Source organism: Manacus candei, unplaced genomic scaffold (assembly GCF_025592945.1).
Source record: "Manacus candei isolate 608988 ecotype Guabito, Panama unplaced genomic scaffold, ASM2559294v1 h1tg000061l, whole genome shotgun sequence".
Lineage (NCBI taxonomy): Eukaryota > Metazoa > Chordata > Aves > Passeriformes > Pipridae > Manacus > Manacus candei.
Window position 1 is genome coordinate 5,358,707 of NW_026138109.1, and position 116,300 is coordinate 5,475,006.

Sequence of the window (116,300 nt, forward strand, 5' to 3'; positions counted from 1 at the left end):
CTTTGTAGTTCTCCTTCAAAGGATACAACTGACTGAAAGTCTTTTTGGGTGTGTCTGGACAGGGTGGTCAGGAAATCTTGCCGAAAGTTTTGCGTCAGTAGTGATGATCTTAATGATACTTGGAACTAGCCTAAGTCTGTAGTGACCGTACTTAATTTATTAATCAGTACGTCCTGATCTATAGAGTTAAGTATTCCTAATCCTGACCCGAACCATCCTGCTAAATCTCGCTTGACCTTGGTGTTTAGTGTCCGTGATTTTAGCCATGCTTCTCGTCCTTGTAAACTTTATGCTATAAATCGAGAACAGTTCTGTTGTACCTTTGAAATATCTGCTTGAATTGTAACCTCTAATTTCTTTAGCGAGTGCACTGGGTCTAGTAATAGTTTCTGTTCATTACTTTGTTTTACCACATAAGGTCCTGCAAATGAAAAGTTATGATAGCTTACCGTGCTCACAGAGGATACTGTTGCCTAAAGATCAGGAGCAAAAGCTCATCAGGCAAATTTAGTAGAGATTAGATAGAGAACAGGTCTTTAATGAAGGCTTTCTTGTGCAAGAAGTATGAAAAGTTGCGTGCCCCTGTGTCTAGGAGTTCCACAATTTTTGGTCCAATCCAAGAACTACCCATCCCCCAGATCCTCCCCAAATCTGCCTCCCAACACGGCCCACTAGAAATTGAGTTGGAGGTCCCAAGACCCCTTTGTTCCTCATCTTCTCCTTCTTCACAGCACGTACTGTCTTTGGAGCTTCTCCAAGGTTGCAGGCTTGAAGGCCGCTTTGACTATGACAGTATCTTTTTGTTCGGGCCTGGGGTGCATATGTTCTCAAACAGAATGTGTTCACTCTAGTTCTGCCTTGAAAGGAGCCTAAACAAGCCTAAAGAACTTAGAAAATTTGATATGAAATAGGGGAATAGTGTTTGATAAGTGTTAACTACTATTCTAAAGTGTAACAGACTATACAGCTGCATTAAAATCTACAAAAAGCTAAAAATCCTAAAAATTCAAAGGCATCGGTATGAAAGGGGGTGGTGAAGGAGAAAGGATAAATAGTAACACTAAATCCTAAGAAAAATTTGATTTTTCAGACATCTTCCGTACACTCTTTATGTAATAGTATTGTTCTAATTCGTTCACTTGAACTACAAGTTTACATAGCATCCTGTTTGAACAAGAAACACTTTGTGTGATCTTCTTCCACAGTGTTCCTGGTACCTTTATTTCATAAAGATCTAGTTTTCTTGAGGTTTTATGTCTTATGGTTATAGTAAAATTCTTTACTCTAGCAGAGAGGGTATAAACATAAGAGATAGGTGAAACTAGGCTTGTTTCGTTTCCTGTATATCAAATATTCATCTGTCCTGCCACTATATACACCATAAAGTTTCAAAATTTATCTCCTGAGGGTTTCACAGTTGGCCTAACTCTTTTGCTAATTTCTGGAGAAGTACCTGATTTACTTGATGTGCTGCTGACATTGGTCTCTGACTGAGCCACCGAACTGATCGTTCGGTCCTGCAGTTTACATCTAAAGATGCTACTATCATGCGGGATGATTTTTGAAATGTACTCCCTGTTCCTATTGTTCCTAAACAGATCAACACTATATCAGTTGAGGCTTTGATTTGCAGCTGACAGAAATCCTGGTAGAGGTCACAAGATGCTGAGTATATGCACTGGTTTGTATCATATATGTAAAAGGTTAGCATCAAAACAGTATCAATACACGTTTGCTTAACTTCAAACTTACAAGCCATATCAATATTACTATTAACATTGATTTTAAAATGTTGTATCATTGTATCCTGTTTCCAATCCTTGTTTACTTGTCCTTTTATATGAAGAGTGGTGTGCACCATTTTAATATTATTGGAAATATTCAAATCTGCAGGTCCTGAGTACCTTTTCTTTATCCAGTCTCCAGGGTCTAAAATTCCAGTGATGTTCTCATGAGTATTACAGTCTTGAGCACAGATCAGGCTCACACACTGATCAGGAAGAAACTGAATTTCGGCTTGGTGTCTCCAATTCTTTTGGCTGTCCATTGTGGTTTGACAGGCTCAAGAGCCTTTTTGGTCCTGGAATAATGTATCCAAGAAGTTAATCCTTTTACTTTGACAGCTGTGTAAGTGACCACCAGGGACCTTTCCATTTGGCTTGGAAGGGATCTCCAACCATTGTTTTAACATACACTCTGTCTCGTTGTATATTGTGCAGGGGTGCATCTAATCCTTGTGACCATGTACCAGCCATATGCTTATTAATTTCAATTAATTGGTTTGATAAGGCTATGATATAGTTCTGAACATATCATTCTCCCACACAGGAGATATCTTCTCCCTGGTAATTGTTCCCCTATGACCTTCCATACAGCAATTAAAATGGGCTCAATTTTTCCTTTGTTCTGGACTTTACTCTGATTCTTAATAAAGCCAGAGGTAGTGCTTGAGGCCATAATAAGCCAGCCTCTTGTCCAATTTTAGTAATTTGGTCTTTCAATAAATGATTCATCTTCTCCACCTGACCACTTGCTTGTGGCCGACAGGGAGAATGTAGGTGTCAGTTGATTTGCAAAGCTTGACTCACATCCTTCGCTACGTCTGCTGTGAAGTGAGATCCTTTGTCAGAGGACGTAGCTGACAGTACTCAAAATCTGGGTATGATCTCATTCAGGAGTACTTTGACCACTTCTCTGGCTTTATTAGTTCTAGTGGGAAATGCTTCGGGCCAAGAAGAAAAGATATTTGTTAATACCAAAAGGTACTGATACCCCATTTTTCTTGGGAGCTTGGAAAAATTAATTTGCCATTGTTGTCCTTTGTCTGTGTTTCCAATTCCTATTTTATGGGTAGTTTGGGGATTGTTTTGGAGGCAGACAGCACACTGTTACTTGTTTTACAATAGTATATAAATTCCTTCCTACTATCAGTTTCCTCAAATACCCATATAGGGCACCTCCTCCCCAATGAGTTTTACTATGTTCATCCTTAACCACCCTCCATAATGCTTTTTCAGGTACCACAATTTGTCTTTCTGATGTTATATAATTTTCTTCTTTTGGTTTTGCATGTATATCCTCTTTTAGCTCCTGGTCTTTACATGTGTATTGAATGCTATGATCAAATTGAATCTTACCTTCTGGAATGAGAGACTGAATGCTTGCTGTATCTTGTTCTGCCTCCCTTTCAGCCTCCTGGTCAGCTAACCTTTTGCCTTTTTCTTGATCAGATTCTCCTTTTTAATGGCCTCTGTGATGCATGATTGCTGCTTCTTGAGGTAGCAGCACAGTGTCCAAAAGTTCCAGGATTTCTTTGGAATGTTTTGTCAGTTTTCCTTGTGAGGTCAGTAGTCCTCTCACTTTCCATATTGCTCCATGCGCATGTGCTATTCTGAATGCATACTTTGAGTCTGTCCATACATTAATTCTTTTACCATTTGCCAGCTGGAGAGCTCTAGTCAATGCTATTATCTCTGCCTTTTGTGCTGAGGTTCCTGGAGGCAGGGATTCTGACTCTATAGCAGAGTCTGTAGTGGTGATGGCATACCTGGCCTTGCATTGTCTGTTTTTCACAAAACTGCTTCCATCTGTGTTACCAGGTCTCCACCTCTAGAAGGAGCACCTCCTTCAGATCTGGTCTGCTAGAATGTGTAGATTCTATTATCTCAATGCAATCACATTCCAGGGGTGCAGGATGAATCTGTTCAGTGGATAGAAAGGCTGCAGGATTGATTAGATAAGTTGTTATAATTTCAACATCGTCCTATTCAACGTGTAGGGCCTGGTATTTTAAAAATCTGGATGGAGGTGGCCAATGATTACCTTTTTGTTCCAGCACTGCAGCAAGAGTATGTGATACCAACATGGTGATTCTTTGTCCCAAGGTAAATTTGCAACCCTCTTGTATGTTGAGGACCACAGCAACTACGGCCCTTTGCTCACTCGGTTTCCAAGCCGCTTTCACAAACACCTTTACTATAACCTCCCAAAGGCACATTCAGTGCTTAGCTAACACCCACTTAATACTTATACAGGCAATACAACACACAGATTTTCACACGGGATTCCCCCCTCCACACCATTTAAAGCAGACCAGAAGACAATATATTGCCAAACTTGCAATAATCGCAATTCCAAATCTGAGTCCAAAATCCATTGACAAAGGTAAATCCAAAAACATCCATTCCTTTCTTTCCAGACCCTTTTAGCCTAATGAGTCTGGTAGAGCTTTGGTGGGACTCTAACCCACATTCAAAAGCTCTTAGGACCCCCCTGTTGAGACCATAATCCACACTCAGAAGTTATAGCTCCTGTTTAACTGTTTCACGGCTGCTCCTGCAGGACTCTAACCCTCCCACCTCCTTCGTTTTTTCTTTTATGGGACTCTAACCCACAATCCTGAGAGGACACTTACGCCTCTGCAACTTCCTCAGGCTATCCTGCACATGACTTACGGATTTTAGCCAGTATAACTTTTTAGTAAAATACTTTTAAAATGCCTTTTAAAATACCCTTTTTAAATTTTTTAAAATATCCCCAGGGTTTCAAATTTTATGTCAGATACTTTAAATGTGGCTTACGAATCCGCGTCAGGATCTTGTCTATCCCCACGATGATCCATGGAACCTCCTGCAGAGCAAAAGGGCTCCGGGGTGGCCTTGGAGGGGCTGCAGCCCCAAGGGTCTCACAGCCAAACAGAGATTCTCCTGCTGGCTCGCCACTTGATTCAAAGAAATCCACCGACAAACGAATTGCCCGCCAAAGTACCATTAAACACCTTGGTAGAGAAGACGCGGGGTTAACCACACAGATGTGCCTTCTGCCTTTCCACATTTTCCATGGGTTTATATAGCAGTTTTATCATAAATGCCATACACTCTTACATTTCTATGGTCAGTAGCTGATAAACTAAATGGTTAAGCACACATTACAATAGCATTCTGTTTTACTTAGGCCTAAGACACATTTTCTGGCTTTCTTGATAACACCTGTCTACGTGCCTAAAAGCAACAGTTGGTTACCTATCTGTTTCTCCAAGCCTGTTTATGTGTTTTTGAAGCAACAATTAGTTAACTATCTGTCTCTCACACAGGGGTGGTTCCCTATTTGCAGCTAGCAGTTTTGAATATTTGTTAAAATATTCCAGGTTGCTAAGTCACACTAAACTATGCCTGCTTATGCTAATTACAATTACAATATAAAGTTGACAATTCTTTGTTTCAAAGTAAACTGGCTTTCAGCGTGAGAACCACCTTTCACTTTTTCACTTTAGTAGCAGGAAAACAGAAAGGAAATACCAGAAATAGGAAGTGTACTCTTTTAAATATTCCTTGGTAACTTGCAGTTTCACGATGTTACATAGCTTGCAAAATGAAAAGAAAAATAGAAAAATATACCATTCTTACTACATGCCTGACCTTTGGAAAATAAAAATATAGTTGTTTATAGAGAATTAAAAGACATTAAATCACACGTGGGCAGTGTAGTAATTATCACCACTGCACAAACACCGGTCTTGTCAAGCCATATAATTGTGGAAGATGGACAGATGATATTGTAATACTTATTGCTTAACTCCAACAAATAAAAAAAACCTGTTCCACACAAGATCACCTCCAAATGTGAAATGTTAATCTGTAAAAATCCATAGTTACTCTTTTCAAGATTTTCACTAACATCTCATGTTAGAAGTTTAATGGCAGTAAAGGTTCTTTGTAATCCATGTCTGCTTCGCTTTCTTAGATGTTAACACCTGCTACACAAAGAATGCTCGGGTTTTAATCAAACCATCAAGGAACTGTTGATTCAAATCAGCAATTCTTAATGCATTTTTAATCAAGTCTTTCAGCCTTGACATAAATCAAAATTTCTAAAACATTTTTTTTCTGGCTCTTAATGAGTTAATTTCTCCCACCTGCAGCATTTCCTCCAAAGCAAGTACCAAGTTTATTTTTACAGCTGAATTCATAAATAACAGGTCAGTGAGGGGAAGGGAGTGTTTGCTGCAAGTGGAGATTTCATGTTCTGCTTTTCAGTAATAAGAGGTTTCTTTGAGAATTATTCTGGTTGTTGAGTATAGTGGCTGTTCGAGCTATTGGTAAATTACCCTTACTGTGTTTTATTCTTTTTAAAAAAGAAGAAAGAAGCTACCAAGAAAAAATGCTGTCTCTAGAACAGTGGGAAAGGAGCCGTAATTTTTCCAAGGTAAATTCTCTGCTGTTACCTTCTGACTGAGTCATCTATCCCCCTAAGGGGTATAGTTCACTTTCTGAGCTCTTAAAATAGACTTTTGTAATGGGTTTGTTACCTCATCAGACACTTTACTTCTGTAGCTGCCTTAAAAGGGCTTAAATTCTTCTAGTTACTGCCTGATTGCCTCATTTCATATCCCACATGTCTTTGGCACAGAATAATGTTCAAGCACTAGTTTTTTCTTCAAAAACATATGTTAGAATGCAGATTTGAATGGGAATGCTGAAAAATGCACGGGCTTCTGATCTCATAACAATTACTGGCTGCAATGGTTGACTCCTCTACTTAGAAACACACATTTTGGGGCAAGCCCAGTGAGAGATCAGCTCTTTAAAGCTCTTTTGTTCTCTACTTACTAGTTTAAAAGGTGGATGATGAAATGTGCTGTAGAACGGAAGGTTAGCCTATAACATGGGCAGTAGTTTTATTAAAGTGTCAGGAAAGAACAAGTAAGAGGTGCTGCCAGAGAGTATTCTTTTGCCTGTGTACTGTAACTGGTTTGTTTCTTGTGTGTGTATCATGTGCAATTTGAGTTTGCATTAATACTTGCATAACTTTCTGTTATGTTTGGGAAGTGGGGTTTTCATGTTGCAATTTAGTATTTAAACACTGATAACTTCCATCTGTAGTTTAATAAATTACTTTTATTTATTTTAATATGTCTATTGTTATGGTCACTCTTCAGTGCCTAAACACTGTTGTTAAAAGTGACACTTTTTTGCTTTAATAATTTTAAATCATGGTGAAAACACAGGGTCTTTGTCTTCACTGCTTAAAAAATGTAAATTCCCTTTAAAATAATGTTGATAAGCTGAAGAATGTCTTGTCTCTGTAGCTATCTGAAATAATTTCCAGGTGAGAAGGTAGCATTGGATTCCGTATGCTGATTGTAAACCTTTTTCCATCTAGAGCTTTTACAAAGAGAGCCCTAAGTATTAAGTTACCTTTTCAGGAAATAGAAGAGCAGCTTTTGTTAGCATGGTCTGTGCTGTGTTGGAAGCCTTTAATCTTCCGCTGCATCGCCCTGCCCTCTGGTGGGCACTCAAAGGCCGGCTGAGAGCCAGCTTTTACATAAACTGGAAGAAATCTTACTTAATCTTACTTAACAGATCTTAAGATTTAAAAATATTTGGGTTTCCCCATTGTGTTTCAAGCACAGTTCTGCAGTCCTGTGGTAGCAGCTGAGACATGCATCTCGGAACATTAAAGTAAAAATAGGGGGATTGATGGCACTGCATGTTATATGGTACTTTCTTCTTCTACCCATATTTTGGAGATCTCCTTTCACAGAGTTAAAAAGAACGTCAAAAATTAGTTTTTCTGAATGCTACCTTGCTTACCAGTTTTGTCTGTGATATTTTTAAACACACTGAACTTTGAGCAGAAAGAGTAGCTGTAGTATTTGATTCCAAATTAAAGAATTGTGTTCCAGTGTACATTTTTATTCTGCAAATTCTTGGCTGTTCTTCTGTAATCTTAATAGGAAGAGAGATGATGTTTAATTTTCCTGTTTAAAAAATACCTTCTTCATCTTTCACAAAAGTTTTTCTTTCTTTCTCCCTCTGCCACGACTTGCACTTTATCACTCCATGTATTTCCCTTCCAGTTAAGGATACAGAAATCAGTAAAGCTCAAAATGCCCTGAAGGATCTAATCTGAATTTACTACTGTTTCATTTTGAAGCAATCTGATACACGTCTTAGGGAGATGCAATCTTGTTTTATAACCTACTGAGGTTTTTTTAAGTATAGACTATGAATCTGATCCTGCAAGCAACTAGTAGCATAAATAGATGTTATGTAATGGTTCACAAAGTCACCAGGAAGCATCAGGTTCTTATTAGGAAGCTGCTGAGGGAAAGACTTGTATAATACTAGTCATTTGGGTTTTTTTCAAGGAAAAAGGGAAACCTTGGGGGTGTTTTTGGTAATATTTAGTAAGTGTGACTTCTCATAAAGCGTGTTGTAGTCTTTTTTAAGTGATATATGCAGTGTAGACTGAAAATGCAAAATTCACCCAGGGTAGTAATCTGAATCTTCTGATGAAATTGCAGCTGAATCGAACTGCCAAGTGGGAGTTAATGCTCAGACATATGTGGGGCTGAAATCACAACATAGAGGGTGTAATATCTGAATTAGAACTACTAGAAATTATTTGGATTTTAAAAAGTACTGTATTTTCAATAGGAAGGGTTTTGGGGTTTTTTTGTGGAAACAAAGTTGAAAAGAGGGTAAGTAGTCCAAGTTGGTTTGGAATATTATAATACGATATATATTAGTAGTTGTATATATTAAATACATATATATGTATGTATAGATGTATGATATCCATTAGGAGAGTCCAGATGAGACCACCAAGATGATCAGAGGAATGGAGCACCTCTCCTGTGAGGAAAGGCTGAGAGAATTGGGATTGTTCAGCCTGGAAAAGAGAAGGCTGTCTCTGGAGCCTTCCAATGTCTGACGGAAGCCTATAAGAAAGATACAGAGAGTTTATTTACAAGTGCCTGGAGTGACAGGACAAGAGAGAACGGCTTCAAACTGAAAGAGAATAGGGTTAGATTAGATATTAGAAAAAATTCTTTACTATGAGGGTGGTGAGGCTCTGGAACAGGTTGTCCAGAGAACCTGTGGACGCCTCATCCCTGGAAGTGTTCAAGAGCAGGCTGGATGGGACTCTGAGCAACTTGGTCTAGTGGCATGTGACAACTGTCCATGGCAGTGAGGTTGGAATGAGATGACCTTGAAGGTCCCTTCCAACCCAAGCCAATCTATGATATTCTGTCATTCAACAAAGTTTACCTCATAAATGAAGAGGCGATTGCAGGCCTATACACTAGTGAAATATAGCTTTAGTGATGTAGTGTTTAAAGGTGTGTGAATGTCTGTGTCTGTATATAGATGCTTGTATTTGTAAAGAAATGTGTATTGAATATTGCTTATTCATCAGTATATTGAATGTTTATAATTGAAGAAACTTGAAAGCAAGTGGAAGAAAACTTCTGTTGTCTTCTTGTCCAAGCATCACGATCCAGTGGTCTAATTATGAACAATTAAAAAAAAAAAAAAAAGGAAGAGGGAGTGTATATATATCTCATTTGTGTATGCTACCTCAATCAAAGTTTTCATGGCAGAGGTCATACCCTCTGAGTTCTTCTGTAGAAGATTTCTGTATAGCCCTCTCCTCAAATACTGTCACAGAGAACTTTGAGATTAAGGCTTTGCTTTTTGTAATCTATAAACTAAATTATTGAAATGTTTTCACCCAATAGCCACTTTCTGCACAGAAAAGCACTTTGGGTGGAACCACGCAGATTCCTTTTACTATTGTGCCTGATAAGGATAAGAATGAAGAAAAGGTACAGTAATACTCCGTATGCAAAATTCATAATAATGACAAATTATGTCCAGTGGACTGGCAAGGATGTTTGGCATCTGAAGTAGCAGTACTTCATATGCAGCTGCAATAATGTAAGTTTTAGATGAGAAATTACTTTTTTCCTCTCATTTTATGAACAACAGTATCTTTGAAGTCTTAGTGCCTAAGATGTCCACAGCTACTGTAGGATAAGGGAAACCCCTGTTTTTGTGAGGACCATGGGAGGAGATCCCAAGCAGGGGCGTTTTGAGTATGTGTGGCTTACAGAAAACAAATACTTCCAAAATGATAATGATTTACTGAATCCAGAAGTGTTTTATAAGTCTTGACTAGTTTATGAAAAATGCACAGTGCAGCACAGACAAAAAAAAAAAAAAAAAGAGATGGAAGTGTTTCAGCACTTAAGTTTTGCTCTCTTCAGAGCTTTGAGGAACGCCTGCTGCTCAGAGAGGAGGAGTGTGCGAAGGAGGGGCAGAGCCTCGAGGAATAGACACTAATTTAGTCCCTTTGGTCGGGAGGTCACTGCACCGGCCAGTGGATTTCAGTAGCGATCTGACGGGCTGCTGGTGCACGAATGGGCCCAGTATGGGTGAGGCTGTACCTGTGTTGTACGTGCAATAAGCATATAAGAACTGTTGTGAGATGGGGCTCTACATATGAGAGATATACATGTTTGTGTGTAAATACTCTCTGTGCTGCCCTGAGCGCGGCTCCCCGTGGTCGGACAGCGGGACTACAACTCCCGGCGGCCCCGGCGCACATCCCGCGCCTGCGCACATGGGGCTCCCGCGGCGGCGGCGGCTCCCGCGGGTCCCCGTTCTGCGGGCGGGGGCGCCGCGGCGGCCGGACTACAGTTCCCAGCGGCCCCCGCGCACATCCCGCGCTTGCGCAGGCGGAGCCGGCCCGGCCGCACTCCGCCGTTGTCGCGGTCGGTGGGTGGGGGAAGGGAGCGAGCGGGAGGAGGAGGAGGAGGAGGAGGAGGCGGAGGCGGAGGAGGGAGGTGGGAGGCGGGGGAGAGTTGAGAGTTCACCCGCCGCCGTCGCTGCCAGGCCGGACTCATGATTCCCATATGCCCGGTAGTTTCGTTCACCTATGGTGAGTAGCGGCGCTCGGCGTGTCCGTGCGCGGGGAGGGGGCGGCGGCGGGGTCGGGGTGGGGGGTCGGTGCTGAGGCCCCAGTTCTGACCCGGCGCTCCCGCGCTTTCTCTGTCCCTTGTCCCTCTGTTTGTGTCCCCTTCTCTCCCCCCACCCGCCTCCTCCCGCCGGGCCTCCTGTCATGGCCCCGGCCGCCGCCGCCCCTCGGTCGCCGCCGCCGCCGCAGTGCCCAGCCGGCTGGGGGAAGATGCCAAAATGGCCACCGGCAACTACTTTGGATTCACCCACAGCGGGGCTGCTGCCCAGTACAGGTAACCACCGCCGCGACCCGCCCCCGGGCCCCTGTCCCCGGCCGGGACCCCGCACAGCCCCCGCCCCTCGCCTCTCGCCCGGGGCGCCGTGCCCGGACCCTCCCGCCGCGCCCCGGGGTGCGTGTCCTCAGGCTCCTCATGCTCCTCATGCTCCCGGTGTCCCCCAGGGTGGGACGTGGGGCCGAGCACAGCGCGGGAGGAGGGGGAGGAGAGTCGGCGGCGGCATCGGGTCCCCAGGCCCTCAAATTAAAATGGCCACTTGCAGGCAGCAGCACCGGCGAGTCACCGAGTGCCGCCCCCGGGCCCGTCTGCTCCTGCGGCTCCGGGCAGCGCGGGCCCTGCTCCCCAGGGCTTTGCTGTCGGTGCGGGACGGCAGAATCCTTGCTAACATGGGTCGGAACCCAGCCTGAGGGAGACGGGATGGATAAGGGGAGAGATGGAGCACGGGAAAATACAGGGGACTTGATCCGGTTGAAGTAATGTTACGATTGATGTGTCTGAGAAAGTAGAGAAGGTACTTTCCGGGCCAGCTACCTTTTAGAAATATCTCCTACTATGATTTCTAAGACCGGGAGCACGTACTGTAGTGGAACTTGAGGACCTGTGACTGTAGGCAGGCAGACCTGCATCTTATAGGTCTGTACAGATCTCGTATGGACACACTGCCATGAGTCTCTGTATATTTGTTGGGTTTGTTCATCCGAATTGTGACCAGGGTGTTAAAAAGCAACCGGTAGCATCTGTTATCTCACATTTTCTGACATCAGGTTGCTTAATTTGCTACATACAGTCAGGAATTGCCTTCACATTTTTGGCTTGTATGGGAGTAGCACCCTAAAGTCCACGTTTCAGTCTTATGTTGTTCATTCCATAAATCTGTGATAAAGACCTTCCATGATGCCTACGTCTTGGCTAATGGGAAAAACAAAAGAAGAAAGCGTATATCTCAAGGATTATTAACAAACAAGTGCAGATGTATGCTACTCTCTAATAAAAATTGCATACAGTTTCAGGAATGTACAGTTTTATGGAGGTCTTGTAAGAACTCCCAGACTGTTTTTTTGCAATTATTTTTTCCTGGAAATGGAAATGAAATACATTAAATTTTATTTACTTCAATGTTTAATATTAAAGGAGAGGATTAAGCTTAGCTCATATTCTAGGTCCCTTTCTGTGGCACTGCTTTGCAGCATCTCATTCCCCAGTCTATCTATACATCCAGGGTTGCCCTGTCCCAGATGCGGAGTTTAAATCAACACTGAAAAGACTATGGAGCTATTATTGGCATAGAATTTACAGTGTCTTCCTGGGATTCCAGTTTATCTGTGGCATTGGTGGATCATTTAAATACTCTCTCATGCTGCACATGAAGAAGAAATTAAAATTTGTCCAAGTCTTAACATTAACTACTGATATTTGAAGCAGTTTTAGAGGCCAGATTGGTAGGTTCTCAGGTGTTAGATCTTGGATTTGGAAAATTCAGAAGTACTGTGTCGTTGCTGTTTAACCCCAGCCAGCAACTCAGTACTACACAGGCTCTCACTCGCTTCCCACGGGTACTGGTGGGGAGGAGAATCAGAAAAGCAAAACTCCTGGGTTGAGATAAGAACAGTTTTAATAGTTGAAACAAAATAGAATACAATAATATGAGTTATAGCAGTAATAATAATAAAAATAATAGTAATGAAGAGAGCAGGGGGAATAAAGCCCAAGAGAAGAAAGTGAAGCACAACACAATTGCTCATCATATGCTGACCAATGCCCAACCTGCCCAGAAGCAAGCAGCAGCTCCTGGCCAATTCCCCATAGTTTATACACTGGGCATGATATTCCATGATATGAAATATCTCTTTGGCTATTTCTGGTCAGCTCTCTCCATGCTCCCTCCTGACTTTTTTTGCAACTGCTCTCTGGCATAGCACGGGACACTGAAAAGTCCTTGATTTAGAGTGAGCCCTGCTGAGCAACTAAACCATCAGTGTGTTATCAGTATTATTCTCATACTAAATCCAAAACAGCACTAAGCCAGCTACTAAAAAAAACTTAACTCCACGCCAGCCAAAAACCAGGACAGGCATGCAGGAGTTAATAATATTTACCATTGTAACAGTGTGATTGGTATTGACTAGATAAGAAAAGGAATAGATGACTGTCTTTATTAGTTCATAAATACTAATTTTCATAAAACACACTTGAAATCTTAACGTTTCATGTTTAATCAAAGGCAGCAAAAGAGCTAAGTGCCCTTTAAACCTGTAAATAATGTATTAGAAGCATTCTTGTTCCTTTCAGTGTTGTTGCTGCATAAAATTTCCTGCTATCCTACTCATTTAAAATTCTTTGTGTAATAGTATCATGACTTAATGAGAGAAGCATTAGATTATGCAAATACTAATGCAGGAAATGTCTCTGAATATTGCAATACCTTTCAATTTGTGCTTTCTGCCAGTGGCGGTATTAGGGCCCAAGATTATAAACCTGCATTCAATGCAAACTTCATTTGTTATTTATTTTAGTGTCTACTAATCTATCCATTTAGGAGCCTGAAATAAGTGTGGAATTTGGTGATACTAGACCTCATTTCTTTGTGTCTATTCAGTGTGAAATTACCATACTAATATTGGCTTGTCTTTAGCATGTAAAAAATATTAGCATGCTTGGTTCAGTGCTGGAGAGAGGCGTAATATGCTTTTATTCTGAAGTTTGCTGGTTGAAATGAGAAGATGCTGATGGAGAGATAGGGGTATTGAGTAATGTTTGGACAAAGTGTGTGAATGTGATAGTCTTGTTTAATTAAATTTGTGTTATGATTTTGCCTTCTGTTAAAAAGATGAAGAATCTTTAAGTGCTTGAGTTTCATCTTAGTGATATTCATACTATGTCTCTGCTCTAGTGAGACAGGATAGTGATGAAGATGCTCTTGTAGTTAGGAGTGATTTGTTAACTTTGAATTGCCTTGAAGCAGAGTGAATATTGCTAAATGTGCTGAGCCTTCACAGGTAAAGGCAATTCTAGCAGTTCAGGTTCAGAGCAGACCACGGTATCTGTGAGTTTAGGTTCAGATGCAATCTTCAAAGCAGCCATATGGAAGTGAACTCTCGCAGTTAGAGCTAGTTTGGAATTCAACGGTAGAGCTTGATGTTAAAACATACTTGAGTCTGGTGCAGAACAGCAAAGGAGGGTGAATTGCTGTGGTTGGGCAAGGTGGCTATTGAGAATTGATTGGGGGTGGAGTGTTTTTTTCACATTTGCTGGTATTTCTAATTAACTTTTCTTTTGTCTTCAGTGTCTTCCCCAGGTACCTCTTCTTCAAGTAGATACTGGTTTGAAAAGTATTCAGTCTTTCAGAGGCATTAGGACTGTAATTCACACAGGCATTTAAAGAAGTATCATTGAACATAAGTCAGGGTTGTACTGGTAGAAACAGATGAGGACAATACTGAGTAGCTTTTCTTCTGAAGAGAGTATGTAATAGTAGACTTAAACTTATGCGAAGAAAAACATTTATGCATCTTATAGCACATACACCTTATTCTAAAATGCATGGACAGTGAAAATAATCATAGTTTTACCATAGCAGGAAGGCAAAAGCTCCAAATGCTTTCTCTGTGAATTTTATGCTCATACTCTTTTGAGTTGCATCACATCTTGAAGCATACGGATTTTCAGCCAAGGAGACTTCAGTGAATGTGACAGAGCTGTGTGGAGCTGATTCTCTTTTTGTTTAGTCTTAAGTGCTATCCTAAACATGCTGTTCTAGCTTACTTAGTGTACACAAGAAGCCTCCAGTGCTGGTGTTTATGAAAGGATTTTGATAGACCTCTTTTCAAGTCAATGAGGTCCTGCTCTCAAAGGAGGTGCACCAACATTAGAAAGGCAAGGAGGGCTCTGAGCTTGTTAACATGGGCTGTACCAGTATTGCAGTTGGCTGTAAAGGGGAGACAAGAGGAGGTGGTGGTAACCGAGGAGGAAAAGTGCCTCAGGAGTCAGAGGAGCCTTTGTCATTTTAAGGAGAGAAGTCTACCAACTAGTTGAAATTTGCAGCAGGTTCTTGTCTTTAGGAGCAGAGCACTTGGGGAAGCATTTCTGTTAATGGTATAGTTATGTCCTTTGAAGTTGTATCCTCAGAATGGGTTGATGACTGTAGGCTTAACTCTAGGGTGTTAAATAATGTGTAAAATTTGAGCTGTTTCTAAAACAAAACAGTGGTAGGTTAATGTGTTGTTACATTATTGATGCTAGAAAAGCAAAGTACTAGTTTAAGATAGGAAACACAGAATGTTTTAACAATTTAATACAACTTTCCATACTAGTGAAGTTTCTTTACTTTTACAGAGAATGTGCCAAGTTTAGCATTTTTTTCTATTTAACATCTTTATTAATGACCCAGATGATGGGGCAGAGTGTACCCTCAGCAAGTTTGCTCATGATAAACACTTAGGAGGAATGGCTTATGTGCCAGAGAGTTGCAGTGACATTTGGAGGGACTTCAAACGGCTGGAGAAATGGGCTGACAGGAATCTCAGGAAGTTTGACAAGGGGAAGTGCAAAGCTCTATATGAAAAAACAACCCTATGTGCCAATTTATGCTGTGGGCCACCCAACTGGAAAGCAGCTTGGCAGAAAAAGGACCTGGGGATCCCAATGGACACTAGACTTGAATGTGAGACAGCAATGGGTCCTTGCAGCAAAGAAGGGGAATGGCATCCTGGGCTGCATTAGTGCAAATATTGCCAGGACATTGAGAGAGGTGATCCTTCCCCTCTAATTCAGCACCAGTGAGGCCACACCTGGAATCCTGCATCCAGTTCTGTGCTTCAGTACAGGAGAGATATGGACATACTGGAGAGAGTTCAGTGAAAAGCCCACAAAGATGCTGAAGGATCTGTAGTTTTTATGGAGAAAGGCAAGGAGAGCTGGGATTGTTCAGTGTGGAGAAAAGGAGGCTGAGGGGGATCTTCTTAATGTGTATAAATGCTTGAAGGAAGGATGCAGAGAGGACAGAGCCAGGCTCTTTTCAGTGGTGCCCAGTGCTGGAGTCAGAGGCAGTGGGCACAAACTGAAACACAGGAGGTTCCCTCTGAACATCAGGAAGGACTTTTATTGTGAGAGTGACTGAGCCCTGGCAGAGGTTGCTCGGGGAATTTGTGGAGTCTGCATCCTTGGAGATACTTGAAAGCCATCTGGATACAGTCTTGGGTGTCTGGCTGTAGGTGGTCCTGCTTGAGTGGGACTGAACCTCCAGATGATTTCCAGAGGTTCCTTCCCAGCATCAGCCATTCTTTGATCTTGTGATTTTGGCAGGGATAATGTTAGTTAGTTGGCCCTTTTCAGGCAGATGTACCATCTCAATCTCAGGTCTTTTGGTGATGTTGACTAGACTGGAAAAGATCAACTTTTTGTGTGCTGTGAGCTGTGTGTTGTGAGCAAAGGGAGGTAGATAACAGAGTGTATATTGCATCACTGTTACAGTCACTTGCAGTACATACATGAGGAAAACATTGTGGAATTCGATTGGAATTAAATCAGGCTGTGAAGCTAAATGTAAAGATTATCAATGCAGTAAGGGTGTTTTCAAAACATGGGGCTGTTCACCTTTGAGGTAAGTTATTCATAATATATGGTTTAGCCATCTAGTAGCAGTCATTAATTTTGGTTTGTATTGGAATGATACAAGCAAGTTCTTAGAACAAGAAAGAAGAAGGGAAACTCAAAATAGCTACAAAGAACTGTCTTTTTTAGGCTTACTAGGAACTTCTGAAATATAGCAGAATTCAAGAGGGGATTGCACATTTGCACGCCTTCAGGCCTCTCTTTGTATAGCTAGTGAATTGAATTACAGTGTTCTATTCACAAAACTGTAAGAATAGGAGAAAATTTAAAAATTTACTTTAAAAAATTAAAGTTCTAAATATATATATTGAGTCTTCATCAAAATTTTTTTGCCTGCAGTGAGTGACAAGCTCTAGAAAAACAGAAGCAAAGTCACTTCTAAAGTACAACTTAGTATAGTCTGTTATTTCAACATTTTATGCTGCTTGTTGTCAAGCGTGCTTAGAAGGAAAAAAGTTCTCACTTTTTTTGTTGTTTTTCAGTTATTATTTTGTTTTTACTTTACTCTGTCCATGTTCCATTAGCACACCTGAAACTACATCTGACTGGTTATTCAGGAGTGCCTCTCCCTGGGTTAGAATCTTCAGCAGTAGCAGATTGCACTGCTTCTAGCAGTTTTTGTGACAACAGCCAAGAACGCACTCAGATAGCAGGGAAAGGCACACAGCTACTTTATTTACCTTAAGCTTAGACTTATATTCTTCTCTGTCCACGCGCAAACATAATATATTTCATTGGTCAGGTACTTCTCTTCACACGCCTAAACTCGTCTGTTGATAGGTGGTCGACAGTTCTTCGCGTGCTGGCAAATCTCAAAAACAGCACCTGTTATTTACAGCAGTTTTGCTCCTTTTCTACTTTCCCATCCTGTATTGTTTACATCTTTACAATTTCAGAGCCGCAACTGCTCAAATTCAAGGCCTACCATCCAGTCGTTCCCACGTTTTTGTAGAGTTGGATCATACTTGTATCAATCCTCATATTCCTGAAAAAGCTGCAAATCTGTATTTTTTGCTATTCATAGAATAATCTATGAAACTTCAAGAAGTCTGGCAGTTAGGTGCCATCAGATATGGTTTCCTTGATGCTAAAATGTTCAAATATTCTTAAAAGTTAGAATTCAAGAAATACATCTTAATTTGTGAGGAGTTTAATTCAAGATACTTGTATTTTAAAATTTATTTTAAGACTTGCTTTAATGTTGTGCCAAACTAGCATGGAAATCTCCTCTTTAAATGAAAAACACCTGCAAGAAGTATGTTTTAGAAGTTGTAATTTCTGAGGAAGATTGTCATTTGGATAAGAGACAGACTTGGTTCTAGGCCAAATCTAAACTCTCTATCAAAATACCAGTCCTCAGAAAACTGAAACTAAAAAACTGAAGATGTTCTTTGCCTCTAGGAGAGGAGTTTTCAGTGTCCAGCAACCTAAACAGAGCTGGAACAGTAACGGCATTTGCGTGTGTGTGCATGTTGGTTGTTCGTACAGAGGTGTGCTGGAGATCAGTATTTTTTTCTTCAGGTTATGTGCACATGAGTAACAATTAATTTCCTTTTTTTTTAATTAAATGAGTCGGTATGATGAAAAGCAAGGCTTATAGGGAACCTTTTATGTGTTTCCTCTATATAGAGCTTTTATATGCTATATATCTTAGTTGGAAATAGACTGCATTTTCCTGAAAATGTGTTATTCTTCTGACAGTAATTGCTACAGATAGTTCATCAAATTTCTTAATGCATGACCTACTCCACAAATATCTTCATGTGGAAAATAAAATATCTTAAAATCTTTAGTTATCTGGAAAAATAGATATTTTCTTTTATTGTTAACATGCAAAAAATAAAGCTTTCTAGTTTCAATTCAGTTTTTTACAAAAAAAACCCTCAATTTTTTTTTCTAGGAAAGGGTAATAGTTGGAAATGAAAAAAAAAACATGACCCAAGTGTGTTACAGAAGAGAATTCAATATTTGTTTCATAATTGCTCTTAATTTTCTGTCATTCACGGGTAATCCAGACCTCCTATCGGTGGTGTTACTTGAAAGTAACTAACAAGGGTTCTGCTGTATTCTATCTAATAGTTAAAACAAGTTCTCATCTAAGCTTTTTTGTGGAATAATGTTGCTCCTTTACAAACCTACCTTATATAGCTATTTAAGTTAGACAAATGTGGTTTTGGGACTGGAGAACAATGTTTTGCCAAGTGGACACCAGTACCTCATTAATTGGTATTGATGAGCAATTTCTGCCTCCTAGGCAGCTTCTGACTGTTTTAGGTGTGCTCCCAGATTTTTTTTTTTTTTGCTTTTCAAGGCCATATTTCTTTTTCTGTATCAAAAACACTGCTATAGTTTTCTTGCTAAAGATTTTTGTGCAGCTCAGAAAAGGTTGTTAGTTGCTGCTTGAGTGCTCTGATTTTTGACAAGGAAAATAAAAGTTACCAACAGAATTATGAAATTAATCTAGTTACTTTAATAACAAGTATTGATGGCTGACACCTTCTGAGAGCTTGTTCTCAGGATGTGGACTTTTTGTTGCTGATGTTTTAATACAACTTGGCCAAATGTAAGTGTTCAGGGTAGGATTTTCCTGGCTAAGTATCTATCTAGAATTTCACTGTTTTTTTTTAAAGCTGTGCTGTAGCTTATTCGATTTTGTGGTGTAGAATTGAGCAGGGAGATCTTCATAACTCTTTGGTGTCTCATTGTTTTGGAATGGAGACTTCACAAATGAGAAAAATATCTTTACGTATTACACTGTTTCAGAGTGATAGTTCTGAGTGTACACAACAGGTCGAATGGTGGTCGGATACCGTGTAAACATCTGCTGTATTATTCTTATATCCAGCTTAGAAAGTATTGAGGCAAAATGCACACCTGCTTTGAGAAAAGGTACTTGCACTTGGTGAGGGGAGTTCTGTGCATGAGACAGCAATATGGGCAAGGCCAGTTTTTTGCTGTGGACTTTGCTCTGGGATAAATTCTGCAGGATTGTGAGACAGTGTGGCCCCTGACTCCCACTCCCAGAAAATCAGATTGTCATGGAATTAGAGATTACTGTGGAGAAAGATACACAGTCACAGCTCACTGCAGTCAGTTTTATCAAGGAGGTTTAATCTCGTGGTGATATTTTCACAATATGGCACTTGTTCTGATACTAACACCACAGAAAGATTAGTATTTCCTGTTGTTAGTGTCAGTAAAAATTAGAATAGAAGTTATTCAAAGATTCGAGTCAAAGGTGTTTTACAAAAAATACTTTTCTCGTGCACTGTAATACAATATTTGTGAATAAAGAATTCTCTCATTCTTGAGGTTATTTATTTAGGATGTGGAAGATGAGGGCAAGTTAAGTGTGCACTGGGGTGTGAAACTTTTGAATAGAGGTGACCTTATTTAAGAGAAACAAGTAGAGAGCATGAGTAAATAGTGATATACATGTGGAAAAGAAGGTAAGGAGAGACAAAGCACATTAGGTAGGGTCCTGCAGGTGACCTTTTGTAGTTGACTGAAGCATACCTACAGAGCTTGAAGCAGAAAATTTGAGTGTAACATGTGCACTTTAACCTGGCTCTGGATGGGATAGTAAAAGTGCTGTGATGGGGATATCTGAACTGGAAGATGAGCGTTGAAGAATGTGTTCTTCCTAGAAAATAGAAATTAAGTCAGCGTGGTGGGAAAGCACTGCTATTATTATTATAAGCTAAAGAAATAGGAGTAGTTATCAGTAAAATGTATTATTTTTTAATTAAAACTTCTGGTGGAAAGGGTAATATAGTAGCAATACAGCAGAGTACAATTTGAAGATCTGCCTTATATAAATGTTGGTCTAGAGCTCATCTGTGTTTGCAATTGGAACATCTATAAACTAAGGAAAAAATTCTCAACAGGGTGCTCGAATATTGTGTGCTGATTTTGTCTGGGGTAAAGTTAATTTTTTTCATGGTAGCTGATATTAGGCTGTGTTTTGGATCTGTTCTGAAAAGTGTTGATAGCAGAGAGATGTGTTCATTACTGCTGAGTAGGACTCACTGAGCCAAGGCCTTTTCTGTTCCTCACCCCACCCCACCAAGCAAACAAGGAGACTGGGGGAGCACAAGAAATTGGGAAGGGACGCAGCTAGGACAGCTGACCCCAGCTCACTGAAGGGACTTTCCATACCATATGGCACCATCTCAGCAATAAAACTGGGGGAAGAAGGAGGAAGGGGGTGATGTTCAGAGTGATGGCATTTGTCTTCCCAAGTAACCATTACACGTGATGGAACCCTGCTTTCCTGGGATGGCTGGGCACCTACCTGCCAATAGAAAGTGGTGGATGAATTTACAGACTCACAGAATCATAGAATCATTAAGGTTGGAAAAGACCTCCAAGGGCATCAAGTCCATCCTTTGACCAAACACCACCATGTCAGCTAAACCGTAGCACCAAATGCCATGTCCAGTCATTTCTTGAACACTTCCAGGGACAGTGACTCCACCACCTCTGTGGGCAGTCCATTCCAATGCTTAACCACTCTCTCAGTGAAGAAATTCTCGCTGATGTCCAGCCTGAACCTTCCCTGGCACAACTTCAGGCCACATTCTCATGTTCTGTCACTTCTGTGGGTGAAGAGACCAACTCCCACCTGGCTACAACCTCTTTTCAGATTGTCGTGGAGAGTGATGAGGTCCCCCCTGAGCCTCCTCTTCTCCAGGCTAAACATTCACAGCTCCCTCAGCTGCTCCTCATAGGACTTTTCTCCAGACCCTTCCACGCTCCATTGCCCTTTTCTGGACACACTCCAGCACCTCAGTGTCTTTCTTGGAGGGGCCCAAAGCTGGACACAGGAGTCAAGATGTGGCCTTACCATTGCTGAGTAAGGGGGACAATCAGTTCCCTGGTCCTGCTGGCCATACCATTTCTGATCCGAGCCAGGTGCCATTGGCCTTATTGGCCCACCTGGGCACATACTGGCTTGTGTTGAGCTGCTGTCAACCAGCTCCTTTTCCATGGCAGCTTTCCAGGCAGTCTGCCCCCAGCCTGTAGCACTGGTTGAGGTTATTGTGACCCAGGAACAGGACTTGGCAATTGGCCTCGTTGAACCTCATACCTTTGGCCTCGGCCCATCGATCCAGCCTGTCCAGATCCTTGTTTTGCCTTGCTTGTGTGCAAGACTTATGCTTTCCCTATTAAACTGTTTTTGTCTCAACTGACAAGCTTTCTCACTCCTACTCTTCCAGTTCTCTCCCTGCTTCCACTGTGGTGGAGCAGGTGGGCAGCTTTTTGAGGCTGAATTGGCAGCTGAGCTTAAACCATGGCACACTGGAACAGGTTGTCTAGAGAAGTTTTGCAATTTCCATTTTTAGTGATGATGAGAACCTGACTGGACAAAGCCCTGAGAAATCTAACTTTGAAATAAACTGTGTTTTGAACAGGTACAAACAGATGACTTCCAAATCTTTGGTTAAACCTAAATTATTCTGTGATTTTTAAGCTCCACCTACTTAATAAAGCAGATTGGACCCATAAAAACAGATAATGCTAGGATAGGTGTACAGATGGAGTGAAACAGGGAGTCCAGCAAAATAGTCTAGGAGGAGGTAAGTTCATCTCAGCAAATGTGATAAGGCACTAATCACCAAAAAAGGGCAAGAACTCTTGTAAGTTAAATGAAGAAGTTGGCACGAAGTCATTTTTATGTAAATTAATTCCATGAAAATGGCTGCTCATCTTAATGTTAAAAGACCATGGGGAGAAGAATGTCACAAATTTAGATGAGATGTCACTGTGAGTTTCTGTAACATAATGTAACATAACTTTTAGGAAGGAAGAAGCACTCAGTTCTAGAATACTTTTCTTGCAGTCTTGGAAACTCAGTCACCAGCTCTGCATGATGTTGCAGAAGCAAGGGAAGCAGATTTGCTAAAATTAACATGGACATAGAACTGTATTACCCTTAGAAATCAAATTATTTGGGCTGTTGTTCTATGCTATGATAAGGAATTTTGATGCACAAGAAATGGAACTGTTTGTACCATAATCTTATTAATAGTTCTGCCAGTAATGATTGTAATTTCTTCACAATATTAAATATGGAAAACTATCAGGTATCTTTAATCATACATATTCTGAGAACAAAAGCATTTTCTTTGATAAATAGACAGGCACTGTTATTTTGTAGTTTGTTGTGAGCTCTGTATCATATTTTATAATAGTGACTTAAACTCAGTGAAGCTTGGAAGAGCCAAGCTAGTGCTTCTGCACAGGTCTTTCTCCAGCTCCCATTTTCTCCCCATTTTCCTATATATATAACTTACGTGGGTTCTGGCACTCAGCCGACTTACTTTGTAAGCTCCAATGTTTCTTAATGTTTCTGCCATGTTAGAAAATGACCCCAGCAAAAAACCCTCTCTTTGTTTTCTTCTAGATTAATGAGTTAATAAATCAGTGCACTGAGTGGCTTGACAAGTAGCAGAATTAGCACCAAGGATGAAATAAAATGGCTTAGGTTTGGGAAAGAATAGTGTGCAGTAAGCTTTACCTTCTTGGCAGTAGTGGACTGTTGGTGTGTTCAGCTGCAGTCTGAGTTTAAACAGTCTGTTGTCTGTTTACTCAGTTTAATGTGGTTTTAGGAAATATGTATGATAGTGATAATTACTTCAGAATTTGTGAATATTTTATGCTTCTATGCTGTTAGCTATGCAGATAGTGCAGCCTAATTTTATAGACTGTCATTCACTTTTACCATCATAAACTGGTTTTCCTGAATTTTGTGGTGGAGTCCAATTCTCACCTTAAACAAACAGAGAATCTTCCTATATACATCAGGTAGGAGGAATTGTTTCAAGCAGTGAGGGGAGTTACATCAAAGTGGTTTAGTCTTTTCCTTCTACTTTTAGGCTAATAAATTGAAAATAACATGAAACATGATTGTGAGTACAAGTCACAAGTGGATTAAAATTGGGTAGAATGCAAGTGGTCTTTTGACCACTCAGGGACCTGTGATAGGCAGAAGGTTGAGTCCAGGCATGTAAGTCCAATAGCAGTAAAATTTTCTCTGTTTCTGCTGTGAGAATGCTGATGGGCAGAGAGGGGCAGTTGTTTTGTTTAACTGAAGTAGGTGGGTTCTATTGTAACTGAAATGACAAGATAAGGTTTTCTAAAACTAAATTAAAAAAACATGCTGAACACAAGTGAGTTGTGGAAATGTCTTTTGCAAAGCTAATAATAGATACGGTTAAAAGGTACTTTGTTTCTGTCAGAGGGAATACTGCAGACATTAGGAAAAAAATAGTGTAACTTGTTCCTTTTGGTTTTGAGCATAACCATATTTCAATTCCACTGTGCTGCTGAGTACATTTACTTCAAATGAGATTTCATTTTTCTATTTTCTGAAAAGCAGAGGATACTACCTCTGTACTAGGCATGGAGTTGTTTTGGAAATACCTTCTAATAGTGCTATGGCAATTTTAAACCCTACAGAGATTCTTAGCTGTTATTGAAAAACAGTGCAGAGAGTGTATTAAAAATTTAGAATTATCACTGAATCCTCACTTGATGACATTGTTCCAGATGGTGATATTTTGCCTGCTTTGCTTTATTTGTTTAAAAATCAAAATAGCTATTCTAAGCTTCTAAAAATAATCCACAGTTGTACATCAGTATAGGACATCACACAGAGTTACACATCAGTACAGGACAATGATACTAGTTTCTGTTCAAGTAATTAAACCTTTGAAGCCATTATTTTTGACTTCTGCTGTTAGTATTTGCTCATTCTTAGTATATGTCCACATATTAGTGTCCTGCCTGCAAATTTTAGAGAGCAGATTAGTCGCAGCATGTGCCTGGAAGGTTGCCAGAGCTCTGGTGCCAGTCTTTTTGCTCAATAAGACTGACTGTTCTTTTGATGCTTCATGTTGTGTCAGTGGAATTCTGCACGAGCAAGTGGGGCCAGTTTTTACAATTCTAAACTTCTGTGGGAGAAGTCCTCTATCAGAGGTGTTTATTTAAGTAAATGCAACAGTTCTGAGCTAATTTCCATGGAAGTTTTCAATAAATCATATTACTTGAATATGGTTTCATGGAAGACTTCATGTTAGTACAGGTCACATAAAAGCTCTGACAGAAAAGTGACATCCTTCTTAATTTGACATGTGTCAGTCTTGTGGAAGAACCACTAAAGCATTTTAAAACTTGCCAGTCATGAAAAGATAACAGTTTAAGACTATTACATTATTTTGAATGAAAGACTTGTTCCACTGCTTAGAAAAAACCCAGCACAAACCCCCCCCTTGCTAAGAAAATCATCATCTGCATATGTCAGAAACTGTAATGATAGTACAAGGAGTAATGGGTGAAAACTGAAAGAGGGGAAATTTGGGTTAGATATTAGGAAGAAATTCTTTACTGTGAGGCTGGTGAGACACTGGCACAAGTTTCCCAGGAAGGCTGTGGAAGCCACAACTCTGGCAGTGTTCAAGGCCAGGTTCGATAAGGCCTTGAGCAACCTGGTCTAGCGGGAGGTGTCCCTGCCCATGGCAGGGGGGTTGGGACTAGATGGTCTTTAAGGTCCTTTCTCACGCTTTGACATTCTGTGATTCTATTCTGTCTGTCCATCCACAGAACCTTCAGAATGATACAACCTTTTTCATGAGGGTGGCAGATGGGTAATAAGAGTATGCACAGGTAGATAGCTGCTCCAGGTCTGTCTGTAGAACAGACAAGTATTAATCAAATCTGGGATTTTGAAACGTGTGGGCGTTGGCTTTGTATGTTGGAATAATTTTCTTACTGTCCTTTTTCCCAATGCAGCCAGCAGCCGGCCTCGGGTGTAGCCTATTCCCATCCGACCACGGTTGCCAGCTACACTGTGCACCAGGCGCCAGTGGCTGCACACACGGTCACCGCAGCCTATGCCCCGGCAGCAGCCACGGTGGCTGTGGCCAGGCCAGCCCCTGTGGCTGTTGCAGCTGCTGCCACAGCTGCTGCCTATGGAGGGTATCCCACGGCACACACAGCCACAGATTATGGCTACACGCAACGCCAGCAAGAGGCCCCACCACCACCGCCTCCTGTCACCACTCAGAATTACCAGGTCAGTTCCTGTTGTGTGGTATTTAAATGATAATTTTAAAAGAGAAAGGCTGTTTGGAAAAGAAAATGGGATTTTGTGAAGCTGCTGCTGTAAAGAATAGCACTGACTTGTCTCAGCTAAGTGATGTTCAAGTGGTGTGCAGTAAAATGGCTCATGGAACTGATGTAGCTGAAAAGACTGTGCCAAAGGAACTATTCTACCTCCACTGAAAATTTTTACTGGAAGATTCCTGGGTGCCATAGGAGTTGTAGTACCAAGCTTATGAGGATAGAAGATTGCTCTAGAAGATAAACTACTCTGTAAATAGCTTTTGGGTGCCCTCTGTGAGATCCCTGCCTAACCTGCTGTGGATACAGGCTTCTGCAAATGGGAGCTTTGTCCCTTTTCATTGTGAAATACTGTATCTCGTTTCAGCTGTTTAGTCCTAAACTTATCAAGGCATTAGCTAGATTCTAATTAGCAGCTTAGTTTGTCTAAAAGGACTATATTATTACTGCATGTTCTCAATTCTTTTGCACAGTTCCTCTAATTTTTTACATATTGTAATTATGGGGTCAGTTAATAGACAAGAAAGAGAGACCCCAAAAATAAATAAAATAATTCGTATTTACATAGGTTGGTTGGAAAAAGGATTTTATGTTATATTCTTTGGAATTACAAAAGATTTTTATATGTTAGTGTATTTCAGCTCTAGTGGTTCATGCCTTGCTACTCCTCAGTTGATCAACTCTTTGTGCTTTACTACAAACACTGTGAGGATGAGAGAATATATGTACATATATGTACAGTGGCTTCCAGGTCATTTCCTTCTAAGCTTACTAGGCATCTCCAATGTTTTAAAGGTGTCACATGGGCTATTTTATAGACTTCTTATGATTCGGTAATGGGAAGAAGGCTTTAAAAGTACCACCTTCATACTCCAAAAAACATAACCAAGAAAAATGTTGTTAATGATAGGATTTTTAAAGCCAATATGGGCTCATGTTTCTAACCTTGTGAATTTATGGGGGTTGTAGAAATTTACATTTTGTGGAGATCTGTTGTGGGTTTTCCCTTCATATTTTACAGAAATAGAATCTGATACAGTTTTTATTAAAAACTAGTGAGATTAGATGTTTTTCAAAAACAAAAATAATTAGGTAGGGAAAGTTATGTAATAGCATGAGGTTAATTCCTGTATTAAGTCTATAAAAGACCAGTAGGGTTGTTTCAGGCCTGAAGCACCTTTAAATGTAAATTTAATTTCTTTAATGCATTTATTTGTATATACTCTATAGATAGATGGGGGGTTTTAATTCTACTTTAGTAGGCCAGAAGAAAATGCTAACGACTTTTATTACTCTAGATAGATACCTAAAGGTGATTTTTCTCTTTTGAATTCTTAGGATTCCTATTCCTACGTTCGATCTACTGCCCCAGCTGTAGCTTATGACAGCAAACAGTATTATCAACAGCCGACAGCGACCGCGGCAGCCGTAGCTGCTGCTGCCCAGCCTCAGCCCTCAGTGGCTGAGTCCTACTACCAGACAGGTGGGTGGCATGGTTCACACTGCTCTCCTTGTTCACAGCCTGTCAACTGCTTTAATATCTTAAAAAACAGTTGTTTGAACATTTCACTTTTTAGTTTTGTCGCATAGTTTCTGTCAACGTGTTGAAAAATTTTCCGCACCTAGAGCTTCAGTGTTATTGTGACATTGCCATAAGTAGCTGCCTCTCAGGTTTGGATTATTACCAAGTAGACTCAAAACATACCTCTAGGCAAAGGTCTTATTGATTTGTCTAGAAAACTTGCTGAAGTAGGTTCAGATGATAACTTGATTAGAATTAGTCTTTTAAGTCTTTAGTTACTTCATTTGTGTAATTCTTTCATTATTCGCATCATGATTGCTACAAATCACCAATCCTATTTAATTTTTTTACTTCACTTAGAAATAAGAGGAAAGTTTAGGTGTGTGCTTTGGTTTAGTAAAACCAATGGATGAGGAGGTTCTTTAAAAACATAGTAGCACAGTTAAAAATAAATAATAAAAGTGAGGCTTACTAGTGTGAGCTGTGACATGGTTAAATTGCTGTTTGATACATTGTATGCAGTGCATAACCATGACAACCGAATGCAGGACGCTAAAAAGCAAAACAAACAAAGAAACCAAAACAAAGGCCCACTTTTTACACATTTGTTCACCAGCATGTTTTTAGTTATCCCATAATATGGTTTGCATTTCATTCAACTAAAACCCATCAATCTTTGTACACTTACATTTTCTATCCTAATTAGCTCCAAAAGCAGGATATAGCCAAGGGGCAACTCAGTACACCCAAGCCCAGCAAACTCGACAAGTGACAGCTATAAAACCTGCAACCCCAAGTCCAGCAACAACTACGTTTTCCATTTATCCGGTGTCCTCGACTGTGCAACCAGTGGCAGCTGCAGCCACTGTTGTTCCATCCTACACTCAAAGTGCGACATACAGTACAACGGCAGTGACTTACTCTGGTAAGGATTTTGCATATTTTGTTACTGGGATCTTTGCAGTTGTTACAGGAGAGACTTTCAATACTCAGAATTTTAGCGGTTTCTGTTCAATTACATCGAAGTCTGCTGAGAAATATCAACCAGTTAAATCATTGTAATTTTGTTATATCTTTAGAAGAGGTTTGGTGTCTTATGTGCCTCTTTGGTTATATGTGAGAGTATACAAGTGGCATTGCTACGCGAATGGTGACTGACTGTAAGAACTGAAAGGAAGAGATGAGGGATAGAAAAAATAAGGAAGTGCATCCACACAAATGTTACCCTTGGGAAATGAGAAGGGAGCATGCAGTTACAGAGACAGTTCGATATAAATCTTTTAAAATTGGGCTGTCTTGACCCAAAATGGGATGACAGTGGGTGCTGAAAAAAAGACTGTCATTCAACCATTGAGAATCCAGAAAGTAGTTACTGAGGAAAATGTGTTAACTTTGTAGCCAGATGATAATCAGCTGGCATGTTACAGCTACCTTGAACTTTTTGTTTTCTGTTTAAAAAGGGATTTTAGTACTTCCTCGAGACAGAGCCCAGTTTTCTTCATTTATTCAACTGATACTAGAAATCAAGAACTGGCATAGCCAAGCTTTAGTGAGCAAGCATCTTCTCTGCACTAAAAGCTTAAATCAATGTAATAGGATGTAATAGTAGTAGACATTCTGTCTTTTATCTTCATTTTTTCCCTTTCTTCTGCATTATGTCAGTACTCCTTGCTGTTTGGAAACTTGAACAGCAACTCTGGTTCTGGAAGATTGCTTTCTTCAGGTGGCCTTTCATAAACCTTTCACTGAAATTCTTGTTCCATCATACCCAATTTTACCAGATATGCCAGGAAATTTCAGATGTTCTTTAGATATATAAGTGCATGCCTAACATAACTGTTTGTCTGCAAAGATATGTCTAAAATTGAATATATTCCAGTACAATTGGTACCTCTGTATTTGTGTACTGTAAAACATGAAGCGAAATTCAGACTGCCTGACAAGATTTCAGTAAATTATTTATATCTTGCCCTGCCCCTCTGTTATGCAACATGATTTGAATTAGTGTATTATGTAGTCGATCCATGATACCCAGTGATGTAACATTTGCTTTATTTTGATTTGTGAGGTACCTCTTACTCTGGCTATGAAGCTGCAGTGTATTCGGCCGCATCGTCCTATTACCAACAACAGCAGCAGCAGCAACAGAAACAGGCAGCAGCGGCAGCTGCTGCTGCTGCTGCCACAGCTGCTTGGACAGGGACCACCTTTACTAAAAAGGCACCATTCCAAAATAAGCAACTGAAACCAAAACAACCTCCCAAACCGCCCCAGATCCACTACTGTGATGTTTGCAAGATCAGCTGTGCTGGACCACAGGTACCTGTATTACATAGTTTTCTACTTTGCACGTTATTTGTAATTTCTTCAGCTAAAAATCTGACCCTGTTAAGAGTCATAGAATCGTTAAATGGCCTGAGTTGGAAGAGACCTTAAAGATCATCTCGTTCCATCACCCCTGCCATGGACAGGGACACCTTCCAACTGACTGGGTTGCTGAGAGCCCCATCCAGCCTGGCCTAGAACACTTCCAGGGATGGGGCATCTGCAGCTTCTCTTTTTCAGTTTGAAGCCATCCCCCATTATCATGTCATTGCATGCTCCTGTAAAAAGTCTCTTTCCATCTTTCTTGTAGGCTCCCTTCAGGTACTGGAAGGCGTCAGTTAGTTCACCCCAAAGCATTTTTTTTTCCAGGCTGAACAAACTGAATTCTCTCAGCCTTTCCTCGGAGGAGAGGTGCTCTATCCCTCTAATCAGGAATATGTGTTAATTTTTGAAGATTTGATTCTATACTTATACTAAAGGAATAATTAAATGAAAATGGGTGCTACTATAGAAAGAGGTCCTATGAGAAGACAAAAGGATAGATCCCCGAGCTTGCACAGAGAAGCTTCACCTGTATTTTGGACTTCAGAATTATTTGAAACTTTGAATTTGATTTACTTCTTTAGTATAGCAAACTTCTTAGAAAATACTTTTTGGAAAGCTATGGAATTACATAAATTATGTGAATGGTAAGCCTGAAAATTTACTCTTCACTGTATTCCAGCATCCCCCTTTAGTTTCACAGTGTGTACAAGTGCACGGAAAATAAGATACCAAGTCATGCAAAGTGTTGGCTAAAAAGTTCCTTTTTTTTTTTTACATAAACTTGTCGTTATTTCCCACCCTGTATGTTCTCTAGATTGCCAGTGTTAATGTAGGAACTCAGATCAACTTATGCATTAAATTTTCAATACAGCTTTATTTATGCACTGCCTTCTTTTAAATTGGTTTTTCTGGTTATGTGGATACACTTGATCCCCGTGGTCTTGTAAGTTAGAGGAAAAACCAAAATCAAGAATAATTGAATGCAGTGCAGGAAACTGTGGTTTTCTGATCATACCAAGTTTTCAGTGATAGTATCTGTTGACCACTACTTGACTGGGGAAGGGAGAATTTAGAGAAGAAAAGCCTATATTGTTTTACCTAACCGTGGAATCCTGGTGGTAGAGAAGAAAATTTACTAGTCTTAGAAGTGGCCTATTAATACCTGAAAACATGTCATACAGAGGAAATGTTCAGAGTAGGAAGTGTTTCCTAAGTAAAGTGTGTGTTTTTTATGCAGTGTTATATATTATACGTATTCACATGAATGATGAATGAGCAGTACAAAGACAGCTGATTGTGTGTGTATTGTTTATTTAAACAGACTTATAAAGAACACTTAGAAGGCCAGAAACACAAAAAGAAAGAAGCAGCATTGAAAGCTTCCCAGAACACCAATAACAACAGTACTTCTGCTCGTGGAACTCAGAATCAGTTGCGCTGTGAGCTTTGTGATGTGTCTTGTACAGGGGCAGATGCTTATGCTGCACATATCCGTGGAGCCAAGCATCAGAAAGTAAGAGTTTTCTCTTGTTCTTACTATGCAAGACAATGTCTATATTTCTTTCCATCATTTTTTCTCATCTTAAGAAAGGAGAAGATAGGCAGAAACAATATAACTTGAATTATTTTTTTTAAAGATGTTTACTACTTCTTTTTGTTTCGACCTTGTCTTTAAGTTCACTGTTGGAAAGGCCTTGCTGAAAGAAAGGGGGGGAAATATTACCATGACATTAATGAGAAGAGGATGTCTTGGGAAAAGTATGTAAATTGTAGGAAGAGATATGGATTAAGATGAGGAAAAGAGTCATTGAGGACATGGGGTACCACGCTTGTGCCCTGTAACTGTTCTCAAGACTTCTTGAGATTCATCCTACTTGTCTGGTGCTGTGAAGCTTTCAGTGCTCTTTGAAACACTGTAAGCTGAGACAGTGCCAAGAAACAGGACTATTATGCATCACTCCTTAGTAATTCTTGCAAAGAAAATTGTCATATGGGAGCAAGGAACAGTGTCCTGTAATAGACTTTACAATGCATATGCTTGGAAGACTTCTGATATGCATGTTTTTCCTACTGTTTTGGGTGCATTTAGGTGGGCATTCTGGAATAAAGTCTATGGGCTGCACTGTGAAACATTGTGACTTGTGTTTTAAATTTGGCCATACAACAGTAAATGCAGTAGTAGGGTAGAATGTGTGTTTTATATTACAGATTTTCCTCATAGCTCTGGAAAGATTAGTGTCACTAACAAATACAGTATTAATACTCAGCTTTTGTAGCTCTTTACATCTCAGAACACAAGCATCAGTAACATTGTTCCTATTGAAATAAATCTCATAGCAGATATAACATAAATTTCCCACAAGACAGACTTGTCTAGTGTTTTGTTCTTTCTTTAATAAATTGGACCATTACTACTTTGGGTTCTATCCAATAACTCCATAGTTATATGGAGTATAGTATATGTTATCCTTATGTAATTGGATGTAGTTTTCTCTTTCTGATAGGTAGTCACTAACCACTGCTCTTTTAGGTTCTTACCAGTATAAAAATGAAGTCTGAAAGGACTCTGTTTCTGTGGTAACTGAAGAACTGTGTGCATTCTACTGGAAAAAAAAAGTAATTTTAGAGAGTTGCTTGAACTTAAATTATAGTATTGTGTGACATTAATATGTCTGTATTCTGATAGGGAACATAAAAACTAAGAACCTAAGAAATTAATTTATACAGTTGTGAGCATATCATGCTTGTGTACATGTGTTTGCATTTAAGGCATGTCTCAAAGATTTGTATGGTTTTTACTCCTATTTTCAAAACCCAGTCTTTAGTTTTGGTTTTGCATGTTTTCTGCTTATGGACTACATGGATTGCTTTTCCAGGTGATGGTAAGCAGTCACCAAAAAGAAGTCTTACTCTGTCAGGCATGTTGTGGAAAGGCCTCTGCTTATTGCTTCTAAGAATAAGCATGTACCTCTTTACTATGTAAGAGATATTAAAGAACTCTGAAATACCTCTTCCGTCCTCTTTAACTATTTCTGTACGTGTACCTTTTTCTCTTCTTAAAATAAAACAAAACAAAACACTTTTGCCCAAGGAACCTCTTCAGTTTTGCTAGATGAACTGGAAATTCTTTCAATATGAATACTCTTAAAATGTAGCAATTGAAAGAGACAGTGTTGTTCAATTTAATTAATTACTTAAATAGTTTAATTAGTTACAAATACTGTTTGGAACCAAAATAGTTCAATGTGCTACACTTTTGGAGGGAGAATAAAAAGCAACCAGACAACAAAACAGACACATTGAAACAATGGGAGCAAAATGTTTTCTTGAGTTGTGCTGACTTACAAGTTTATTGCATTTCTGTTCTCATCTACACAGCTGTGGGAGTAAATGCTTGAATTTCTCATGGAAGTAAGCTATGTGACATAAATATTTACTGTTTCCTTGTGATACAAATGCCAAGAGCTTTCAAATGTCCTTTTATTTGGACTACTTTTTGTAAAAAAACAACAGCCAAGTTTTTTAGTTATATTGATCTTTGTGATGCATAATTGAGATCATGTTATGAATTTGAATTATGAATTTCTCTTCATACTTACAGGTAGTAAAGTTACACACAAAACTGGGCAAACCCATTCCTTCAACTGAACCAAATGTGGTTACCCAGGTGACTTCCTCAACATCCACATCTGCTTCCAAGCCAACTGCCTCTGCTTCAAATATAGCAACTAGCAGCAGTACTGTGAACTCTTCTGTGGCATCCTCTGCAGTGAAAATTCTTACTCCCACGGCAAACACGCCACTTAACACTGCGTCCAACAACAAAACATCTTCAACCGCTGCTAATATACCTGTAAAGAAAATATCTACACCGAAAATTAACTTTGTTGGCAAGTACAGAAGTCAGTCTTTATTTTGAAACCTAACCTATTCTATAATTTTTTATTATGTATGAGTGCAGAGATACAAATGTATTTAGTTAACTTCAGGCATGAGGAACTCCATTGCGTTTAAAGGAATTACTGATAGGTGAGAATAGGGATGTATATTAAAGTTTTTTTCAAAATTTGTGGCATTTTCTGCCTGGTTGTCTCCCACCGTCATGAGAAATCTCACGCTTATGGTTTCTTATGTAGTAGCTGCTGGAGTATTGCAGTTTATAGTCCAGCTGGTCCTAATTTCAGCTCACAGCCTGGACTGTTAAGGCACCTGCAGTAGGTTGGCAGTCAGTAACTGGGCAACTGAAACATCCTTGTAAGAGTAGAAATGTAACCATGGAAACTTTGAACTGAGCATGACAGACACTGAAAGATGGGAAGCAGCTGTTCCACAATAAGCTGTCCTGCTCTTCAAGGAAAGACATACACAGTTGCAACACTATATGGGTATACTGCCTTTACTAGTACAAACACTATAACATTTTAAGTACTTTTTTTTTGATACATTTACACAATGTCAAAAAAAAATTAAAATAAATTCAGCTGACTTGTTCCGTTCTGTCCTGTCTCTTGGAAAAGCGGGGGAAAAAAAAACCCAAAACAGTAATTTTATAAAGCAAAAGTTTTTCTTGTTAAAACAAAAACCTTTAGCATTTAAGTCACTTGAATGTTGCTAAACTCATTTTTAAACTCTTTATTTGTATTTAAAAATATGTTTAAGTTCTAACTGATTTTAAAAGACTGATAATGCTTTGGCCAGACCATTGATATTTGCAAATAAAGTCTTCAGTGTGCACGTCATGTTTAATCGCATTCTCATTTTATGAAAGTTAATTTAACATTTTTTGATTTCTAGGTGGCAACAAGCTTCAGACAACAGGAAGTAAAATGGAAGAAATGAAATCAGCTGAAAGTGTTAAAACAACTCCTGCTGCTACAGTACAAACACAGGAAGTAAAACCAGACACAACAACTGAACCAGTGACTCCCACAACTCTTGCAGCCTTGCAAAGTGATGTCCAACCAGTGGGCCATGACTATGTGGAGGAGGTATTAATGTGAAAATGTGTATTTTAATTGTTTTAGTGAAGCATAATTGCAGAGTGGTTGAGGTTGGCAGGGACATCTTGAGGTCATCTGGTTCAGCCCCCTGCTCAAGCAGGGCCTCCTACAGCCAGTCACCCAGGACCATGTCCAGGTAGTTTTTGAGGATGTCTAAGGATGGAGACTCCGTAACTTTCTTGGGCAAACTGTGCCAGGGCTCACAATAACAAAATGTTTCCTAATGTTCAGTTGTGTTTTTGTGTCTGTTGTCTCTGGTCCTGGCACTGTGCACCACTGAAAAGAGTCTGGTTGTGTCCTCTTTAAATCCTTCTTCCTTCAGGTATCTATATACATTGATAAGATCCCATCCCCATCAACCTCCTCTTCCCTAGGCTAGACAGTCAAGGTCCCTCTGGATGTCAGGGCAACCCTCTGGCATATCAGCCACTCCTCTTAGTTTCATGTCATCAGCAGACTTGCTGAGGTTACACTCTGCCCCATCATCCAGGTCATTCCTGAAGATGGAGCCAGTGTTGATCCCTAGGGTACGCTGCTGGCTACTAGCCTCCAACTGGACTTTATTCCGCTGATCACTGCTGTTGGCCAGGCTGTTCAGACAGCTTTCAGTCCACCTCACTGTATCCTTATCCAACCTGTGCATTAACGGATTATGTTTGAGGATATTGTGGTCAGACTGTGTCAAAGGCTTTACTGAAGTCCAGATAGACGGTATCAATTACTGTGTCTTCATCTGCCAGGCTTCACTTTGGTGAAGCCATGCTGACTGCTCCTGATGGTTTTTTGCCCTCATTGTACCTGGAAGTGGTTTCCAGGGTTAGCTGCTTGCATCACCTTCCCAAGGATCAAGGTGAGGTTAACTGATCTGTAATTCCCTCAGTCCTCTGTGGATGGCGGGAGTACAGAGACAAAGCAGATGATCAATGTGATCGAAGCGATGTCCAGTTTATTATTTAAATCAGTTAACTTTTATACAGTTTAGTTTGTTCTGGGTACATGCTCACAACAAGGTGATTGGATAGCTCAGTCTGTGCACGCATCTCATGCTTTCAGTTTATTGGACCTGGTACTCTCTCCATGTGGCCTGAAATCATAGTTGGCATGCAAAGCTCTTTCTATTGATCTGCCTTTAGGGTTTTTCTGAGATCTGCAGGTGTTTCATTATCTCCAGTTTCTCAAGGCTTTCTTACTTTAAACATACTATTTTCTCAAACTTTATAACTATAAACACACAGCTAACAAGTATAAACATTGCATATTTTCACACAGCTTATAAGTATAAACATTACACCGCTTGCCACTTCTAAAGTCGTGGCAAGCAAGGCCTACAGAGTGCAGGAAAAATTGTTCAGAGAAATCTCTCTGCTGCGGCCACAGTCCTCCTTGAAAATAAGAGTGACAAGGCACTGAACCTGCAAAGGCTTGTGCATGTGTTTACACTTTTGTATTGTACATATTTCTTTTTTTACTCAGTGGGGCATTTTTCAGGTGACTGGTATGAGAAAGGTGGACCAAGTCTAATGTAAATTTTGTATTATATGCAATGGTATATAGGTTTGTAATTTATTCAACTCAGTATGTTCAGGTTTGAATTTAAAGCTATGGACAGTGGTTGTCTGTCAGCAATGAAAGTTCTCCTTTGCCTTCTTTCAGTCATTGAATGAACTTCTTAGCATGTTTTGAGACAGGTAGACATTATCCAGTGACACTGGATAGTTAGACTACTGGATAATCAATTTTTACATCAGCTTTATAAAAAAAGAAAATAAAAGGCCAAAATGTGTTACAACTTTATTTTCCAGGTAAGGAATGATGAAGGAAAGGTGATCCGCTTTCACTGTAAACTCTGTGAATGCAGTTTTAATGATCCCAATGCCAAGGAGATGCACTTGAAAGGGAGACGGCACAGACTTCAGTATAAGGTTGGTACAAATGCTAATGCTTCTCTCTGAAAATCAACCAGACATCACTGATCATGTGTTCTTACATTTAAAGACTAGAAGAAAGGAGGCATATGAAATAAAAGTTAGAGAAATATGTTTCCTAGGGCATATACTCTTAAAGAAATAATGTGAAACTACTTTGGTTTGGGTTTTTTAAGATGTTTTAACATTGCTTGTAGTATGCAAGCAACAATAGATTCATTATGTTGTTTACCATGAATTTCAAATAGTGTAAAATAGTATTGCTCAATGTTTTTGTCAGGATAAACCATGTACACTCTTTGTGGAATCCTTAAGAAACAATTGTTTGCAGATTTTTTTAGTGATAAGTGCATTTATGCAGCTCTAAAACTGCATTTTACTCCCCTTCATTTTACTGTAGACGAGTAGGGCTTGTTAAATATGTCACAACAGCTCTGTAATCTTGTGATGAGAAGAGGAAATCAACATTTAATTAATTATATTTTTGAACTAGAAAAAAGTAAACCCAGACTTACAAGTAGAAGTAAAGCCCAGTATTCGAGCAAGAAAAATTCAAGAAGAGAAGATGAGGAAACAGATGCAGAAAGAAGAATACTGGAGAAGGCGAGAAGAGGAGGAACGCTGGAGGATGGAAATGAGGTAATGCATTGTTTTATGAATGAATGAATGAGACAAAGCTGCAGTCAGATTATCTGAAACTAAATTCATTAGTTACTTATTTTGAATACTTCTTTGAGGAACTCTGTACTGTCTTGTTTTAAATTAGGTTGTCATTATCTCTCTGGGGTTTTTGTTTGTTATTGTTCACTCCCTCTGAGGAATGTAGAGTTGTTAGAATTACTTTGCTGTAAATTCAGACCTCCTTTTAAAATAATAATTCATTTTAGTTGCCCTCTGGAGTTCACTGGTATTTGCTTATGACCACTAAAAAGTGGTTGATGAGGACATATGAGAATCTCTTTAGGATGGCTGCAGGTATTAACTGCTATATAAAGAGAACACTTTGATTGATACACTTCAGGCGGTATGAAGAGGATATGTACTGGAGGAGAATGGAGGAAGAGCAGCACCACTGGGATGACCGACGCAGAATACCAGATGGAGGATATCCTCATGGTCCTCCAGGACCTCTAGGCCTGCTGGGAGTTAGACCAGGAATGCCTCCTCAGCCTCAAGGACCAGCTGTGAGTTTCTTAAATTGAGAAAAAAAATTAAATCATACTTACCAGGAGACCCAGTTAAGAATTACAAATTATTCAGTGCTATTTCATTTGTCTCCAGTGTTTGTTAATAAAGGATTTGGAAAAGTGAAAAATTTTATGGCAATGAAATGGTGTAGGTGGACCTGTCTTCCAAAATAAGTCCACTGAAATGACAAGAGGATGCCTTAAATATTGTTTCTTCTGAAATACAAGTCACATTGCATTTCTGTAGTTTTTATTTTATTTGACTGTATTACATAATTTGTGGACAAATACTTGGATAAAAAGTGGCTGGATCATCAGTCTCAAAGGATAGTGCTTAGTGGTGGATCATACTCTACCTGTGTGGAGTGCAGTACCACATAGTTTTATCCTGAGGTTAGTCTGAAAAGGACCTTATGGATGATCTGAAAGGTGATGGGGTGAGTGCACACTCCTGTGGTTTGCAACTGGCATGAAACTGAACCAGTCTGGGATGGGGAGGATGGCTGATACATTTGAGGGCAAGGCTGCCATCCTGAGGGACTTAGGCAGGCTGGAGGAATGGAACTTTATGGAATTGTGCAAGGACAAATATCTAATACTGCACTCAGAGAGGAATAATCCCATGCCTTGATACAGGCTGGGTAGCAGCTCTGCTGAAAGGGATCTGGAGGTCCTGGCAAACAGCAAGCTGACTGTAAGTCAGCAGTGTGCCCTGGCAGCAGGCCAGCAGCACCCTGGGCTTTGGTAACAGGAGCATAATCAAGAGGTGAAAGGAAGTGATCACTTTCGTGAGAAACAAACTGATATAGTACATTTAGTTTGGGGCTTGCCAGTAGAAGAAAGATACAATAAACTGTAGCAGGTTCAGTGTGGGGCTACCAGGATGGTGAGGGGTCTGGAATGCATGCCCTGAGGGACAGGGATCTGGGCTTATTCAGTCTGGAGTAGCAAGAGCTTCAGTGGGACATAATAGCCTTCTGTTACCTGTGTATTATAAAGACAATGGAGCCAGGCTTTTACAGCCATGAGAGGGTGAGACACATGCAGCTTGAGCCAAGTCAAAAGAGGTTCAGATTGAAAACAGGAAATTATGTTTTTTTCATGCAAATGGCATACAGCCTCCATCTTTGATGGTTTTCAAAAACCAACAGGCTAAAGCCCTGAGCAACATGATGTGGTCTAACAGCTGACCATGTTTTGCACAGGACGTTGGACCGTACAACTTCCTGAGATCCCATATTGTATGAATGTAATCATGGATACTTTATTTTGCATCAGTATGCAAGTATTTCCCAGTTGACAGAAAGACAAGAGGTATTTTTTTGGCAGAGGTCCCTCTGATCCTGGGATTTGTAATTTGTTTAATTTTGACACATTTCATGTCTTTTCAGACACTATTGATTGTGACCAGTGTAGATTGTTAAGGACACTTCAGTTCATGTTTTGTTACATTTCAGTGATGTCAGGGTTGAATATTCTGTTGTTTAGCCACATGTTTGGGCTTTGATCACAACTTGGAAGTGCACTCAAGTTTCAGAAATACACTTTTTTGTCTGTGTAGCCTTTGCGCCGCCCTGACTCCTCTGACGACCGCTACGTGATGACCAAGCATGCTGCTATATATCCGACGGAGGAGGAGCTTCAGGCAGTCCAGAAAATTGTTTCTATTACTGAGCGTGCTTTGAAACTTGTTTCTGACAGCATGACTGATCTGGAAAAAAGCAAGAACAAAGAGGGAGATGACAAAAAGGATGGCAGTAAAGACAGGTATTTTTTTAAATTAGTTTTTATGAGTGTCATTCTTTTTCCTTACCCAGTTAATCAGTGCTTGAGGGATTCTCTTCTCTCTGGGTTTTTATACAGTATATGCCACTGTGGTCCCAGAAGTATGTGGAATACTAGTTTGCTTCACTTCTCTATGTTCAGGATTATTTTCAAGGTTTTTACATTGTTGTTTTAAATACGACTTTTAACTGTAATTCACAGAGCTTTGAAGGGAGTTTTACGGGTAGGCGTTTTGGCTAAAGGATTGCTGCTCCGTGGAGACCGAAACGTCAATCTTGTTTTGTTATGTGCTGAGAAGCCTTCTAAGTCATTGCTCAGTCGTATTGCTGAAAGTCTTCCTAAGCAACTTGCAGTAAGTAGAATTTTGGGGTTTAGATTGGAATTTTTGTAGATGTGCTGTAAAATTCAAGTCACATATCAGCAGGGCTCACTGTGCTACATTTCATAGCTCTGGTTCAGTTTCTTTCCATTTTCTGAGTGTTTTCATCTGAATTCAGAGACTGCTGCAAATTCTGCTTTCTCTGTATTGTGTCCGTACAAGGGTGCACTCTAGTGGTGTAGTACCAGTCATCATTTTATAGATTTTATTTAAATGGGAAATAGAAATGAGCACAAGAAAGACTGTTATTCAGTTATCAGCAGCAATAGGGGTAATTTGTGCAGTGTTACAGAAAGCTTGCTGCCTGAAGGTCAGGTTCTCCATTAATGCCAGTCTTTTTGTAGTTATATCTTGTTTCCCATTTGTGTCAGTGCTTTGTAGGTCCACAGTAGCTTAGTCTTGTCGGGTGTTTTGTGTGATTTGGATCTTTAAAAAAACAAACATGCAGTCTTAGACCATTCATTGAAATTAATATAAACCATTTGTGGTATTTCCACAAGGAAGGAAAGTTAAAAATAAAGTCTCTCCCTTCTCTCTGCTGAATGAAGCCTGTCCAGTGTCACCCTAGAGTCCCTGTCACAGCATTAGTATTTCACTGCAGTCTGGTATAAACTGCTTGACAGAATATCAGTGACATGGTAGAAACTTTAGCAGGATCAGATTAATTAGAAAATAGTCTCAGGTTTTGCTCTTGTTTGAAGTAACAGAACAGAAGTCAATTTAAAAAATGCACATCTTGGGCTGTCTTTGTGGAGATGTGACTTGTCTATGTAGTTTGTGGAAGAATGTCACAGAGGTGCTGACAACTTCCTTTTGGGGCTGTATAGAATTATTAAATTAAGTTCACAAGAAGCAATTTTTAAAAACAGTCTTGTTCAGTTACTCTTACATTATTTTCCCCTGGTGTTTGTCTTGCCCTTAGTTCTTAGCATGTTGTGACAGCCAAGCATAGGATGTACCTAGCAATACCCATCCTGAAACTGTGAGCTTGAAAAACAACCACTGCATCTTTGTTTTTTAAAGGCTTCTGTGTTCCAATGAGAAACACCCTGCTGACATTCTAAGTGGCTCTGAGGCTTTTCTTTATCTCAAACACCATCAAGATTCTCGTTCTGTAATTGTATCTGAATTTCCTTTCTGGGTGGTTTTCTTTCTTTTGCGTGCTTGATTACTGTTGTGTATTTTCATTAACGATTTGGAAACAGTATGCAAGTCCAGATATCTGTCTTAATAGTGTGTACTTCGGTTTCTATGACTACACAGGTGTCTGCTTCATAAAATTATGTTGTGTTTCTGTCTTTCTGTTAAAAAACCACTATGTTGGAGTCCATTTTCTTCCCCACACTTTTATTGACCACATGCTAACAGAAATTTCTGTTTCTCAATATTTAGGTAATAAGTCCTGAGAAATACGATATCAAGTGTGCAGTCCCAGAAGCAGCAATAATTTTAAATTCATGTGTGGAACCCAAAATGCAAGTTACAATCACACTGACATCTCCAGTCATTCGGGAAGAGAACATGAGGGATGGAGGTTGGGAAGTTGTTAAAGATGTTACTTTTTTCTCACCCGTTTTTTAATGTTTATCTATTCTGCTTAAGATGGCATTAAGGTCCTGGAAGGCAACATGCTGGCACATATATTTGGTCGAAACCTTGTTTTTCAACAACCAGTCTTGGTAGAGAACAGTTGGTTAAAATAAATGCGTATATGATGCTTTTATTTAATTTTTAAAATTTTTAACTTTATGTCCAACCTCAGCTTTCTGGAAAAGGTACAAACTTGACTTTTTTCCCCTCTTTTAAAATTATGTGGAAAACTAAGTATTTTATACTAAGTGGCTATCAACTGGCTTCCTAGATCAGTCTTACCTTAAGAGAAAGATTTTATGGTTTTAGAAAATCAAATGACAGGGTTTTGGGTTTAAACTGGATCAGTATTACCATCACTTAGTCATTCCAAATAGCAGCGCATTTAAAATGCACTTTCGATAATACTTTCGATGGTAACATTGCTTTTAACTTTAAAAGACAATGCGATTTTTTCCAGCTCTCTGAGGTTGTTTTTTGGTCTGAAGTGCTTTTTGAGTATATTTAGGCTCCTGGTATTACTATCAGTCTTCTATCCAACTGGCAAACCCAGACTAGTACAATAAGAAATGGCTTTGTCGTTGAGCTGAAGCAGAAGGTGGAGCTTGTAAATCAATTTGCATTTCTGAAGTCCACAGTTTCTCTGGTGCCAGCAGTGTTGCTTTAGGGTCTGTTCTGTAACACTTTCAGAGCTCCAAAAGCTTTTAAGCCAACAAGCATGATTAATGTCTGCAGTACATTGGTTCTTTTTATTTACGGGTCAGATAAAATTAACTTTTGTTTCCTTTTAATCCTGTATTTTCATAGTTGAAAGTGATCATAGCAAACAGGGTTCTGGTGTTTGACAGTGAACCTACAAATAGGAAATCTGAGGCGGTCTTAGCACATCTCATATGCAGGTTGAAAGAAACTGTATGTGTGTATGTATACATGTGCTTGTGTATATACGTATTTATATAAGCCACAGAGGTTTTTTTATTTCATCTCATCATTACATGTCCTCTAAAATACTTGAGGTTTTTATATTGCATTAGTAAATGTCCTGTAGCTGTGCCTAGTGCATTATAAGCAAGCTGTGTTAACACAGTCATCCTGCATACTCAGAAAGAAAAATTTCAAGATGCATTCTGTGGTTTGGATGACTTCCAAAGAGTCTTAGAGTGCTCTGTACATAATTTTTAAGCTGTACATATTATTCCTAGCTATAAAGGCTTTGTAACATGTACTGTCACACCCAACCAATTTTACTTGTTTTTTAACAATGTAAGGGGAACGTGATTGGCCTGAATCTGACTTACCATATTATTTAAGTTTATAAAGAATATGTTCACTTAAAAGATTTTATTATTAAATTAGACTAACTATTAAGTGAAATTATCCTTAAACACCATGCTTATTTCTCAATGTGCTGTGCAAAAGTGCAATATTGATTCCTGCTACAACACTTAATTTCAAATAAGTGATTTCTGGCCTAAAATTCCATGATGTGGACTAAAAATAAAAGAATTTTCAAATTACTGTCATCGGTCCCTTAATTTATGCCACCAAAAGGAAACAAATCTGTATTTTTGTCTGACCCACACTTGAGTTAAATTATCTTTGTGAGTTTATTCACTGCTGAATGCAGTACTGCCTCTAGGCAATCAAAGTCAAGTTAAATTTCTCTTCAAGACACTGAGCAGTATAAAATGGATGTGCAGAAAAGTTCACTTTTGAAACTGGAGCAAATAGAAGACTGAATTGCCAATTATTGCAGCAAAGGAGTTCCTTGTTGCGAAGACTGCTGCTTATTTGCTGCAGAGTAACAGTATGTGTTTGTGTTTTTCTTACTGCAGCTTCTCATGCTCTGTGTCTTACATTGGTTTGAAGTTCTCATTTTTTTTAGCCCGCTTGGGGAGCTAGTTCAGGTGTTAAGGAAGGCTTTACCGGAAGAACCAGTTCGAGTAAAGATGAGACTGTCTTGCACGTGGAGTAGAATCATGTTTGATGTGTAATTACATGATGAAAGGCTAAAAAAAACCCCACCAAAACAGTGAAATAAAATTGTTAACCGCATAGCTACTGTTTCTCACAGTATTGTGCGTTTGACAGTTTCCCGAATCTGATATTCCAAGAGCTCTAACTCCTGCTGTGGAGTCTTCCTTCAGCAAACAAAGTGTACATACTTACAAAGACATCTGTGTGTGCGCGTGTGTCTTTTTTATCCTTAGCTAACAGCCCCGGTCCAAAGCCTTCTAGCAGAGGGACTTGATTCCTGTCAGGGGTGGCTGCCAAGACATCGGAAGGATTTTTGACCAAGGTTTTCTAAAGCTCAGTGTCACACCTGCCATGCTTTACAAAGGAGGGGTTTGGATGCATAGTCCTAGCATCTACTGTTACTTTGTGTTTGTTTTTGGTTTTTGTTTTTTTTTTTTTCTTTTCGTCTTTGTCTCTCTCCTAGAATTAAGCAGTGTTCACACTAGTCTTGAAATAGTTGACTGGATAAAATGTATTTCACATAATAAAACTTACCTAAATTGATACACCTGTTAACTTTTAATGAAGAGGTAGTGTGGACACAGCATGTCTAACTGAAGATTAACCCCTTATGTTTAGCCTAGTAATGAGTTATACAGGGTAAGAATTCGTGCCCGTATTTTGTAAATTAATTCAGGTTTTGTCTTAGTTTAATAGGGTGGTAGGTTAGGCATCTGATTTTAGTTAAATAGTCTTTAAGGGGTTAATCCTGAAATGTGAAACATATGCAAAAATCCACAGATTAAATATTACAGGAGTTCCCTTGATATATCTTTTCAGTCAATGTGCAATACATGCCTCAGCAACTTCTAACTTTCAGAGTCTTAAGTTTCAAGAATGTTCTTATAATAGCTGTTAGTAGTCCATTTTAGATGGGCGTTTCCAGCACTGAGTAAGATTCTTTTCTGTGCATTTAAACTGCAATTCTCAGTAAAATTATTTTCCAAATTAAAGTTTTTCAGAGGTAGAAGTTTAAAATTATTTAATGATTTGTTGTGCTAAAAGTTTGCACAGTGTCACTATTTGTGTATTACTTTTAGAAGAAAGTAAATAATTGACTGATTAGGCTAGTAGGCCCAACAACACATATTTTTATTTCTAATTCTCAGCCCAACTTTCCCACTTTTTCCTGGTGTGGGTTTTCTCAAGATGTTCTCCTTGTCTCTTATATCTGGGTTGTACTCCTTTCATCCGTTACCTTACCTGGCACCCCTCTTGTTTAGGTTTTGAGGGGATTATTTTGCTGGAATTTTTTTTCATTTGTTTTATTTTTTTAAAATAAACACCACTTGAGATGTCACCATTTGCTCTGTAATTGCCTTGTTAGTGCAGATTTTCATCTTTCCACTTCAACATGTAGTATGTAAGTTGGAATATCTGTGTGAGGAGATACCTATGTTCTTCTCAGCTTTGTTCTTATGAAGTCCTTTCCCTTTTATCCCTGTGCAATGGGACTGCTTTATCAAAATGCTCAAATCTGAATGCAGTACTTCACATTAAATTTAATTACTGTATTGCAAAGCTATACCACTGCATTAATTCATGGCTTTTCATCACTGTATAGTAAAGTATCCTACTATTTATTTTACATTTGTGGTTTCAGAGCATTATTTCTGCAACATCCCTAAAAGCTTCTTGTTGCAGGCATGTTTGATAAGTCTCTGTTTTTAAATTTTATTCTCTGGCTTAGCTAAATTTGTATCTTTCTGAGTAAACTATATTGCTCCATACAGTCAGCTCCTGTGAAATGAGTGCCGTTGAGTGAGGGCTTTTTGTTCATTTTATCTGGTGTATCACCAGTTATGCTGCCAATATACTTTGTTAGTAGTCCCAATAGCCATTTTCACAACTACTAAAAAAAACTTCTAAAGGTTATCACTGATCTGATTATACCAATGTAATTTTCAGCCTGTGGATACCCTTTCACATTGTTCAGTGGCTCCAGTTTTGCTGATGAAATCACTTCTGTGGTCCCTTCCTTTTTGGTAGCAAAGCAGTCAGTTTGGTAATTAAATCCTTTTCTGAATATTTAAATACACAAGGTCTACTGTATTTTTTTATCTTTCAGGCATTCTGCTTTGTTTTTTAGACTATTCCTTGCTTTTCTCTTTCCTGCTGAATCTTATGTAAAGCAGACCCTTGTCAGATCCAAATGTTGCTGGAATACATCACGTGTATTATCACTGAGGAATTTTATTTACATGAGTAAGATAGGATACTAGAAAGCAATGGAACTCTGTAATATTGAAGAACATTTCACATTCCTTTAGTTAGGTTTTTAAAGCAAAATAATTTCAAGTTTAAGGTATGATAAAAATAACATCATTACTAAACATCTAGTGCTGTTAAGATTTGTTATATTTAGTTTTTCTTTTAAGAATAGGTCCAAATAACACATGACCATTAAAATTTACAAGAAACTAAGTTTGAATGTTTCTGCTTGGTTAAAGTGGATTTTTGTGTTCCTTCTGTCTTGTGTTCTCTGTGCTGGTGCACTGTGTCCAACCATCCTTCCTTCAGAATTTAATTTTAGGGGATATGTGTTTTTCCAGTGTTAGCTTAAATAAAGAAATGCTGCGCATTGCATGATCTGCAATGCATTTGAAAATAACCTCAGAGCTGAAGCGCAACATGCTCTTGATCTTCCGACTGGGTTGATGCCCTCATCCGAATTGAACGACTTTCGCTGAACATTTTCATTTGTTGCTCAAGGGTTTTAAACTTTAAATGGCATGTGTGACATTGAAGCTATTTAAGGAAGTGTCTTGCTCACCTGGTCAAACACCCATTCCTCACTGCATTTTGCCAATTCAATCCATTTTAGATGTAACCTCGGGTATGGTGAAAGACCCACCGGACGTCTTGGACAGGCAAAAATGCCTTGACGCTCTGGCTGCTCTACGCCACGCTAAGTGGTTCCAGGTTCGGAACATCATTTTACTTTCTTCTTGTAGCCTTATGAGAGATTAGTTCAGTTACAATATAAATGTTTAATTGTGTGAAAAAACTCAGCGTTGTTCATGCTAATAATACTTAATACTTTTCTGGTCCCTAAATTTAACTGTAGAAGGTTGAGTATGGAGGAGCTGCTTTATGCAGTGGTTGCTCATTTGACGTCATTTTTTTTTCTGGTCATGGAGAAGGCGATGTTGAAAGCTTGACTCGCTTGGGGTGATCATACGGTGTATATTTGTTATATATTCCATAAGGCTGCAGAGTAACTTCGCTTTAAATAATGGAATATGTGTTTAAAGCTTTGTGTTTAGATTTTAAGACCTTTTTTTTTTCTATTTCTTTAAGTGCATTAAGTGTAGGGAATGAAAGGTGAGAAGCAACTGTTTGGTTTAGTGACTTTGCATGCTGGCAAAGGCACAATAAAGAAACCAAACAGATTCCCTTGACCTTTCAGTCTCTATACCTATTTCTTAGATCTTTACTTTATTCTTTTTTTTCTAATATAGAAAGATACTGTATTTATTGTTACAAATGAACATAGGTCAAAGTGTACAGGGGATCAAGAAATGTTATTCTTGTATAACCTGTGCACTTTGACTTCTACCACCTTAAATTACTAACCCTATATAAAATACTGCTGTAAATGGCAGCTCATGGAATAAAGTTGTAGAATGATTTGTTTCAATCTTGTATCTGAGCTTCCATTGAACAGCGGTGTTTTAGTCGTTCAGCAAGTCCTTTTTGCTGCAGGTGCAGGGATTAATTAATTTGATTTTGTATTGCTCTCAAGGCTAGAGCTAATGGTCTGCAGTCCTGTGTGATTATCATACGTATTCTTCGTGACCTCTGTCAGCGGGTCCCTACTTGGTCTGATTTTCCAAGCTGGGTAAGTAATGTCCTTTTGAATGAGTGTTTTTAATAAATGTGGTACTGCAAGTAAAGTGTAGGGAAGTGTTACTATAATTTTTCAATTTAGATTTTTTCAACAAGTAATGTAGGGGTTTGTTTGGGATTTTTTGGAGCATTTTTTGGTAACAAATACTCCAGATTCCCTCGTAAAGTATAATTTTCTGAGGTTTTGTCATTTAAAACTGGAAGTAATTATTTCTTCCAAAAGGAATTTTCTGGTTCTTTTGTATCCTCTGTGGGTATATTCTTGTTGTGTGTTTTAGCATTTTTTCCCTTTACTCTGTAAAAAAAAATATATTTTTTTCTAACCATCTGCTCTAAATGCTTGAAGTTGGCTGAAGCTTATTTAAAATGATGTTAGCTGTGCCCAGATAGTTCCATGATAACAGAAAGGCTACTTGAAAGAATAAATCACAGTAATTCCTGTGATCGTTAATATGGCCCTCCCACAAGGTGAAATGCCACAGTACTTCAGTGCAGTCTGTCGTTGTGTCACCATCCGATTTTAATCAGTGTCACTTAAATCTCTGGGTTGTATAGGGTCAACTCTAAATTCTTGCATCTGAGTGTTCTTGGAGCATTGACTATTAAATTACCTCTCCAGGAGTGCAGCATGTGCTCCGGATATTAACAGATGTTTAATCTGTGGACTGGACAAAGTTTGTCTGAAACAAGTCTCTGAAACTTGTATTGTGAGGAAATAAACTTAGCTCTGACTGTTTTGTTTCACGGACCAAATCCAATTGCAATGTGCTCCTTCCTGTTCAGATTTGGCGGGAAGGGCACAGTCATTGTCAAGGAAGTTTCAGCAGTTGGCTTTATTTCAATGAGAAATGTTTTACAACTCTACTAAGTTTGCAGACAATTTTATTAAATTACTTCTGATAGTATTTACTGCTTCTGGAAAGAAGTGGAGCGGTTACATCTGGTTTTTAAATATCTAAAGGGAAAAAAAGTACTGTTTGTTTCTGTGCTACATTTGATGAAAAGTACATTGGACAAATAGGGCTTAAAAGACACTAAGAAGTAAGTGCCCTCCTAATATCACTGCAATACTAAGTTGCTAAAGAGTAAACCCTGGCATACTTTTAGAAGAGCATCCTTAGAACTACTGCAACACACAGCAGACTGCGCGTGGGTGAAGAACAAGGAATGTAGTTCCTTAGTGCTCACATACCTGTTCTAATACAATCCAAAAGGGAAGAGAGGTAGGAAGCAGCGTGTCAGACCTGTCTGTGTCTCAATTCTCTCCAAAAGTGATTCCTGACCTGCTCCTGGCACCTGATGCATTGTCAGTGACATGCATCAGCACTGAAGTGTAGTCAGCAGTTCTTTTGTCCCGTCGGAAAAATCTTACTGATTAAAACAATGGCTAAATGAAATTGGTGATTTCTGCCAGTCACAGATGGAATTTCATAGACTGGACACAGTTTTCTTGATACAGGTCTAACTTATATGCCAGAAACCTCCTACAAACAAAGGAGATGCCAGAGTTTTAAAAAAAAACCAGCATAACTAGTTGTAAAAATAGAAGATATTAGGAAGTCTAAAATATTGATATTAGTAGCATTTTATGTGTCTAAAAGTAAAAATTAAATTAAAAAGCATTGTCAGGTTCCTACAAGTTGGAAGAAACTATTACTCAAGTTTGGTGTTTCAGACTTCAAATCCAGCCTTTTGTGGACATAAATGCCAGGGCATCAGTTATAATTCATATTTTCCTAGAATTGAGTTCTAGATTTCAGTGTATTGTATGAGGATTCAAATGAACTAGACTTGAATAAATGCAGAAGCATGGTCTGCTTTGTTCTTCACTGATGCATTTTGCTTCCTACTTGAAAACCACCACATAACTGTTGCCAAATCCTAAGGGATACAGTGTGAGTATGGAAATAACATACTCAAGAATTGAAATATGTCAGTTAAATGGAGCTAAAATAGAAAGGAATGGGCACTCTTGGTGAAGGATTGGGATCAGCGCTGCCTGTAGTTAACTTGCATACATGAGAATAAGCATTTACATGTGGAAAGGAAAAATCAAAGGTAACACTGTAAAGGTAGTGAGAAGGACAAGGAACAAACAACAAATCTGTCCAAAAATCCTACCTAAGAGAAACACATTGTTTGAGAATTAAACTTGCCAAAGAGGTGGTAATGAAACATCCATTTAATGCTTGGAAAGAAAACTAAGGAAATCTAGTCTTTACTTTTACAAATATCTTTTATAGATTTTTCTGGAAAAAAACAGTGTCTTACAAAAGTAAATAGTGGAAATAGTCACAGAAAAAACACCAATGTTTAAAATACAGCTGATGATTTAAACCATTTTAACTAGTATCAAATAATGTGTAAAATTTAAAAAACATGTTTATTACGGGGTGTTCTTTTACCCTTGTTTAACATCTGAGTTAGTGTTAGGCAACAACCAGGAGAAAACTTGCTATGAACTTCAGTTTTGCTAAATGGAAGAACTATTAACCACTTAAGCATTTTAAGAACATTAATTTTTTTATGTTTTCTGTACTCTTGTAGAAAAAAGTATTTTTCTGTATCATCCTGTTAATTTCTTTGGCTGTACTGTGTACTATATTAACATGGCTGACAGAATCAAGTGACCCATGATGTTTCATATGCTTGAAAAATGGCTGCACTAGTTGTCTACCTGCATATGTAGGCTACAAGTTTGTAAATTTCTACGAAATTATTGAACAACTTGTGATGAGAAGAATGATGTCATAGCATCACAGAATTGTTAAGCTTGGGAAAGACCTTTAAGATCCTAAAGTCCAACTGTTAACCCAGGACCATGACCACTAATCCATGTCCTTAAGTGCCATATTCCCGTTTCATGAACACTTCAAGGGATGGTGACTCCACCACCTCCATGAGCAGCCTGTTCCAGTGCCTTACAACCCATTCAGTGAAAAATTTTCTGCTTATATACAATATAAATCTTCCCTGCTTCAGCTTGAGGCCATTTTCTTGTCCTGTCACTTTGTTCCCTGGAAGAAGAGGCTGACTCCCACCTGGCTACAACCTCCTTTTCAGGTGGTTATAGAGAGTGATAAGGTCCCCCCTGAGCATCCTTTTCTCCAGACTGAGCCCAGCCAGCTCCCTCAGCTGCTCCTCACAGGATTTGGGTTCCACACCCTTCCCCAACTCCATTGTCCTTCTCTGGATATGCTCCAGCACCTCAGTGTCTTTCTTGGAGTGAGTAGCCCAAAACTGATCACAGGATGCAAGGCATGGTCTCACCATTGCCCAGTACAGGGGGACAATCCCTGCCCTGGTCCTGCTGGCCACACCACTACTGCTGACACAGACCAGGTGCCATTGGCCTTCTTGGTCACCTGGCCACACTCTGGCTCATGTTCAGCCACTGTCGACCAGCACTGGGACACTTTCCAGCCACTGTGTCCCAGGCCTGTAGGTCTGCATGGGATTGTTGTGACCCAAGGGCAGGACCCAGCACTTGGCCCTGGTGAACCTCACAGAACTGGCCTCAGCCCATCGATTCAGCCTGTCCAGATCCCACTGCAGAGTGTTCCTACCCTCCAGTAGATCAACACTCCCAGACAGCTTGGTGTCATCTGTGAACTGACTGAGGGTGCACTTGATCCCCTTGTCCAGGTCATCAGTAAAGATATTAAACAGGAGTGGGCCTGATACTGAGCTCTGGAGAATAGTGATTGGCCACCAATATCATTATCAGTACTCAGTGTTAATCTTGCACCACCTTTCTTTTTATTTATCTTTATAAAATAACAGGATTTTTTTTTCCTTTTTAGCTGAAAGTGTTGTATGATGTGTGGTGTTCAAAATTCCAGATTCAAAAGTTCTATATTGAGCAACAGGAGCAGCTTTTTTCTGTCTTAATCCATATTCTGATTTGACTGAATTCTCTTATTTTTGGTCTAGGCTATGGAGTTGCTTGTGGAAAAAGCAATTAGCAGTGCTACTGGACCACAGAGTCCTGGAGATGCACTGAGAAGAGTTTTTGAGTGTATATCTTCTGGAATCATCCTTAAAGGCAAGTTGCATTTGATCAGTGTATGTGTATTATGTTTAACCAATGTAAAATCTGTAATCTTGGTTGAAATCTGGAAAAGATGAGCTGCTAATAGCCTGATTATTGTAGGTGGTCCTGGCCTTCTGGACCCTTGTGAAAAAGATCCTTTCGATACACTTGCTGTAATGACAGATCAGCAACGAGAGGATATTACTTCAAGTGCGCAGGTAAGGAAAGGATGTGTAAAGTAACTAAAATTGATGGATGCTTTTTGGTTAAATTATGGGTTTGGTTTTTTTCAATGGAGCTATATATTGGACATGAATTTTTCTTCCTCAGAATGTAGTCGGATCTTACCAGTCTTAAGTTAGGCATTAAACTTGTCACATTAGAAGATGTAGAATAGTGCTCATTTTTGCACTAAAATTAAAGTATTGTCCTGAAAGGTTAGTAGCATTCTCATACATATATCTATCTCTCTGTAAATAGGCTCACTCTGCACCAGCATGCTGCTAGATTGGACATTACGATGACATTTAATATTTTATAAATAAATCTGTGTAATTTTAATTTTTAATATGACAGTAGTGACCATTCATGCCTGGGGGTTAAGAGGTTACTGCCTCTTCATTTGATCCTTTTGCTTAAGTTTACTAATACCTAATGGGCCACGTGACAAGCCTTCCCTGCTTCAGTGCAAGTCCAGCAGTAAGACACATGTACATTATTTTTGAGCTAAGATGATGTACTTACAGAAGAAGCAAATGTGACATACACATTTTCTTATGTTGACTTTGTTTAGGGAAATAAAGAAGGGATAATTAGAGCTAAGGATAGTATCATGCACCACTAATGTTCTTCCATAATTGTTTGATGAAGTACTCAGAACTGACATTTGTTCCTAACAGAAATAACTTCTTTCTACCCTTTTTCTAGTTCGCGCTGAGACTCCTTGCATTCCGTCAAATACACAAAGTTCTAGGAATGGATCCATTACCACAGATGAATCAACGCTTCAACATCCATAATAATCGTAAAAGGAGAAGAGACAGTGATGGGGTTGATGGATTTGAAGCAGAGGGAAAGAAAGACAAAAAAGATTATGATAACTTTTAAAAATGTTTGTCATCATTGGTAAGATTGAAGGTAATGAAAGTCCATTTGTTGCCTTGCTTTTACTTCATTCATAATAATGTCTGCTTAAAACATCCAAAACATGGATCTGGTTCCAACTTGGTAATTAGATTTTGAAGTTTGATTAGTTTTTTAACAACCTAGCTCTTCTATGAGATTCTGAATATTTCAGTTGGATGTACTGTACCAGACAAATTATGGATGGAAAGACTGCAAATGGAAACTCTGTTGTCATAGGAAAAAATAGTTTTCCTTCATTTTGTTTTCTTTTAATGTTTTGCTAACTTCAGTAACTTCTTTTTATTATGTCTTTTCTATTAACAAGTGCATTGTCTTCCTATCTTGACTATATTTAATGCAGCATTTGTGCTTCTGTTGCTTTGTGTATTTTGACTTATTATTTAGAAGTATTTTTATTTGCCTTTGACACTAGTTGTATGAGTTACTTTATGTTAGGTAGTAGAATTGTTCCCCTCCCAGATAATATTTTGCAGAAGTTGGTTGGGTTTTTTTGTAAAGTGAGACTGCAGGATCATGTTTTATTCTAAATGTGAAGGGATTACAACACATAATTGTCCTGCCATTTGAGTGCTCAGAATTCAATGTTTTTGCCAATCCTGTGGCATTTGTCTCCTTAGTGTGATATAACGGTGTAATTAAGACAAATTTGTGTTAATCTAATCGAGTTTGCTGTTAGTTGTGCATTAGCAGTATAAAAGCTAATATATACAGTATGGTCTTGCAACAGTTTTAAAGCGCTGCATAATTGATCAAAGATTTGCATGATGGTTTTTTTTGTTTTATAGAAGGGCTTTTAAAACTATTACCTTAGGTTAAACGCGTAGATCTTTGTATGATTGACTTTGTGACATAGCAAGGCCAAAAAATAACTTTCTGAATTTCTTAACAAGCAAAAGTGGGCATTTCCCATTTAGACAAAGTTAGTCATTCTTTTCAGTCAACTTTGTCAATATGGTATTAATGCCTTTCAGCCCTTAAAATAAATGTTTGTCATATCAGTGCCTGTGAGGTTATCCTTATATCTGTTCCTGTATAAACTTTCTGTGACTTTTTCATTAATTCAAAATTTAAAAGTGAAGTATTACTGAAAAAGTGAAGGTTATCAAAGAAAAAACCCAGAAAATTATTTGCTGTGGCCATAGTGTATGCTTATGTCTCTTTCGAAAATCTAAATATAGCAGTGGTGTAAGTAAAGTTACATCATACTGTTAATGTATGCTCTGGTACACCGGTGTGATATGTTGTCACAGCACTACAGTGGAATACACAAATAAAAATTAAAATGTATTAAATGACTAAAATTCATTATATACTGGAAAGTGAAATTTCACTCTGTTAAATGTGTATTATGCTTTGTTGCAAACCCATAAAACACAGTTTAACATAGACTAACATTCCAGTAACTACTTTATCAATGGCTGTAGGAGAGTATCACACATGACAAAGATAATTTGTTAATTCTGGTACTATTTATTAAGGAAAACCCAGCTTTTGTTCCATTTCAAGGTCGAATTTATCTTTGACCTTTTTAATAAGTCACTCTTGGAGTAAAGGGGATGTTTCTTTTCACAACATTTACTGCTAAACAGCCTGGGCCTGTGGAATAAAAATACAATATTTTAAAAAAACAGAGGGAGTCTAAAGACTTAAAAGAAAAACATGTAATAATAGTGTTCTTCAAGCACCAGAGTGCAATTTTCAAGGGAGTGACTAGCTTTCTAAATAATTTCCATGTCAGAAATACAAAAAAGCAGAAATGCTTTAATATTACTTTAAAGAAATTACACTAGCTCTGTTGTCCAGCCTTCATGCATAGCTCCAAGCATATGCTTGTTCTTAGGGGATATCTTGCTGCCATCATGTCTAGTTAGCCATTACTATTTATTTTGGAAGCTACAGGTGCTATTCATGTGGCTAGTTCAACTCCATACCAAAGTTTCTTTCCTCATAAAATAAACTTGTCTATTCAGGAATGTGACCCTAAAATATAGGATTAAAAAGGTCAAAGATGTATTTTGGATTTTCTGTATTTTTGTTCTACTGGCTTTTAGCTCCTAACCAGTTTCTGGATGTTTTGAAATATTGTATACTTAAAGTGATTCCACATTAAATATGAAGCTGTGACCATTATTTTTGTGCTGTGTGGTGAAGGGTGAATTTGCATTTTGTTTTTGGTTTTCCTGGCCGTTTGAATGGATAACTTCTGACTCTGGTTAACAAGCCTAAGAAGAATGGAAAAATGAGGTTTTAAAAAGTACAGAGCTAGCTTTTACTTTAAATATTACACTGTGCACTTAGGAAGACAGAACTGTAACCAAGTAAGCATTTTAATATCCTGTGTTTTGGCAATGCTGCCAGTTGACTAATAAGTAATGTTTGCCTTTTTTATTCAGCAGTACTGGGCGTTAAAACTCAGAATCACAGACACTGTAGTCCTTATACACAGAAGATAAATGCACAAAGGAAGGATACTTCCCTCCATGCTCACCTTAGAGGAACAGTTTGTGAGAATGTGAGCTCTTCTCTTTTGAAGCTTTTTCAGCCTTTGACTTGTCTGCCTAGTTAATAAGTATGTCCTGTCTGTGAGCAGTGTGGTTTCACATGGATTCTTGCATAAAGGCATTGCTAGAAATTAAAGTCTGTTGGACATAGTCCATCAACTTCTTGCCCTTTTATGAAATTCTAGATGAACAGTTAAAGTTCCAGAGCTATTGAATGTGATGCATTCATTTGCAACTTCTGTTTTTAGACCTATTTCCCTACTCAGAAGTGATTTAAAGAAGTACTTAAAATTGTTCTACCTAGAAAATTTCTGAGAGTTGGAATCAACTTTAAACATTCCTACGACAATTTGTATGCATATTTAACATTCTGGTTGCTGTTTGAGTGTCTGCTGATCATTAGTCTGTTAAGTATTCACACAATGCTTAATTCTTTTCTTTATGAAACAATTAAGACTGTCCAATTAGGACTGTCCAAATGGATTTGAATAGCATAGCATTAATAATGGGGGGGGAGTAGACACAGTTGGCAATGTTTTTTTCTACTTTTATGGTAAGTTTACAAAGTACAGTGACAGATTCAACAAAAACATCTGTTTTCCTTCCGTTTGTTGGGGTTTTTTTTTCAATGACAGCTGTAAGCCAGAGAGTTTTCTAGCCAAAAAGACTAGCAAATTAAATTTCTTTTGAGAGATTCTTTTATAGATCTTCTCAGAAGATCTTTTTTTGCCTTCAATGTGGTATTTCTCAGGCTTTTGATAATGAAACAGATACTTGGTCTTTTTGAGGAGGAAAAAAAATCCAAGGAGTGTTGTCTATAGACTTATCATGATGATTTTGATTTATATGCAAATAAAAATCAGGCTTCATTCTGTAAATATCTGTTAATTGTTATTCTCCCATTTTGTTCCACTTTTTCATTTGGCTTACAAAAATCTAAGAGAAGTTTGCTGTTTATTGAACTGCTTTCTGATTGTTTACACTTTGCATTTTAAGAAATGCTGCTCTAATAATACTTTACAAGTGTAGAGTTCCTGCCAGGATAAAGGTCACTGTTTCTCAGGGGTACGTGACTTGCAGCTCTTGCTGGGGATCTTTACCCTGCACAGAGCACACTTTCCCATATAACATGGCCCTTACACACTTCTCTTAGTAAAGGTCATCATTAAGAGTCATCTTCTTTAATACATGTGTTTTCTTCAACTATTTTGCAAGGCCATGGCTGTTAGTATTTATTTATTACAGGGTAGTTTGAAGCCTATCACCTTTTAGAGGCTCAGCCTCTAGTTAAATACTTTCCCATATACTCTGCATCATTCCCACCTGAGACTGATTTCCTAAACTGAAAGAAACATGGAATGGCATCAAGAAACCTCTGTGGATTTTTTAAGTTTCCTGTACGTAAAAATCTAAGATTGCAGAGTGGAATAGGTGGCCAAGAGAAAATGAATGGCTTTTTCTACAGAAAAAGGTTACAGAAAGCCTTTTATTTCTACAAGAGAATCACAAGCCTTGCTCCTTACATAAGCTCTTTTATTTCCTCTTCTGCATGCTGCATCGTGCTTGTATTAATAGTATGCATACTATTAATCAGGAAATTCTGTCCAGAATATGTAAAGCAGCCTTATCACAGGCTTCACTTCTGGCACACATTTACATATGCCAGTAATTATCCAGTTATGCAAGTTAATGGACAGCATGGGAGAGATGAAGGTGCCTGAATACAGGAGTTTACTGTCATGTTTTACATGCTTTATGTGCTGCTCCGAAAGAGGGTGGGTTTATCAGAGGTTCAGGCCCAGGGCTGCCAGTCCCACATGGATACCTTGTTGTCATAGGATGTCAAGAATGTCACGGCTTAGGTAACTACCCTATATTTACACACATGAGAGAAAAGTGCAGTAAGTTTAAGAATTGGGAGCCAGAGTGGTCCAGAATGTTGCCAATGTAGTCATGCGAAACTGCAGCCCTGGGAAGGTGGGATAACCATGAAGGAAGCATTGTGGTACCAGCAGCAGAGTGTGTTTGTCACTGGAAAGTGTCTGCGATAATTGTCATCCCGATTTCTACCAATAACTTAAATAGTTTATCTTAATGTGTAAATAGTGGAAAGGGAAAGGGATATAAGTAGCGGGAATGGATTAAAGTAGAATATAATAGAACAGACTCCTTCAGTTGGAAAGGATCTGCAGTCACTGTCCAGTCCAACTGCTTGACCACTACAGGGCTGACCAAGTTCAAGGATGCTTTTAAGGGCACTATCCAAATACTTTTGAACACTGACAAGCTGGGGAGGCATCGACCCTTTCTCTAGGAAGCCTGTTCCAGTGTTTGACCACCCTCTCAGCAAAGAAATGCTTCCTAATGTCCAGTTTAAATCTCTCCAGGTGCAGCTGTGAACCATTCCTACATGTCCTCTCCCTGGATACCAGGGAGAAGAGCTCAGCACCTTCTCTCCCCTTACCCTCCTCAGGAAGTTGCAGAGGGCAACGAGGTCACACCTCAGCATCCTTTTCTCTGAACTGGACAAACCCAAAGTCCTCAGCTGCTTCTCACAGGAAATCTCTTCCAGCCCTCTTAGCAGCTTTGTTTCCCTCCTCAGGACACATTCCAAACCTTCACATCCTGCTCCACCTGCAGGGCCCAGCACTGCACACGGTGAGGCCGCACAAGGCTGAGCACAGCGGGATCATCCCCTCTCTGGGCCGGGTGGTTGTGCTCTGTTCGAAGGATCCCGGGATGTGTTTTCCCCTGGGCTACCGGGCCACACTCTGCTGACCCACACTGAGCTCAGCACCAGCCAGGCCCCCACATCCCTCTCTGCAGGTGTCCAGCCACTCCTGTGCCTGTCATTACTCCATCCCAGGACGCAGAATCCAGCATTTGGACTTTGTTAAATTTCTTTGCATTAGAAAGGGGGAAAAAAACCAAGAAAAATGATTACAGAAGAACAGAAATAATTAAATGGGTCCAATTGAAGAAATGAGGAAGGCCACTAGAGAGCTACAAATCAAAGCTAAATTAAAAAGGGGGGGGGAAAGATCAAGTAGTACAATAATCAACTCCAAAAATAGTGTGGAAAATTGAAAAGAAAGACTTTATTTCATGCAGAAAGAAGACTAGTGCATGGTTTGCCACCCATGCATCAATTGGAGTGCCCTACAAAAACAGAACTAAAAAAGAAGTTCCAGATGATTGAGGAAGTTGAGACCAAAATAATTTAGGCCAGCTGAGTTAAAGTTTTAATAAATGTTACATGTCATGTCACTGCAAGTGAGCTGGGGGAAAAGGTGAAGGGAAATTTGAACAGAAGCGACTGGAATACTGACCTTTTATGCATCTGTCCTACCTCACATACAGAACTGAACATGTAGTGTCCACGCACTGCTCCCTTACACGTGAATGAAGGGTGTTAAAAAGTGTGTGAAGACACTTCTCCAAACACTTGGAAACCCAAGTGAATGCTTAACAGCCAAAAAAGAAAGTGCACTTTTATGCAGCAAATCAACGGGTCTGTATTTGTCCCTATGTGCTCCCAGCAGCAGAGAGCGCTGTGTCCTCAGCAGCAGCTCCCACTGGAAAGACAAAGTTCATTCTCACCTTTCTGTGACAAGCAGGTAGGGAAAACTGATCAGTTTCAGCTACTACAGTGTTCCTCTCTATTGCTGAAGAATGCATTTTAAAAGCATTTTAAATAAGTTTTCTTTAAGTTGCCATGGCAGCAAAACCCAAAATAAAATCTCCTGGTGCATTAGAAGAGAGCAGTGGTTACAAACACAATCAGGACTATCTCGTGAATAAATTAGAAATAAATACAGAGATAAAGAAATTAAACAATTCAGAGCAGGCAGAAGGGAGAAGAGATTCAATTTGTCCAGAGTCACTGGGAAGCTGCAAAGAAGAAATGAGCTATGGAAGTTCTGCAAGGTAAGGATAGATTCCCACTGAGGAAGGTGACCTGAGAAAGGTTATAAAGGAAGACTTGATAAAAACTTGTCAGAACACTGTATCTGGCAAATCACTGATAACAGGAGAAGAGGGACATTTCAGATGTAATTCTTCTGTGAGGAGGTACTGTGTGGTTTTGCTTTCTTACATACATTTCATAAGAAGTTTCTTGCAGGCTACTACCGGGGTTGATTTCAGGGCACTATATTCAGGATAAGCATTCCTCATGTCTCTGTTGTAAATCATAAATGAGGATTCTGGATGCTGTAACTAATGTCCCCAGCATATCCAAAGGCATAAGATGTGCCAATTTACAAGCTGTGTGACCTGTTCAGAGCTCCAGTTACAGGAGTAGCCTGGCCTGAAGTGTTTCTGAAGAAGCAGTGATACAAAGAAAACAGACCTGAAAACCAAAGGTTTGGGACAAAGTCCACACAATAAACTTCTACCAATCCTCTGCTGGTTTATATATTCTCCCTGAGGAAAAGTGTCTCTACAAATTTCACCCACGCATCAGAAAAAAATAGAAGAATTAAAATAACTTATTTCCTTGGAAAAACATTCTGGAGTTCTATAAGGGCAGGTGAGTTTTAGAGTTATCAAGAAAGATAATTCCAAATACCCATCTGCGTTCAGACATGCCAAATTCCCCTATAGACATCAGCATGAATATGTCTTAATTCTAGCACAAATATGTCTTAATTGTAGAAAGTTTGGTCAAAAAACTTTCCAAAGGCCTGAAGCTGAAAACCACAGCAATTCCAGAGAAAAATATTCTAGTAAATCGAAGACAGTTGCTAACAGGGTAGAATATATATGAGTTTATGAGATATCTTTTACAAGATTTACTGCTTCTATAAAGTTTGCTGCTTCAAAGACTCATTTGTCTTAGCCAAATAAAGGCTTACCTTGCTTAGACAAAGGCCTTTTTGGAGTCAGGGACAAAAATGGGAAGTTAGAGCCAACCTCTAGACTTAAGTTTGTGGTTTTAGTTCCCACTAAAGAGCGTGTCGCTTTCCTGAAGGGGTGGGTTTGTGCCTGTTTCTTAAATTATCTGGGCTGGATTTTTGAGTTGCAGCAGCTATATGGGAGGTGAGGACGACAGCGTGAGCATTTATTTAACTGGATGGCTTCTCTCTTACCCAACATCCATGATCAGTGACACACAAGTGCCTTTTCCATTAGGAAATCAAAGCCAAGAGTATGTCGAGGGCCTGGTAGGCAAAGTAAAACAAGCGCATTTTTTTACTGCAGTCATGCACTAGATACAATTGTCACACAAGGAAAGAACATGTGAAGCTACCAAAAGCTTCAAGTCTGTATGTGCCCTTCACAAAGAGAAGAGGCTACTGTATAGGCCTTGTATTTCTCCCTAAGGATACTCTGGAACCTGCCAGTCCAGTATCCTGTGACTTGGATGCTGGATGGTTCTCAATAGCTCCTCTTCTCCCACAGCAGAAGTCCTCATGCCCGATAGGAAGAGTCCTGCACAGGAAGAGCTGTTTAACTAGATGGACCAGATTCCTAGCTAGCGATGGAGAGCTGAAAATCTTTCCCAAGGACTTTACAACCATATTGCATTTGGAGAAGTTACTTGGGCAGAAAGAATCGGGGCTGCCCAAGGATACCTTGGCAGATTTTTCTACCACTCAGCTCAAGGACTGGCATCAAACTGGGAGCTGAATGTTGCTCTTTGGTTTCTTGGGTTCATTCCAAGACAGAAGAGTCAATTCACACCCTTAGATATCATGAGGACCACATAGCTGTTTATCATTCTTGTTTTCTAGGAGATCCTTAAGACCTCCCTTTGGTCTGCAGGTTTAGAAGAACCGAGGGTGAGAGGTGATCCCTGATTTAACTTTTCCTGACATCCAGACATGGCATAGGCTTGTCTCCTGATACAGATGGGCTTTGGCTCACTCTTTGGGTACTGTTAAGGGTAAGAAGTCTCCAGCCTGAAGTGATTTGGATTCACAGCTTTTTGAAGAATGAAAGAAGGAGGTTCACTACACAAACAAAGAAGTCTCTGTGTGCCCATGAAAAAGGAATTGTGTTTGCTTTCAAGAGATCAAAAAAAAAATGAGGAACTTTTCTAGCTCTTGTATTCTTGTTTGTGACACCCATGCTTTCCTGGGTGAGTAGAGTTAGTAGTCACTCACTTCCTCTTCTCCCACTTGTAGCTAATAAAAGAAGGTGATTTTGCTATTAGATGTGAGGTGCTGTGTTCCTTCAATTTTCACAAGTCTCATAGCAATACTTTGTTTTCCATCCTCAAGTTTAAACCATGTACTTTCCAGCTCTGTCTCTATGACTAAACACGCTGTTCCAGGGTGTGTTCCCAGCAGTTAATGCCTGTGTCTCATGTTAATTTGGACCTGCACTCTTCTGCATGCATGTTTTGGCACTATATGCCCTATATGCTCCAAATGGTAGATGAACCTTCCTGGTCATTGATCAGATGTTCCCATGGCCCCTCTCTATGGCCTTTTACCATCTAGATTATTACTTAACCAAGACTCCAAATTTTAGCTCTGGAAGGCCCTTGTAGAACAAAAATATCCAATAATTAGGGGATGGATACAAAATTGCAATGGTCTGTATTGCTACTGCTGAAGGAATTGCTGTTTGCCCTCTGAGTCATGATGTGAGCATGTGGGACATCCCAGATGGCTTTACTTAAGAAATAAAATGCATCTCTTCAACCACCTTCAGGGAGGAACTGGGCATGTGGCATCCATAGATTGAGACATGGGATGGATTAGGAGTCAGAGCCAGAGTTTTCAGCTGATGAGAGCTAGAATAGGTCTGCTTTCCCTTTACTAGGGGGGATTCACACAAAACCTCCACAAAGAAATTAGGTTCTCACGACAATGAATAGAAAACGCTACATACAAAATTGAAACACACAATATAGTCAGCAGAGAAAGATCACTGTAACAAAGATGAGAGATAAAGAGTTCATGTAAGACTCCATTACACAACCTCTGACCGTATACTTTCATAAATGAGGATGGAAACAAATGGTTATACTCCACAGCTCCAGTATTACCTTGGAGTTCACCTCAAAGGTGACAGACTGTAATCTGAACCAAGTTTGGAAACTAACTCCCAAAGGACACTGGATGTACTGACAGATGAAAATGTCAGTGTGAATCCAGTGCTAAAAGCAACATCTTAGAGTAGAGCTTTTATTTTATTTTTCTTTTTTTTTAGAATTGTCTTAATTTGCATAAAGCTAACATTCATGACTTTTCATAGGAAATTATCTTAACCTGGGTAAAGCAGAGATAGCTATAGACTGATTTGCTGACCTTTTCCCAGGGGACATCACAGTACTTTCCTCATTTATGATTTTTTCTCTGATACTTCCCAGTAATCTGACTGCCATCTTCATCTTAATTCTCCTATATTTTTTGCATACTGATTTCAGTCACTTTAATGTGCTTAATATATTAATCCCTAAATTGAGTTACTTAATTGAACAGTAGAGATAGGGAGTATCAGACCCAGCACACATGGCAGATCTGTTTATACTCAGGGTAAATCCAACACTTTGGGGACACCTCCTCCCTTCTTAGCACACGTGACCATGTGTAATGCTCTGGGAAGTGTCAAGAGTAACTCTACATGTATGACAGAAATACCTAGGTTTGTGCAGTTCTTCTGGTAATGCCCAGACAAACGTGAAAAAAAGAAAAATCTTCAAATTCTGTCCAGGTAGCTTTTCTGGATAGAAGAGGAGGACTGTGAAACCTTGACAAAGGGTAACTTTGTAAGATTCTCTTTCCAGCTGCTGTGTCAAAATCTTTACCTGTGCCACCACTGGAGATGCACTTACTGAAAGTAGTGTCTACACCTGGACGTAGCCATGATGGGAGGTCAAAGGGGTGCACAGCCACGGAGTCCTGCCAGTGATTCACCCCTCTGGAATGGAAGCTCTGCCCACCTGTGACTTTGCAGGTCTACAGAAGGGCAAAGGCTCCTTCTATTTTCTTCAGCAAGAGGAAATCGGGAGTAGAAATTCAGTAGTCGCACAAGTTTGCTCAACCCCCAGAAATGGCTTTAAAAATTCGTGACACCTGTGCAACCCATACCAAAGCATCCACAACAACACACACTGACCTGCATCCCACCCGAGTGCACCACAGTGCATCCGAGCACCATTTGGACTCCCCAAGGCACCGCAATTTACAGAGTCCCAGGCTCAGAAAAGCTGGAATGCGGCACAAAGCTGTGTTCAGTGATCTTTGCCAACTGCACTCCAGATACTGCCTCGGATAATGCCTTATCCAGGCTACTCACTCCCCATGGCCAAGGCAATGGTGATGAGGAGGACTGCCACGAAGGAAAATGGGAGACACAACTTGCAGTTGAGAGGATCCCTGAAAAAATTGATAGAAAAGCTGCAAGTGGCTCCTTTTGTTTCCCCTCCGTCAGCTGTTCCCACCCAGCCTGGGCACAGCTGAGAATTCAGCCCAAAGAATTACTCAAAGTAATGGCACGTAAATTTTTTAAACAAAGCAATCTCTGTTCAGGGGAAGAGCAGAGCTGGTCTGGAGTTTCCTTCTTTTAAAGGTGAATACTGTGATTATGTTTTTAGAGAGTTCAGAGTATCAGGATAAAATAGGGGCAGTAAAATGCTGTATGTTCCTCACCCACCACAGATAAACTAGAACTTGACTTTTAAAAAGTTTTAGTCTTCTACATTTGCATGACTGTCACTGATATAACTGAGAAATGTAAAACTGAATAAAATTAAATTACATAATTTTACACACTTTTTTTTTAATATACTGGAAGTCATTGGCAGAATGAAACAACACTTCCCATTTAGAAGTAACGTGGGAAGACATATCCTGTTAATACGCCATCCCAGGAATTTCAATTTGTTGCAAAATTATGTCTGAAAAAGTCTTCACTGGTGAAGAGAATAATCCCAAATGATGCAGGATTCAACTGCCTTATCTCCTCACAGGGAGAAAATTACAGGGGGTAATTTGGAACAACACTACAGAGTGAAAATGTGCGGGGAGGGAGCACATGAAAGTGACAGAAAAGTAAATATATAAATACATAAATGAGAGGCAGTAGATGACTATAGTGTAAAGACAAGGAGGGGAAGTAGGGCACTTCAGAAGACCAGCTTCAGTCTGACCAAGCTGGTTTCCCGAGGTGCTCTGAGCACTGGGCACTCTCTTGAGGCTGTTTCTTAACAAAGACTATATTTGGGTGCCTTCACAAGGACCCTATTTCCCTCCACTGTCTGCAGGAGGAATCTATGGAGATCAGGTGGCTGGGTTGAAGTTGGCTTTTGTGAGTACTCCCCACAGACTCCAGATTTTAGAAGAGAAAAGGAGAAGACAGAGGCCTTTCTGAGGAAAGGGAAGATCCCCAAAGCCCTCAGGGCTCTGTGATCTGTTGGGTCACTGTGGGTTGCAGCTGGCCCTTTCAGATGCCAGTGTACTTTTCTGAGTTAACCTGCATGTGTGACAGTTTATTTCATTCATTCCAGAAAAGGTGAACACACTGACTGATGAAGGGGATCTGAATCCCACCCTTAAATTCCAGGCAAAAGGCTTCAAATTCCTTCTGCGATTGGTTGAGCCCTGCACATTTGGCAGCCTGGAGAGCAAACCCCAGGAAGGAACACTTCCTGTTCATTACCAGGGACAGGACACGGATTTTTTTGCTGTGGATATTAGCAGTTACATTCCGATTTTTTTGGATGTAGGGCTTTTTTTTTTATGAGATGTTGAAGAATGAATTCCCATGTGCTATGTGGGAATTAAAGCTCCTTTTGCACTTCCCATCCAAGTTAAGACTCTGGCCTAGTGTCAAAACATCCTTCCTCTTTGAAACGTGTTATGTCAGTAAGTAGCTGATTTTTGCCTTAGTGTGCCTTCATGGCATTCTGAGGTATTCATGCTATTCCCACTGTAAATTCAGATATACTTTAAAACTTTTTTTTTTATAGTGCCGTTCTCTTTCTTTGTGTATTTTAATACACTAGGGAGCACAGAAATGCAGTCCTACATTTCCCCTCTCCCTGGATTTACACCAATTTAATCCCATGGGGTGTACTTTTGACCTATGCAGCTGAGGTCAGCTGCAATGTAAGGAATGACAAGGAAGCAGCTGTGGAGTGAAACGAGAGCTCTTCTGCGTGGGATCCCATACCAGAATAACCGTTGTTGTAAAACTACTAATGAAACCTAATCTCTGAATTTTCTTTTTTTTCTGACAATTTTCTTGAAGGTGATTAAATCCAAAGACTTCTTTTTCCTTGAGTTTGAAAATAGGGAAATTGTTTTATTTCTGAATTAAAACAGTCAGTCTATTTTATTTTTATAAAGGCTGTCTTACACACGTAATCCTTTTTCTTCCTCTTTTAGTTTTCCTAGGTCTGGGTTTGGAGCAAGGTAAATAAAGAGTATTGCAAGAAAAAGGGAGAGAATGATATCAGAAGTACTTTTTATTATTATTTAAGTAGCTATTGATATTCACATCTTATGGTCTACCGAAGTTTGTAAAGTATGTTTTATTTGTAAAAATATTTCCATAAACTCTGTGTGCAAATTGTCGCCTGGGTTACCATTCATCATTTGAATTGCTGTGTTGTCTTGCTGCATTGCCACAGGCCACTTACAATATTTGCATTGTTCTGTATCCATATAAAAGTGGAGCTTTTAAAAGTAACCTAGATACCAGGTAAACCCGGTGTTCGTTTACAGCGTCCAAAGACGACATTCCAGAGAGGCTGTGGTTGTAACACACGAACAGATATTGAGCAGAGGACTTCTTGGGGTCTATTAGCAGTCCGGTTTTAGAGGATTTAGAGGATTATTTCATGGAGAGCTAATTTCATGTCATTTTCCTTGCACTTCTGCCATAACTAAAACTCTACACCTCAGTGCTTTGTTCAGATTTTATTTAATGCTGACTTTTCTTACAAGTTTGCACAGATACAAGACTGGCGTTTTGCAGCTGAGTACAAAACAGTGCCATGGATGACTAAAACAAAGTTTAGATTGGATATTAGGAAGATATTCTTGACTGTGAGGGTGGTGAGGCTCTGCTACAGGTTGCCCACAGAAGCTGTGGATGCCCCATCCCTGGAAATGTTCAAGAGTAAGCTGGATGGTGTTCCGAGCAACCTGGTCTGGTGGAAGGTGTCTCTGCCTATAGCAAGGGGGTTTGGAACGAAATGAGCTTTAGGTCCTTTACAACCCAAACCATTCCGTGATTTTATGACTCTGTGGAAGTGACAACGGGACCGAGGCACAGGCAGGGGCAGGCGCTCCTCTCAGCAACGCAAAAAGGGACGCGGTCACCCCGAATTCAGAAAGCCAGCGGAGGAGGGACCCCTGTTAGCCTAAGCCGCGTCCAGCAGATCAAAGCAAGAGCCGCCAGCACCTTCCCGGGACATCCCTCGGGAGATGCCCAGGGCCGTGCCCTCCCACCCCAGGGACGGTGACTGACAGCGGCCGGGCCCAGTGCGGGCTGTGGGCGGGAGGCGGCGCCCCAGAAATGGCCGTCGGGGGGCCGGGCCGGGGCCGGGTTTGGGGCTGTGGGCGGGCATGGGCGGTGTCGGCTCCGTGATGCGGATCCTGGCCGCGCCGCGGCGGGCTCGCTCCTTCCGCTGTCTCCCCGCTCGGGACGAGCCCAGGGAAGCGGTGCGGCCGCCGGCCGGGGCCATGTTGGGCGGCGGGGCCAGGGCGGCCAAGCCGTCCTTCGTGTCCTACATCAGCCCGGAGGTGCGGGGGGCGCGGGGGCGGGCGGGGAAGGGCCACGGGAGGGGCGGCGGGGCCGCGGCGGGGGCCGCGGGGTCCTCCCGCCCCCTCGGCCCCGGCGGGTCCGCGGGGAGCGGAGGATCCTGAGGGAGCGGGGACGGTGCCGGGGGTGCCGCCGGAGACTGCGGGGCTGAGCCTCCCGGGGGCTGCCCCGAAGGTGAGGGGGTGAAAAAAAAGCTGAGAAAATATTTAGAAATATCACTGGCTGGTCAGAGGAGTTGCTTTTATGAGCGGGGACCAGATGTCGGGCTGTGGCTGCTCGTCCTGTAAGGTGGGACTTTCCGAACCTGTTGTTCTTATTGTCCCTGAACATCACTTCGCGCTGTGCCTCGGTGAACTCCTTGCTCTCAGTTCTGCCGCTGGAAAGCTCTGGATCTCCCTCCGTAACAGCTCTTGGCTGTGTGTATCTTTCTGTGTTCAACCTTCGTATTGTTCTTCCCTCTTGTCCTTGCACTTACTTATTGAAACTTGCGTTGGCGCCTTGGTCGAAGTGACCTTACACTCGGTTTACTGAGGTCATCTTGTTACCAGATGGCATTAGGTCAGTATTATTCTGTATTTCTCCATTCTTATTCCTGGTAAACAGCTGTTTTCTAGTTAAACCAATCCATGAAAATGAGCCATATGTGTTGGGTTTTTTTCCCCACCTCCTAGTTCTTTGTAATGTGTGTCAGACCGGTTCTTCTTAATTTTTTGATTCTCATGAGATCTTCTTAAGGAAGAGGTTTTTGTTTATCTTGTTGGTTAGTACAGTATGTCACTGGTAGGACCTTGGTAAGTCCACTGCTTTTATTTTTTACTGGATCTGAAAACAATGCAGAGTTGTTACAACTAAAGTAGCTGTGCCGCTTAAAGCTTAGGTCCTTAGTTTGTGATAGCAAAACTGGTTCTATATGCTGTTCAGGCCTAGTGGCTTGTAGTTTCATTGGTTTGCTTTAAAAGTTTTCTCTTTCTTGTATTTCCAAGAGAAAACAGGTGTAAATGACATGTACAAATATTTCTGGAGTCAGCCACTATATCCCTGTGTGATGTCACTGTTTCACCTTAGGAAAGTACCTTGTACAAATATGCAAAATTCAGTTCTCAGGGAACTGAATTTTGTGAAGGTCACAACTTGACTTGTTGGACTTACTGGATGATATTTCACCACTTAAATGAGTGAGGTGGATGCCTAAAGCTCGCTAGAAAAAATGACTGGTCTGGAAAAGTACAAGTCAAATATATATAGTGCAAAATAGTAAAATATCAAATAATAAAGAGTACTTTAGCTTGATTTCAACTGCAGTGATGTAACACCTCAAATATGATTGATGGCTGCAGGAAGAATAACAGAAGTATTTAATATTGGAAGATGAAGCTCTTAATGAAATATCCTGATTCACTCGAGCTTGCAGTCATTAACTCTTGACATATTTCTGCTGCTTTTAGCCCTCTCCTTTTTAGACTTAAATTTAACAATTTCATGGACTCTTGCAGCAGAAACTTTGTGTTAGTTGTGACTTCTGCCATAGAATTGGTGTCTCACTAGCACCTTCAAAAACTCAGTGAAATTGAGGTCTGATGTGAGTAGCAAGTAAAGCAAGTGTCACTCTGCTCTTGTTGACAGCCTATGACTACCTTAATGGTTACACAGGAAACTGAAGACTTTAGTGGCTTTTTTGAGGATTAAAAAAAATAAAATTAGATATATGTTGAAACCTGTAAGGCTATTTGGGTATCTAGAAAAAGCATGTTGATTTAATATCCTAAAGTAATCAGAAGTGAGCATCTCTCAAGGAACTGTATTCTGTATGCACCCAAGAAAAATAACTTTCTGAACATGAGTTTCCTGTACAAGTTAACTTTCATATAGCTGAGTTTTTAAAATGGATCTAGACTGATAGAACAGGGGGAAATTCCTAATTCCCTGTGTATTGAACATAGTTTGGTTGGCTGGGAAATTTGATCAAGGTATTGTTAACTTCCAGGTGCTCAGGGAGGAATATTGGCAACAGGTTTATTCAGCATGATGCTTTCTCTGGCAGGTCCTGTCAAAAGATGGGTAACAGCAGTTCAGGGACTTGATGAATTTGAATTTACATCTGGGTAGCATTGGAGTCAGTGGTGGACTTCTTGCTGAATTTACAGAGCCTTGCCTTGAATCTCTTTGTGCTTCTAACCTGCAGCAAGATTTCCTGTCAACCATGGTGCAACAGAGAGCGATATGCTAGCGTTATGCTGTAGCCTCCCCTTGCTTACAGCCTCCAGGTTCTTTGGGCTCATCCTTGTTTGCTTGGGAAGTTGTTTAAGACCTTAAGATGCCCCTTCTGGGTTAGGGGAGCCCTACAATAAGGAAATCAACAGCCAGCGCTGAGTTTTGGTTTAGCCCTTCTTATTTATTCCATCTTCAGATACTTGAGGGACACACTAGGCAATGTTCTGAAAAGTAAAATTTAAGTTAGCTTTAAGCTGTGCTGTGTGTTTGATTAAGAAAAGAAACAGGAACACTATTCATGTTAATATATGACCACATGGAAGTAAGGACTGAAAAGAAAATGCTCTTTATTAAAGGAACAGAAGTATTTTCTGCTGTGAAACCCCAGAATGTCTGGAAAAGCAGTGTTTTTGACATCTGACTAAATATAACCTAGTTATGCTCTGCTGTATGAAACCACAGATCAATCAATGGTCTGTTGAGAGTGAGACTGTAGGATGTTGATATTAATGACACACTTCCCCTCAGGACAGACTTGGCTACCCTGCAGGAAGTGGGGTGAATACTGGGGTATAAAGTCAATGTTTTGACATGTCTGATCATAGACTTGGAATATTTGTCTATGGAGACACAGAAACAAGAACCATTGAACTACTTCATGATTTCTAACTTTTCAAACTTTCAAAACTGAGGGGATTTACAGGGCAAACGAGGTAGATCATATTTTCCTAAAAAAATCTTTAATTTGGATAAAAAAGTAGATATTACATTTGATTTCAAGCTTAAAGTTGATTTTTGTGTACATACATTCTTTAGAGTTAAATCCTTCGTGTTAATTATTATGGAATGCTATTTCATGTGTTAGCCCTTAAACTTTAAAAGAGGTTGTTCTGCTCCATGCTGCTTGTCCCTGAAATCTGGAGTACACCACAGACTGCTGAGGGTAACTTTCATACCTGTTGTGCTTTGTCTCTCAGATCCTGCACATTTTTTAGCTCATAACCACTGCAAATACTTTTTGCTTGTAAATCTTGGTACAATATTGCGGGTTCTGTAGTAACCACTCTTAAAATAGCACAGTGCTCCTTCAAAGCTGGAATGGTGTCATTAAAGGGTTAGTGGTATATGGAATAGGAGTTATTGAAGAGGACAGCTGGGCTGACATGGGGGAAGCCAGGAGCTGATGTCAGAGGGGATGGACAGGACAATGTAAGGAAAGAGGAAAGGATAAGAGATGAAACGGACATGGAAAACACGCGCTATGATCTAATGGACTGTTGAATAATGGAGTGAAAGGAAGGAAAACAAGCAGTTAGAGATTATTTTCAGCAATGTTATTGAAGTGTGGTAAGTATATTCTCTGGATTGTATGGCATACAACATGGGATTAGGCTTGTGTGACCAATAAAGAAAATACCAAGTACTTAATGTGGTTTGTTTCAGAATACAAAGTATATGCTATGCATTTGCACAGGTATTTCCTTTTTTGCGTGACGTTCTGGTGGAACTGTCAGGCACAAGTTTGATTTATTTTACTCAGGAACGCTGTACGTTGTTTGTTGGAGCACCACAACAGGCTTGCAAGTATTTCAGTACAGTTTGACTCTTACAACTGATAACTTTCTTAACTATACATTTATCTTTCACCCCTCTTTTAATCTCTTGATGAAGTAAATATGAAAAAAAAGCAGATGTTCATAGCAAACCTCACCATGATGTAGAGCTTCCCCATGCTGAGCTTACTTTTGGAAAACTGTATAAAAACACGAAAGTATCCTGTGTCCTCACAGCTCTACTATTTGCTGTCAGCTTTGAAAAAATGTACTTTTCAGCCAACACTCTTGATACCCTGAAAGTGATAACTTTACTGTTTGAATCTCAGAAACATGTTTTCTCAGTATATTTACTAAAAAATCTCATTTTTCATTGTTGGAACTACCTCTAGCACAAATGTCCAGCTATGGATAAATGGAGGCGTTACTGTGGGTAAGGTGGGTTCAGAGTTTACAGCATACAGTTTGCAGTAGCAGACTGTATGCGTGGTCTCTGCTGGGAGTGATGAGCAACATCCAGTGTCAACAGACTTGTATCTATCTCTCTATATATATATTGCAATACTGATTGAAAAGCAAATATCCAGATTTTCTAACAAGGTCTGTGTTCTAGCATGCAGGTAGTGTTTTTCTCTCTTTACATATCTCCTGTACACAGTTGTTTACCTCCACGTGGAGTGAGAGGAATTGCTCTCAGTTGTAGTGAGGCTGTAGGACAAAAAGCAGGGCTCGCTTGGGATTCCTTTCCTGCTCCAGCTGTTAGGACCCTCTTAATGAAGCATAGCTGCTGCTTGACTTGCTGGCCCTGAACTTGATGTTGCCTCACATGTGCCTTCAGCGCTTGGGGAAGACCTCCCCAGACCCATGTGGGGAGTATACACTAGTCCCTTCAAATATATGTTTTTGGGAGACCTGAATGTAGTCCCTGGGTATTGCAAACTGTGCAGTTGTTGCTCATACTCAGGTAAAACCCAAGATGAGAAGGGGTGAGCCTTTCCTTAGGAAAAACAGTTTCTGTATTGTCTTTTCTCCCGTGTTGAGGCAGAGAATCTGTGAGCAGTGTGGTGTCTCCTTTCCCTACTACTTCATGTTTTTATAGGGCAATCACCTGAAGTTGCTTTGAACTAGCTAGGAGGAGTATGCATTATGAATTAATAAGGTGTCAGCCTTATATGTCAGCCTGAAATTGTGGCATGATTTGGTACTCTGCACTGTTACAACTGATAATTTTAAAGGGCATTGCTGTAATACCTACCACTATTCTAGAGCCTGGAAAAAGGACTGTAGCACAAGGTGAGTGCACTAGTGAGAAGCATCTCTGAGAAAGAAGTTTCTAGAACCCTCAGCAAAGTTCAGGTCTTTGTCTCTATAGTATCTGAAGTTAATTTTTGTCATTTGTGTGGTGTCCTATGGGTGTCTGCTTTTAGCTGTGGCTGCTAGTAGGGTTTCCTGTGTTGTATCTTGAGTAAGAAGTGACAAAATGCTGTTTGGGGAATTCAGAACCGGGAAGCTACAGATCTATCTAAATAGATCTGTGAGAAGTGTCTCCCTACAATCTGCATAGCTTTCTGTGGTCACATATGGAAAGTGCTTGCATGCTTAGCTTCAGCAAATGGTCAAAGGGTGAAGATTCCTGAAGTCCAAATGTGTTTAGTAGCTTTTGTGGAAAAGGACAGATTTACTCCTGCTGCTTCCCTTTCTTTTGTTTCTGTGCTCATCTGACCTGTTGATGAGCCAGTTCTGCTAACAATGGGCACTAACTGCAAAACCAGATGTAGCACAAGTACATACATCCCAGCTGATCTTATGAACCAAATTACCTTACTATGTATCAGACAAACCCAGGGATAAAAGAACTGGATGGGAGACTATTAACCTGTGACTAATTAAAGGGATGTTGAACAGCATGAATTCTAGTGTCAGCAGGCTCTTAAGTTAGTGGTAGGATCTGTGTTGCCCCAAAACTTAAATACATGTTAAAAAAAATTTGAAACAGAATGGAGATGGTAGCTAAAGATGTGGTTTCCTGCACAACTTGCACAGACTCATGGTGAGTTAACAACATATCTTCCTAAAGATCTTTGCCTTCTCCCTGAAAAGAGCAAATACAAAATGTATCTACAAAATGTTACTAGAATTTAATGTGTTTTAATACCCTCCCTTGGAAAATGAGTCCCACAGTATGGATTCTTCAGCAACATTCATGGCTTGCAGTCTAGCTATCCCTAGTGTTTAATATGTTCATTAATTCATTATGGGAATATAAATGTTGACTTTCAAATGGAACTGTTCTGTAGGATTAGCTCTCGAAAGCTGTTGAATGTTACAGGGATTCTGCCTATAGTAAGCACTTCAGTGAGTGGGGTTTTGTCAACAAAGCAAAACTGGATTTTACATGGTGGTCTCACTGTTTGACTGAGGTCTCTAATCTGCTCTGATGGAATCTAATGAAAATTCTAATTCCTTTTAGAAGATAACCAGTTTAACTTGTAACCAACACCCAAAGCACCTGTACAAAATTATTGCTTTGGATACCTGTATAAAATCTTCATTGCATTTTAGCAAATGCATGTAAGCATAAAGAACTTATTTGAGGTCAGTTTTTTTTTCTTCAGGTCTTATCTGCCAACAGTAACATAAAATGGTACTCATGGCAATGAGTTAAAACACTGAAGCAGTGTGTATACAGAAACAGTAGTTATTACATGCCTTATGATATCTCCCAAAGTAAAAGTTACTGGAAAAGCTACCTGGTTAATATACTGCTTTACTGTTCTGTGGCAGTGATTATTGGCATACAATTTCTGAGCAGTGTTGCATGTAGTTGCACACAAAGAGTGATTGTATAAGGTATGGCTATTAAAGTCACGAGTAAATCCAAAGTTTAGCTTAGGAGTGGTGAAGAGGCAACACTGGAGAAAGAAAAGAATGTGCGTATCTTCTCTGAATGCAGCAGTACTTACATTAAGCTACAGTAATTTTTCTAGCTGACAAGTGTGAACTTTGATTAAAAGCTACTCGTACAATGCCCACTCTTAGAAGTCAAAGGTAGCAAACTGTGTTTTGCTTTCTGCATTAGCTGCCAGCTGTAGTTATGGATTTCTTTCTTCACCACCATTTTAATTTTATAACCTTTTTCTCTTTTCAGCCTGTCGTGAACATCTCTGCTGTTCTCATGACATGATTTCCTGGTGTCTTTAGCTTTGCTGTACAACTTTCAAGCTTTGTTTTGAGTCTTCTGAGTGTTGAGGGCAAGTGTTTATATGAAGGGCAGGGGGGGTTATTTTTGTGCTCTCAGGGGCTTTTGTTTCTCTGTACTTAATCCAGCAAAACTATTATTGCTTGTATCTCCCTTTGATTGCTTGCCTTGATTTGCAGTATCTGATGCTGGTGACAAACTAAAATTAGATTGCTTATTGCTGTGGCCCCGGGGGGGTTTCCAGTTAACTAATAGTTTTCCAGAAAGACTCCAATGCGTGTGAAGTGATTGGACTTGGAGGAGGAAGTTCTGAACTGAGCAGGAAGGGTGTAGCATGTCCTCTCGCTTATTAGTCTTTTGGCTGGAGATTTTAGCCCAACTATCAGTGTCATGAGGCTGGAATAAGCGATACTGAGAACATTCATTTTATGCAGTTTAGGTCCAAACTAAAGAATATCCTATCACTGGTTTTTACCTCTTGACTCTGAGATCCTAAAGTCCCTTTTACATTGTGTTAGTACTGTTTAAGTAACTTTTTGTGCTTTGATTGAAATAATACATGTAAGAAAATCAGAAACAGGTAGTGATGGATGAACCTTGAAAAACTGTGAAGGATGCATTAGAAAAAATAGTGAGTCATATGTGGCAAAGCTTATGAATGAATTCTGGGAGATGGTGTTGTAATACTAAGTTTGTGCTTATTCATTCAGATGTGCTGAGAGAACTTAGTGTTTGTAATGCTTTATTTTTGTCTGTTCTTTACACAAATAATGCATTTTCTTGTGTGTGTTCAGAAATGCATGTAACTGTCACTGTGGGTGGCAAACCACTTAATTATTTAGCTAATAGACTACTGACATTTAGTAGAAGGATCACATTGCAAACTTACTCTCCTTTTGTATAGAAGGCGTTTCGCTTAATTTTAATTTACCTATTTGCTAGAATGTGAGGTGTGTTAGAGGGGGAGTGTAGTTGTTTACAGCATGTGTTGAAGGTAATAATTCAAAGTAATAATTACTCTTTCTGTCTTTAGGAAATACACATAAAGGAACCCATAGAAAAGGAAGTAAATCCTCGCTTATTACCAGGTAACTGTTGTATGTTACATGTTTTTTTTTGTTTGGGAACTGAAGTCAAGAACTAGAGGAAACTTACTTTCTAGTTGCTTTGCTTCTACTGCGAGTTACTTAGGCCTTTTGATGCCTAATTTACTGTTAAGACTTTTTTTTTTTTTTTAATTTACAATTATTTCTTTTTAAAAAATGTTTTCCAAGATCAGGAAAGACAAAATATCAGTAAAAGTTTACAATAAACTAGTATTGGTGTATTAAGTTTCTTGCACTTTCTAGGAAAGACCAAGAGTTTGTCTGATTTTACCTATTAAAACTTTATTTTCTTAAACTTGAAGTTCTCTTCCTGTGAATTCTAAGACTAGATCTTTGTTGACCATTATTTATGCAAACTTGCATATGAGAACTTTAAAATAGCCCTGGGACCTGCAAAATAAGCAATGTCCTCAGTCAAAGTTATGAAGAATTAACCATGATGAACTTGAAATAATTAACTCAACTGTTTCAGCATTCTTAGAGTTTAACAGAAAGGAAAATTGGAAGAGTTTAACTTGTTTATTGACTGGATACTCTTTACTGTTGTTTGTTTTTTTTTTTCAAGTACACACTGGCAAGGTTGTTCTTTGCAACTCTGTGTGTTGTTCTTCTGCCACTTAGAGTAGGCCATGACAGAGATACCTCTGGTTACAGAACTCCTCAGCATCTGCAGTTCAGGCTGTCCTGAGTAGTGTGAATAACCTGGAAGGCTCTCAGTGTGCTGATTCAGGAGCTGCCTCTTGGTGGTTTTGTGTCACAGTGATGAAATATTTTCAGATGAGTTCTGAGAAGCTGTCAGGAAGTTAATGCTGAGTTTAAGATAACAACTGAAACAATTAACTTATAAATGTCAGTTGTGTTGCAAGTTGGTGTTTCTTTCGTACAGGTGAACTGCTGCTTTGTGAAGCAAGCACAGTGTACAAGTATATGCAAGAAGATGGATCAAATCGTGGCGCCTACGGGAAACTCGTGTGCACGAACTTCAAGATTTCTTTCCTTGATGATGATTCTGCTTCAGATGATAATGTAGGAAAGCAAGTTTTCTAATTATGACCAAACAGGCTCTAAAGCATGTAGTGTTTCTGAATAAATAATCATATCGGGGTTTTTTTGCATCCCTGTGTAAAGGAAAGATAAGTTTATAAATTGTTCTAATGCATGCAGAGTAACTTTAATCTGCATCTGCATCCTCAAGCTCTAATGATTATTTTAACGAAAAACAATGCAAGCTTATTGTGGACACTTACCTTAGACATAGTTTATAACTTTTGTGAGTTGATGAAGCTTAAGTTAAAAGAATCTGTTGTTTTGAAAATTATGTCAGCTGTTCATTTAAACCCAATTTCTAACTCCTTGTCTGGTAGCAGTAGTGGAAGTGTGAGTGTCAAACATGGCTCTGGTACTGGATAACATCTGTCTGACTTGACTTGGGCTACATCTGCAGAATTACTTCAGGGCTGTACAAGACTGAATAAGCTAGTACTCAGTGGAAATGCTCCGGATAATTTGTGTGGCTCACTAAGGCTTTGAATTATTCCATTCAAAGTCAGGTGTTACTGAAAAGATTTAAAAATCTAGTGCTGTTGAGCTTGCAAAACAGTGAATAAGCTAAAAGCTCCTCAAATCTTAAAAATTATTTCCATCTTGTTTCCTTTGGTTTAGGTGCTCAAATTGAGCTGTGAAAGGGGAATGATAATGCCACACCTTTTTTGATATGCTTAAGCACTGAAACAGTTTGGTCCATTTAGGTGATAAAAGTGACAGGAGAGCCTGGTATGTGGCTCTTGAGTGCAAGATGATCTCAACAGTGAAGAACAATGAGAATAATATGATCAGCACACATTGATGGTAGTCAGAAGTTTCTTGGGGTAAAATTTCACAAAGTTTAAGCATTAAAACTAAGGCTTCTGCAGCCAAATACAGATTTTCGGACCTTCTGGAATTAAAACAAATTGTGGAGTTTCTTAGCATAAATTGCAAGTGATGTGGAAGTAGTTGGTAATTAGTGTGGAAAGTTAGTAATGACCATACTACTTTCTGTTCTACCACTAACTTTAGACCTTGGTTTTATAGTATGCCAAGTCAACTATATTTCTTTTAACAAAAGTTCAGTATTAGCCACCTGATGCAGAGTACTGCAGACCTGGAAGTAACGTGAATAAGGTTAACTCTGTTCACAGCAAAATATAATTTACTGATGTAGTGTATATCAGCCTTTTGGTAATAATATTTTACATAACCTTGTTTAATTGTAGCATCACTGAAATGCCATTTTTAACTCTGAACCTGTGGAATGATAAAAGTGGAAGGAACTCCAAATCACTTCAAGTTTGGTGACACAGTAATAATTGAGTTGTGTGTGTCTTCACTTTACCCAGTGATAAATCTGGCTATGATGTTGGAATATTATTGGGATGCTTGTTCTTTTAAGAGACTTTGTATTTCCTGCCAGGTTCCCATAGCAAGGAAACTTGTCATAAAAGGGCTTGGATTCCATCAAGTTACTGTATTTCCTGTTTACTGGGATGATTCTACTTTGAAAAGTGACTCTCAATAGAAATACGTGCTTTGAAGCTATTGGAAAAATAAAATCTGTGTACATTTTAAGCATGGCTGAGACTTAAAAAAACTGTATCTGCAGTTTACAAACTGTCTGTGTAACCTGCATCTGTCTGTATTTTAATAACTATTTTCAGTGTTCTACCTTACACAGCTTGTAAGAATAAGAAGTGCTGCTGATATTAATGTACTGAATGCATCCTTTACTTGTGAGAAGGTGCTACTGCTTAGCAGTGTGACTTTTCTAAGAATATTTTTTTATGTTCTAGGAACCAGAATTTAAGAATAAAATTGTAGGAGAAAATGACATAACCCTGCAATGTGTAGATCAAATCTACGGAGGTAGGTCAGCTTTCTCCTCTGAGGTGTTTTGTAGTGCTCCTTTTACATGTACATTGTTTTTAGAAAACTGATAGATTTGTCACTTTGGAAACTAGGATTGGGTAGTCTAGAACAAGCAGCTGCAGTTATATTTAATGATGAAATGACAGATAAGAAATCTCTCAGAACCCAGTCTGATCCTTCAAGCTTGTCAAATTAATTTTAATTTATTTGATTGAATTAATTTGATTAATTATCTTACTGGGACGAACAGAACAATCCCTTCAAAATACAATGATTCAAACCAGAGAATGTACTGTGAAAAGTCTCTTAAGTTTGGTGCACAAGGATCTTCCAGTGTAATCAACTATTCCTGTAAATGTGGAGGTATTCACTTCATTTGAACAGTAACACTGCAGAGCAGTACAGGTACCAACTTACCAAACAATACTTCTTGTTTGTCTAAGGGAACTTTGTTTTATGAAATCCATGATATCTTCAACATATTAAAGGAGATCTAAAACGAGGTCTTGGTTTTAATTTTCAGGTAAATCAAGGAGTGCTTTGCAGCTGGTTTGCTACAAATTTGTTTTCTACCTCGTATGAAGTAATTTGAGGGGTTTAAAAGAAAAGGTTGAGTATATTAACACAAGAGTGTGCCTACCTGTGTTGTATGATACTTGTTTTCTCTTGCTAAAACTTGGGATGAAATAGTTTATTGAGAATTCTGAAGAGTCAGACAGGTACAACTATATCAACAGATGGCAAATATCTTTTTGATATTTACTTGGGCTTTTTAATTTTACAGTTTATGATGAGAAAAAGAAACTTCTAACTGGACAGCTGAGAAAATACCCAGAAAGGTTAATTATCTACTGTAAAGATCTTAGAGTATTTAATTTTTGCCTGAGATACACAAAAGAAGAGGAAGTGAAAAGAGTAAGTATAGTAACTTAATTTGTTTTTCTATTTTTAAGCTTAGTGTTGAGTGTTTGTGAGGATGGGAGAAGGGTAAAATTCAGCATGAGAGATCCCTGAAACTTTAAGTATTTTCTGATAATTTAAAAAAACTTGCTCTGATCACCTCTGAGAAAGACTGATTTCATTGATTGTCATTATGTGTAGCAGTTAAAAGATCAGATGCACTGGCTCTTTAAAGAAAACTGGAACTTTAGAGTGCTGCAGGAAATCAGCTTCAGCTCAGGCAAACTTGTAAAGCTGTTCTATTTGTGATGTGTAATTTCATTATATTTTAGACTTCATCCTTTTTCTTATGAAAGCTGTTAGTTTCCAGATAACTTCAGTTCTTTTGACAGGTTAATCTGAACTCCAAACTAGATGTCTACTAGTTTTATTTGAATATGAGTAATTCTGGAAGTTGAACATATATAATACTACTTAGGCCAAGTAGATACAGTGTCTTGCAGACAACAGAGAAAGCTTACTAGAAGTCAGTTTTCAGCTGTTGGGGATAGAATCCATGAGTTTTGTTTAAAACCTGGATGGAGTGGGTGGCAAAAAAAAAAGAATCACATTTTTAACACTGATAGTCTTGGTGTGTGTTTGGGTGTTAATTTTTGGTCCTCTTCTAGATCGTCAGTGGTATAGTTCATCATAGCCAGACTCCTAAGCTGCTTAAACGTTTGTTTCTGTTCTCTTATGCATCAGCTGCCCCAAACAACACAGGTAAATGTTTTTCTATTTTTTTATCTGTTTGTTGCGTAGTTAGTTCCTTAAGCAGTCTGGGATGTTCAGTATTTGAGTGTGTGCTTGGCTTATGACTCTGTCCTGCTGGCAGATAGCCTCAGAAGATTCATTTTTCCCGTGTTAGACTTGTTGTTCAGAGTCTCTAAATCGTCTGCTCTTGGTGTCTGTGTCCTTTGAGTAGTTGCACAGAAATTTTCCAAGCAAGGGTAGCACCCCTGGATTGAAAACTTACTGTGACCAATATATGCAAATGCTTTTCACGTGGTTCATCTACAAAATACTTTGTGTATTTTATCAATGTGGTTTTTCCTGTACTATTGCTGTGAACGAAACTTCCTGCTCTTAATTCTGAAATTATTGCATTTGCAGTGGCATCGTGTCAAAAAGTATTTCCCTTTTTGCTCTCATTTGCAAGCAATATGCTGCTTCCAGGCAACTGCAAAAAAAGCATAGGTTTGCAAAGCAGGATTCTGGAAGACATCTGACTTCCTCATGAAGCTGATTTATTACATAATCTTCCCTCTTGATCAAACTGGGCTGACTAATAAACTAAGCTGCAAAATTCAAGATAAAAAAGTTATCAGTACACTTTTTAGCATTCTGCAGTTCAGACCTCAATAGTGCTGTTTTGAATTAGGAACCTGATCCTCAGTGCACCAGCAACACCTATTCCTTTCACTAAGGGAAGTTTTGATGTATGCAAGGAATTAATCAGACAGTTAGCAAAATATGTCAAGAAATTTCAGAATCACTGAGATTAGAAGAAACCTCTGGAGCAATGTCCATCTGCCCCCCTTCAGAGTAGGGTTAACTACAGCAACTTACCAGGGTCACGTCCAGTTGGGTTTCAGATATATCCATAGCCTTTCTGGACAGTCTGTTTCATTATTTGACCCTCCTTGTAGTGAAAAATTTTATTGTTAAATTTAAATGGAATTTCCTGTATTTCAGGTTGTGCATAACTGCCTTTTGTCATGTCACTGAGTCTAGAGTCATCTTCTGTACTCTCCTCCCCTGCTTCCACTCTTAGTCAGATGTTTATACAGGCTGGGAACACTTCTGGCCCCCTCTGTGCCCCTGCTGAGCCCGCTTTTCTGTAGCCTGAATGATCCCAGCTCTGTGTCTCCTCATAGCAGGTGCTTTGAGCCCTTCAGTGAAGACAGTGGGCCTTCACTGGGCTTGGCCCAGGAACCCTGTGCCTGTCTTGTGCTGGGGAGCCCAGCACTGGACACAGCCCTTCAGTTATGGAGGCTGAGAACAATGGTCACTTCATTCAGGTGGTAGGCAGTGGATTTCTGATGCAGCCCAAGAATACACTGTCCACCTTTGCTGCAAGGGCCTGTTGCTGGCTCGGGTAGTTGCTGCAGACTTTACCTGTAACTGGTGTTCAGTTTCAGCTACAAACATCAGAAAGACTAAGCTTTTCCAGGGAGAGGCTGAGAAATCTGGGAGAAGCCTAGTCTTTATAGCAACATTGGAGTGCCGTGCCAGAATTCTTTCATGCTTTAGTAACTGTTTTCAATAGTAAGTGTCTAGGTCTCCTTTATGAAATTGTTACAGGACAAACCAAGTAAACTTCAGAAATTGGTTTTTATGCCTCTTATGGTCTGATACTTTTAAAATTGTAACTTTTCTGTAAGAGCTCATTAATAATGTTCTGTTTCAAGCTGTAAATTTTTCATCAACCTTATCTTCTTACAGTGGAAAGTTTCAAGTTGCCATTTTATCTTCACTGGAAGTTCTAGCTCTGTTTGGCATTTCAGTGTTAGCTGATGTTGCAGGATGTTACTTAACTATGATGTGTGCCTAAAACAATTGACATTACTCCATAAATTATATAGTTATTATACAAGATTTGAGGCTGAATCAAGCTGCTGTCATAACTGTTGCTGGGGTGACTAAATATAACTACAGGGAAGGTTCTCAGTTGAAATTATTGAGACTGACTTGGTGTAATCAATTTTCTGCTCTTATCGAGTACCTGAGATGTTCTATTCAATGCAAAACTCCATCATAAAAGAATGAACTTTAAATGAAATGCAGTATCTGAATTTTTGTAGAAAGATTTTTGATATGATTGTGAATTCTGCATTTAAACCTGTATTATTAGATGCCAGTCCAGCAGCATTAGTATAAAATGTTATTTGCTGCACAATATCCTGGATTTTAAGCTGGATATGAGGACAGCCTCAGCTCTCTGGGAGTTCTGTGAGAACTGATTAGTTTCTGTTGGAGAAACTGTTCCTGAAATTATTAGTCACAGCAGTATTTGACAAAAGGTGTCTTATTAAAGATCAAACAGAGACAGTGTGGTGTACAAAAGGCATTTTATCTTTGACTTTCTGTACACAAGAGGTCTTACTTAGTGGCAACCAACTCCATTATTTAGGAATGCTTTTGTGTTAAAAGTTCCTAGTAGTCTGCAAAGCTAACATTATCGAATATCTGACAGATGGAAGAAACCAAACTGTGATGTTTGATACGCTCGAGGACTGGCGTGATGAGTTGGAGCGGACCAAAGGGAATGTGAAATACAAAGCAGTGATCACCAATGAAGGCTACAGAGTGTCTGAGAAGTAAGCTTGCCCTAATGAATAGTGAACTTTGGATTTGCAAAAATCAGTGCTACTTTTGATGCTGAGGATTATACAGTTGTTTGGGGCTCTTTTTAGGATCTGGTTTCCATTTTTATTTGTGGAATACTTAGATTCGTGACCTCAGGAGGTGATCTTACACAACCCCCAGCTCAAGCAGGGTTAATTTCAATAGGAGGTCAGACTACTCAGGACCTTGGTCAGTCAAGCTTTGTGCAGGTCAAGGAGTGGAGAATACCACCTTAAAATGGAATAGGAAATATGTAGATATGGGACTTACACTGCTATCATACTGGTTAAGTTGACACTTTCTCAATCCTGCACCTTTACTCTGGTAAAATTTCAAGGTAGATGCACTGGAGATTTTTCACTGATTTAGCTGAGGGGGGCTGGATGGGGAAAGAGTACCTGGTTTAAAGTGTATATGCAAAATGTGCCAGTGGAGGTTGTGTTGCCTTTAAGAGAAGGTTGGCTGAGTTTAGCTACCAGATTAGCTGAGCAGCATCTATTGGTGAACCCTTTAGAATGTATACAAACCTTTGTATACTACTGCTGTTTTGTTTAATAGTCAAATCTTGAAAGGCTTCACAGATCTTGGAAATGAATACCAACATTCAAACAAGTCTTAACTATTTATTCTACAACTGTTTTGAGAGACCCTAACCAAGTTTAAGAGTACTTACCTTTGTTGCTTCTCTGGGCCTTGAATATAAATAATGTTGGCTAATGCTGGAAATCCATGATATATTAAATTACATTCTTGAATTAGAATGTAAACTGCTTAAAAGGCCTGGAAACAGGAGTAGTTATCTAATACTGCAAGGGTATCTTTTGAAACAACAAAGCATGAGAAAACCAAGGTGGTCTTTACAATCAGTCTTAGAGGTTCCAGTTAAATGTGGTATTTAATTGCAACCTTGGAAAGACAGAGGAAAGTTGCAGGGAAAATAATTAAGAGATCAAGATTGGAAAAAAATACCTTGCTCAGCTGAAAATAAAGGGACAGCATTGAGGAAAATATAATTGTCTGGTTGGAAAGATTATTGTAGCAGTAAGAATGAATATATAATTAGCATGTGGGCTAGAACACTCACCATCATTAAAAAAAGGTTGGATATTGTTCTTTGTTTAATTTTTAAGACCAATAAACTCTCCTTTGTTATCTTAGGCTGCCTTTGTATTTTGTTGTTCCCATATGCATTTCTGAAGAGAGTATCTTGAAGTATGAAGGCAGAGGCATTCCTGTAAGTATGTGCATGGCTGAGGGTAAGAAATCTTACTGAGATGGCAAAATTTCAACTAGCATTTCAGATGTGACTGCATTTTATTTCAGAACTTGTTTCAACAGCTTACATGTTGAATATACCTGGCCATCTACTCAAGGGAAACAGATGTTGAAAGGAGAGGTGCTCGAAGTATTCTATATTTCACTAAACCGGGTAATACGTAGCAAAGACATAACAGCAAAATATGTATTTACTATTCACAGTTCCTATTTTCTTACGTCAGATGTCAGTGTTCCTATAGACTACAAATACTACTAATCCTTCTGTCCATCAACCTGTTTTTCATGAGACTGTACTGACTGGCATCTGGCTGGGCAGGATGTAGGACTTGAAATACTGTTTGGATGTTGAGGTGAAGACCATGCATGTAAGGTGAAGGTGAATACCTCCAGTTACCTGGCTGGGGTGCTGGTTAATGGTATGGCTGTGATGATGCAGTGCTTTTACAAAGTCAAGTAACCCAACTGAAAAACTGGTTCTACCAGTCCAACAGAAAATGAAGTTAAATATACTGGTTTGCACCCTGTAGCAAGCTGGCTTTGGCTTCCTACCTTGTAGTTTTAGAACCAGTAAGACTGAGTAGATGGAAACAAGGAGCAAAGCAATCTCACTTGTAAAGTCTTACCTTAGTTGCTGCATGTCCATCAGATTTGCCAAGGAAACCCATGTTCATTTCATGCCTTTAAATTAGTTGGTCCATAGAGAAGATGGTTCTGTATTGTCCTGACTAAAAGTTTGGTTCAGTTTGTCTCAGTGTCAGAGATATATTACACTGGCTGTTACACACAAACAGAAGTGTTTTCACTTGTTGGTTTGGTTTTTGGTTTTTTTATCCCATCTTGCATTCATAGAATCATTGAATAGTTTGGGTTGAGGGGGGCCCTTTTAAACATCATCTAGTGCAATCCCCCTCTGGAATGAACAGAAACATCTTCTCGGTAAGGCTGCACAGAGCTCTGTCCAACCTGACCTTGAATGTTTCTGGGGCATCTACCATCTCTCTGGGCACCCTGTTCCATCCAGTGTTTCACTGCCTTCATTGTGAAAAGTTTCTTCCCTGTATCTAGTCCTAAATCTACCATCTTTTAGTTTCAAACCATTACCCCTTGTCCTATCACAGCAGGACTTAGGAAAAAGCCTTTCCCAGGTTTTCTTACAATCTCCCTTTAAGTAATGAAAGGCTACAATAAGGTCTTCCAGACCCTTTTCTTCCCCAGATGATCAGAGGGCTGGGGCACCTCTGCTATAGAGACAGGCTGAGATCACCTTTGTGTCTCTCCTCTGGACCTGTTCCAACAGGACGGATGACAGCATTTGTAGCTCTTGTCCACTGTTCAGAGGCCTTGTAGAACTCTTCTCGTTATTTCCAAATTAGTTTTGTGAAGGTAGTGTAAAGATAGCTTGACAATATTAAGGTGGTTTGAGAAGGCAGTGAAAGGACAGTATAGTAATTTTTTTCACGCTTGATGATTGTGAGTTTCCTGCATCCTTCTGAGTTGCTCCCCTTGCTTACTGTGAGTTGGTAGCAGACCTTCAGCTTCCCAGTTTGCCCTGTGTGATATTCCTGTTCAAAATGATTCTTACTCCTCGCTTCAAAATAAGTTTAAAGATGAGCTCGAGAACTTCAAGGAGTAGGTGTGAGTCAAGAAATTGTGTAAAGAGAAGTAAGAAGCTTTGAGGACTGATTTGCTACAAGGAGTACCTGGCAATCTGATTCAGTTTTGGAGTGTTTAATTTTTATTTCATATGCCTAAATGACCCTTTATGCATAGTTCATGTGGAAAGGCATATCAGTGCATCTATTGTGAGTTATCTTAAGGCTGAACTATAAAAAAACCCCCTGCTATCAGTATGGAGAAACTGATGGATGAAATATATAAGTTACTTAAAAGTGCTGTCTTGCTGTGGCATATATTCCAACGTATTTTGGCCATGCACTTTTTTTTACCTGTGAGGGCAGTTGAGAAAGCAGGGTTTTTATATAATCTGACATTTGTTTCCTTGTGTCTGTGTAAGTTTAAAACTTCACTTAAAACTTGCAAGTGGTAACATGGTGTACTGAGGCATGTAATTTTGGTGCAGGTGTAGATTTGCTTCTACTGATGGAGCTTTTGAATACATCAAAAACTCAGTGAAGCACAGCAAAGAGAAATTTCTTGTGTTAAGCAAATATCTTGTATGGGACAATTTACTAATTTTTATCACCTAATAAATGTCTTTCTGCAGATTTGGTGTTGGTCTTGCCATAATGGTGCTGCTCTTCTCAAAATGTCTGCATTTCCCAAAGAACAGGATGACAGCACTTCACAAATGCAAAAAGCCTTCTTGGATGGGTCAGTAATAGCTATTCTGTCCACAACACTTTGCTTGGTATGGACCTTGCTTCTCTTTTTCCATATATGCTATATCTTTTAAGCTTTCACACATCAGGAAACAAGTTCTAGATCTGAAAGTAGTTTTCTGTAGTGGAATGTGTTTAAGCCCTTGACTCCACGGCATTGGTCAGTTGTGCAGGACTGGAACTTCACTGAAGGCTTTTTTGTGGAAGTATGTATACATACCTGAGTAATCTCTCTACAAACTATGGTGTGTTATTTAGGACAAGCAGCACCAAAGCCTGTAGGTGTTAAGTACAGTTGAAATATTATTAACTGATGGGCTCAATTCTGTTTGCAAGTGGGAAAAATCTAGACTCCATCTCTAAACATGGATTTGCAAGCTGAGTTTTTAAGACTCTGCCATCTTCTGAGAACTAGGTTTGTGTTTTTATAGACAAAGTGATCTAAAACTCTCTTGAGACAGCCTAGCAGTTCACTGCTGCAGCTTTCAGATGTGAAGCCAGACAGTGCTTTTTCAGGTGAGGCAGTGAGCTGAATTAGTTTAGCAGTTTGAAAAATGCAAAGTTTAATTTAATGGAAGGAGCACAGCTGCCTGACTGAGAGTTACAGTGATGATTTGTTGCTCTTCGGTCTTGGTTTTTTTTAACCTGTTGGGTGTCCTGGAGAGAACTTCTCTTAGCAGCCAGCTTTTGATCACTCATATGTACAGTCTGTATGTTCAACATCAGCTCTTTGCTCCTCAAAGATGAAAGGCCTGTTAATCACACAGAACTAACAGAAAATATCTTGATTGGGTTCTTAAAACCTCCTTTGTTTATAAAATTAATTATACTTGCATAGAAAAGGCTTTTGACTCTTCCTGCAGATTCTCTAATGCTTCTCATGTGAAATGGGGAAGATTACAAGACTTAGAACTCTAATGCTATTTCATGATGCAAAAATAAGTAAAACTATACTAAACTGTTACAAGGTATTGACTGATACTTTTATCCCTTTTCTGGAGTCATTTGAACTTCAGCTAGTATTGCTGTTTTTTTTTTTTTTTTGCTGTGGAGTACTGGTGCTTTACTACTCGTATCTAAAAATATATATACAAATTGTCCCTGAGGGTGTGTTAACGTGCTGTTGTAACAGTAGTTGCAACTCAGGCACAAAGCAGGTGTTTACGATTAACAGCTTATCTTATTGAAAAAGCTGTTCAGAGCCAGATCTTCCAGCACAAATTGTTTACTTCTTTACTACTTCACTTGGAAGAAGTATTGTATTTAACCAGTGATTGCTTTCCCTCAGTTCTTTGATCTGAGGCACGTTCCGGTAGGTCTGGTAACCTGTGTTTCTGATGTGGATGCCTGTAGTTCTCACTTAAAACAGGTTTCTGTGCTACAGCATACAGGAAACAAAGCACTCTGTCCTGCCTGGAGAAGTGCCCACAAGTCTTCACTTCTGAAGTATGAGCTAGAGCAGCTTTTCCCAGGTCTTGACAATAAAAAGCCAGCATGACAGCAGACATATTTACTAAGCTGATGTTCATCTGAGCTCTGGAACCTGAATGAGAGGGGATGTTCTGGGTCCAAACCAAAGCTTCATCTGGTCTGATATTTTTTCCTCTTCTTCAAGGGAAAAAAATAGCAGATACCTAGGGAAGTGCAAGGTATATTGTCTTGTTTGTGTCCAAATTTTCTTTTACTCATATGTTTCATTAGCAAACCTGGCAGCTGGGTATCAGAATGTAATTTGGTTGGTAGAAGTCAAAAGAAATTGTAAGCTTCTACTGGGAGAGTTGAGTGTTTCTATCCATCTTTTCTTTCTGGGTTGATCTCTAGTAGCCTGTTAGTAAAGTGATTTTTGGTGTGTCTGGTGAAGATAATCAAATAGTGCTTACAATGTTTGTAGCTGCACAAATAGGCATGAATGTAATTTTACTGGTGTAACGGTTAAATGCATCAAACCTTGTTATAAGCTTGTAGGCAAGCTTTCAAACAGCACTTACAAATGCATGGATGCCACTAGCTTTCCACGGTGACTATCTCTTGGTATTACAGCTCTTTCCCAAACCATGCCTATTAACTTTGTCATCAGTGATAATAGTTGCTACATTATTTGACTTGTGAAGCAGAAGGCTTTAATCTCTTAATGATTTGATTTAGAATCTATAAGACAATTAGCAAACCTCCCTATGAACTCCTGAAGGTGGATGATTTGTCAAGCAGCCTTCCATCTCTGCAAGATATCCAGACTGCATATACAAGATTTAAACAGCTGTTTTTGATAGGTAAGTTAAATTTTAAAGCAAAGCATAACAAGGCTGTGCCGTGTCTCATGAATGCAGTCATTTTTACAGTGTCTTGCTTTTGAGGGTGGTTAAAAGAAGATTTTAAAATATGTAACTGAACACTGTGCTTATGTCTGGCACATTAATGAAGGTTTGTAGTTCTTAGACTTAACTACCTCTTGCTAAGCTGTATCTGAAAATGACTGACTTTTAAAGAGGGTGTCTGTCAGTTAGAATACACCAGCTGGAGTGAAGTTCATAGGAGAGATTTTTCCAGTCTTCTGTGGTCCACTGAAGTTGAATTTTAAGTGTCAACCTTTAGCCTTTGTGCTATGTTAAGAGTTGAGTCTAAATGCTGATTAATTTTTGCCCTGGCTTTTGTTGTACATTAGTCGCATCTCAAAACATGATGGTGCTTAAATTTTGTCCACTTGAAAGGAGTAAAATGGGATCCATGAGAAAGTGTACTCCAGACTTACAGGCTCTTTTTTTTTGAGACTCTTTAACTCTTCTGCTATCATGAAACAGTACTTTGACCTCACCTCTTGACATGAAGAAAGTTCCACTCCACTTTGCAATATGAGGTATTTGCCAGAGTTTCGCACGGAGGATTTTGTCCAGAATACACTGTCAAATCCGCAGTGAATCTTAAGAGCTAAAAATAAATACCTATCTGTTAATGTAGTTTCTTGTAACTCACACCTTTCTCCTATATCCTCCTATATGAAAAAGGCCAAAGCTTGAATTTAAGTCATTTAACATCTCTCAGGAAATACTGCATGTTTCAGTGATGTATTATTGTCTTATTGTATTATTGTCTTATTGTATTATTGTATTATTGTCTTCTATTGATGCAAAAGGGAATGCATCAATAAGTGTTGCAATCCACTAAGTGTTTTTGTCTTATGGCTTTTTAAATAAGGTTTGTTAGTAGACTGTACCCTACTGAATATGGCACTATGCACTGACAGTCTGAGAAAAACTTTCAGGTAACGTTTTGCAGAAGTACTAAGATCTTACAGAATTTTACTACCTCTTTGCTTACTTTTAAAGTCTGCACATGTTAACCAGTATTCGTGTCCTGTACATGATCAGCTAATTTGATTTAGGTAACTTGACCTGGCCATGTGCACTCACAGCCCAGAAAGCTAATCCTGTCCTGGGCTGCATCCAAAGCAGGGTGGGCAGCAGGTGAGGGAGGGCATTCTGCCCCTCTGCTCTGCTCTGGTGAGACCCACCTGCAGTGCTGCATCCAGCTGTGGGGTCCTCAACATAAGAAGGATGTCAAGCTGTTGGACTGAGTCCAGAGCAGGGCCATGAAGATGATCAGGGGATTGGAGCCCCTCTCCTATGAGGGCAGGCTGAGAGAGTTGGAGTTGCTAAGCCTGGAGAGGAGAAGACTCCAGGGAGACCTTATAGCACTGTCCAGTACCTAAAACTAGTACTTAAAAGGACCTAAAGGAGACTGGAGAGGGACATTTGACAAGGGCATGTAGTAGCAGGACAAGTGGGAATGGGGAGATTTAGATTAGGTATTAGGAAGAAATTCTGCAAGGTGGGGAGATAGATCAAAACTGCGAGTAATGTGAGGACAGCTCACTAGGGAGCTTTGAAGGTGCGTTCCTACGCGTTTTTGGAGAACTAGTTTCTATGGTCAGGGTGAAAGGAATTGGGGAAAGGAAGACTTTAAGTGCAATGAACAGGGTTGAGGGGCAGAGGCATGGAGGTAGAACAGCTACAGGAACAAAACAGGTATGTGCCTATGTACTTGAGGATCATAGATAAAAGATGCAGAACAGACACAAGTATATATGGGCTGGAATTAAATGTTGGAAGTACATGGAGAGACTTTTGGGAGGTGAGCAGTTGCACAGAAACATGCAGAACCAAAGCTATCCTGGGAAGGAGGGAAGTGTGAGATGTATCAGTGGTTTCTCAGTAGTAGAACTGTCAGACCTTGGGCTTAAAGATTTGGCTTATGCAGGAAAGGTAATATATTCTGGTTTTAATTGACTGTATCAACTTGTGAGAGCTTTCCAATTTCTGTTTACTGGCTTTGATAGAAATAAAAGCAATGGACACTTAGGTTGCATTTAAAAAAACTATAGAAATTCCAGTGAAATTTTTAAGAGTTTAATGAATTTATGGTATGGTGTCATGGTTTGAGATAACCCCAAAATCTAATTCCCTAGTCCTAGCCCCCTCCCCCATCTCAACCTAATGTGGGATGCGTTTTTCCAGACAAAACATGCCAGACTCAGAATGGGGGAAAGGGAATATATTACAATGACTGTACAAATAAATACTATAACACATTATACACACGATCACAACTATCTCTACCATGACATATAGTATTTACAATGGATCAGATCTCTTCTCCCCTCCAAATAAAAGTCCAGGAGGGAAAGAAGGACAGATCCCTTCCACATTTAGGGCAGCAGCTCCTCTTCTGTCTTCCATGCAGCAGTAACTGGATTGTTGTAGCTGGATCTCTGTTCAATACACACAAGGGGGTCTCCAAGCCCCTTGGCCCGTCGTCTCCAAAACGAGGGTCTTTCTCTTCCGTGGACTGCGTAGCAGGGACAAGCTCGCATCACCACGTCATACCACGAAGCTCAGGGGTCTTTGTGGCAGTCCCTTCCTCAGGGGATTCAAATTCCCCTTTGCAGAGCTCCGTGCTCTGTCTCCAGGCAGCGGGGGGGGGGGGTGAAGCCCTCCTCCACATTCCTTTGGCTGTCCTGGTCCAGCTTCAGGACACCTTTGAGCTTCTCAGCTCCTCTCTGCAAGTGCTGTAGCGCTCCAAGGCTCTTTCAAGTAAGAGTCCATCATCTTCCTCCTTTTCCAGGAGGTCTCAAAGGAGTTTGGGGGGGGTCTGGTATCAGTTCTTACCCCAGAACTCTGTAGAACTCAGCTGCTGACTCTCTTTTCCTCAGCTCTCCTTCCAGGAGTCCTTTCTCTGGTGCTGCATGTCTTTGTTGCTTCTTCAGTTCAGTTCTTATCTGTCCTGGCTCTCTGCCACCGTTTCTCCGGTCAGTGCCGGCTGCTGCTCTGCGCCCATGGAGAAAACATCTCCCGGCATAACTACAGGCACCTAGCCCAGCTTTATGCTGTTCCAGGTCCCTGCAGGCCCCCGCTGGGGGCTGGGGCCAAAGCCCCCCTGTGGGGCTCTGAGCCCCTTCCTCGTGGCTCTACAACATGGCCACCTCTCCTCAACAACCCAAACTACAACTCATCTCTTCCGGTGAGCTTGTGGAATGTTGACATTTTTGCAGGAGCGCCCATTGGGCAGAACTTCAAAACTTCCAGGGGTTTCCACCCCTTGGGGTCTACCACTTTTCTTAGCCTCTGGGGGGAAACAAGATTCAAACCACTACATGTGGTAATTTGCTTTCCAGTTTGTTAACTGTTCCTTTTTATGTATTTTCATGCCTCTTCAGTTGCAGTGAAAACTGTTTAAAACCTTTTTCAGGTAATTTTACATTCTATGAGTTTTGTAACCTACTTCTAGAACCGATTGACATTTCTGGCTCGGAGGGTAATGACTTTCAAAATCCAGCCTCCTTATGTTAAACTTTATATAGATCATCATCTCTGAATGAATTTATTTTCTTGTCCTTTCACATTTTGTCAGCAGGTTTATTTACCTGGTTTGATTGCTATGAACCTTAAGCATACTTTTTCTAAAAGGTTATGGTGCTATAAAACTTTACTGGTGTTTGTAGGACTACTTAATTTCCTTATTTTAGTTATAAAGTGTCAACTTTAGCAGTGGTTGGTACTTGCTGACTCCTTGGTATTGCTTGTTTTATATTGATTCATAACTGAAGGGTAATACTGTGGATGGCTGTTAGTTAGCACTACATATATGTGAATAAACCAGTTTTTGTTTTGTTTTGGGGTTTTTTTGCAGATAACAGTACAGACTTCTGGGCAACTGATGTGAAATGGTTTTCATTACTGGAGAGCACAAACTGGCTAGAGATAATCAGGTTTGCTATATCCTCAGCTTTCTGTGTTTCAGAATTGTTGATAAATGCATTTGTAGTGGATTTTCTAGCTGGTTTCTTGAAATGTAACAACATTCTTTACCACCAGTAGGGAAAAAAAATTAAGACAGAGTTATGGTCCCATTTATATATTCTATTTCTGCAACTTGAGACAGTGTTTTTTACAGTGCAGGTTTGTGTAAAGCCTCCCACAGTAAAGGATGTGAGAAGCAGGAGATCATTCCAATTACAATTCTTCCAGCAAACCTATTAAAAATACAGATCCAGTAATTTCTCTCCTGCACTAAGTCACCCTCTTTCCAAACTCAAGAATCCTATTTGTTTCTTGCATGAAACCTGTTCGTGTCTCTGACTAGCCTTGCCATTCTTCTCTGTACTCTCTACTTCTGCAATATCCTTTAGGACGGGATGAACTGCAGTGTTCAAGATCTTATCCCACCAAAGATTTATAAAATGACAGTTGTTCTCAGTTTTGTCCCTTTCCTGTCCTGATTGTTCCTCAAGTTCTTTTTTCTTCTCTCAGCAGTCCACAGTGAGTAAGTGTTGGAATGGTGTTGGCTAACTGAAGGCTTGTTATAGTGGAATGTTGAGGAGCTTTATTTGTTTTCAGTGTTGCTTTGTGCTAGCTCTTTTGTCTGTCAGTTTATTCTGTGATCAGCTTGTTATCATGAAGTGCTTCTGTAGTCAGCTCCAGTCCCTTCTAGTCTTAATCAATAAATATCAGTAGTTATCAATTCATTAATTCAGAATTTAAATGTATGTTTAATAAGAGGTTCTAGCAAAGACCATGTGTTGAGAAACTCATTGACATAACCAAGAGCACAAGTTTAAAGTGTAAGCCAGCCCAAGTTCCTATCCTTAGGCTGTTTTGAGACTGGTCATTTCCATACTTGGATCCAGTTGCTTCCTGGATCAGCCTGGTCTTGGCTCTTGCAGTTTGTAGGAATGCCTGCTCAGCTGTTCTAGATGCTAGAACAAAGAATCTGACAATTCCACTCTTAGGAAATTAACTGTCAGCTTCTACTAGTGACCTAAGCAGTTGCAAGAACCCTAATTTGTGCGCAGACTTTTGCTAGAAATAACCAACTTGATGAAGATTTAGATCTAGAAACCAACAGTGTTACATCTGTTTTTGTAATCTTTAATTCCACTCATTTTTCCTTGTGTTATGATAATTCTGAATAAATTTTGTCAGTGCATTTACAAGATCTGATTGCTCATCCTTCCCTCTGCCTCTTAAAACCAGATTATGGAAGAAATGTATTATGTAGTACATTAGAACTTAAATTGTGGTGATGTTGACTCTTTCCAGGGTAAAGATCTGGCCCTTAGCAGTTGTAATACTTCAGTGATGGCTGCTGTTGGTCTAGAATGAAGTGTTTTGTATAACGACTGGAATTGCATGATCAGTGGACAAATAAGATGCTCTTGAAGCTAAACAGTTCTTCATTTACACAAGCTGAGCGTGGGGTTTGTGTTTTAAAGGAATAGTCAAGTTTCAAGTATGGCTTTCAAACCCTGTCCAGGGGAAACTAATGTAAGAAACTTAATTGTAAAAATGCTATAAAAACATTCCCTTAACTTTTCTTGTACCACAACAGGAGAGTCTTGAAGAAAGCAATAGAAGTTGCTGAGTGTCTTGAAAGGCAGCATACAAATGTTCTCCTTATAGGTAAGAACTTAATGAGATTGTCCTATATATTTATTTTTTAAAATTTATTTATTTATTTATTCAGTTACTTAAACTGTAAGGTTATAATTACGGTAGGGACTTGGTAATACATACAAAATTCATACAGTATTGAAGCACTAGACCCCTAAATCTCTTATGCTCCTGGAAATGCTTCCTCTAGTTAAAAAAACCTGGTAAGCATAGTTCCAGGCTAAGAGAAATATGATGTGAATGAGAACTGCTGATAAATTCACAGGAGAGCCATGCATAAAGAAGATGTAGCATTCCTGCTTCCTAATTTGTTTTATTGAAGGTCTCCCAGACTCTTTGCTATACTTTGAGGGAGGGGGACCATATCTACACAAAGGACTAGTAATGTGAAAAGTTTGTAAAAGGCCTTTTTTGTATTCTAGATACACACTGAATACTGTGTAGTCTCTTCATGAAAAATAAATGAAAGAATATGCCTACTGTACACATGTTGGGCAGTTTGTTTTCTTAGATTAAATAAAGTAATCACACGGAAACCCAAACCTAATGTTAACCATTAAGTTACTCTTGGATTGGTAACTTAGTTGTTTTTTTCCCACGTGTTGCCATTCGAGAAACCTGGCACAGAAAAAAGGTGGTTTTGGGAGGCAGCTGAAAGGTGAAGAATGCATGTTGCATGAGGAGGCAGTTTCACACCTTGTGAAAAGACACATGGAGGATAGGAGGGGTAAGGAGGGATAGCTGGACTGGTGTGTGTGTGTAGTGTGTGAGACTGCAGAGTGCAGGCGTCTAAGTTATAATAGTAAAAAGCTTGGGGTTTGCAGGTTTTATTGTCACAGCATTTTCCTAGTATAAATGTAGAAATAACCTTACATTTTTACTAACAGAAGTACTGGAAACGTGGATTAACTTCTCTGATGGTGTAACACTTGCAAAAAATCCTGTTTCTCTGATCTTGAAATACAATTTTGTTTATGCTAAGATAGCAATGCATTGCTTTTTTACACAAGGTTTTAGGAATGGCTTAGTAGATAATATGGTTTCTGTTCTCTTCTGCAGAAGAGACTGCTACTGATCTGTGCTGTGTGATATCTAGTCTGGTTCAAGTGATGATGGATTCATACAGCAGAACAAAGTCAGGGTTTCAGAGCCTTATTCAGAAGGAGTGGGTAATTGGAGGACATAGCTTTTTGGATCGCTGTAACCACTTACGCAAAAGTGAAAAAGAGGAGGTATGATTTTATTACATTCCTTGCTTACTACTTACAAGTTTACTCAATGTAAGGAGGAATTTAGCTGTTAGTCCAGAAGTTACAGTTACTCAGGATCTTTTGTGTTTTGTTTTATGGGTTGATAGTTTTACTATTTTTGCTGTTTAGAGGTCAGCAATGTCTTTAACTTAATGGGAAATTTTATATTTGTTCCCTTTAATTTTGTAGCCTTTTGAAAGTCATTTATCTTCTGTCCTTGAAAACTGTGTTAAATGGCAGTAATCTCCATAGAAATAAGTAAAATGAGTTGCCTATTCGTGTTACATCCAAAGATCAACTTCTGCTGTCTTGCTAAATTTTGCAGTCTCACCTCTCCATGTTTGTTTATATCTTGGAATTGGATCAGATGGCTATACAGAATGGAAATAGTAGGTGTAAACTGATCAAGAATTGCTATAAACTAGTTTTGCTTTGCCAACTTTAATAGGCTGCATAGTGGCATCTTTCAGATTCGGGGTAGGAAGGGCTCATCTCATCTGTCAACAGTTGGCCCAAGGTTAGCTCAGATGATACTTCTTCAGAGCTCAGCCAAATGTATGTGCAGCAGTTCTGGAGTTAACCAGGCTTCTTGCCTTAAGACTTGTATTTGAAGACACTAAATACTGTAAAATAAATAGTCTTCATGGTGGAACAATTTTTTTTTCTGAAACTGATGCAATATTTTCTTTACTTAGGCTCCTGTTTTTCTGCTCCTGCTAAATTGTGTTTGGCAGTTGGTACAACAGTATCCTCCAGCATTTGAGTTCACAGAAACTTACTTAACTGTCCTGTCAGACAGCCTCTATGTGCCTGTTTTTAGCACTTTCTTCTTCAACTCCCAACATCAAAGAGACACCAGTACGGTAAGGGTTTGTTATTTTGTGGATGGAGAGTGTTGAAGAACAAGTTTGACTAAGAAGCAGGGAAAACTCAAAAAAGCTAATTCCCTAGCAGCACCTCTTTTCATACTAATCAAAGTGAGTGAGTGTAACTTTGGCTGTAAGGAGTCGAGTTCAGGACTTAAGAGTTTATGATGGCAGAACGGATCTATTACTTCTCATGTGTGGCTGTAGTTTCATGTTTATTGCTCTTCAATGAAAACAGAGCTCTTTAACCTAAGAGGAATATCTGGCTGTCCTTCAGAATAAGTTATCTATGAAATTCTTGTGTAGTATTTTCAGTTGTATTCCAAAATCAACATTTCCTGAATGCTGATTTTTATATTTGGTTTATGCTTTTCTCCAGCCTAAGAATCTGGAAGCAATGGAAGTATCCTCTGCAAGGCTGCACAGAGACTAAAAAAAAGGGAACACCGCTGTCTTTCGTAAATAAATTGTCGACCACAAAATCTAAATAAGTAGCACTGCATAACTGCAGTGTCTAACATTACCCATGTTTGAAGAATCTATCTCGTGCCCAAGTTTGAAAACTTTTTTTTTTCCTTAGATTATTTAGCCTTATTTTCAAATCTGAAAGTCTAATTGCACTGTTGTTCAGTAACTGAACATATAGAAAGAAAAGAGTGTTGTTGCAACTCTGTAGCCTCTTCTCTGAAAAGCCAGTTTCTTAATTTCACCTTGACTTGGTCAGAATTCCTTTCTAACAGTATTAATTGTAACCTGTTTGTTTTGGCAGAGTGGTGAAAGCCTCAAGACACAAAGTGGTCCTTTCAGATTTCTTACCGTGTGGGACTGGTCTGTGCAGTTTGACCCCAAGGCCCAAGCTTTTCTGAACAACTCTTTTTATGCAGAGAAACCAAAACCAGATAAAAGTCAACGGAAAACTGCACGATTCAAAGTAAGATATGTGCTGCTTAACTTTTTTTTTTAAATGATAGAAATATTTTTAAATCTCCTATTTCAAATTTACTCCCAGTGGAAGTGTTGGTACAAAGGTGGGGTTTTTTTAATTGATAAAATACATGTACACCTCAGACTCACCTGGATCTTAAGAACCCAGTTTGCATCCATCTCAGTTATAAATAATTATAAATAACTATAAAAACTATTTATAAATAATTATAAATTATAAATAACTATTCATAGTCATGAAGTTAAGGGCTTTTTCTTCATACTTTATGCAAGTATAGCAGTAAGTCATGAGATTTAACATTCAGGTTAGTTACACTGGCATGTTTGAAGGGAGTTTATTTTGTTGTTGCACAGACTACCTAACCAAAATACGCAACAGGTTTATAATTGCCTCCCTAATTTTGTCTGAGTGTAACCGGCGTGCATGTGTGCGCTCAGAGAGGGAGTGCAGCAAAAACTGTCTGGGGTGTGGAAGGTTATGGGTGGGCCACCTCATTACTGGAAAGTAGCACAAACTCAGGAAAAAACTGAGCTTGGAGTTGCCTCTTTCAATTGAAATTTCTCCCTTGGTTAAGTTCTCTACTGTACAAAGCATTCTTGAGTGAGGCGCTGCCAGTATGATCTACAGCATTAATCTCTTTTGGAGAGAAATGCAATAAAGAACCACTGCATAAGCACGAATCAAGTGCTCTTTGATTTGTGACTAGCTTAAACTAAACAGGGAAGTTTGTAATACTTGAAAGGATTTGGCTTTTTCAGAGAAGATTGCTTTATCCGTGTTACTTCATTGCTATAGTTAGTGCAGGGAAGGTATCTGGCAATACTGAGTGTGCTCTGTGAGGTATTTGGTGTATTAGCCGAAAGAACAGTTTAAACACAGCCACTGCTTTGCCATATGGTTGAAGTGACTATTGCTTGCAAGTAATTTCTGAATACAAGTTTTTCTTCCTCTTAAAGTTGCTTTCTGAAGTCCCATTAATATTTATCTCAGTATTTCTCTTTTCTTTCCTCTTAAAGCATCAGCGGCAACTTTCTTTGCCACTGACGCAGGCAAAGCCTTCCACAAAGAGAGGATTTTTCAGGGAGGAAACAGATCATCTAATTAAAAACATTCTGGGTAGAAGAATTGGTAAGTTCATAAATTCTTCAGACGAGCCTCCCAATAATTTAAGGGAGTTCTATGATAGCTGGCACAGCAAACCTGTTGACTATCATGGCCTTCTGTTACCTCGCATCGATGGCCCTGAAATCAAAGTGTGGGCACAGCGGTATTTACGATGGATCCCTGAAGCCCAGCTTCATGGTGGTGGAACAATAGCTATAACTGCCAAGATTTTGGACTTGATGGAGGAAGTGCAAAGCTTGCAGGTGAAAATAGAAGAAGAACATAGTCAAGCTGTTTCCGGAGATGTACATTCTGTTACCACACAGAGAAATTCTGCCCGTTTGTCATCCTTGTTTCCATTTGCATTACTCCAGAGACAGTCTGTCAAACCAGCTTTACCCACCAGCACCTGGAAGGACTTGGAAGATGAAGATGACTTGGTCAGGAGGGATGACGAATTTCTTGATCTAAGTGGGGATATGCCATAACATGTATATAGATTACAGTATGGATTGTATGTGGCTAAGCTCTGAGTTTAAATGTTGTGCTGTATCTTCATGTATGGAACTTGAGCATCTGCAACCTGTTTAATGGGTTTGTGGGGTTAGAAAACCTTGATTGGAAAGAGCTACTTGCCATAATTAACTGAGCATGTTTTGAACTTCTTTTTCACTCTAAAGATATTTATTGCTGAAACGTGTTTTTAGCATAGGCGTAATAAAAACAGGAGTCTTGGCTGGTGTAACCCTGTGGCCACTCTGTTTAAAAAAGAAAAACAACAAAAGAATACTTTCTGCTGTAAAGGTGGAATACTAAATGCATACCGCAACAATCATACCATCTTAACACCTCTTCCCCTTATGCTAAGAGTACTGGGAATGGAAGTACTGTGGTGAGGAACTTAATACGTCTACATTTCCCCTCCACATAAAAAACAGCGAAAGGTGCAACTAACTGTGCATTCACAGATGAACTTTTGACAGCTGAGGAATAAACCTGTGGTCACCAGGGGTTTTTTTGTCTGCTGTTGCATCAACAGAAGTCATGTGCTTGCCCCCTCCCCTCTCACAGTGTTTTGTCTGTGTGATATCACAGTCACAGATTGGCTGCTCTGAGCCTGTGCTTGCAGTCAGCTTAGGGTGAGATGCAAGAGCTTGATGACACATTTCAAGTCTTAGTGCTGCTGTGCTATATGCCCTTGCTGCCTTGGAATATTAAGTTTGCTGGTAATGTTAAAAAAATGGCCTGACTATGAGATTCTAATTTGCCACAAGTGGTTTTTCTCCTTTCAGTAGAGTGAGAGTTTCATTTTTAGTTTCCCCCATGGATGCCAGTTGCCTTTAAGGCTTTCTGTAGCTTGCACTGAGACCCTCCACATAGCAGGGAAGACTCTTTTCCTGTAATCCTGCAGTGAAGCAGGACTTGCAGTCTGTTGCCACTTGCCATAGGTTGGTGGTACAGCTTATGAATGTGGCATTTATACCATAGGACATTTGCATCCTGTTGCTGGATGTTATAACAGTACCTCAGTGAAAGAAGCCATAAAGAAATGCCTGTTGACTTGGATCTACTGTGTGTATGTTTATATAAAGTATTTTTACTGCAAATAATTGTCCTTTTTAAAGCTGAATATTATTTGACTGTCAAATCTATTTTGAACCCTTAAATTCTAGAATACACCAAGAATGGATTCAAGTCATAAAATCAGTTACACTGAGAGTTTAGACATTGAATAGTTTCTCTGTTCTCATAGGAGTTTTAGAAATCCATTGCTGGAAAACTTAGCTGGTGGTTAAACTGTTGCTTAATTTGATCAGCTCGGTGAAACTGGGGATATTAAACTTTGTTACTGACTTATCACTTCACACTGAGTTGTATTAATGGATAGCAACAAATTCATCAGCAGCCCTCTAAAAATAATTTTTCGTATGTTAAAGTAAATGTATTAATGGGGAAAGAGGGAGAGCTTGATGCAACTATGCCAAAAAGAAGCTTCCCAAGTCTTGATTGCCTTAAGTCTTAGTGCGAGGACAATACTTGAGTTTGTCGTGTTTTATTTAAAAATACACTAGTACTTATGCTTTCTTCTGTGATATGTATGATCTTACAGCTAGCACTTGCTAGAATGGGCTGTACAGCACATTTCCTTCAGACTTAGTTGTTGTAATTCATGTGACTCATGTATGCAATAATACTTTGCATGTTGAATGAGCAGTGTATTATTATGGTGAAGAAATACTTGTCATTCTAAGGTCATTTGGGTTCAAGGGTGGGTTTTTTTAAATTGCCATTAGGAAAAAAAATATTAAAATGATTTTTCTATACTTTTGATCAAACTGTTGTAATATTTCAGTCATGGAGATTACATATTTATATTAAAGAACAGATGTTGGACGTTTATTTGTACATAAGTTATCAGAAGTATATATAGAAGAGAAGCATATATCTGGAATTGAACATGGGAACACTTCTAACATAGAGTAAATATCATTGTTACCAGTTTTCTGCACTGAGGGATTGGAAATGTACTTCATATTTTTACTCCAGGCTTCTGTTTATACCTCTAAGTTTTAACACTGAATGCAAGCTAGAAGCTTTACAGGTTTTTACCTTCTTGTTATTTCCAACAGGCTGTTTGAAGAGTGTCAATAAAATATACTTTGAAATACTTGTCCTGAAATAAGAATGTATGTTTAAAGTCCTACTTCGCAAATGATGCATTAAATCATAGGCAACTTGACAATCTGCAGTGACAAGGCTTTTCTGGTTATAACCCTGTTTTTACAGACTTTTACAGGAAGGAAGCTGTGCAGTTTTGACCTGGCTGTACTTACTGGAGAGGTGCTGTTGGCACAGGAGAGAGCAAAGTTCAAGGTAGTGAAGTAGGATGGCTGTCGGAAGTTACCAAGGTGATCTAGAAGCTGTCTGCTGAATGTCCGTATTTGGGGAGTTATTAAACAGTGTTTATTTCGGTCTTAGCGAGGTACTCCCCCCATATCCAGAACAAACATTGTTCTTACATTGTTAAACTAAGCAACTTCTTGAAATCGCCACAGTGGGGTGTTTCTGAAACCAAATGTGTGTTTGAGCAGGGACTGAGAGGTGGTCACAGTGACCTGTAGAGTACGAATCAAAACAATTCCACTTTTTTTCAAGACATTACAGATTACTAGCCCCTGCTCAAAGCCAGCACTTGTGCAAATCACACGTTCAAAAACTGTGCCACTTGGGGTATTTCCTAAAGCCTGTGCCAGGCTTGTTCTTGGAGCCCTGTACAACAATAGCTGGTGCAGCTGCTGCGGGTCATGTTGTAAACACAAGGTGTGCCTTTGCCTCACCCACACCTTCTAAAGACCAGCAAGTGTACTTTGACCACTTGGCTTTGATTTAAGACTGTATTCACTATTGAAAATGTTCAGCTATTGATGTGTAGCAGATTGGAATGCACTTTATAAAGGTGCTTACAGCCAGTTTGGCTCCAGCTAAGGCTTTTTCTGTTTGTGCTCAAAGCATGGAAGCAGAACTTCAGGCGGTAGCATAATACTTTCTGCTGAGGATTTCTTATAATGGATTAGTTTTGTCACACTAGAGGTCAGCTTCATTCTAATTCTTAGCTGGAGACCTCATACACAGTATTTACGGCTTGGTACTTCCTTGGAAAGAGCTAGGTTTTGCATAAAACTATTTAAAAATTAAATAGGATGGACTTCATTTTCTGGGACAGGAAGGAGATTTGAATAGTGAACTTAATCTGAGTCTAAAAACACCGTTCTACATACAGAGCTATACTTGTTCTTCCGCAGTGAATTGGGCAAGGTGGGGGAATGGAACCCTTCTTACCGTCTCATGTCCTTTTCCTTGTCTTATAGTAAGGTTAATGTGACAAATGATGTTGTCAGCATTTGCAGGATGAGAGAACTTGGTGGGATAGTAGAGTTACCTTGGAAAGGAGTGGACACAGAAGGTAAGGAGAGCTGATGTTTGAGCTGGTGAAACACTTCAATGGGGAGGGCACCACTATGTTGAACATAAAGGGAGTAGAAATGGTGTTGTTCAGGCTGTGTTAGAGGAACATGGTAGAGACTACACACAGTTCTGAGTCCTAGAGGACTTCCTCTGCTTGGGAGGTTTGACTTGAGTCACAGGTTTAAACTTGCTGTGGAGGCTGAGAAGAGGTTAATAGAGGACTGCTAATATCTTGGCAAGTGTTTGTATTGGCAAGGGATGCCCGGTGCTGCCATGTTTTGGGTTGCTGTGGAGCCTTGTGCTCATGTGTGAGCCCTGTGAAACAGTAAACACTGCTGCTTGATTGCAGCATGTTACTCTGCATTTGGTTTCTCTGTTTATTGTTTCAGCAATCCAGTAGAATGAAGTAGCTACTTCCCTTAACGTTATGCTTAAAGCAGGACGATAACCCATACCTAGGAATGCGTTTGGAAACTTAATTTGTGAACACCAGAACTACAAGGTCTGATTTCCCAGGGCCTCGTCTTTTCTGGCCATACCACAGTTCCCTCCACTTTGTCCTTTCTTCTGGCATTTCCTGCCCTTGTTCATACAATAGCATCTTTAGTCTCCATCTGTCTCCTCTCTGTTCCTGACTCCTGTGCTGTACCAGCACTTTACATGTTTGTCACTGCTGACTTGCTGGGCAAGACAAACTCAATGTCTTGGTTCCTGGGGGACCAAGTAAATACCCATGACTTGACCTGGCCAGGCCACATAGCCTTCAGACTGACTGTTGGAATCTAGTAACCCTGGAAATAATGTTTTGTCAAAACGCATCAAAATTATCTGCTGGTTTTCAAAGCAGGTGGGTGGAGAGGCTATTGACAAGCTGCCCTGTGTGGTTACTGAGGAAATCAAGAGTGGGAGAAAGGAACGAACTCCCCCGTGCCTGCAGCTCAGGCATGATTCAAATCTGCAGTTCTCGGGCTAAAAACAATGCTGCCCTCAAATAGGAAAATCTGCTCATTTACAGCCAGACCAGGTATCCTCGCTTTCTCAATGCAACTTTTTTTTTTAATGTTGCATATTATCTGTTTTTGTGCTCTGAAATAAAATTTTTGTTACACTGTAGAAGCCAAAATTCAGGACATAGAACCACTGAGTTTCCTGGAAACCAACTGACATTTCTATGAGTTCTGAAAGGTCACTTACAATCCTCACTGTTATTATTACTCCCATCTGAAGAATATGTCAAATTAAGAACAGCAAACGCTGCTAGAACTAATGTACAGTTTTGCTAATAAAGAGTGTAAATTTTCAAGTATTTTGCAAATACTAGTGAGCTTTTAAATGTCAATGCTTTGTGGGCTCACTTTGCAGTCAGTGGGACTCATTTCCTTTTGTGTTTTAGAGACTTTTTTGAAGTACATTTATGCATGTGTTGACAGAGAAGCTAATTTTATGCAGAGGGTGTAAGTGCTCATTGCTTCATGTTTTGGTGATGATGCAAGAAGATATTTCAACTTTAGCCATGACCCCAATTCATAAATCAAAACAGCATGCTCCTCACCAGCCTCCTTCAGTTCACTACACAGATGAACCCAGTTTGTTTCCTACAAGCCATTTCTTGCATTTTCCAGTTTCCCAACCCAGATTTTCCCCTGTGGGTTCACTCTTGAAGAATATTTGTTGTTTTTCCAATGGCTGTTCATTCAACTTTGGAAAAGACTGGTTTTATACCTGCCAGCTATACTTAGCTTTTCCTGTTGCAAGGGGTGGTGGGAATATCTGAAAGCGAGATGAGGAGTACTACAGATGACTCAACCAGTCTTCTCAAAGCACAAGGTCCCTCTCCTCCTTGCCAATATGGAGCATGGCAGCTCTGAAATTTACTCTGTAATAATAATTATTATTATCTGGAGTAAGTAAAATCCTCCTGGACAGCGTTTTTTCCCAAACAAAAACTGCATCAAAGAAAAAGCAGGGTGGTAATCCTGATAATAGATGTATTTTCTAATGCAGCACATCTCCTGTAGTTTCAGTAGTTTCCTGTGATGGTTTGGGTTTGGGTCTGGGTCACACCCAGTGTGGGGCAAATGCAGACAGGTGCCAAAGGGGGTCCTGCTATGCACTGTTAGCCTCAGGTAGCTGCCAGCTGATTGAATGGAAATAGGCATTTTGCTTTTGTGGATTAGCCTTCTATCAGATCAGCTCATTTACCCAAATCACCCCATGAGGGTGCAGGGGGAAACAAGGGGAGCAGATGGTTTAAGGATGCCCCTCTCAACAGTTGGCCCCCAGTCAGAGCAGACGAGGCGGAAGGTGGAACCACAGGAGCAGAAAATTGCTCTTGATCTGCCATGTTGTTGAAAAAAAGATAAATCCCGGGAACCACGACTGAAGTGTGGCTAGCTGAAATGTTGTAAATAACATGCCCAGCCAACTCCAGCTTTTTAACACTTCTGAGGGGGAAAAAAAATAAAAAGAGAAGAAAAAACCACAACCCGAAGCAGCTTTGTTTTGAGGCTGCCTGTAGAAGCCTTACAGGGTGATTTAAAGTATAGTTGTATTGGATCTGGCCTGTTTGCTGTAGTAGGAAGGTAAGTAAGGAAACAAATCCAGTGAATTCAATCTGTGGCCATCCATTTTTGTTGAAAAGCAAAAATCGTGTTCTGACTTGTAATCTAAAAACAACAATCGCTCAGCAAGTGATTTTTTGATTCCTGGGGCATTCCTGCTTTTCTCTTCTAAGCTCCAGCCACACATAGGTTAGCTGATCGGTTACTCCCCCACCCTCCTTTAGCGTATTTTACTTACTTTTTCTTTAGATTTAATGCAGGTGATCTTCTTTGTCCATATGCCACCCATTATCTCTCTCAGGTGTAGGATATAGTACTCCACCTGATTTTCCATGGAAATTTATCTACCTAGTGTTGTTCCGAAGGCAGTGGCCCTTTTTATGGTTCAGATTGCAGCAGAATAGCTATCTGGCAGAGATGATGATGAAAAGGGCAAGTTACTGAAATGAAATACAGTAATAGTAAAACCACTACTCCATGGCTTGGTATTAAGAGGAGGCTGCATGAATATGCAACCCCCTGGAGTTCTGAAGGTAATAATGAATGCTAGAAACAGCTGAAATACAATTACCAGGGACCCAGGCTGACTTAGGCAGCAGGAAATGACCGAACATAAATGTTTTTTTATAATCTTTGGATCTTATTAAAGTAATAATAGTTCTGCTTATGCTGGCTGCTGACATTAATATTCTGTCTAGGCTGATAGACATCCTTCCCCCTCCTTGAACGTTTTCCCCCTCAGTTATTAATATACAACCTGCTGCCTTCCAGCTCTAGCCTCATGAAGGAAATATCTCCCCAGCTGCAAAACAGAGGGAAAGGTTGACTGACATCTCTGCATTTGTCAGAGGACTGTAGTAAATGGCTGTTCCCTGCCAAGAAATTTCTTTTTAAAAGTTACTTTCAGCTAGTAAAATAATATCTGGGTGTATCAAATCAGAGTTGAAAAAGCTAAATTTAATTACAGAATTGGAAAGGAATTCTTTAATACACCTGAGCTCTTTCAAGTGAGGAAAGGAGGATTAACTCTTTCCATGGACATGTGAGGGAAAGGAAACACTGTCTGGCTGTCCCCCTGCAGTCCACGGAGGTCCATGTGGGAACAGACATCCACCTGAGGACCCCTTGCTGGAGCAGGTGGATGCCCAGAGGAGGTTGTGACCGCTTAGGAAGCTCATTTGTTATATGTTCTGCCCTGCCCTGTTGAGGAGAGGAGTGACAGAGTGGCCTTGGTGGTCACCTGTTCTCCAGCCAAGGTCAACCCACCACAAACACTTAAAACAGTTGCGCCCTTCAACAGCATCTGTTCGACTGTGTGGGCTGTTTGAAAGCTTTAATGGTGAGAATTTCAGTCCCTTTAGGTATGGCTGAGTTTAAAAGATGTTGAAAATTTATTTCACACATCTGTACTAGCTTTTGTTCAATTCATTTAACTATTGATCTGCCAGTAGGTGGCCACTCTCACAGGACAGTCTTGTCCAGTTAAAACCACCCACTGATTGGTATTTTCCAAGTCTTCTGAATGTCTTCCTGGACCTGAGAAGATATTGCATTAATAAGCCAGTTGTCTTGGTGTGGCCATCACCAAATCCTCACTGCTGAGCCATGGAAGCCCAAGCATTGTTTCATACTGGGGCAGGGAATAGCCTGGTGGCTTTGGTGTGCAAACTCAGTCAGATTTCCGAGAGGTATTTGATGGCAGTGAGGAGCATGAAGTGGAGAATTGCTCTGTGGAGAACTGGTAGAGGAGATGCCTTGCAAAAGGGCTTTTGGGTCAGGTGCTGGCTGAAAGAGCTGTGTTTGAAGAAGCTGTCTGCCTCTAGCTCTTCGGTTTATACCCTGCTCAAACAAGAAGGGCTTCTTATATTTTTTTGCAAACAAACCAAACTGTGTCAAAGATGCTTTATTCCTAACTGGAGCAACTTACTGGACACTGAGCTGGCCAACTGCCCAGATTAAGAAAGATCTCTTCCTGCGGAAGGGAAACTGTCAGATGAAGCAGAATTAGGAATCTTACTGGGTTTTTTATTTTTGTCAGCTGTGGTGGAGAGACATAGTAAAAAGCCTACTTTGAAAAAGTTTTATCTATATATATATTTTCAAATTTCAGAGTTACTTTTGTGCAGCAGCATCTTTCCAATATGATCTTGCCAAAGATGGTAAAAATGGCATCTTCTTCTTTAAACGGTTTTGGTCCTCCATATTCCATGCCATATTTTGTGATATTAATGGCAAAAAGGAGTCCCTGCTACAGTCAGCCTGGAGCACACCTTCATAAAAATTATTTACTGAAGTTTTCACTTCTGTTGCAGTAGAATAGCTGAGAGCAATGTGGCCTTGTGAAGCATCAAAAATAGCTCCTACCATAAAACAGGATGTTAGAAACACTTGGCACTTTGTATTAACCTTGTATTAACAAAGACTAACAAACACATGTTCAAATATGACATTCATATCTGAGGCCAATTTACAATCCTGGGGTCATGCAGATGTAAGTAGTGCTTTGGTTTTGACTGCAGGATGTTTAGGACTGATGGTGAGGTGCCAAGTTGGTTCTCCAGTTCCAGGCTGAGTTTGAAGCTAGGAAAACAGAACCTATTTGATTTAAAGAGGAGGGAAAGTCCAAAATTTGTGGTTTGGATTGAGGTTTTTGCTTTTTGGGGTTTTTTTTGTAGTTTTTGTTTTGGTTGTTTTTTTTGGTTTTTTTTTTTTTTTTTTACAGAGCTGTGTTTCAGAGTGGGACCATGCTTCCAGGATAGGGAGTGCTTTGTTTGCTTTGGCACAGTGCCTGGTCCTTCTCTCCTGCTCTAAGCAGTGCGAGATCACCTCACTGGATTTCAGCCACAGGTGTGTTTTGACCACTGAGGCCAGTAAAAGCTTAACTGTCTTCTGCTCAAGCATTTGTTCTGCAGAAACACAAGACTTGCATTTGTTGTTCCATAACAGGCTATGAAAAATGAGACTGGTTTTAGTCTGGGGGGAGTTTTTAAGGATTTTTTGGTTGGTTGGGTTGTTGTTTGGTTTTGGTTTGGGTAGTTTTTTTTTTAATTTTCTCTCTGAAGGGCTTAACTGTGTAATAAATAGATGTTAATTAAAATCACTGTTTTATCCCTTGGCAAAGAAAATTAAGCTGGTGCCTGAGTAAACATTAGGGAAAACACTTAGTGAGAAAAGACCATACATACACACCGAAGTAGGACACCTTGATGCAGATGGCTGACTCATCAGTGTGACATATTCTGTGTTAAATATGGAAAGCTCAGATGTCATTTGCTGTATGTCAGCAAGACAGAAGGAGATTTATTTTTGTTTGTTTCTTCCAAAGATGCCTTGTAAACCAGAGTTCTCGACTGACTGTCTGTGCAGGTGAAAGCACAGACAGTGCAGCTTCCCTCATTCCCCACTGCAGCCATGGGATGCATCCCTGTTTGGAGGTTTCTGGACCATGCCAGGGCAACCTTCTTAGGCTGCTGGATGTATTTCTATTACCACTCACCAGCTGGGTTTCTCCACTAACTTTTTGTTTCTAACTTCCATCTTAATTTGTGACTGGCGATAATTTAGCTGCTGATCCTTTTTCATTTCTCCTCCCTGGGGCAGTCACTGGAGTCCTGAAAGTCTCATCCTGGCTTCACTGATGCAGCTTATTGCCATGAGGATCAGGCTGCCTCCAGCAGCTTTGGAGGGCAGATTTTTGGGAGGCTCAGGAGATAGGCTCTGATGTGTAGATAGTGCTGCAATCCCATCAGCATAGGATGGTCGCCTGCATTGTCATGGCTTGGAGTTATAATGTAACAGTAAATGGATTCAAGAGGAGAGGAAGGCTTCTTCTGGCCTGTTCAAATATAACATTTGCAACAACTTATACCTTTAAAAAAAAAAAAGATAGTGCAAATGTAAGTGGCCATTGGCAAGACAGCAGTTCATGTAACTGAACAAGTGATGCAAGCACTTTTTCACACTTTCTTTCCTTTTCCTCCCAGATATAGAAAAGACTTTTGGGGAACTAATCTCATGCCAAGTTTTTCAACACAGTTTTTGTCAGGCTCACTGGCTGTCACTTGGTGCTTGCTGCATGCCTGGGCATGCAGAGAAATGTACCCAGCTGCTGGTTCACTCTGGAGTCAGCAAAGCATTTGTCTAGTAAGTCCCTTCCCCATACCAGCATCCCTAGAAAAAGAGTCATATAACATTTCCAGCTCTACTGTGTAATTCTGGTGCTGTTTTAGCTCCTTTTGGCTTCAGTAGTGGAGCTTCAAATCCCCCATCTTCTTCCTCAATCTAGTTTTCAGGGAGAAAATATAGTCCACTCACAGGCAGAAAGATGAGCATGCTATAGATGTGTAAGGCTGATGGTAAAATTACCACCTCTTCATGAGTTTTCTGACAGTTCCTGACTACTAATCAGGTTCCTGCTCTCTTTGAATCCACTGTGATTGCTACAAATACTAGTTTTAAAAAACAGGAGACATTCTAGAATCCCCCTCCTTCTGTGTCTCATGGCTATATATTATACACCATCTTGACTTAGTTCCGTGCAGAAAGTCTTGTGTTTGGTGCTACATTAGTACACAGAAGGAATTCCTACACATTTGTAGAAAATTAATCAACTCTTAAATGCAGTCAGTGCTTATGAAAATGTACTTATTCAACTGCTCAGCAAGAAGTTTTTAAATAACTGGCTAACCTTAGAAATACCATTGTGTTTTAATGCTAAAATGCTCATCAATTTCTACGATGCAGGTAACATTTTAAACAGCCTTTGTTCCAATCATTCAAATTATTATTTCAATTTGAATTAGGAAGGTGGTGCAGTGTAGATAGGATCCCCTGTGAAGAGGTTTCTGTTTGAATAACAGCTCTTTTGCAGCCATTTATATATTTGCATAGAAGGTAGAGTGCTTGCCGGTGAAATCTCTTTAAAAGCCATCACATAGAAATGATATAACCATAATACCATTTTCCAATACCGAAGACAGATATTGTTTCACAGATATAATCCAGTGCAGAATTAACCACCCCAAAAAATCAGTCCATATTTCGCTTGTTTTCGCCATTTGTGGACCCATTCACAGGAATAATATTCTCAAACTTTCTGCCTTGCGGTCAGAGGAGGCACCTGGATTACAGATTGAAACAGAGAGGTGGCAGTGCTGTGGAGCTGAGCACTCCATGCTGCTGAGTGGGGAGTCCAGCTTCTGAATTTCCCCAGCTAAGAGCAAGTGCATCTCCCCAAAAAAAATCTGGAATTTTCTCCCCTTGTCACAGTCAGCTGTGCAAGGTAGCTCACAGCAAGATGGCGAGACGTAGTGCTCCCAAAGACTTAACTCGGATTTCATTCTTCCATATTTTCAAAGCTAACTTTAGCAGCACAATTAGAAATGCTTCCATCCTGGTTTGACTCTTGAATGAATCAGAGGAAAAGGTAATCCAAATATGTCTGTATGTTTAATCTACAAATGTTTATCAATGTTTTTTGCTCCCTGGATAGAAGGTACTGTGGGAGGTATTAACATCTGTGCCAGACTTAAAAACTTTCTGGCATTCCCTGTGTTCACAACCTCCTGGCTGCCATCAGGAGTACAAATCATCCAGCACAAGCAGGGTATGCAACTTGTGCCAGGAACAGAACAGACTGCAATGCACTTGGCTGATTTTTTCAGGATCAAAGTAACCTGAAAATGCAGCTTTATCTCCCTTAAACAGGCTTTATAGCGGCTCAGAGCTGGCTGCTGCCAAATATTTCCAGATTGTTCTTCCATTTCCCCAGTCCCAGCTGCTCGCACACCTTTTCTGAGCTGATATGACCACTAGTTCCTGGAATCCATATTTTTCTCAGTCACTGACCCCACGACTCTGTTTGCCTCACATCTGCAGTTCTAAAATTACCACCCATTATTTGATTCTCTCTGCGTGGGTCTTTGGTCATGACGAGAGGGTGTAAACCTAAACCTACCAAAAGTTATTCTGCACGCAATACGAATGCACCCAAGTACTCTCTATTTAGACAACATGAATGCTGCTCTAATCACTATTTATCTTGTAGATTACAACTCTATGGAAACATTTTCTTTGCACCATCTGGCCTGATGTATTTTTTAATGAGCTGATGAGTATTTATATGCGTTAAAAGGAACAGATAGCAAAGCATTTGTTACAGTAGGACGTGAAATAAAGATTTTTCAAAACTGAACTTGCATAAAATTCACCGTATTAAATGTTTTAAATTTTGCCAAAATACCAGGGACAGTTTTGGCGAAGGCTTTATGGGACTCATTTTACTCAGTGAACATCTATTAAGGAAACTGCACATTTTTCTTAGTGATGCTGGATGAACAGGACCCCTGTGTAGAAATGAAAGGCCATCTCAATTACAAACAGCACTTTGACTGATACTTTCATCCTTATGATTTCTGTACTGTAATTGTAATATTAAAATAACCAGTCCAGGTTCTTGCTGCTGAACAATCTCACTCAGCTACAAGGAGGAAGATGCTATTACAATACAAAGATTTCATGAACCAGGATGATTTGAACTCCCCAGGAGGTAAGAAATTGAGAGGATCTGGAAATACTCGAAATAAAGAAAACCTTTTTGAAATGAGCAAATGTGCACAGCGCTTCTGCATTTCTGCCTTTGGTCTTTCTAAAATGCCTGTCATCCTTTCTCTAAAAATCCAAAATTTATTGCATTGTTAGATAAAAAACTTAAAAGCAGCATGCGCTGGTTTTTAATTCAAAATCATTTGAAGAAAAATTCTATTACTAATATAGAGGCTGCATCTGATTTTATATGAGCTTGGTGTTAAAAACTGGCGCTATGCTGCTGAAAGTAATAGCATAATTTGAAGTAATTCTTCAAATTCTTTAGAAGCCTAAAACATTGTCTTTGAATCAGCCTAAGGGACAAGCTTAAAAGAAGGCTTGTTGGAAAAGATACGCTTGCAAATTTTGATTTTATAAACTGATAATTTAAACAACGTCTAAACTGCTGGGCATTAAAAGCAATCAAAAAAGAGTTTGTTGCGTGGACAGAAAGAGCCATATCAGTAAGGGTTTTTTACTTAGAAAAATTTGCTGTTAGTGTTGGAAAGTTCATTCCAAAACCAAGAAGAAAAACCCACCTGGTTTGCACTGGCTGGTGAAAGATTTATTTAGTAACCAAAACAACAGTAGGAGTAAAACAGGTGCAGCTGAAACTGAAAGAGAGAATATTACATGACCACCGTGTACCAGACACGATTTCTATGGCCAGTTGATCATTGTCTCTAGTTTCTTCCCACACACAGTGTTACACATTAGTCTGCCCATGTCCCATATCTCTGATCTCCTTCTCTCATAACTCTGTACCTTTCAGCCTCTCGATTCTTATTGGAAGTGAAAATCCTGCTCTTGGAGATCCTGCTGATAATAATGGATAGAACAAACCTCAAGATAGTTTGTTTCCAATTCTTTTCTGGCATTAATGTCTACTCAAGCACTCAAGCAGCATATCTGCAATCAGCATGGGTTTAAAGACCATTTGGCCTTAGGAAATTTGTCTCCCTTTGCTTCTAGCCCTTGGGCTTCCATACTTCATGCTTCTTCAGTAATGATACAGTGCCTATATGTGAGGCTGCCCTGTCAACAGATCCCTGAAATTATATAGGGGAATATGGCCTTTTTCTTGACTGTTGTTTTTAAGTCAGACTCTTACAGGGATTCAGGTCACAGCTGCACCTGACACTTGTTTTTAATGGCGTAATTGGGAGTGTCAAACTTTCACTGGGAGGGAATGGAAGACACAGGCAAGAATGTAAACAAGCTTGACTGGCGAAACTGCTGGATGGCAAAGCTCTGTTAGCCAGCAGCCATCTTCTAGAAAACAACTCCTGTTTTCTTGTTGTCAGCTTGAAAACATGCACATCCTATTCATCTAATTGTCCTTCAGGGGGAAAATCTGCCCAGTAGCACCTTGTTATGGTGCTGCTGCAGCACTAGGATTCATCCACTATGTCTGAAATTCCATAGCCTGGCATGTCTCTTAGGTTGAAACTTCCACAACTTCTTGCTTTACCCAGCTCTGCCTTGTGCTCCTGATGTTCTTCATTTGTCTGTAGTTAAGAGCATGCAAGCCCCTACTTCAGGTGCTAAGGTTACTCTTTGCCCGACCTGCTGTCCCAACACACCCTTGCATTTAGTTTGTCACTCACTTTTCCTGCTGGTATGACTGTGGTAATCCCCTGCTCCTACAGGGAAGAAGGTCATGGCAACTGCAACTACCACAACACAAGGTAAGGCTCTAGGACCTATACCTTTGCTATTTTCCCTTTTAATTCAACTCCCCAGTTGGCTAGCAGCAATTCAAAAACCCTAGCTCCTTCAGAGGTCTGCTGCATTCTGACAGGTATGGGCTGAATAAACAAGGATGAATTACAAGGGCTATTTACTGCAAGATGAACAAAATTGTTTCTAGAGTACAGCCTGTACTCTTGCGGTATTTCTTCCTAACAGAACGCTCTGAAGATTTCGGGCCTCAGCTCTTGGGCTGGATGCCACTGGCACTGGAATGGGGGAGGAAGGGGGTCCTGTCCCCGGCAAGATGCCCAGTGACAACCCAAATGACATGAACCACACATTGCAGTGTCAGGGGCTACAGCATTCTGAACTCCTGGTGGAGCCATGGAGGACTCAGAAATATTTTTCTAGTGCTGCTTGGTACTGTAAAACAAATTGCAGGTAAAAAGGTCGTGACACAGGATCTCCTGGGTGGGTATCTGCCAAGCTTCGTGGCCCTCGGTAACACACCAGATCTCAGCTGTGTAGAAGGGATGAACACTGACAAAATCATGTGCTGAATGAAGCACACCCTTTTCACTCAGATTTGGGTTTTCTCTGTCAATGTTGCACTGGTGTAAAAAAATAATTTAATTGGCTCAAAATTCAACCATACGTGTTCTTAATTTCGTTTGCACTGAACTTATTAGCTTAGGTTCAGCAGATGAGTCAGAACTGAAATTAATAATGAAGAAATAAATTTCTTTGAAATTACACCGTTCAATTTGTGCAAACATCTGAGTTACTAAATCACAGAAGTGACTGTCAAGTATAAGGAACTTCATAGTACACCTCATCCTAATAAAAATGAAATTGATCAACAAAACTAAAAATTATTAACCTACAAGTGATCCTAATTTGTCCCCTTTTGTAACAAAATACAGAAAAGTGGGCAAATTAATAATATGATTAGCAACTATTTTTAAAAACTGATTTTTACAAAACTGAAAACAACAATGAGTCCTTTGATGCCCCTGAGGAAAGGATCCAAATTAAAAAAAAATAAAACTAAGAGTTGCTGATAAACATTCCATCAATTAACCTTTAAAATGCAATCAGGACTAAACTCATAAGTACTTAAATGTCACAGTAGTCCAGTGGGACAGCTAAAATAATTGTAACAGCCCAAACAGTTATTCTATTGATAAGAAAGGAGAAGATAAAATTGCTTCATTAATTAAAGATAGGAATTAGAGAAAATAGAAATGATGTTGAGAAATGTTCTCTTTTTTTTTTCCCAAGGGAAAGAAACAGGGAATTGAAGGTAGGTACAAGGCAAATTATAACAACGATATTACTGAAGTGAAATGTGAGAATTTTGCTAACAGTGCTTTTAAGAAGATGTGTTCAACAGATAGCTTTGCATTCTGGGGAAATAGGTAAATATTATCAGATGGGGTAAAGATTAAATTCTTTCTACTAATAGTATACTTTAAGAAAAATTTTGACAGCAGTACTAAAGTTAGGTAATTCCTATCAGTAAGCCAGGATAGCTTGCATACGGTTTTCTGAACCAGCTTCTTGGAACCTCTTTTTGATCTCTAATAAACCTTGGGAGTTCCAAAGAACAGGAAGAAAGCTAACATAGTGACTATGTTAAAAGAAGGCCCAGGTAACGACCCAAGTTAATTATATGCCTGTCCTCTTGATTGTAATCCTCAGCAAAATATCCAAGTTGCTCACAGAGGACTAAATTAATAAATATTTGAGTTTAATTACAACTCAGAAAAGACATTTCCGTAAAACAGATCTTTTAATGCTATTGTGGTGTCTCTTCTTTAAGCAAATGCTTATTTGATAAAAATAACAGTCATGTTATATCCTTAAGCTTCAGTTTGGCATTTGAGCTGGTACAGCAAGACACTTTAATTAAAAAAAAATAAATTAGAAGGATTAAAAACACCCAGAACGTCATACAGTAAGTGGACTGTGAATAATTAGCAGGCTTCAAAAAGCAGAAGAGGAACAATCAGCAAACACTTGTGAGAGCAATCCAGATCCTCCGGGGATCACTGTTGTCCATCTGCTATTCTTTCTCAAGCTGTACCAAATTGTCACCAAGTCACAACAGCAGGGGATGCAAGGAATGGGGGTGTGGGAAACAATTGAGGCTACAGTCGGAGCTCTCAGTAAACAGAGTCCAGTTTAAAAAAAACCTAAACCAACAACTCACTAAAGATAACTCTTTATTAACATATTTTATTTAGATATTAAATATATGGTTTATATATGTTTATATGTATGTATTTCAGTATGGTGAAATGCAACATTCAAACTGTGAACTAAAAAGTGTAGGCCATCCTTGCACCACAAGCACTTTTGTTCTGCAATAAAACACACTGCCTGGAAACTTACATAGGGTTTAGCCTTGACAAGAATTTTTTTGAGTTTTTGGTGTGCCATTTACAAAAAGGCTAAGGGTTTGAAAAGGTGCTTGTTGACACCAGAGCTGAGGGACTCCATCTTTGTGGTTTGAAGTCAAAACTGTTGAGAGCTCACCTGAATTCATTGGACAGGTATATGTGTGTGTGTGTATATATACATATATATACACACCTTTAATCATGGAATCACAGAATGGTTTGGGTTGGAAGACACCTTAAAGATCATTTCGTTCCAACTCATCTGCCATGGGCAGTGACACAGAATCATGGAATCAATTAGGCTAGAAAAGACCACTGAGATCACTGAATCCAGCCTTTGACTGAACACCACTGTGAGAGAAATCTCTCTTTCGAATTTAGAAAGACAGCAAAAACCTGTGAGACAAAGGAAGTGCAATGGAAGGTTTTATTTGCAGCACGCTGGGTGTCCAGGCCACTAGGGTCTGGAAGCACACTACCAGTTTGAAAATCCCACATTTTGTAGTTCTTTTGGTTACATAAACTGTTACATATTCATTAAATGCAGTTTTTACCTCAAAAGATTACTTTCTGACCAGGGAGAGGGTGTTAAGCTTGTTTTTGATTGATTGTGATGTCCCCGGTACACAATAGGCTACCACATGGCAGAGAAGGTCTTTGTTTAGTTACATCTTTACTTTTTATATTTTTCCCTATTCCCAGCCGCAAAAGTCCCCTGGTGTCAGGTGCAGACAGAACCATTCACCTTACAACTCCGTGACACGCCTATTTTAATTAAAAAAGAAAAAAAAGGACCGCTCTTTAGTTAATAAAAGCCACCCCCTTCCACTTTTCTTCTCAGTTCATTTGCTTGTAATAAAATCAGGTTATTTATTTCTCCTATCACCATGTCAACTAAACCATGGCAATAAGTTTAGTGCCAACTAAACACCTCCAGGGACAGTGACTCCACCACCTCCCTGGCCAGTCCAGTCCAATGTCTAAACACCCTTTCAGTGAAAAAATTCTTTCTAATGTCCAACCTGAACGTCCTCTGGTGCAGCTTAAGACCATGTCTTTTTGTCCCGTTGCCAGTTGCCCAGGAGAAGAGACTGACCCCCACCTGGCTATAACCTCCTTCCAGATTGCTGTGGAGAGTGATAAGGTCCCCCCTGAGCTCCTCTTCTCCAGGCTAAACACCCCCCAGCTCCCTCAGCCTCTCCTCACAGGACTTGTGCTCCAGACCCTTCCCCAGCTACATTGTCCTTTTCTGGACTCACTCCAGCATCTCAATGTCCCTCCTGAACTGAGGTGCCCAGAACTGGACACAGCAC

The 116,300-nt window shown here is 39.6% G+C and overlaps 2 protein-coding genes and 1 non-coding gene across 9 annotated transcripts; all 3 read left to right on the forward strand.

Annotated features, from left to right (window-relative positions):
* Nucleotides 1-10,593: 10,593 nt before the first annotated feature.
* On the forward strand, nucleotides 10,594-55,978 carry ZFR (zinc finger RNA binding protein). Of its 6 annotated transcripts, none has more exons than XM_051804705.1 (21): nucleotides 10,602-10,725; nucleotides 10,951-11,035; nucleotides 25,442-25,724; nucleotides 27,110-27,254; nucleotides 28,000-28,218; nucleotides 29,362-29,612; nucleotides 30,985-31,176; nucleotides 33,265-33,565; nucleotides 34,458-34,651; nucleotides 36,466-36,585; nucleotides 37,082-37,227; nucleotides 37,610-37,772; nucleotides 39,337-39,542; nucleotides 39,762-39,912; nucleotides 41,332-41,473; nucleotides 46,370-46,467; nucleotides 47,291-47,386; nucleotides 51,328-51,439; nucleotides 51,548-51,645; nucleotides 52,355-52,564; nucleotides 54,967-55,978. In XM_051804705.1, exons 1-20 carry the CDS (start codon nucleotides 10,689-10,691, stop codon nucleotides 52,532-52,534), a joined length of 3,219 nt encoding a protein of 1,072 aa, XP_051660665.1. In that variant the 5' UTR covers nucleotides 10,602-10,688; the 3' UTR covers nucleotides 52,535-52,564; nucleotides 54,967-55,978. The 6 variants fall into 6 exon arrangements, with proteins under 6 accessions (XP_051660669.1, XP_051660665.1, XP_051660666.1 ...); XM_051804706.1 differs by having other exon boundaries at nucleotides 54,970-55,978; XM_051804704.1 differs by lacking the exon at nucleotides 54,967-55,978 and having other exon boundaries at nucleotides 52,355-54,703.
* On the forward strand, nucleotides 22,493-22,628 carry LOC127478746 (small nucleolar RNA SNORA66). The gene has a single exon (XR_007907310.1). It is a non-coding gene; the product is annotated as a small nucleolar RNA SNORA66 (small nucleolar RNA).
* A 10,606-nt stretch (nucleotides 55,979-66,584) lies between the features above and the next one.
* On the forward strand, nucleotides 66,585-100,435 carry MTMR12 (myotubularin related protein 12). 2 transcript variants are annotated; one of them, XM_051804711.1, is made up of 16 exons: nucleotides 66,585-66,776; nucleotides 74,792-74,846; nucleotides 75,751-75,890; nucleotides 77,693-77,765; nucleotides 78,553-78,683; nucleotides 79,337-79,430; nucleotides 81,904-82,027; nucleotides 83,214-83,289; nucleotides 85,558-85,664; nucleotides 87,818-87,942; nucleotides 91,856-91,934; nucleotides 93,554-93,624; nucleotides 94,675-94,847; nucleotides 95,561-95,728; nucleotides 96,501-96,662; nucleotides 97,694-100,435. In XM_051804711.1, exons 1-16 carry the CDS (start codon nucleotides 66,600-66,602, stop codon nucleotides 98,267-98,269), a joined length of 2,331 nt encoding a protein of 776 aa, XP_051660671.1. In that variant the 5' UTR covers nucleotides 66,585-66,599; the 3' UTR covers nucleotides 98,270-100,435. The 2 variants fall into 2 exon arrangements, with proteins under 2 accessions (XP_051660671.1, XP_051660672.1); XM_051804712.1 differs by lacking the exon at nucleotides 66,585-66,776 and adding an exon at nucleotides 69,582-71,852.
* Nucleotides 100,436-116,300: the final 15,865 nt, after the last annotated feature.

What these genes read in the sequence shown, in the direction of transcription:
- ZFR (XM_051804705.1), top strand. Translation starts at nt 10,689, where the DNA reads ATGATTCCCATATGCCCGGTAGTTTCGTTCACCTATG. An exon ending in TCACCACTCAGAATTACCAG is followed by an intron (nt 25,725 to 27,109) that starts GTCAGTTCCTGT and finishes TTGAATTCTTAG; the next exon opens with GATTCCTATTCCTACGTTCG. An exon ending in TCAGCTGTGCTGGACCACAG is followed by an intron (nt 29,613 to 30,984) that starts GTACCTGTATTA and finishes TTATTTAAACAG; the next exon opens with ACTTATAAAGAACACTTAGA.
- MTMR12 (XM_051804711.1), top strand. Translation starts at nt 66,600, where the DNA reads ATGGGCGGTGTCGGCTCCGTGATGCGGATCCTGGCCGCGCCGCGGCGG. An exon ending in TAAACAGCTGTTTTTGATAG is followed by an intron (nt 87,943 to 91,855) that starts GTAAGTTAAATT and finishes GTTTTTTTGCAG; the next exon opens with ATAACAGTACAGACTTCTGG. An exon ending in GCAAAAGTGAAAAAGAGGAG is followed by an intron (nt 94,848 to 95,560) that starts GTATGATTTTAT and finishes TTCTTTACTTAG; the next exon opens with GCTCCTGTTTTTCTGCTCCT.